Below are 116105 nucleotides of genomic sequence, written 5' to 3' on the forward strand. Positions count from 1 at the left end.
GCATGTGTTCCTGACGTTTTGACACTGGGTGCCTTTTAACCCTGCCAGGGCTAGTGAATTGCTAGAGGTAGTAAAGGACTTTCCTGCAAGCTTGCCTTTCACATTGCAAACCAACCAGTCCAAGGCTCACACTCCAACCAACCACTTCCTTTCCCAAGTTCTTACACTCCAGACTATTCTCCCGCCATAATCTCCCCAGGACCAGGTACCAAACAACTGGTACCTGGAGACAACCCTCACACCCCAGAGCCTGCCAAAATTATTAAAACTAACCAGACATAAACCTGCTTATCCTGCCTCACTTGCCTTTCCCATGGAAGCCACAATCAAGGCTCCTGCTGACATTTTCCCCTTGCTCCCTCTGCCTCCTGACCACCGCTGGTGCTTCCTTGCATGGCCCTTTGTGGTGTGGCATTTCACCCTCCTCTTGGGAACTGTGAGTAATGACCGTCTCTCAATCTGTTGGCCTCACATACATGAATACAGGCATGCATTGCTTAGGACCAGGACAGGTTGTGAGAAATGCAGGTTTAGGTGATTTCATCATTGCGTGAACATAACAGAGTGCTTACACAAATCTAGATGGTATAGCCTACCACACACCTAGGTTATGTGGTGCTAATCCTATGGGACCACCTTTGTATATGCGGTTTGTTGTGGACCAAAATGCTGTTATGTGGTGCACGACTGTAATAAGAAAACATACAATTTCAAACATGCAGGAAGGTGATGAACTTATTTCTGGACACACCTAATGGAGCATGACTGTCAGCCACCCCGTGGAGATGTGGCAGGCAGACTGTGTGCCAAGATGCCCATGTCATCCACCAGGGAAGCTGATCCAACAGCAGGGTGGATGTCATCCATGCCCACTGCTGTCTTAACTGCTTTCCTACTGTGGGTCTTCACTCTGATGGGAGACACCAGGGTCTTTGACACAGGTCACTCTTTTGAGGCTGGCGTGAGGGACTAAAGCAGGTCAAGCGTGGGATGAGCCCAGAAGCCTTCATAACAAGACCTTGTAACAAAGTCTCCTTGCTCCTGGACGTCTGGGATGAGGGCTGGGAATACACTCATGACTGGTTCAGGGTCTACCAGCTGGATTCTCACCATCACCATACATCCCACCCTTTCTATGGGCCCTCACAACCGCTCCAGGTCCCTCTTCACCTCTTGGCCCACAGGCAACCCAGCTCACTTGAAGAAGATGAGGCAGAGGCAGACAGCGAGCAGTGCAGTGACACCAGCTCGCCCAATGATCCCCTGAATCACTCCTGCCCTCATCCCTGGTTCCTCTGCAGACAGAAGAGACAAGGAGTGAACTCAAATCTTGATGAACTGTCTTGTGTCCTCTCCTCTTCAGCACCTAGAACGGGGAGCCCCTCCCCTCCTATCCAAGGTTCAGCTGCTCAGTTCACATCCATGATAGGACCACAGCTTTCTCCAGAAGGACACAGTCCACATGACACCTCCTATCCACACCCCACCTTCTTGTCCAACAAGCTCCATCTCTTCTAGGACCCAGGTTTTCCTCCACCGAGGGTCTCTCTACAGCCCCCAGACTAGGCCGCAGCAGGAGTGTGAGGCACTGGGTCTCACAGTGATCCAGAGAGAGAAAGAACACAACCCAGAGAGCCCTGTAGGATGCTAAAAGCCTTGTCCCTACTTCCTTCCAGGGAGGATGCTTGAATCTCCTCTCCTGTCCTCCACAGTCCTTGTCACTCAGGGTCAAATGTGGCCTTTTGTGCCTCCAGAGGGGGCTGGAAGCTAGGAGTTCTCATTCCTTCAGGTCAGACACAGACATCCCTCCTGGCCCTCGCTGGCCATGCCTCCTAGGAACCCAATACCCAGGGTGAGAGATGTGTCTCTGGGCATCACCTGCCAACAATTTGATGGGCACTTCTGATAAAGCCCCAGAAAGACTCACTGTCCAGTGAGGGCCCCAGATGCCATGATCCATGGGCATAGAGCAATCAGGGGAGCTGGACTCCAGAGAGAGGTCAGGGTGAGGATGGGAGATCAACAGTCTAAAAAGAACCCAAGAGATTTTTTTGGGGCAATGGAACTATTATGTATGATACTATAATGATGGATACGTGTCAATACACATTTGTGCAAACCCATAGAATGCACAACACCAAGGGTGAACCTTACTGTCAGCTGTAGACTTTGGGTGATAATGACGTGTCCATGCAGATTCATGGGTTGTAACAAATGTACCCTCTGGTGGGGCATGTTGATAATGGGGAGGCTGTGCATGTGGGGCAACATGCAGTGGGTATAGGGGAAATCTCTCTAATTTCGGCTTATTTTTGTTGTGAATCTAAAACCTAAAGTCTCTAAAAAATAAAGTCTACTAAAAAAATTCCCCCAAGGCCTTCAGTGACTGGAGAAAGATAAAGAGCACATTTAAGATGGGCAGGAAGGAAGTTGTGGGTCATCCTGGCAAGACATGTGTTGGAGGAAGAGGCCTGATGGGGGCTTCTCATGTCTAAGTGCAGCCCATCCCCCTAGCCCTACCATGTGAGCTCTGAGAGTCCAGTGCTGACCTGACATGGCAGAGACCCCACCCCAGTCAATGCTTCATGGGAGGGGGCTCCTTTCTATCTGTGCCACTCCATATGCAGGCACCAATTTCTGGGTTCTCTGGAGCACCTAGGACAAGAAGAGAGGATTTCCCCCTTCATTGGGGAGGGTGGGGTGAGAGAAGCTGACATCCTCCCAAATCGCAGGAGTCACAGAAATAGTGGAAGCATTGGACTTGTGTCCTTCTAGGTCCTGTACTCAGGCAAGCCCCCAGACAAAAGAGCCAAGTGTCCCCAGCCTGGCCCTCCAGTCCCCCACACCTTTAGGGACCCGGGCATTCTGGCCTAGCACTTGCAGGTGAGATTCATCTGGAAGGTTCTTTCCAGGACCACATCTGCAGGGAACTTCACCTGACAGGTGAGGCTGGTGTCATGGTCCTGGGGCCATGGGGTGAGGGTGAGCACTGAGGAGAGGTGGGTCCTGGGACCCAAGGAGGTGAACGCAGCTGATGTCCAGGAGAAACTGGGGGGCATGCCCCACTTATGGGCCCAGGACATAGAGCAGGTCAGGTTCCTGGGGTGGCCAGACTCCAGGGTCCCTGGGCTGAGGATGTGAGGCCTGTTGGTCAGGGCTGGTGAGGAGATGAGGAGACATGAGGATCAAGAGGGAAGGTCTGAGGTGCAGCCCTAAGAGAAGCCTCAGGCTTTGGTCCAGCTCCTCCCTCTAAACTCTGCCCTACTTTACCCCCAATCCCTTCTAAGAACAGGGTCTTATCTCAGTTGCACCGTGGGGCCCCCGTGGCCTTCTCCTGTGGCCTCTTCTAGAGCCAAGGCCTTACTCGTCACGTGCACACAGAGCTGTTTAGTTCTGTAATCCCATTTTTGACTTCTCTCCACCCCAAAACAGTATTTTCCATTGTCGCTCCTCTTGCCATCCCTGATATCCAGGCAGCAGTTTTTGGTTCAGGGGTCCCCGAGCAGATGGCATTGGCACTGGGTCTCCTCCTGCACTTTATGAGCTGGGTTGTTTGTGGCCACTGGAGCATCCTGGTTTGTATCAGCTCCTCCCCAGAACCAGTAGCCATGAGCTGGGGCAGAGTCAGTCCAGTAGTACTGGGTGTAGGAGAAGGTGCAGGGCACAGAGATGCACATGCCCTCTTCCACAGTCACAGATTCCTGCACTTCCAGTAGGTATCTGTCATACTGAGCCAGGGACCCTGACAGGAAAGGAAAGTCAGCCACAGCCTCTCCCCTCAGCCCACTCACCTGCCCACAGCAGGGGCAGAAGCAGCAGCAGCAGCATCTCTGAGATGGAGGTTTCTGGGCTTTTGACCTATGTCTGAAATGAGAAGGAGAATGCGAGTGGGAGCTGGCACTGATGGGAGACCTACAGGAAGCTGCAGAGAAACACGTGACCTGTGCCATTCACAGAAGAGGAACTGCAGGCCTGAGCTCATCCACCCTCTGCACAGAGTGGGCAGACGCTCCAGGGTCCAAAGATGCTGAGCCCTCCCAGAAGGGAGCAGACAAAGAACAGATTCCATGTCCTCTCCCCATCTTTGGGCTTCCTTCCTGCACCAGAGCCTGGACCAGGACCTCTGAGGACATCTGAGGAGTGGGACACGGTGAGTGTCTAAGGGCCTCCCATCAGGGGTGCTTTTCTGAGCTCTGTTGTCTAAACCAAGGAGCTGGTCATCTCCTGCCTGGAAAGTCCTCTCCTGCTTGACCCTGGAAGGTCAAGCCTCATGTAGAGCTCAGGTGGTGGGTCCTGCCAGGTGTAAGATTCTTTAGGGTCTGTGTGAGTGTCTGGGGCAGAAGAAAAGAAAGGGATTCTAGGTGACATGAAGGCAACAGCCAAGCATTCCTTCCTTCCTTCCTTCATCCATTCATTCCCCCAAACACTTAGTGAGCATCTCTGTGTTGAGGAGGCTGGAGAGAAGCAGGGAGACGACTGACATAGTCTATACCCATGAGATGCTCCCCACCCAGTGGAGTCACGTCCTTCCCAAACACTCAGTACTATTGGGCTTTAGAGCTGCAGTCACTGGTGAGTTTGCTGTGTGTCCTGGTAGCATACTGAGCGTTTTCTAAAAATATGAGATTGAGAGTTTCTTCTTTACTTCTTGTGTGCTGATTCGTGGAGCTACAATGACATCTTCAAAATAAAAACCATGGAGCATCTTCATGTAAAACAAAGAGAACACGTGTTCTAGGGGTCAAAGTAGAGGAAACTTCTTTTCCCAGAACTGTATTGTTCAGTGATGTGTGGACTGGGGTAAATTTTTTTAGATCCTCATCAAACAGATAAGCATTTCCTGTCACCTAAAACATCTCCTTCTCACAGTTACAAGCTGCTCACAAGGCATAATGTTTCCAGGAAATATGAGTGGACTATACAGCTACAATTAAAATTTTAGGTTCAGCTCATGTGGTTTTGCTTCTCACTCTGTGTCATATGCATCTGGGAAATCCTTGACACCAATGACATAAAGGTATTTGCCACCATCAATTTGTAAAATCTTGCAAATATAAGTGTTTCTAAATAACTGTTCCTTCAACCTTCCTAACAGAGAGAGATTTTCCACCCTCATTTGAAATGTAAGGAATTGAGTCTCCAATAAGTAAAATAATACTTGTTCTTGGTTATTAAAAAAGTAAGAATGTGGCACATAATGGAAACCTCAATATAACTGGTCTCACAGTCAAGAAAGTTATACCATGTTCATGGATTGGAAGGTTCTGAGAGTTCTCATTGTTTTCCTTTAATGAACATTATAAGTCACAGAAAATAAAATGTATCTGCTTGAAAGCTACATTTCTATGGATTTTGACAAATGGATGCAGCCCAGTTATGACCTCCACAATCAGGAGATAGAACGTTTGCACCACCCCAAAAGGATAACCCACAACTATCGCAGCTCATCACCCCCGCCTCCACCCCAGGCAACCACTGATATACACTCTATCTTGGTGAATTAATTTTGTCTATTGGAGAAGTTCCTAGAAACGTACTCATTCTGTCTAGATTCTCTCACTCAGCAAACTACTTTTGAAATGGATCCAAGTTGCATGTTTCTGTAGTTCACGTCTGATTACTAAGTAGTATTCAATTACATAGATATACTGTAATCTTTTTTTAACACGCCTGTGGACAGACATTTGAAATTTTCAAGTTTTTGGCAATAAATATTAAGGCATAAGGCTTTTTATGGACATATTTTCATCCCCATGAGTACAGACAATAAGTGGAATTGTTAGATCAGTGAGTAACCACATGTCTAACTTTAGTAGGAATTGCCAAATTGTTGCCCAGAATGATTTTAACCTTTACTCCTGACTCTAATGTGCTAGAATTCCAGCAGCTTCACACCTTTGTTAACACTTGGTATTGTCAGTTTTTTAAATTATAATTCTATTGGGAGTGTAGTGCTATCTAACTGTGGTTTTTGATTTTCAATTTATGTTAAGTTTAGATACAGTGAGATCCTCTTTTTATCATATACAATTCTGTGAGGCACGACAGAGGTATTTCACTATGTACCCACCACCACACTCAAGATACTGAAGAGAGTCGTTACCCAAGACGGTCCCTCCTTCTGTCCCTGGGGAGCCAAATCCTCTCTCCACCCATAACCCCTGAAAAAATGTTGATCTGTTCTCCATCCCTCTTGTTTTGCTGTTTACAGAATGTTGTAGAAATGGATACAGCAAAATGTAGTCTTCAAAGTCCGGCTTCATTCACCTGGCATAATGCTTTTGACAGTTCTCCAGATTACTTGGTGTATGCATCAATAATGTGTTCCTTTTAATTGCTGGCTGGTACTCCACTATTTCAATGTGCCCCATTTTGTATACACTTACCAGCTGAAGAACATTTGGGTTGTTTTCAGATTTGGGGCAACTATGGATAAAACTGTGATAAACATTCGCATGTAGGTTTTGTAGAAACATACGTTCTTGTTTCTCCAGGGTAAATACCTAGGTATCAAATTGCTCAATCTCATGATAAACATAGGTTTACCTTTACATGTTCTCAAAAGTGTTCTCCACTGTTCTCCAAAGTGACTGTACCCTTGGTGCTCCCACCAGCAGCGAGTGTGAGTTCTGGCTGTTCCGCATCCTCATTAGCATCTGCTATTGTCAAAATTTCTCTTTCCTTTCTTTTTGTTTATCTTTTTAGTTATTCTGATAGGTGTGTATCTCATCCTGGCTTTAGTCTATCGTTTCCTAATGACAAGTGATGTTGAGGTGTTTTCATGTGCTTATTTGCCATCTGTTTATCTTCTTTGGTGAAGTGGATGATTAAATCTTTGGCTGCTCTTTTTACTATTATGGTGAAAAATACGTAACAAAACTACCATTTTAACTTTTTGTAATTGTTCAGGTCAATGGCATTAAGTAGGTTCACATCGTTGTGCAACAATCACGATCATCTGTCTCCAGAACTTTTAATCTTCCTAAACTGAAATTGCGTCCATTAAATGAATAACACTTCATTTCCCCTGCCCTGGACCCTGGCCACCACCATTCTATTTTCTGTGTGTCTACGAATTTTCCTACTCTAGATACTTCATTTAAGTGATATTTGTCCTTTTGCGACTGGCTTACTTCACGTAGCATAATGTCTTCAATCCACACTGAGGCATGTGTGAGAATTTCCTTCTTTTCCAAGGCTGAATAATATTCCATTGTATGTGTTTTCATCACTTAGTTAATCCCTTCCTCTGTTGATGGCCCCTTGGGCTGTTTCCGTATCGTTTTTATTGTGAATAATGCTGTTATGAACATGTGTGTACATATATCTACTCAAGTTCCTGCTTTTGATTCTTTGGGTACACACCAACAAGTGAAAATACTAGATATTATGGTAATTCTATTTTTAACTTTTTGACAAATTGCCATACTGTTTTCCATAGCAAATGCACCATTTTACAATCTCAAAAGCAAAGGACAGGAGTTTCACTTCTCTGTATCCTCACAAACATTTCTTATTTATCCTTTGGGTTTTTCCCTTTAAATATCCACCCTAATGGGTGTGAAGGGGTACCTCACTGTGTGGCCGTAATTTATATTTCCCTAATATTAGTAATGTTGATCATGTTTTCACGTGTTTGTTGGGCATTTGTATATTTGGAGAAATGTCTACTAAAATTTTGGCCAAGTTTTGTATACAGGTATTTGTTTTTCTGTTGGTGAGTGGCTGGTTTTTAAAATACATATATGAAACTAGGCTTTTATATTTGTTTTTTACTGATTTATTTTTGTGAGTCCTTGATATATTCTAGATACAAGTCACTCATCAGACATATTTGCTGATATACTCTCCCAGTCTGTAACTTTTACTCTCTTTATAGTGGTGTTTACCACTTTTACCATGGTATTACTCATTAGGTGACCTATTAACGTGTCAGGAGAAGGGAGAGCAGAGCAAAGATTAATGGGAGAAGATCTGGAGGTCAGATGTGGGCATTCAAGGGTAAAAGTTCATGTGAGAAGGGCAACCACCCAAAGATACCCAGGTCTTAATCCCTGGACCCTGAAAATGTTCCCTTATAAGGGAGAAGGGTCTTTGCAGATGTGATTAAGGTGAGGATTTTGACCTGTGGAGGTGATTCTAGGTTATCTGTGTTGTTCCCTAAATCTAGTCGCAAGTATCTTTCTGAGAGAGAAACATAGGGCTATGTTCTACACACAGAGGAGGATGACCAATGTGACCACAGACACAGAGTGATGTGGCCACAAGTCAAGGAACTCTGGCAGCACAATCATCTGGGAGAAGTAAAAGGTGGATTCTCTCCTCGAGCCTCTAAGGGAGTGTGACACACAATTGACTTGATTTCTGCCCAGCATAACCGATTTTGCTTGATGAGCTTCACAAGATGTTACCACAAGATGTGGTACCTTTGCAGATTGAATATTTCAAGTTGGAGGAATTCGAGAAATGGATGTGACCTTGAAGCAGGTCATAAAACCCTCACTGAGAGGCGCCCTCCCTGTACCCAGAGGAAAGAAGCATCTTATCTCCTAAGATCAAGGGGCACAGAGAAGAATGGGAAGGAACAGGCCTTGCTAAGTTTCTCCAGGTTTACTGCACTGAGCTCACATTCTCTGTCCTATCATATCTCTGCATGATTCGACTTTGTATCAAATGAAATGCCCAGATTTAACTATTTTTTCTGGTCTTCCTTTCCTTGGGAGGCTCCTGTGCCATGTTTAACATATAGTAAATATATTTGTATGCATTTCTCTTGTCCACAGGTCTGGTGTTACAGGGATCCAATTGAGAATTTACAAGGCCAGAGGGAAAATATTAATTCTCCCATCCACGAACTTAGGTCTCCAGAACAGCGAGAGAATATTTTTTGTTTCAGACTTTGAGTGTGTGGTCAATTGTCACAGTGGCTCCAGGAAGCTACTACAGGTGGGAAATTAGGTAGAGGGTGTCTCCAGGGAGAACACAGAGAATAGCAAAGAAAAGCCCTCCTTCATGGACCTGTTGCTCTGCTCGTCTTTGCAGCCAAACTCCTCAGAGTGTTGTCTGTACCCTCTCTTCCCATCTCACCTCCTCCAATTCTCTCCTGAAATCGCTCCAACCAAGTCTGCACCCCTTTCCTGCCTCTCCACTAAAACGATGTTGGGATCACAAAGGACAAACGTGTTTCCTTGTGCCCTTCTCTTCTCCAAGTGCATCCGCCCCTCTTGGCCTCATCTGTTGTCATCACTTACATGGCTGTACGTTCTCATATCTTCAGCCCGAAACCCACTCCTGATCTCCGGACATTCGTATCCAGTTCTCACGTTGACACCTATAGTAGGATGTCAAGTGGCTTCTCAGAATAAATATCCCCCTTCCAAACTCTACTCTCTGGCGTCCTTCATAGAACACAACTCTATCCTTCCAGTTGCTCAGGAGAAACATTTGGGCATCAACCTTGCTCCTCTCTCTCTCTCACTCCTCACATCTATTATGAAACCCTGCTACTTCCATCTTCATGATACATCTAAACATAAACCCTCACTCTCCACCCCACTCCCTGGTTCAAGTCACCATAATCTCTTGCCTGGAAAACTCAGAGGTCCCTTCCCAATCTCTGAGCTGCTGCTGTGGACCCACTCTGGCCTTTTCTGATCAAAGCACCATGGGGATCCTGGGAAAAGGAAAGTTCAATCACATCCTCCATGGCCTCCAGATTCTCGCATTTCCTGCATGGCCTCACACGCTGTGCACCAGCACGTGGTCTGCTCCATCCTCCTAGCTTCTCCCCTCCTTTTGCCTCCCTCTGCTGTCAAACTTCTTCCTCCTGTTTCCCCAACACACCAGGTGTGCTTCTGCCTCAGACTATTCCACTCACTGTCTTCTCTTTTCCCTTTTGCTGGATAATTTTCTCTGAGGCAAACATAGAACCTACTTTCTTACCATCTTTAAGTCTTTGCTCCAACATCACACCTCACTTTCTCAGATGTAAAAAATTGTCCCCAAGATGTTATATGCTCCTTTCTCTGTGTGATTTTTCTCGGAACACATATTACTATCCACCATGCTCTAATATTCTTATTTATTTTTTCCTATTTCCATGCTTCAGTCTTCACAATGACAGCTTCATGATGAGAGATTTTGGATACTGTGTTCACTGATGCATCCCTGGCACCTATAAAAATGTTGGTACATAGTAGGCCTTCAGTAATACTTGTTCAGGAGTCTATAAATAAATCACTCTGCTCAGAATCACACAAGTGTCACACAAACACACACTGCATGAAATTTAAGACTGATCCTGAGGGATGAGCAGGACTTGGAGAGGAAGGAATGGGGGGGATGGTGGCAGGGGAGGGCATTTCAGGAGAAGGAACAGCACATGCAAAGTCTCAGAGTCACAGGGACCTTGGCCCAGCTGAGGGTGAAGACATTGTCAGATGCGGGGAGAGGGAGGAATCTGAGGGAGAGTCCAGCAGGGGACAGACCATACCAGGCTTTCAAATCCAGCCTGTGGTGGTTGCAGCTCAGTCTCTGGCCATGGAGAGGACAGGTAACTGTTCATACTGTGCAGGACGTGGATGATGATGATCTCTGGACACACAGTCTGGAGGCCTGTGTTGAGGAGAGAGATGGAAGCAGGAGGTGAGGTGGGTTCAGAGACCCAGGAAGTGATGAGGCCCCAGGAATGACCATGTCAGAATAGTGAGGATATGGGCAGCATATGATCTCACTTATACATGGACTCTTAAAAACACACACACACACACACACACAAGCTCATGGATACAGAAAACAGATTGGTGGTTGCCGGTGGCCAGGGGTAGGGGATACTAGCTTCCAGTTTACAATAAATACGTCATGGGGCTGTAATGTGACTATAGTTAGCAATTATGTATTGCGTGTTTGAAAGTTGCCATGAGAGTAGATGTTAAAAGTTCTCATCAAAAGGAAAAAAGATTCTGTAACTGTGTATGGTCACAGATGTTTAGATTCGTTATGGTGACTACTTCACGATGTATACAAACATCGCATTGTTATATTGTACACCTGAAACTACTGTATGTTATACTTCGCTTACAGTTCAACAAAAAAAAAATAGAAAGAACACATGACCCAGCTCTTTAACTTTTAAGAATTTATCCAAAAGGAGTAGACACACACGTGAGAAAGTAGATATGAGATTGTTCATTGCAGCATTTCAGTCAGCAGAATAAAATGAATGCCATGGTTTTCCACTAGTAGAAAATGTGTACGGAATCAGATCCATCCAGGCCATGGGATACTGCACAGTCACGGAGAAGAATGAGGAAAGTCTGTGCTACTGACATCAAATGATCCCTTTAGTTGAACAAACTAGGGCTCAGAGCAGCCTATGGACACTGGTCACTTCCTGGGAGGGGACTGGGCATCTGAGGGCAGACTCTTTGAATTTTTGTCCCTGTGAATATATTGCCTGTGTAAAAGTACTTAGATAAAGAATTGTTAAGGAAAATAAGGAGACTAGGCTGGAGGAATCATCAGGGGACACATTATCAGGGAGTCTGAGAGGTGGGCTCTGCCCCGTGAATGTTGCCCTCTTCTCCTTGTGGAGCTGAGAGGGATGGAGAAGTCTAGGGGGAGTGAGGGAGCGATGGGGACAGCTGCTTACAGTGACCATGTGGCTGAGGATGATAGGGACCAAGGGATTCACTCACAAGGGCATCTCTGGTCACTGGCCTGAGTCCAGGGTGAGGCAGGGATCAGGCTCTGCCCTGAGCTGGAAGAGGTCTGGCCCCCGGCAGCCCAGGAGGGGGCTCCTTCCTACATGTGCAGTTTTCTCAGAAGATACTTACGGTCAAGTTCTGTGGAGAGTCTGGGACAGAAAGACATGGTGTTCCTACATCAGTGGTGAGGGCTGAGTGGACATTGGCCCTTGTCCCCAGGGGCTTCATAAATAGACAAAGGGTAGAGGTGGGTGTCCTCTTGACCTCTTTCCAATCTGGATTCTGGAACCCAACACCAGTGTCTGAGGCCCTGACCACCCCATCCCTACTGCCCTCAGGACCCCATCAGGGACCCAGGTGTCCTGGCCCAGCACTCACAGGACATATTGAGGTGGATGGTGCTCATAATGGTCACTCCATCCCTAGGCAAGGTCACCTCACAGGTGAGGCTGGTGCCATGGTCCTGGGGCTGGGGGATAAGGGTGAACACTGAGGAGTGAACGATCGTGGGGACCTGGGAGGAGATGGAGGACTCCATCCAGGAGAAGATGGGAGGTGTACCCCATTCACAGGCCCAGGGCACAGAGGTTCCTTGGGTGGCTGGACTCCAGGGCACCTGGGATGAGACTGTCGTGCTTGTGGGTCAAAGCTGGTGCGGAGACAGGGAGTTATGGAAATCAGGAGGGTTCAAGGTTTGGACCTGAGAGAAACTTCAGATTTTCGTCCAGCTTCTCCTTATGAACGCTGAAATGCTGTACCCCAAACCCCCTCCCAGGATGGGGAGACCCATCCCAACCCTGCCCCGGGACCCTTGTGTCCTTCCCCTGTGGCCTCTGCTGAAGCCCATTCCTTATCCATCACATGCATGAAGACATGGTTAGATATGCAACTCCATTTTGTACTTTCTCCATTCGAGAAAAGTATGAAGCGTTGTCCCTCCTCCTAGCATCTCTTATGTCCAGGGAGCAGTTGTAGGTTCAGGAGTCCCAGAGGAGGTGGAATCGGCCCTGGGTCTCATTCTGTGGTTCACCATCTGGGTTGTTTGTGGCCACTGGAGCATCATGGTCTGTATTGTCCCCTTCTCTGAACCAGCAGCTGTGAGCTGGGGTAAAGATAACCCAGAGATTCCAGGGGTAGGTAAATGAGCAGGTCACCAACAGGCACAGGCCCTCCTGCACCATCACTGACCCCTGCACTTGTAGCCAGTAATCCTCCTGCTGCTTCCTCTGGCCGTCAGCCCCCTCCCTCCACTAGAGCAGGGCCAGCAGCAGCAGCAGCAGCAATGTGTCTGCGATTGGCAGTGCCAGGTTCCTTGGGAAAGTCTGTTTCTCAGGGTTCTCTTTCCTAAACTAAAAATTCAAGATGTAGAGGAAGCTCCAACAGGAAGTTGAGGGTGAGGGCAGAACAGTGACCCTCCTCAGAGGAGGAATTTCACCCCAGACACTGTCAGGGCCAGGAGAGCCCTTGGAGTCAACCCATGTCCACTCCTGCGGAGCCTGGACCAGCAAGGATGAGAGCCCCACCCAAATTCACATCCCCTACAGGGCCTGAGCCCAATCCTCTGCCTCCTTGTTGATGCCCCACCTTTCACTTCTGCAAGTGAAAATGGGTGCCTTGTGGCCAGATCCCAGAGCCACATGCTATAGATGGTGTGGAGGACAGTCCAGGGCTGGGATGTAGGGATGTGGGAGATGGGGGAGGCTTGGGGAGTGGGGGTGAGGAGGCCAATTGTCCTCTCTCCCTCAGCATCCATGTGGTAGAAAACCCCCTCTGCTCACAAGGTCACACACCAGCCTCAAAGCTGCCCTGAGAGTCACTGTCCGCTAGAGAAACAGTAAGTGTCTTGGCACCTGGAGTTTCCTGTGACAGAAACTGTAATTCTGTGAATATGTGTGTTTTGTGTATTTTGAGACTCCATTGTTGGGGAATACATATTTAGAATTATATATATGTGTGTGTGTGTGTGTGTGTGTGTGTGTGTGTGTGTGTGTGGAAGATTCTTCCTGAGCTGACATCCATTGCCAATCCTCCTCTACTTTTGCTTGAGGAAGATTAACCCTGAGCTAACATCTCTACCAGTCTTCCTCTACTGTGTATGTGGGATGCCTCCACAGCATGGCTGATGAGTGGAGTAGGTCCACACCAGGGGTCTGAACCTGCCCACTCTGGGCCGCTGAAGTGGAGCATGTGGAACTTTAACCACTCAGCCATGTCGGACCTATAGAATTTTATATGTTATGGGGAGTGAACTAAACCTTTGGTTTTTATGAAGTGCCCATTCCTCATGCTCTTTGCCTCCAGGACTCACTCATTTGATGTCAGGAAAGTAACACCAACTCTCTTCTGCTTAGTTTTTCCATGGTATATCTGTTGGCGTCTTGTCATTTCAAGCTTCCTCATCCTTAAGTTTCGTTAGTTTCCTGCAAATATGGCGAAGCAGTCTTCCAGTCATTTACCCTGTTCTTCATTTCTCCAAACATATAGGGATAAGTCCTATTCTTTTTTTGAAATGAGACAGCAAAGTGAATTTGACAGACCAGGACACTCTCCTTACTGTCCTGTGGGGAGCTGGACAAGGCACTCAAGACGATAACTGGGATTCTCTGTGAGATGGGGTTGTAGGGAGAATGAAAGGAGAGAGAACAAGTGTCCCCTTTGCCACAGTGGCCCCACTGGCCTCCATGACTGACTTCTGGACACCTGTTCCCTTGCCCAGCCACACTTCCCCTCATGGTTCCAAAACAAGACAAGCTCTGCCCTCCCTCTGGGGCTTTGCCCATGCAGACCCCTCTGCTGGGTGTTTTGGTGCTCAGGACACGTGGAACGAGGACTGCCAGGCTGGGACTCATCCACCATTGGGAGCCATCGAGATTTGTTGGAGGAAGGGACTTGCTCCTGGATACAGAGGATGTGTTTCTCCTGCATAGCTGATGCTGTGCAGAAAGTGGTGGGAATCCTGGGACAGTGGAATAGGAACAGGAGGAGTCTCCTTCAATGGACTTATCGTCAGTTTTCAAAATTTGTTAGGACATTCTAGTTGTTCGCTTTTCTATGCACAAATTAGAGTTAGCTCATCAATTTCTACAAAAGCTCTCATTGAGAATTTGAGATTGCATTGAATTTATCCACCAATTTGGGAAAACTGACATCCTAACAATATTGAATCTTCCAATCCATGAACATAGTATACATCTCCATGTATTTAGATCTTCTTTAATTTCTTTAAACAATACTTTGTATTCTTTCAATATACAGAAATTGCATATATTTTACTCAATTTATTTCATCGTTCCATGTTACTGTAGGTTATATCTTTAAAAAAACTGTTGACTTTCTAATTGCCCTGAGCCAATACATAGCACTGAAAAGGAATTTTGTCATTTGAACTAGTATCTTAACACTTTGCTAAACTCTTTTATTGTCTGTGAATAAAGACTACTTTACTTCTTACTTTATGAAGCGGGGGCTCTTATTTCCATTTCTTGCACTCATTGCCCTGGGAAGAACCTACAATATATTGTTGAATAGAAGTGGTAAGAGCAGCCATCCTTGCCTCATCTCTAATCCTAGGGAAGAAAGTTCTATGGCCTCTTGGACTGGCCTCTCCAAGCCCTAGGAGAAATTGTGAGCAGAAACTTTCTATTAAAACAGCCAAAGTCATGCCAGATACCTGTGTTCAGAGTTCACAAAGAGCTTCACGTCAGGACTGTTGTTACCTGTTTGTTATGTACGTTTCCATGGCTCTCTCACAATAATCTGATTGAGGGTTGATTACTCTCCTTTGCAGAACAGTAAAGTGAACACAGAGAGATTAAAGGGACTCAGTCAATTAGTGGCATAGATGGATTTGAACTCAGTTCTCTTGGACACAAGTCCTGTGGTCTTCCACATATACTAGGGGATTCATACCATTGATGAGAAGGCCGTCAATTTTAACATAATCAGAGGCTGAGTGTTATGAACTGAAAAATCATAAAATTAATAGGTTGAACCTAACCCCCAGTAGATCAGAATATGACTGTATTTGGAGATAGAGTCTTTAAAGAAGTAATTCAGCGATAATCAGGTCGTTACAGTGGGCCCTAATCCAACACATCTGGTATCATTATAAGAAGAGGAAATCTTTGTAAGAAGAGGAAAGACCATGTGAGAACACAGGGAGGAGACAGCTGTCTGCAAGCCCAGGAGAAAGGCCTCGGAAGGAACTAGCCCTGCTGACTTGTGGATCTCAGACTTCCAGCCTCCAGAACTGTGAGAAAATAATTCCTCACTTGTGTGGCTGGACCTCTTCATACTCGTTGTTGCTGTCTTTTTGTTCCTGAGGCTTGTGAAATCTGAGGAACGCATAGTTGAGCTCCTGTTCCTTTCTTGAGATGGGGCTCGCCCCAGCAGTGGCTGGGTGGTCTGAGGGGGAGTCTGTCCAGTACTGGTGCTGATGTGCCTGAATGGAAGGAAGAGAATGGATTGAGAGCTGGGCAACAGGGTCTGGGAGAGGGCAGCCAAGGACCAGAATGGGAGTGGGACAGATGGAACTTTGATCATTTACCCATTCATTTATTCAAAAATAGAATATTTAAGATTGCCCATCCTTGCTAAGTGTTTATATTTAACACCTTATATTTAAAAAGAAAAAATGCTGCAAGAGGATGCTATTATCGTATTCGTCTTACAAATAGTAAAACTAAGGCAGAGAGATTACATGCATTGCCCTGAAGACACACATCTCTGTACATGCCCCACTGAGCAAGGACTCACACACAGCTGTTTCTCGCTATAGTGCCATCCTCTGTTGGGGCCGTGTGCCAGGTGCTGTGTGCACAGTAATGAAGAAAGCAGACCCAGCCCTTGACACCATGCAGCTGGTGGTTTTCTAGGAGAAGCAGTTACTAAACAAATTGAAACCAAATACATTTCAAGTTCTCAACTTGAGATAGGAGATATTTTGAAATATAAAGCAGAGGCAGGGGAGCCACACCCAGTTTCCAGACAGGTCCTAGAAGATGGAGCAGATAGCAGGTCCTGCAGGAAAGATGGCAACAAACACCTTGCCCCTCTCTGCTCCCCGCCCTCCACACTCTCAGGCTACAGACCCATGAAATAGAAACCCTCAAACAGCAGCTCAGAGAGGCAAAGACAAACAGTTCTCAGATCAGGAGGAAAGGGCTTCACTGTTGAAGAGCAAATAGAAGAGAGGGAGAAGGCTGCCCAGAGTGAGCAAGATGAAAGCCAAGATGAAAGTCAATGACGCATCAGCTGTGCTAATCTACCATAGCCAAAACACAAGAAAGGAAGAAACGTGTCTGTGAATAATCACGGCCACAGTATTTGCATATGGACGAAACTCACCCATCAAAAAACAGAGACAGAGATTTTAATAGAAAATGTTTTCCAGCAAGATAGTTATTCAATGATTTCTTCCAGAATACTTATTTAGTATCTGAAGTGCGTTATGAGTCAGGCATTTCTCTAGGCCCTGGAGATGCAACAGGGAATAAAAAAACAACAGCAAACTTCCCTGGGGACTCACTCCCTGGAGGAGAAAATGTTTCTGATCAGCAGTAATGAGTCCTATGCACAGTATGTCCCAGGTGCTGTTTTAAGTACTCCTCACAGCTACACTATGACACAGGACCTCCTCATATTCTCATGTCACAGAAAGTAAACAGAAGTCAGAGAGAGAACATCATTTGTCCAGAGTCACACAGCTCATCAGTACAGAAAGGGGATTAGAATGCAGCCCATCTGGCTGTGGAGCACATGCTTTGAACCACTGGGCTCTGCTGACTTCAAGAGATAGTCATTAAAAAAAAGTTTACTGAAAATTTGAAAGTAAAGCAATGAAAGAGATATATCCTGATTCCTGACTCCCATGATTCTCATCCCCATGATTCCTGATGGCGACTGAGCACACCCTGAGGATTCCATTCCCCAAGATGGACCAGAGGAAACAATGTAGGGAATTAAATAAATTGAATTTAAAAAATGATTTTCTGTCTCCTTGTTCTACCACCAATGGAGAGAGGAGTTTTGAAATAATCAACCATAACTGTGGGTATGTCTACGGCTCCTTGACCCTCTTTCAGTTTTTGTTCATTTGTTTTGATGAATGATGCTCTGCTGCTGGGGGTATACGTGTTTAGGGTTTATATATCTTTAATGAAGTGACAGAAACCAGATATATAGAATAAATATTGCGTGGTTCCATTTATATGAAGTTCCAGAACAGACAAAATTAATCCATCGTGATAGAAATCAGTGATCCCTGGAAACCAGGGGTTGACTGGGAAGGGGAAGAAGGGAATTTTGGGGAGTGATGGAAATGTTCCATGTCTGGACTGGGGACATGGCTACAGGGTGTATCCATTTGTCAAAATTCATTTAACCATATACTTAAAATGGGTGCATTTTATTACGTGTGAAGTATACTTCACTAGATACAGTGTTGATATTAAATAAGCACAGAGATTTGAAAAATGCAAAATGGGGTGATAAATTCTCCTTGTAACCAGCGGGGCTGACATATACTAGGTTTGGGCCAGTACTCTTCACTGGTTGGTAATCAAGGCCAGAAGAAAAGGCTGATATTTCCAGGGGAATATGATCATCTGACAGGTGAGGCATAAATACTCCCAACAAACCAACTAGACTGCATACTTATCCCACCAGAAGAAGAAACATCAGAGCAATTGAGTCAATAATTTAAAATGACCACACATGGAACTCCAGGAGTATTGGACGTAAATATGGAAATGCCTAAAGGCCCTTCCCGAGGGGCATCCACCAGGGATAATGTTGAATGGAGCTCATGTCCCTTCACTCACCCTGGAGCCTGAGCCCTCGACTGAGTTCATGTTCATGGTGCTCTGCACTGGCTGGGCTGCCTTCTTCCTGCAGGTCTTCACTCTAAGGGAAGAGCCCCGGGCATTTCAGCCTGGTTATTTGGGGCATTGAGTAGGCAGACCATCCCCTACTCCCTGTAAAGATCATGGAAGTGCGGAATGAGGTAGGCGGAGGTAGGGCCCCACTCCATGTGCTCCCCCTAACCCAAGAGCTGGACCAGGGCTTGGAACAGACCCCATGCTTGGCCCTGTTGGTTACAGGCTGATTCATGCCACAAGTCAGCCTCCCTTCCCCAGCTCCTGGCTGTGCAACCAGTCCAGTTCCTCCAGCTCAGGTTTTCTGTGTCTGAGACCTTCTGCTGTTCCCACCCTAGGCATCTCCCTCTGTCCCTGGAGCCCACTCTCACCTGAAGATGAGAAAAAGGCAGAGAGAAAGCAGGGCCATGATGCCAGCTCCCCCGACCGCTCCCAGGAACACCCTGGCACTGGGTTCTGGTTTACCTGCAGATAATTTGAGTTTGTGTAGACTCCAACTCCAATACATGGCATCCTTCCAACTGGCCACTTCTCTCTGTGTGTGTTCTCTTAGCGTACCCACTCATCAAACAACACTCAGTCACTCTGCATTCCAGTGCCCTATTGAGCCTGGACCAGCCCCTTCTCCTGGCCACAGCGCTGAGGATCTTATGCCTCTAGCCACTCTGGTCCAGGCCTTAGGTTGCCTCTCCTGCAAGTTTCATCTCTCTGGAGCTGTTACGGGTTAAACTGTTTCCCACCCAAAGTTCCTGTGTTGAAATCCACTCCGCCTCACCCGTGGCTTATTCCTTGCCCCAGACCTCAGAATATGACCTTATTTGGAGATCTGGTCTTTACAGCGGTGATGGTTAAATGAGGTCATTAGGTTGGGCCCTGATCCAATATAACTCGTGTCCTCATTAAAAAGGGGGAATTTATACACAGACAGGGAGAACACCAAGTAATGATGAAGGCTGAGATCGAAGTGATGCTTATACAAGCCAAGACACACCAAAGATTGCCAGCAAACCACCAGAAGCTGGGGGAGAGGCCTGGAATAGATTCTCACAGCCTCAGATGGAACCAGCCCTGCTGATCCCTTGATCTCAGGCTTCTGGCCTCCAGAACTGTGAGATGATAAATCTCCATTTTTTAACCCTCTGTCTGAGGTACTTTGTTAGCGCAGCCCTAGGAAACTAAAATAAGGTTCCAGGCTCTTCATTCCCCAGGAGCCACCCCCTTGCAGACCTCTGACCTGGCAGCAGCAGGACAGTGGCTCTCTGGGCCCCGTGGACATTCGTGGCCTCACAGCTGACTCTGAGGCCAGAGCTGAGCCCCTCGTTGAGGCTCAGGGAGCTGTTGGCCCAGGGCCCAGAGGAGCTGGAGGTGATGATGAAGGAGGCGTTGCTTCTGTTCCCCTCCAGCAGAGCCTCCCCCAGCCGCCAGCGCAGGGAGGGGGCCGGCTGGGCTCGGGAGGAGCAGCCACAGTGCAGACCCTCGTCCTCCCAGGAGCAGGAGGGTCCCAGCAGCTGTTGGGTCTTTGGGGAGGGAGGAGGAGGTCAGCAGTGCCCTTGCCCTCCCCAGGACCCTCATTCTCTCAGGGTCCCCACACTCACAGAGCACAGAGAGGCTCACAGAGACAGTTTGGGAGCCCAGCGGGTGCCGAGCCAGGCAGGTGAAGTCTCCTCCTGTAGTCCCTGTCTGAGGCAGCTCCAGGACAGCGCTGGTGGAGATGGGGGTGGCGTTCAGGGCTGGGGACCCCTGGAACCAGCTCAGCTCTGCAGGGGGGTTGCTGTCAGCAACACAGAGCAGCCGCACAACCTGGCCCTCCAGGATGGGAAGATTCGAGGCATTTTGCAGGATCATGAGGGCTTTGGGGAGAGAGATGCAGAGAGAGAGACAAAGACATAGAGAGATGGAGTGAGTGAAGTTGGCATCTCTCTCCATGCTAACTCTGAGGAGGGGACCAGTAGAGTCAGTCCTCAGGCCTTCAGAAAAGGACCAGACGATTTCCCTGGAGCTGCTCAGAGTGTCTGGCTGATGGAGGACAGAGGGCTCAGGACAGGGAAATAGTGAACAGTTGATGGGCCAGCGAGGGGCCTGCAGAAGAAGGAAGAGATAAAACAACAGAGAGGAGGGAGAAGCAAGAGGGATGTGACGGCTTCCTTTAGATTTGGCTGGAGAAAGCTGTGGGTGAGGATAGGGTTAACTTCAGGGAGTTTGGATTTGTAGGGCTTTCCCCCTGTGCCCTCCCCATCCCGGACCTCAGTAGCTGGCTTCTCATTTACATCTCAGTTCCCAGACAATTGGAGCTCTACATCCAGCTAGACCCTACATCCATCCCAGCTCTGGAGAGAAGAGATTCTTTCCTACCTGTGCTGTTTCCTTGGGAGATGCTGATGGCCATGTTCTGTGGAGCATCTGGGACAGAAGGATGAGCAGCCTCAACATCCATGGAGATGGATGATGGAGACGGATGGATGGGCACTGGGCTTTTCTCCCCAGGAGCCATAGAAACAAGTAAATGGGGACCCCTTCTTGTTTGACTAATAGGACCCCAACATCAAGCCCTAGCCAAGCTCTGCATTGGCCCCATCCTGTCATGGACATGAGCATCCTGGCCCAGCACTCACAGGTGATGTTGAGCTGGATGGTCCTTTCCACAGTCACACCACTTGCAGGGAACTTCACTTGACAGGTGAGGCTGGTGCCGTGGTCCTGGGACTGTGGGGTGAGGGTGAGCACCGAGGAAAGGAGCGTTCTGGGGCCCAGAAAATTGAGGGCAGTTGATGTCCAGGAGAAGATGGGGAGTGTGCCCTGCTCACAGGCCCAGGGCACAGAGCAGGTAAGGTTGCTGGGGTGGCTGGACTTCAGGGGCACCGAGATAAGAATTTCAGGCCTGTGGGTCAGGGCTGGTGAGGAGAGAGAGAGGAGGTTGGGAGCCCTTGATGTATTTTCAGCCTGGCCTCAGGTCTTTTCACTACTGTCCCCACCCTACCACACCCTCAGGTGGAACAGAACCTTCATTTTTCTGTTTCCGGACTCTGGGGCTTTTCCCTGGTCCTCTGCCTTACCTGTTACATGCAGAGAGAGTGTCTTAGTTAGATACGGGTGTTTTGTGAAGGATTTCTCCATATGAAAGACGTAAGTCCCATTGTCCCCCCTGTTGACATCTCTGATGCTCAGGGAGCAGTTGTGGGCCTGGGTAACTCCAAGGAGGAAGAACCGGCCCTGGGTGCTCTCGTGGACCCTCCGTTCTGGTTTGTTTGTGGCCAATAGAAGATCACGGTTTCCAGACATCCCTTTCCGGAACCAAAACATGTGGAAGGGCCCATAGGTAGTCCTAGAGTAGGAAAATTTGCAGGGCACGAGGACACACAGGCCCTCCTGCACTGTCACGGACTCTGGTAGTTCCAGCGAGTAGATCTGACCGTGAACCGTGGGCACTGGGGAGAGAGACAAACTCAGCTTGGAGCTCCAGGGCCTCCCCAGATTGGGGTCCCCTCTCCCCTTGACCACTTACCTCCCCACAGCATGGGCAACAGCAGCAGCAACTGCAGTGACATTCTGTCCTCATGTCCTTGGACAGTCTGCCTTCTGGGATCCCTTTGAGAGAGAAGAGAAAGTCGCAGATGTTAGAGGGCAGAGGAAGCTTAGACAGGAAGCCTGTGGTAGGGGCCACAAGCCCAGAAGAGGAAACTTCAGAGTCACAGAGTCAGCTATGAGTGCCCATTTAAGATCACCCAGGCCCATTTCTGCATGTGACAGATGAACCCTGAAGCTCAGAGAGGCAAGGAGCTTGCCCAAGTAAGGCAGCAAGGAAGGATGAGAGACCTCCAAGTCCTGCCTCCTGGGCTCATGCACAATCAAATGCACTGGAGCAGCAGGTCCCAGCTGGCCAGCTCCCAGAGAGTCAAGAGCACATGGAGGGTGGCTTCCCTGTGAGGACAGCCAGGGAAAGCCTTTTTATTTACCTATGATCAGGCCTGAAAAATCAGATATAAGTTTTTATCTTTGGGCTGAACTCCTTCAGTGGGCCTATCCATAGACCTATCACCTCCTAGGAAGGTCACCCATCATGTAGGGCTGGTGTCATGACCTTGACCCTAACATATGGGTGGTTAGTTAGGAACAGGGTCAGGGCTTGGGGCCCAGGGCAGAGAGAAGCATCCTCTTACACAAGTCACTGACATAGCACTGTTTAGATTCCAAGATGATTGCACTTTAGGTGAGAACAGTGTGGATTTGGGGTATCTGGTACAAGCTGGAGAGGAGAGAAATACTCAGACCCCAGAGTTTGATCCTGGGGGCAACCTCCACATTGGCCTCCCCCTCCATCAGTTCCATGGTCCTGATCACCTCCCACATCCTCGAGATAAGAAGCAGGGGTGCTCCTTTCTCTGGGGTTCTCTCCTGAGGGCCCTTGGCTACTTGTCATCTTTAGAGACAGTGTCATATATTGGGAGTAATATTTCACATAATATTGCTTTATCCTAAAGTATTCCCAATTTCCCACATTGGAAAATCTGATGCTCAGAGCACTGTGGGCCCCTGGGTCCCCGAGGAGGTTGAGTTGGCCCCAGATTCTCTCTTCCAGGTTTTGGTAGGATCTGTGACCAGTGGGGGATTATGGCGTCTGTTGCCCACCTCCAGGATCTGGAGGTGGGTGTCAATTGGGCTAAAGTCGGTCCAGAAAATCCATGAGTTGGGTTGGAGAATGGGATAAGATGCACAAGTAGACCTTCCTTCGCCATCACTGACTGAATGTTACAGACTGTACCTGCACCATCCTTCAGGGACCACTGCAGGACACAGAGTCTCTGACTGCAGCCCCACCTGGAAGTCTCTGCCTCAGACCTGTTGCCCTCACAGTTGTGGCCACAGTGGCAGCAGCATCTCTGGGTTGCAGAGGATCATCTAGATTCCCTTGATACCATCTGATGAGCATCTCCCAGCTGGGAGATGGGGGTGACCCTGGGGTGGTCAGTGTGCTGGGGGCTCTTTCTGGGTTGAAATGTATGGTTTCTGCCCTAAACTTCTCCATTCAATAAGAATACCGCCCCCCTCTCAGGCCACTGCAAGGGAAGCGAAAGCTGAGCTCTTCTGGGACCACAGCAGGGTGGAGCCTTCCTCCTTCCTGCACCCTGAAATGCCACCAGTCACTTCCTGAAGACCAACCCCCACCTCCCTCAAGAGAGATGTGGAGTTTGACCATCTATTTTTCTCCAGATAGGTTCCTCAGAGCCTCTCTCATGGAGGCAGAGGAATGAGAGACCAAGAGTCTCATGGGACCAAATTCTTTCTGGATTGGACCCACTCCACTCCAGGGCTGGAGCAACCTGGAGGCCTTGGGAAGCGTTGGGTGAACTCTTGAATTCATCTGCAAGGAGAAAGCTTATGGACAGAGGCTGAGACTGGAGCCTGGAGCCCTGGCTCCTGTGCCAGACTTGGGTGAGTTGTTTGGGTTCAGGGTGAGACAAAACTTTTGACTGAGTGTTTGTTCCTCCTCACATTTCCTGTGATCCCTGCACATATATGTACAGAATATCTCTCCCCATCTTCTCCACAGATCCTCCAGCCTCCATAATTATCCTCCATGGGTTGACCACTAATTCCCCTCTCCTTACTGATCTCCCTTTTGTAGCTTCTAGGTCTCCCACTGACGGTGATCCATCTCTGATGTCACAGAACTCTTTTCCCAATCTCAGCAAGGTCCCTTGTGTGCCTAAACACTTTGAATGTCTTCCATCACTTCCAAAAACAATGCTTCATTCAGCCTCTTAATATTTCATTCCTTCATTTATCTGGTAGACATTGAGGCATATTTTTTTTTCCTGCTTTATCTCCCCAACCCCGCCCTGTACACAGTTGTATATCTTAGTTGCAGGTCCTTCTAGTTGTGGGATGTGGGACGCCGCCTCACCGTGGTCTGAGGAGTGGTGCCATGTCCGCGCCCAAGATCCAAACCCCGGGCTGCCCCAGCGGAGCGTGAGAACTTAACCACTCGGCCACGGAGCCGGCCCTGAGGCATAATTTTAAAAAAATTTTCAGGATTTGGCACAGAGGTAGAGATAGTAAAGGACCATAAGTCTTGTTCTCTGTCCTCCAGAGCTCCATTTGGGTACCAACCAGAGACTAAGTGAGAGAAAGAGAGGAAGAGCAGGAGAGGGTGGAGGACAGAGAGGGAGAGAGACAGAGATATAAGCATGTTGGGGAGAGAGGCCCTTCCTGTCTGTAAGAGGAGGAAGAGGGAAGATGGGGGATTTCCCCAGACAGGGAGGGATTTCTGAAGAGATTGGAGGTGGAGTCTGCCCTGAGAGGCAAGAAACCAAGGGTATGTGAGAAGACCCTCTCTCATGCAATGTAAGGCCTTATTTCCTGGAGGTGGGAAGCCTGCGAAGGGCTGACCTAGATTGAGAGGCCCCTATCCTGTTCACGTCCAGTCCTCAAGCCTCTGCCAATTCTCCCCTTTGGTTCTATCCACAGGAGGGGGCCTCTTTTCAGCCAAGACCCTGTCTGGCCCTTGGGGAGCCCCAGAAAGTAGAGGCGGCGCTGTCCGTGGTGCTGAAGCAGAATTGGGTCCCTAGTTTAGGAATAGCAAGTCTGTGTAGAGGGGTCTGACTAGAGAGGAACTGGATCTGGGCCTCAGGTCAGGAAAGCAAGTGAGTCAAAGGTAATGGACCGTCTACGAGGGAGAAAATCGGGAAGGGGCCTACCCTCTGGTCTGGAGGCTGGGCTTCCCCTGTGCCCCTTCTTCTTTACTCTCCGGAATGTCCAGTAGGCTCTGCCAAGCCATTGAACTGAAGCCAACAGCCGCCCATCTCTAAACTTCTTCTTACGTGAGAAAAGTAAAGCCCTATTTGTTAAAGTTCCTGAAAGTTGGCCTTTTTGTAACTTAGAACAAAACATTTCTAATTGATGCAATAAGTGGGGAGAGGAGATGATTCTTCCAATTGCTTTGCAAGTCAACACGACATTTTCGAAAAATGCCCTTACTCACTTAAATCTCCCGAGGGCACTTGAAAGTGCCTGATATAATTGACTTTTTTCACTTTTCCTAATTCAAGATTAGGAGAAATAGTTTTTACCCTTTATTTTGTATCGATAAACAACTTTTACCATCTATTTTTTTTAATTAACTGTAATCTTTCCTTGTGAATTTCTATTCAAAGCATTTACACACAGGGACCTTGGAGTTTTGCCTATCAACCTCTCTAAGGATATTAATCTCATCCTTATTATTTACCTTAGAGAATCATACATTTTGCCAACAGAATATGCATCCCTAAATTTCAAAGTTTAGGTTTCACTATTTTTGACCTTTATGTAAATGGCATCATATAGTACACATTTTTTTCTGGCTACTTCCACTCAATATTAGTTTAATTTTTTTATTGTAAAGTGTACAACATGCAGAAGAAGATACAAATGGCTAAGTGTGCAGCTCAGTGATTTATCACAAAGCAAATACAGTCAGTTCACAAAATAGAGTTTTGCCAGCTCCCAAAATGCCTCAACAGTCTACCCTCCCACCATCAGAACATGAGGCTTCTATTTCCTCCCATCTCTGTGGCCCTTGCTGTTTTCTGCCTTCTTGATTTTGCAGTCTGATGAGTCTGGAGTGCTGTCTTGTTTATGGTTGATTTTTTTTTTTCAACTACGGTGAGTGCGAACATCTCAACACGGACTTGTTTTCCATTCATGCTTCCACATTTGTGAAATAAATATTCATGCCATTTTGTTTATTTTTACATTGGCTTCTTTTCCTTTTTCTTGTTGATTTGTGGAAGTTTTTGTACATTCTAGTTGAAAAACTCTTGTGAGTTTAATAAAGGAAATGATTTCTCCCATGCTGTCATTTCCCGATTAAATTTGTCTGGTTCTCCTCTATTTGATGGAAACCTTTGTTTTTGTTTCTTCACTTAAAATGGGTGCATTTTATTGTATATAAATCATACTATTATCAAGTTGATTTAAAAATTGATGAAAAATTAGTGAGAAGAGGGGCTGGCCTTGTGGCGCAGTGGTTAAGTTTGCACATCCTGCTTCAGCGGCCCCGGGTTCGCCAGTTCAAATCCTGGGTGCAGACCTATGTAGTGCTTGTCAAGCCATCCTGTGGCAGACATCCCACATATAAAGTAGAGGAAGATGGGCATGGATGTTAACTCAGGGCCAATCTTCCTCAGCAGAAAGAGGAGGATTGGTGGCAGATGTTAGCTCAGGGCTAATCTTCCTAAAAAAAAAATGTAGTGAGGGTTTTCAAGCTTTGCACACATAATGTCAAATGGTAATTTCAGAGGTTTGATGTTACATAGCTCTGCCAGACAACAGGAATTATCTGACTGGTACTGCATCTCAATTTTTTTCCCCACTTAAAATTAACTTTTGTTATTCTCTCTTCTGATTCAGCTGTAGCATCTCTGATGTTTCCTTCCAGCCATAGAGTCAACTTGAATTTGATGATATGTTTGTTCGTGTCTCTGTCATCCAAATGGATAGGCGTCTTGATGCTAGAAGAAATGACATTAAAAGGAACATCCATCTCCAATGATAATTCAATGAGCATTCATTTGGCTCTATTATAATAGTCAAGAATTAAAGATACACTTGAGTTGAAAACAGTCCATTTGGGTTCTAATTTTGATTTATTTTTCATCCAATCTACCAAGCGACAAACCAGTCAGCCAATCAGAATTGATTAACTGTACTTTGCACCAGCCTCACCAGTGCTGACTTCTGGGTTTATGAGGATGAATATGACACAGTCCTACCCTTAAGGACCTAACTCTTAGTGTGAGAATATAGTAGTGTATACATATAATTTCAACAGTATAATAAATGCCATGGTAAAGGTGGATACCTGATACAGAGGTGGCCACATTTACACTATGACGTGATGGTCTCCTCTCTCCCCCATTCCTAACTCCTTTCCTTGCCTGTTAAGTTCGATGAGTCAACCTACAGAATGTCAGGCAGTTTGGAAAAGACAGCTGGAACAGAAGGAGCATTGCTTGTGCCCTGCATATTTGTTATTTTTTCTTTTAGATATCAAGTACAGAATTGAGTTGAGTTGAAACAACCATATTGCTCAGTTCATAGAACACTATCTTGACATTGCAAGATCCCTCTCTTTTTTTTATTATTTCCTATTACTATCCTTTCAATGAAAACCTTCATTTTTTTTTTTTTTTGAGGAAGATTAGCCCTGAGGTAACATCTGTAACCAATCCTCCTCTTTTTGCTGAGGAAGACTAACCCTGAGCTAACATCCATGCCCATCTTCCTCTGCTTTGTACGTGGGATGTCTACCACAGCATGGCTTGACGAGTGGTACTATGTCTGCACCCAGGATTTGAACTGGTGAACCTCGGCCTACCGAAGTGGGAACGTGCGCACTTAACCGCTATGCCACCGGGCCGGCCCCAGAAAGCTTCGTTTTGATGCAATCAAATGTATCATACAAATTGGTCTTTTATTTTCCTGGTAGATAAAACTGCACCTTTCTTGAGCTGTTAAAAAAATTATTCTCTCACTTATGAATATTGAGCTTTGGGGAAAAGAAACACTGCAGAACGTCACCAAAACGTGAGTGTCAGAGCATCAAACTTCTCTTACCTTGTCACATTTTTGCTACAATTTTTACTGTAATGTATATATAACATATCTATATATATAAAGTGTATAACATTATAGGTGTCATTAGCCAAATGGTTAGAAAGCAAAAACTAGTGCAAACCCAACACAGACCAAGTAATGAGAAACTAATGACCACCCTCCTGATGTTCCCTTGTGGGTCTCTCTGATCACAACACTCTGTGTATCCCTTCTGAAAGCATTCATGCTCCTGGCTTTTACATGAACCATTTCCACGTTTTCTTTATAGCTTTATTACCTATCTATGCAGCCCTAAAAAGTATAGTGCAGATAAACCTATTTTTGAACTTGTTATAAATGTAATCACAGTATACATTGTTGCCTGTGTCTGCTTCATTTTTTATTGCAGTATAATTTACATATAATGAATGAATATATATTTATGTAAATTTATAATTAATAGCTTCTTGTAACAACTGAATTTTTAGATAATTAACAGACTTTATTTTTTAAAACAGTTTTAGGTTTACAGAGAAATTGAGCAGGTAGTACAGAGAGTTCCCACATACACCCTCCTGCCCCTCACAATTTCCCTTATTATCCACATCTTGCATTAGTGTGGTACATTTGTTAAAATTAAAGAACCCATATGTATACATCATTATCGACTAAAGTCCATAGTTCACATTAAGGTTCTCTCTTTATGTAGTTTGGTTCTATGAGTTTTGACAAAAGTATAATGTCATGTATCCACCATTACAGTATCTTACATACGTATTTTATTAAATTTGCATGATATATACTTATCACGTGTAATATACAGATATATTTATATATAAGAAATGTTTTTAAATATTGTATTTATATATAGTGCACAGGTTTTTACTGCATTTTGATACATGCATACATCCCCCCCCCCAATAGAGAAGTAGAGTATTTCCATCACTGCACAAGTTTCCCTTATGCCGCCCCCTCCCTGAGGCAGCCTTTACTGATTTCTATGATAGTAGCTTAGTTTTGGCCACTCTAGAACTTCATGAAAATGGAATCTTACTGTGTATTCTCTTATGTCTGGCTTCTTGCAATTCCTGCATGCTGTTGTATATAATGGTGGTTTATTCCATTTTAATGCTGAGTTGTATCTCAGGCACAGGGAGTCCAGGATCTGCTGCTTCCTGAGTCTGTCCTCAGTTCTGGAGAACTGTGCCTGTGGCTCCTTCTCGCCTCATGATCCATCCTGCTCCACTGGATTCAGGACCTGGGGGCTGTGGGGCAAATTCACATCAGCAGGCATGTCCCCTCTGGGCTCCAACTATTGGTCCCTCTTGCTGACAACTCCACTTTTCCCAGGAGCCCAAAAGTGGGTGGGTGTCTAGGGGCTCCAACCGGACCCACTTGGGGGAGTTTGGCTGGGCTGTGAAGGGAGATCCTGCGGCCTCAGTGATGTAGCCTGACCCAGGGGCTCTGCAGAGACACCAGAAAGCCCTCGAAAGGCAATGACCACATGGTCACTCATCCAACATTCACTCCACATGAATTTCTGGGGGCCCTTAGGTGAAGGCTACTGCACTAGACACTGAGAGTAGACAAAGCTCAGAAAATCTAACTCTATTAGTTAACGTTAGAGAAAAAAAGAAGACACAAACAGATCTGGACTAAACTTAATGAAATTTAGTCAAATCTTTGCCACCTTTTACTGTGAGAATATAAAGCTGTTACTTTAGTCGTAGTTTCCAATATGAAGAGGAAGGTATTTATCAGAAGTGTGAAACTGACATGTGATGAGGCTTGTGAAGTCTTCAGCACATTCCTGGCACTTGGGAAACTCTGGATTCCAAATAATTCCCAACACAGAGATCCAAATAATGCACCCCAATAGGAAACCATTGTCAATCTGCTCAACTGCCAATCATTGACCCTTACCATGTCCTCAGGGACCCAAGGACAGGCCAACACTGACCCACTCATCTATTCCAAAAGGTCCCCAACACACACTGCCCAGAAAGCAATGCACTCACCTTCATGAACTCCCATTACTGACCCCCTAGGCCTCTAGTGAGATGACTCCCATATGCTACCCTCAGCACCCCACTCTACTGATTTCTATGGGTCCCCAATTGCTGCCCACCTTGAATGTGTTACAATGCGACCCTCAAATTCTTCCAGTCCCTGAAGCTCCTGCTCCCGATCAGTCAGACTCATACAGGCCCCCAAGCAGTGGATCACTTCCCAAATGTCCCTCAGTACCATCTCTGTGAGGTCAGTGGGAGCAGTCCCAGGGACAGTTCTCCAGAACCCGAGGACAGATGCAGGAAGCAACAGATCTGGACTCCCTGCTCTTTAGATAATCTGGATCCTCCTGCTGAGAGCAGACCACAGGGGGCTGGTGTTTCCTCATCCACAGGCCTCTGTGTTACAGAGGAAACCATGGACTGGCTGATGATGGAGCAGGAATTGGAGTAGGTTTGCTGGGGAACCTCTGGGGTATCGGGGTCTCTCCAGGATCCTCAATGGGGGAGATCTTAGAGTGAGTGGTGGGGGTCTTTGAGGTGAGTTATCTCTTCAAGGGCATTGGTGGGGTGAGTGATGGGGGCTGTGTGAGGTGAGTGATGCAGGATCTTTTGACTGAGTGATGAGGAGTCTGTGGGGTGAGTGATGGGGGCAAGTTTCTCTAATTTAAGTTGGATGACTAGCTCATCAATTTTCACCCTTTCCTTGTGTTTTTCTTTATGTATATAAGTATTTTTTGTAACTGTTAAACTCCAACGGTAGTTTTAATATCAGGTTTTATATCACTGGTTCATGAGACCTGCTCACTTGAGGACACTGAACACGTGTCAGGAGGGTCTTAAGTTGGGAAACTTACAGAGGATGAGCTTGTCAAGCCCTCAGCACCTGCCTGGCATGTGGGAAACATTGAATAAAAGTCAGCAAATTGCAGAGTCAGGTATCAGCTATGTTGTTTAATTTTCACACAATCCTGTCAGCTAAATATTATGATCATTATTAGGCCAATTTTGTGGATGATGAAACTGACGCTGAGTGCTGTTACACATTTGCCTTAAGGTCAAAAGAGAAGAACAGGGAATCAGTTTCACATTGTCATCGCTCTAAAATACACACAGTTGCACCATCCCATGTTGTCCCCTACATAGTCAGCTTCCAGAAACAACACTTCCATTTCCTATTGCCTTCAGGTAGCTCAGATTTTCAGGCAGCCATGTCTGGTGTGCCTAGTCAAAGCTTCTGGACATTTCCCTGCCTATCTGTGACAGCCTACACAGCCCAGCCTCTACTGACAAAGACAAAAGTTAAATGTACCATACCCAACCCCCACCGTGAACTGGAAAGCCTGCAAATCTGCACCAAGACTCCCAATTACTGACTAACTCTGGTCTGTCCATAACGGGTTAACTCACAAATACAAATCAGTCATTGATAGCACAGACCTCCAGAAACCCCCAATGAGCTGGCCAAGACTGCAGAGGATGCTGAAATGCCTCTGAGTCACTGACACGGCCCAAGCTCTAAAAATCATTAACCTATCTGATTGCTAATTACTGTGTCCCAGGGAGTGCCATTCACTGATTTTCACAAATCTCTGATAATCCCCAACACAAGGATCAAAATATGGCATCCCAATGGAAACCCATCATCAATCTGTTCGACTACCAATCACTGACCTTTCCCACATTCACAGGGACCCAAAGAGAAGCTAACATTGGCCCTTTCCCCAAAGACCACCCACACTCACCACCCAAAGCAATGCAGTCACAAGCCCTCATCACTGATCCTCTACTCTTCCATCAACTGGCTCCCATATGCTCACAGTTACAGCTACCCTCAGCACCCCATGCTACCAACTCCTGTGGGTTACCACTCACTGGCCCCCCAAGCGTATTAAATGTTCTTTGAGGGCCCTCAAAGTCCTCTAGTCCTTGAGGCTCCCAGACTCTAAATCAATCACTAAACCCCACCATCCACCAGGCAGTGAATCATTTCCCAAATGTCCTCCAGTACGAGACACTAAGGCCTTCTTAAGATACGCATTCACTTTCCTCAGATGAGCAAGTCCCTAGGATCAGACAAAATAAAAACTGATATTAATGTATACTTGGAATTTAAAAATTACAAAAATACTTATACAATTACATAAATAAAATGTGCAAGGAAAGATTGAAAATTAATGGGCTTATCATCCAACTTAAATTACAGAAAACATCACCTTCACACATGTCACAGACTCCTCATCATTCATCCTACAAAAGCTGCATCACTCACCCAGCTGACCTCCCATCACTCACCCCACAGACCCCCGTCCTCACTCACCCTAAGACCTCTCCATCATTCACCCAAAATACCACCCATCACTCACCCCTCAAACCCTCCATCACTCACCCTACGGATTCCTCCATCACTCACCCCAAAAATCCCCTCTGTTATGTCTTCATGCAGAATCTTCATGACTCAACCCAAGCTGACATCCTGCCACTGAGCCCACAGAACCCCCATCACACCACCCCATATCACCTCAGCTACCCTCAAGCACCATATGGGTGAGGAACTAGTGGCCATATCAGTGAAATGGCCTCTCTGGTCCACTTGCGGTTTGTGTCCGATTCCTGAGATGACATCTCTGACAAGTTTATTGATGTGCATGTCCACTAGCATTTTTTTTTCTTTTGAGGAAGATTAGCCCTGAGCTAACGGCCATGCCCATCTTCCTCTACTTTATATGTGGAACTCCAGCCACAGCATGGTTTGGCAAGCGTGTGTAGCTCCACACCTGGGATCCGAACAGGTGAACCCTGGGCCACCAAAGCAGATTGTGCAAACTTAACCACTGCACCACCGGGCCAGCCCACCACTAGCACTTTTGATATAACTCTCTGCCAATAGTTATCATGGTGCATGACTGGGTTTCTGTTTCCATTGTTCACTTTTATTCATCAGCTTTGTCTAGCAAAGGGCATGGTAGTGCCCAAATTGAGCTAGTCGATGAAGGCTGCCATCTGCAAAGAAAAGTGCTATTTCATACAGGCAGTGAAGGCACTTGGAGTCTCACAGAGCAGTCTTGCGGCCGTCTCATTCTGGTAGAGGACCTACTATGTGTATGTATTTATATATGTATGTATATATATAGAGAGAGAGAGAGCTAGGAAAAACTGAAATTGCATTCTCCGAAAAATAACTTTTTTACATTTTCACAGTGACTTAAAGTCTTTTTTTTCCATGAACTATGAAAGAATTCACTGTCCCTAGTAGTCCTTTTGAAAATTTTATTGGCAATCTACTATGGACAGTGATAATAAAATGGAGTAACATACGTCAAGGCTTCTAAAGTGGAGCTGGGGGGCCATTAAGGCAATGGGGCTTCTGCACGCACACTAAGTCTCTACCCAGATAGAATGTAACTTTTGAACTTTGCCTTACTGTTGTTATCTCTACCTTCTTTCAAGAAATATGCTTCCTCCCATAGATAAGAACTTTTTTGCCTTAGAGATGGCCTTACCAAACAGTCATGTGTAGCCCAGAAGTAACAGTTATTTCCAGCACCAATCTCAAGTCTTGCAAAACAGTATAATTTGTCTCTTTTTGCTTTTATAAACTCTTGCCTTCTTTGGAGTACATTTTTGTGTTTCTACCTGAATCTGTGTCTCCAGAATGGCAATTCTGATTGCCCAAATAAATATCTGCTGTTTGAATTGTAGTGTACTTTTCCTCAATTGACACTACAAAAACAGAAACCAGTTTAAGAGGCAGAGTGTGTATTTGGGATCAAAGAATTTCAATTTGGGGAGCACAGATTCAGGTCAAAATCCAGTGTCCTGACTACAGAAGAGGGGTTCAGGGGTTTAATGGGAAAAAGGGAGAAAAATGAGGTGAGTTGTGTTACAGAAGAGTTCATTGGTGCTGGATGAGGTAAGGCAAGGTTTGTACTTCGTAGATTGACATGAGATTTGGCCATCAGGCAAAAGGCTAGACTTGCATTTCATTGATTGGTTAGCAATTCAGTCATCAGCAAAGTCCAATTTCATAAGTCCTTACAAACAGGATATTCTTGTCCTTACTGATTTCTTGGAATGTTGGTGGTTTGGTCTAGTTTGGAAGATAAAGAGGATGTGCAAGGCAATTTCTCTGAAATGGCTGCTCTGGCCCTACTTTAATCTGGCTCCTGTCATGTCATCTTTCACATTATCTTTCTGGGAAATTTTATCTTCGTTGCTGTTTATACCTAGATGGACATATTGATGAAATTATCTATTAAAAGGCAATCTGAAGAGAATTTGGGGTTGTTGGGCCACTTTGTTTAAAGGGAGGAGAATGAAAGAAAAGTTAAGTTGAAAGGAAAATATAATTACTCAGGACAATGCCAGAAGGTCCAGTAGAATTTTCAGAAGGAGCTTTTTTGATCATCAAATCCTAGAAGCAAACCCTAGGAAAGTGGGTAATAGTGACCATAAAGTAAAGAATGAGGCAATTTTCAGGAAATAGGGAGGTTGAATAGATTGAGGACTGAAAGTAAGGATCGGAAATGAACCTCCTGGTTCATGGTAACATGAGAGCATTACGTGGTCATGGAAAGGACAAGAGTTAGAAGAGATTATAAGCAGCAAAGAATATCACACACAATAACATTGAAATAAGTCAGGTATGCAAATTCTTGACTGCACAACGAAACACATTTCAGACTAAGGGAGAATGAGGATGCTTGGGAAATGGGACAAGAATGAAAAAGTCTTGGATGGACCCCAAGACTGGTAAGAGGGTCACATTCATTGAATAACATCCTCGTCCATCCATCCATTCTTCCATCAATCTATACACACATACATACATACACCTATCCATCTCTCCATCCATCCATCTCTTCATCCATCCGTCCATCACATCTGCCTTTCCATTTATTCCTCCATTCTTCTGTCCATCTGTATCAGGTAAGTTCCAATTAAAATAAAAAACACCCCAAATATTTAAAACAGAGGAAATTTAATTGGTTACTCAGTTGATAGAAGAGACAAAAAATTAAACAGAAGACAATGAAACAATCTAGAAATGAGCAACAGCAGGAAGCTACCACCAAGACAAAAGGAAGAGGCAGGGTGCCAGAGCCCAGGGGTCAGGGGCAACCAGGGAAGCTGGACGATGGCAGGTCTTCCTCTTTGGGAGCTGGAGGCTCAGAGGGGATGCAGCCACTGCCAGAAAGGCTGCACAATGCAGAGAGGGCAAGAAATAAATACCTTGGCTTCTCCCTTTTCTTCCTTGATTTTAGTCTCCAACATTTGATTCTCACTAACTGAACCTAGTGGGAAACCAGCTAATACAAGTCCCCGGAAAATGTAGCCCCCAGGGGTAAATCCCAGTAGTACAGAGCAGTGTAGGAAGGCACCAGGAAATGGTCTGAGGGCACACCAGCCAAGGACTCATCTCTCCATCCTTCCATCCATCCTCTCCCATGGGACCAGTTCCGAAGACCAGATATGAAAGAGGACAGAGGTTACTTCTGGCTAAGAAAAGTCAGCAAGTGCATCCTTGATGGATGGTGGGTTTTGGTGAGAGAGATGCCTGGGGCACAGGAACTCTGTCCCTCTGAGCTTCTGTGTCCTGCCTCTCACCACATCCAGAGGAGAGAGAGTACTTCAGTCCACTCTCCCAAACACACTCCTCTGGGACCCTCTGAACCTGAGGGAAAATGTAAGGGGAGCTTAAGGGGTGGGGCTGCAGGGAACTCGCCTTGGGGAAGAAGGTAAGGCCACTCTCTCTCAGGATTTGGGGACTCAGGTACTAGATCATCTGAGGAAGGGCTCACCTAGTGTAGTAGATCTAGGTGAGTCCACAGGTGAGTACAAAGCTGGTCCCCATGAGGTTCCCCTTAAGTAGGATAAGACCCAGGGGCTATAAACACCTTGCTCCACAGAGATAATAGAATTATCTGATGGAGAAGAGACAACAAAGTTTTTCTCCCAGACCTCATCCTGCCCACAGCCCCACCCTCAGAATGCAGGTACCCTGCCCCCTCTTCCCTCCCAGATGACTCTGCACAGAGTGGCTGATGGTGATGTGCTGGGAGCCCAAAGGGTGATGAGCTGGGCAGATGAACTCCCCTCCACCACCAGACTCCATTGTGGGCAGCTCCAGGACCCCAGGCTCTGATGACTGGGAGGGCCTCGGCCGGTGTTTGGCCCTCTGGGGTCCAGCTCAACCTGGCAAGGGGTTGCCATCAATCACACAGAAAAGACCAAGAGATTGGTCCTTCAGGACTGATAGGGAGGAGCCAATCTCCAGGGCTGCGGGTTCTGGAAATGGGGCAAGAGAACATCAGAGAGCCAGAGACCAACAGTGACAAACGCAGCCTTGTGTTCAGATGTTTAGAAGTAGCTTCTCCCTCCACCACTTCCCTTTTTGAAGCGGTTTGGTCTCTTCCTCTTTTGAGTTGATCTTCAGTCTAGATTCAGACTCCATGAGGTGCAGGAATAGAGGGAGGGTCTTTGTCCTTAGGAGTTCCCCAATCCAGTCCCCTGGCGACCCCCTGGTTCCCACACCTCCTCTCCTGTTATCCTTATCAACACATATCTCCAGTTTCCGCAGAGTCTAATCATGCATTCATTCATTCTGCAGCCATTTACTGCTCCCTATCTAAAGGAGGTGCCACTGAGAGGGTATCGGCTCCTGAGGGAGTCACTGTCTAGTGGAGACAAGAGGCTCAGGACCAGACCCTCCCTCAGCAATATGATGAGTATTGTGATGAAGTTACTCAGGCTAAGGATGCCCTGAGGATGAGCAGCTCCATGAGAGACAGTCAGGGAGGGCTTCCTGGAGGAAGAAGGGCTTAAGCAGAGGGAGATAGACAAGTGGAAGTAGATTTCTGATGATTTTGGAGCAGAAAAGCATGCTGGGAGGAAGGACCAGGAGAGCAAAGAACTGTGGATAGAAATGGCCTTGGATTTTCAGGGTATGTAAATTAATCTTGTAAGTCAAGAGGGACAGAGTGCGTATGGAAGTGTGGAGAGCAGAGGCAAAGAGAGGAAACCTTGGCAGCATTATATGTAAATATAAATGCAAATTAAATATGAACATAAATACAAATATGTGTTTGTGTGTATACATATATACATTATAATATATACATTATGTATAAGCTCAGAGTTGGGAATGCCACAGTGATAAGCAAAGAGTTATAAGCAAAGACTTATGAACTCAACTACATAAAACAAAATTTGTATAGCAAATCCAAGCTAAACTAAGTCAGAAGACAACGATAAGCTGAGAAAATATATTCACAATCACATTACAGACTAATGACTGTATTTCCTAATATAGAAAGAACTTATCCAAATCCTCAAGAAAAGAAACATAAAGTAATAACAATGGAAAAGGGATATAAACAGTCATACATAGAATGGCAGAACAGAATAGAATGGAAAATATTAATGACTCTGAAACCTATAAAAAAATAAAATGCTCACCTTCAGGCCTAACTAGAGAAATGCAAGCTCAAACGATGGTGGGGTACATTTTTCGCCGGCAAGATTGGATAGATGAAAATCATTGCTAATGCCCTCTGCTGTTGAGGCTGGAACGAAGCAGAGACCTAACACATTGCAGGAGGTGGGGATGCAAACTGGTACAACCTCTTGGCATATCTACCCAAATTGGTCATGCGTGTGCCCTCTGGCTGAGGAACTCAAATTCATACAGACAGCTTAGCACACTTATAAAACATATATACAACATTATTCCTTGCAGCAATTTATAGGTAGCAAAAGTTTTTTCCATTAGTATACAATTGTTGAAAAACCTTATGACACATATACGCAATGGAATACTTGACAATTGTAATAAAGTTTGAAGTTTTTTTATTGTCTGATGTGAGAGGATCTCTAAGAATTATTGTTAATTAAGAAAAAAGATTCAGAACAATGTATATAGGGTGCTTTGTGTGTAAAAAAGCAGGTTCACACAGAATCTTTATCTATATCTACATGAAAATATACGGATATTTTTATATATGCATAAGGCATCTCTGAGTGAACACAGAAAGAGTTTACAATGGATGCCTCCAGTGAAGGAAACTAGGAATCTAGGGGGACTGAGATGGGAGAGGTACATTCTATCACATGCTCTTTTGAACCTTTTGAATATGAGACTGTGCAAAATAAATTGCCTGGGGGAAATACTTAAATGAAAAGTATTGAAAAGTAGACAGGTGAGGCTGGGTGGAGAGGTAGGATCTTGAGGGGGGTCTTCAAAGGCACCATCCCATGCTTGGATCTGGCTCTTGGGAAGGGAGCTGGGAAGGTCAAGAGGAAGTCAGCCGCCAAAACAAAAGATCCCTCCAAGAGGTCCAGGCAAGTGAGGATGGAAAGTCTCCACAAGATTTGACAAGAAGAAGGTCTGTTCTTGTGGTTGTGAGTGTGGGGGCTGATCACGGGGGACAGAAGAGTTAGGGGGCCTTTGAGTGCCTACAGTCCACATGTCTGACCTCAGCCTGCTATGCTTCAACCTCCAAGACTTTTAGACTTTGTTCTGAGGTGCTGTAGACACCTCCTTCCCTCCATCACAGCCTTGGACATGAGATATTCTCTCCAATCTTTATTATTCTCACAGAAGACACTGATGGTCAGGTTCTGGGGGCGATCTGAATTCAGAAGACAAATGTTCCTCTTCAGTTTTGAGGTTAGCTTCAGTTTTAGCATCCTCTTGTTCCCCCTCCCCTGCCCAGAACCCAGGACCCAGTTCCAAGTACCCCAGGCCCTGACTCTCTTCCCGCAGCCGCTCCCTGCAATCACCCAGAAGTCCTGGCCTGGCACTCACATGAGACATTGAGCTTGATGGTCATCTCTGTAGTCACATTGATGCTGTGGTTCCGGAGCCGTGGGACGATGGTGACCTCTGAGAGGTTAGCTGGGGTGTCCCATATGCAGGAGAAGACGGTGGGCCTCCTCCAACTACAGACTGCCGGCATGGAGCAGACCAGGCTTCCAGGATGGCCAGACTCCAGAGCTGCTGGAACTTGGATGTCGGGTGTCTGGATGAAGGGTGGGAAGGATAGAGGAAGAAACCTGAGACACAGAGAGGGGACTCCAAGGTGTGAATATGGAAATAGCCTCTGCTCCAGCCCCAGAGATGTGTCTCCTCTGAGCTCCCAGGCACACCTCATGCTGATCCTCACCCCCATACTAGGAGTAGGGGTCCATTTCCACCTGTCACATTCAGAGAGAGTGTCTTATACTTCAAACTGAACTTCATGGCAGATCCCTCTCTCCAATCAAAATGAGTACAACCCACCATCTTTCTTCCTGGCATCTCTCATTCTCAGGGAGCAGCTCTTGGTCTGGGAAATGGAAGGAAATGGAAGCAGCCCAGGGTCCTCTCTTGCAGCTTCTGGCTCAGTTTGTTTGTGGCCACTGGAGGATCCTGGTGTATGTCGGCCCCTTCCAGGAACCAGAAGATGTGTGAGTCCGAGTGATTCCATCCATCAGGGAGGTTGGAGAAGGCACAGAGTACCAGGACCCACAATCCCCCCTGCACCGTTACCAGCCCTGGTATCTGCAGCCCATCCTCTTGCACGCTCCTCCGGGAACACGGGGACACTGTAGAGAGCATGACATTTAAGTCTCTGACATTTAGCTCCCGCTGCCCCCCACCCTCCTCTGCTCCAGTCCACTCACCCCCAACCCCATTGAAGAAATAGCAGTGGTAGCATGGGGGACATCTCTCAGACTGGAGGGCCTACTCAGAGTCCCTTGATGCCATCTGATTAGCTCTACCCAGCAGACATCTCACATTGTCACTGGCCAGTTACCCCCGAGGAACTCAAGAGTGTGTTTGGAAGCATTTAACAGTCTTTCCAAATTGTTTTTTTTCCCTTTTGTTATGTTAAGGGAATGCAATCACTAACTATCCTGAACCCCACCTAGCCTCACCACAAGAGCTATGCCTATGACCTTTGCCTTATTGTTAATGCTAAGATCTCTCCAGGAGGAGCTTAGGCCTTGTTACAGCCACCTGCAGTGTATGTGGAAGCATATTTTCCAGCTGAGCCTGTGCAAGCAAATCCCCCACCTCTCCCTTTTGCATATCCATTCCCCATCCGAAATAAAAGGTCCCTGCTTCCCTATGTTCAGGGAGCCATGGCTCCAGAAATAATTCCTCATGGTCTCCTATTTGCCGCAAATATACCCTACTTTGTGAGACAGCTACTTCTGGTGGAGAGTCTGATTTAACTCACCAGGAGGGAACCCCACTTTGTTTTCAGTAACAGCATCTGCTTCTGGGTTTTGCCTCAAGCTCTCTCCAAAGCAACCCCCAAACCACTGCCGAGGAGGTAAAGGGGAAGCCCAATTCACCCCAGGGACACTTCAGAAGGAGCCTTCCTTCCTTTCACTTCCCCACTCAGACCCCACCTTCTGCCCCTGGAGACCCTTCTCCACCTTCCCTCAGGAGAGCCAGGAATTTGGGTCATTCTCCCACAATGCAGGGAAGGAGGAGCCGGAAGCTAGGACCCAACTGGGACCAAATCCTCCCACCCCACACTCATCCTCAGCCCAGGTCTGGGCACATAGAAAGCCTGGTGAAGTGCTGGCCAAGCTCTTCAACACCTCTGAGAGGGAAGGCCCAAGGGTGGAGGCTGGGACTGAAGCCTGGGATGCAGCCCCAGGCTGGGGTGGGATGTTTGTGGCTTTCCTTGTGCCTGTTTGGGTTCAAGGAGGAGCCTGGACCTGCCTCATGGACACTTCTTCGGTTTCCCCACAAGCTCTACCTTTGTACTGTGGCTTGCTTCTCCAAACTTCTCTTCTGCCTGCCCCTCAGCTCTCTTCTTTCTCAGGCTTTAGAGCTGCGTGGGCTCTTGCAGCAGGTCCTGAAGATCTACCTGAGATGGGAACCAGCCTAATAAGACAGGGCCATCTGCAAGGCCCCAGGTCTATGAAGATAAGTCCCTAATGAGATTGGCCCTACCCAATTAGCAAGCTAGGAGAATCAGATAGAGACCACCAAGATCCACATTCCACAGCCTCTGGACTTTCCTGGGCTTACGCATGCACCCTAGCACCCAGGAGTACACTGAAGGTGACCCTAGCCCCATTACCAGACTAAAAATCACACCCAGGGGTGGAGAGCTAGCATGCTATTGATACATGTGTCACATGAGGTTGCATGTTGAACAACAGCTCAGACACAAGCACAAGCCCACCTCTACATGCCATGACAAGGCACTCCTCCCCAGCCTTTGCCTAATAAAAGCTCCACAATCCTGCTCCATAACAGGCTGGTCACCTGCCCCTTTCCTTTCCACGTAGGCTCTCTTGTGCCTCTCTTGTGCCCAAGCTAATAAACTTTTACTTTTCTGCTCCCATTTGTTGTCTTTCTTGACTTCTCTCCTGGGGGACAATAAGAACCCAACATGCCAGTAACGCACCCTTTTCACACTTAATCTGGTCCCTCACCACTCGGGACCTCATCTATTGAGCCCATAGCATCTCCCTTCCTCATCCTGCCTCCCTTGGACCCAGTAGATGCCTGGCCTGCCGAGCTGCCTGACTGAAAACCATCTGGCTATGGTTACATGAAGCCACGGAGTCCACTTCTGATGACTATATGATCTTCCTGGGCCAGGGAATGTGATGTGACTCAGGGACAGCCAGATGGAAGAGAGGCAAAGGGCAAGGAGCTTCCATGCTCTCTCCCGGTGCTCCACTCTTCCCAAATCTCCATGTGTTCATCAACTTGGAAGCTCTCCAAACTCTGTCCTTTTGGGGTTTTATGGAGGTTTCATAATGTAGGCAGGATTGATTAAATCATTGGCCATTGGCAATTGATTAAACTTCTAGCCTCTCTCCTCTCCCTGGAGGTGGAGGGGGTGTAGTGTGGGACTGAAAATTCCAACCATCTAATCACATGGCTTGTTCTCCTGGAAACCAGCCCCCATCCTTAGGTGTAATCCAAATGTCACCTTATTAATGTAACAAAAGACGCCTCAATCTCTCTCCTCACTTAGGAACTTCCAATGGTTTGGGGAGCTCTGTGCCACAAATGAGGACAAAGACCAAATATATATGTTTCTTATTATAAATCACAATATCACAAGTATCTACATCAGTCTTTCTGTCCAATGATGCGATCCTCCTACAATACAATGTGAAAATGATACAAAGAAATAGGTAAAATTGCAAATTTCCAAAGAGATGCAGGATTTCAAGAGATCAATGATAAAAATGATGTTTGAAAAACGAGTCAAAACCATGGATTTGGGAGGATCCAGAAGAGTTAGACCCATTACCCCTAGAAGAAAATCAACAAGAACAATGACATGATTCAAAAGTGTTGACGAAAATAATCCATAACCAATCTATAAATGAAAATTTGGGTGAGTTTATTCTGAGCTGAAATCTGAGGATTATAACCCGGGATAGTCTTTCTACAAAGGAACAAAGCACTCCAAAGAGGTGGGGGTACACAGGGTGGTTATAAACCCCCAAAGAGTATGTTTCACATATGATTGAAATGTCCCTTTTACAATAGTCACGAGGCTGCTCTGTCAGCACAGTGATTGATGGAAACAGCAGATAGGTCTGCTGTCTCGGTGAACCCCACAAGGTGGCAGGTCTGTTGCCTCGAGCTGGGCCGTCACAGATGAGCACTGCAATCAGTTCCCAACCTAAGGAAAGATGCTTAATCTTTAAAGAGATGCCAACTTTGGGAGGGAGAGGGAAGTTGCACCTTTATCTCAAAATGTCTAAGCAGATATACAATGCATGCTCAATGGCCACAGTCAGGCCCTTTTGGAAAAAACAAAGTCAGGCGATATCATAGGAAACCTAATAAATATTTGTTGAATGAATGATATAGAATAAATTTTTTTTAAGATTTTATTTTTCCTTTTTCTCACCAAAGCCCCCCAGTACGTAGTTGTGTATTTTGAGTTGTGGATCCTTCCAGTTGTGGCATGTGGGATGCCACCTCAGCTTGCCTGATGAGCGGTGCCACGTCCACGCCCAGGATCCGAACAGAGAAACCCTAGGCCACCCAAGCAGAGAGCGGGAACTCAACCACTCGGCCACGGGCGGGCCCGCGAAATGGAATATTATTTTTCTCATATAAAGCTCATTCTTATTATGTGCCAGCACTATTTTAGCCATTTTGCATATGATAATTTATTTAATTATTTAATCCTTACAACCTTAGGAAACAGGAAATTGAATTACAGTGAGGGTAACTAACTTGCCCGAACTTGAACTTCAAACCCAGGCAGTCCAACTCCAGAATCTTTGCACTAAGTTATTATAACAACTGCAGTAAATGGCTGCAGAAGTAACGAATAAATGATCAGACAATGGAGAAGGGGGGGAAAGAGAGAAACAGAATGAGGGAGAGAAACTACTTCTGAATACTAGGTCCACCTTTTGTCTCTCCTTTTCTTCGTCTCCACCTTTTTCTTCTCCCCTCACCTGAGTGCACTGGAGAGTGGCTCCTCCCTATCAGTCCTGAAGGCCAATCCCTGAGTCTGATCTGTGTGATTGACAGCAACCCTCCGGCAGGCTGAACGGGACACTGGAGAGCCAAGCCACGAGCCTCTTCCAGTCCTCAGAGCCTGGGGTCGTGGAGCTGACCCCAAAGGAGTCTGGTGACGGAGGGCAGTTCGTCTACTCGGCTCCGCACCCTTTGGCCTCCTAACACGTCTGCATTAGCCTCTCTGTGCAGAGTGACTCTTGGGAGGGAAGAGGGGGCAAGATACCTGGATTCTGAGGGTGGGGCTTTAAATCAATGTGATAATACAGAGAAAAGGTATTTTTCAGAATGTGCAGTGCCAGTTGCTCTTAGAAATATATATACACAGATATTCAATAGGTCCTCTGCCAAAGTGGGACAACCCCAAGACTTTACTCTGTGAGATTGCAAATACCTTCCCTGGCTGTACGGAATGGACATTCTTTGAAAATGACGGCCTCCATTCTTTATGGGCGCGGCCATGTCGTTCGCTTGACAGTTCCTGAAAGATTGAACCGCGCAATAGACATACGGACACTGCAAGGCGCCATGCTAACTATTGGCAGGGAGTGGCTTCAAAGCTTCTAGTGAGCATGCGCTCAGTTCAACCAGCCGAGAAAACGGGGACGACTCAACCTGAGCCGGAAGTGGCCCAGAGCCGTCATTTCCGCTTATGTTGTCAGCTGTTTCTAACCCGTCTGTCGCATGCGGGACCCTGAGGTGATTTCGGATGTTAGCAGTGGGATTCTGTGGGGTCAGTGAGGCGACATTGGCTTGGTGTGAGTGATGAGGCGGGGCGATCTGTGGGGTGAGCCGGGTTTTCTAATTTAAGTTGGATGATTGGCTCTTTGCGTGTTTTTTGTGTGTATATAACTATTTTTGTAACTTACACTGCAAGTGTACTTTAATACCAGATTTTATGTTGTTGGCCCATGAAACTTGCTCATTGGAGTACAGTGAGCATGCGTCTTAACAGGGCGTTAGTGGATGGTCCTGGGGGACATTTGGGGGAAGTGACCCACTGCTTGGGGACTGTTGGAGGCAGTGATTGATTAGGAGCAGGAGCTTCTGGGACTGAGGACTTTGAGGGTCACATTGTAACTCTGGGGAGCATGATTGGGGGCCTATAGAAATCAGTGGGGTGCTGAGGGTGGTGTATGGGAGCCTGCTGACTGGAGGCCCAGGGGGTCAGTGATGGGGGTTTGCGAGGCCTCTCCTTGGGGCCCTGTGGACGTGGTGAGAGGCAGTGATTGGCAGTTGAGCAGATCCACGATGGTTTCCTATTGAGGTGTGCTATTTGGAACCTCTTCTGGGGGATTATTTGGGGTCTTGTGGCAATCACAGCCCCTGGGGAACATTTACTGGCATGCAGCGTTGGAATAATTTCAGGAGTCTGGCCACATCAGTGACCGGCAGGCATTTCGTGACCTTGTGGCAGACCTGAGGTCCACTCTTTGGGGATTTCGGGAGGTCAGTGTGGTCATAACTGCATTTGGGGGTGGCTGGCGTGGGGCGGGGCAACTCAGGGACAGGGAAAAAACAGTAAGTGACTGGGGATCCTGGCGCATGTCTGCAGGTTTTCTGGGTCAAGGTGGGGGGTGAGTACACTGAACTTAAGTTTCATCTTTGTCGGAAAAGGCTGGGCTGTCTAGGTGGTTATGGATGGGCACTGAAATGTCCAGAGGCTTGGATTAGGTGCACCAGACATGGCCGACTTGAAGCCTCAGCTCTCTGAAGGCAACAGGAAACAGAAATGGGTGTTTCTGGAAGCTGACCGCGTAGGGGACCACAGGGCCTGTGGTGACAGTGTGCAGTTTAGAGTGAGGCAGACGTGGGACTGATTTCTTGTTCTTCTCTTTGCAGACTGAGTGACCTTAAGGCAGATTATGTAACAGCACTCAGCCTCAGTTTCCTCAAAATGGGTATAATAACGATCATGATACTTAGCTGACAGGGCTGTGTGAAAAGGAAACAAGGTACCTGATACCTGACTCTGCAACTTGCTGATTTTTGTTCATTATTTAACCACAGGCCAGGCAGGTGCTGAGGGCTTCACAAGCTGCATCTTTTGGATGTTTCCCAATGTCTGTGATAAATATGTGTATCCTCATTTTGGAAACTGCAACTAAAGTGGTATCTCCAGTTAAAAGGTGGCAGAGCTGCGATGAAAGCTTTTAAGTTTACTCCAAATCTCTTGGTCTTTTTTGTAACCCTAATAACGAGAGTTAGATTTTTCTGAGCTTTGTCTACTCTCAGTGTCTAGCACAGTAGCCCTCACCTAAGGGCCCCCAGAAATTCATGTGGAGTGAATGTTGGATGAGTGACCATGTGGTCGTTGCCTTTCCAGGGCTTCCTGGTGTCTTTGCAGAGCCCCTGGGTCAGGCCACATCACTGAGGCCACAGGATCTCCCTTCACAGCCCAACCTTACTTCCCCCAGCAGATGTCATTGGAGCCTACAGATGCCTACCCAGTTTTGGGCTCCTGGGAAAAGTGGAGTTGTCAGCAAGAGAGACCGAGAGGTGAAGTCCAGAGGGGACATGTCTGCTGGTGTGAATTTGCCCCCGAGGCCCCAGGTCCTGGGTCCAGCGGAGCAGGATAGATCCTGTGAGGTAAGCAGGAGCCCCAGGCACAGTTCTCCAGAACTCTAGGGCAGGAGATTCCGGACTCCCTGTGCCCGAGGCAATCCAGGTCCTCCTGCTGAGAGCTGACCACACGGGGCTGGTGTCCCCTCAACATGGCTCTGATATAGGGGACTCTGAACTGGCCGATGAAGAAGGCTGTCTTGGAGAAGAGGGTTGGTCCTGGGGCAAAGGAAGAAGAAAAGGTCACCCCTAGTCTGGGTGGGACGCCCTCGGCACAGCAGGGAAATGCTGACTCCTTCCTGCTCAGCACAGGCTAAGACCCTTCATCCACCGCTGGGTCCTGGCATATTCTCCGCTGGTCCCCGCCTGACTCCTCACCTGCTCTTGGGGTTGGCTTGGTTCCCCTTTGTCCTAGTTTATAGAGTCATGGGATACTAGAGCAAGAACTGGCTCCTAAGGACCACGTGGTTTTTCCTGTGTTTAAAGATGATAAAAACGCCAGAGAATAGTGTTTCCAAATCGCCCACAGATATTAATATTTGATATTTAGGAATGAGAAAGCAGGATTCTTGAGTATACTAAAGATTTCCTGAAAGTCCAAGTTATTCGGTGTATTTCATGGCACTCTCTGTGTTTTCAAATAATGAGTGGCCATGATAATAAACAGTGCATCATTATCATGTGATAGATTTATACTCAAAGTTACAGAGATTTTCTGTTTAAAAAAAGGTATAATAAATGCATGGCTTATTACCATTCAACCAATATATTGTGAGAAGGTTATATATTTCAATAATGTTTAAAAATCATCTCAACCTGATGGAAACATTTTATAATAGAAAACATTAAAAGAAAGGAACATTGACACTATCATAATAAATGCCTAATAAAAATCACTTAAAAGTTGAAAGATAATGCCCCAAATATTTAATATTTAAAAGTAATTCTTAAAATTAAAACACGAATTAAAAAAAATTGTCTAGATCATTGTTTAGTGACTGCTAGTTTGCTGGGACTGCCATAACAAAGTACCAAAGACTGGGGGGCTTGAACAACAGAAATTTATTTTCTCACAGTTCTGGAGGCTGGAAGTCTATAAGATCAAGGTGTCGCCAAGTTGGTTCCTTCTGAGGTCTCTCTCCTTGGCTTGAATTGTAGGATATCCAGCTGAGTCTGGAGAATTGCTTGGTGTGGGGGAACCCCCCTCACACACACAGAATTGGGTTCAGGATCCCAAAAGAATTACTTCTCACATTCTCAGGTTTAGATTTAGCCCTCTTTCATATAGTCGCACCTCCAGCACTCACCTGCATGCTTCTCATACTTACCCTTCCAAGAGATGTTTCAAGTTTTTATCAGATCAGCGTTCTCTGTTGTAAAGGAAAATCTCCCTTCTCATACAGAACACTGCATTTCTGACAATTCTGGTCACCAAATGTGGGGATTTTTCCCACACCAAGCAATTCTCTGTGACACCAGCTGAGTGTCCTACAATTTAACTCAATTCTGGCCCTATCTACCCATAGATAGTGTCAGATCCCCCAGGTTAAGGACTCAGTCCCACAAGATTGCCTCCATTCCCGCGACCCCCGACCCCCACTTCAGATGCCAATCGCAACTCCAGGTTGTCACCTGTGCTTCTGACCAGTCGGCTATAAAATCAGGTTCCCACAGCCCTCTCCTTGGGTTTGATTAATTTGCTAGAGTGTGTCAATGAATAAGAGGCATAAACTGCAAAAGCAGCAAAAAATTTATTTGGGGTTTCAAGAATTGCAATTTGGGAGACACAGATTCGAGAAACTCGTGTGCTCAGAGGAAGACAAAGGAGATGGGTTTATAAAGACAAAAAGAGAAATCACACAGGTTGTCCTGCAAGATTTGAGATCAGTGCTGGCAACAACTGTTACTTCTTGGCCACACGCGATTGGTCGCTAAGGCCATCTCTAAGGCAGAAAGCTCTTATCTATGGGAGTAAGCATATTTCTTCGAAGAAGGTCAGGATGACAGCAGTGAAGCGCAGTTCAGAGATTCCATTCCATCTGAGTAGAGATGTGCATAAGCCTCACTTCCCCATGGCCTCCCTGCTCCATTTTTACAAGCCTGACATATGTTACTCCATTTTGTTATTATCCTGTAGAAGCGGTTTATACAAATCAGGAAACCCATTTACTCACTAGATTACTGCTTTATTACAAAGGACATTAACAGATAAAAATCAACAGCCAGAAGAGATACATAGGGCAAGATCCCGAACAAAGGAGCTTCTGTCATGGTGGAGTTGGAGGCCTGGCATGGTGGCACGTGGAAGTGATCTGGGTCACCAACCTGGAAGCTCTCCAAACTTTGTCCTTTGGAGTTTTTATGAAGGCTTCACTATACAGACAAATTAATTAGGTCATTGGGCACTGCCCACTAATTCAACCTCCAGCCTCTCCCCCCTCCCCCCTCCCCGGAGGTCAGGGTTGAGACTGAAATGCAGCCCTCTAATCACATGCTTGGTTCCCCTGGCAACCAGCCCCCACCTTTGGGTGGGTCTGAAAGTCACCTTATTAACATAACAAGAAACACCTTTATTCCTCATCACTTAGGAAATAACAAGGGTTTTAGGAGTTATGTGCTAGAAACAAGGACAAAGACCAAATATATATTTATTATAAGTCACAATATCACTGGTATATAATAGATGGCAGGATATTTCTATAAATTTTTCTAATCCCCCAAAATATAATATGAAAGGTCGTTAGTGGGAAGCCATATGATATATCATGGTACAAAATCATTAAAAACATGGCTCTGCATGTAACTCCCTTTTTGCCAGTGATGTCTGATTCACATTGAGCTGGGGTATGTTGTTAACAGGGATCAGTGTCCTTCGAGGACGTGACCATGGACTTCAGCAGGGAGGAGTGGCAGCAACTGGACCCTGCCCAGAGACGCCTGTACCAGGATGTGATGCTGGAGATCTACAGCCACCTCTTCTCCGTGGGTGAGCACCCCTGACCTGGGAATCTTGAATGGGCCTTGCTGAGATTTCCTTCCTTGTGGAATGCAGTGGGACATCTGAAGTGTGTGATCAGGTTGCCTTTGGTTTGTCCCAGATTGTTCATTCCTCTTGGGCACGCCAGATTGTTCATTCCTCTTGGGCACGTTTGAGGATTACTCTGTTCCTAGTGAAAGATGTTGACTTTTCTGATGAACCAATGCAAAGTTTCAATGACCCAAGACCACAGTGTCGACTGAAATAGAGTCTAGGTGATATTAGTGAAGGAGTTTATTCAATAATCAGCATGAGGAGTTCGAACCCCAGGAAAACAGTTCAACACAGGGCTCTGATGGAAGTGCTCCGAGGTGTACACGTGAATTTAAGTGCAGCTTATATCTCTTTCACAAACTGCGATCCTGGCTCAACACAAGGTTGACATGAGAGAAGCCATATTGTAGAAAGGAAACCATTTTGTAACTTTAAATGACCTCTGAGTAACTAGTCCAGACATGCTCTGTTGATTTTGTGGCCCCTCCCAGCTGCTTTAAGATGATAACTTTGTTCTTTTGAGTTCCTTAAGAATGTGATGACCCCTGGGCAGAGAGCCTGTGCTCATAGCCATCATCAGTGACCACTGAAAGATCAGGGTATAGGGCATTTGTCCAGTCTCATGCATATCCAGTAAAACAAAGGACTATCAGAAACTGAGACCAGATGTCTGCCCCCACCCGGAGACCACCCGCCTCCCCCACCTGGAGACTGGCCTCCTATATAACTGGCCTGTAGTCTGTTCTGTGAGATGGGTCTTTCGGACACGAGTCAGCCATCTTCCCTCTTGCTAGCAAGCTATAATAAAGTCCTTTCTCTCCACCCACCTTGCCTTCTGACTATTGGCACGTCTCGCGGTGAGCAGAGGACCCCCTTTGGGCGGTAACAAGTGTACGTGCAGGGAAGAGGAAAAGAAAAAAACAACTAGATTTAAACACAAAGGGGGATAGAGTACATCTGGGTTTTTCTCTAGGTTATACATTGAAGGCAACATAAATAAGAATTTCTTGGTCATGCCTCAAACAAGTTCAGAGATGCTGACGTTAGTCTTCTGTGTGTGGAGGGGAGGCAAGGACCAGGGTCCTTAGTTAGTCCCTTAATCTCTAAGAAATGTATCTGGGAAACGTGAGAGCAAGGTACCCCTTTATCTCTTCCTGTTGTACATCTGTCCAGCTGACATCTTCAGTCATGAGATGAGGGCTTGCAAGATCATGTGACACAGGCTGAAGCTGGCCTGCATGGCTGCTTCACAGCACAGCGTGGATTTTATGGTACTGACTGACAGCCTATGCAGTTTGCTTGCTAGGTTTGCCTGTTAGACCAGGAAGAGGGGTCCCAAAAATCTGTCCACAACATCCAAATCCAGTGTCCTTTCTCATTAACAGGGTATCACATTCCCATCCCAGAGATCATTTTCAGGATGGAAAAAGGAAAGGAGCCATGGATAGGGAAGGCCAAACTCCTCCCCCATCAGCGGTGTCAAGGTGAGTGACTAACCTTGGAAGACATGGATACTTGGGTGTGGGGAGAGCATTGTTCAACCTACTACACTCATCCATTCCCATGGTAGACATTTAGGGTGCCTCCTCCCAGTTTCTACAACTAACGCTTCGTACATTATCTTGTAAATAATGTGTAAGAATTTTCAGAGGTGCATACTCGGGGGTGGGATCACTGGACGCAAGTGTACTTAATTTGACTAGGTAAGCCATATTGCTCCTCAGTTGGGCTGTATAATCTCCACTCCCACGTGGGAATGCATACGGATCTGCTCTTGCACATCTGGCTTGCCAACACTTAGCATTTACCAATTTCTCATTTATGGCCATGTCTGTTTCATGTTATAATTTTTCTTGTAACTATGTTGTTAGAGGATCTCATCCTATCTCTTATCTGCTTGGGTTTTCCATGTGTACATTGCCTTTGTCATATTGTTTTCCCTTTGTGTCCATGGACTTTCCTCAAGGCCTTTTTTCCTTTTTATTTATCCCCTGAATTCAGTGATCTTTCTTTTCTGTGCTGGGTCTTCTTTTTTCTTTTTCTCCTGATTGGGATGTCTCCAGCTTGGGGGGTCTGTAGTTCCTCTGGTCATCCCTTCAGATAGGAATCGCTTTAAAGGGCTTTTCTATTCTGAACACTTAGGCCTCATACATTTTTCTGATGATCCCTACATGAGCCCCTCCAGTCCTCGTGCCTAAACTGTATTCTGTTACCTTGTTTAGCTACATGGTGGACAGTTCCCATGAGATGACTCACTTCGTTTTGGGAGATCAGAAATTGGAATCATCACACAAATCGGAAATTCTTCTCACTTTATACATTTTGTCAGAATCCTCTGTTTCTAAGCTCTTCCATCTCAGTCTTGTAATTTATTTTAGAAATTCTACCATTTTTCTTTTTGCACATACCATTTAGTTGACCGTTTTTCTTAATCCCAGTGCTGTCATCCTAAGCCAGCTCCCTATTTTCTCATGCTTGAGTTATTTTGTTCCTAATGGGATTTATGGATTTTACTCGTTTATGAGTTCAGTCAAGACGCTATGGACAGATTTTATTACCACAAAGATTGATGTTCCTTTTTTTCTCAGTAGATTTTGATGCAAAAATAGTTATTTCCTACTATGTCAGATTAACAAACACTTTTCAGTTACATTATATCACGGCCACATATTTCCAATTTAAAAATGCACCTGAATAGTTCCATCACTCATTCTCTACTTCATTGTTTCATATATTTTTAAATATCTGCTATATAGACATTATGTACATAATATATATTCACCATAGGATGGTCTGCTCTGCATATGTTCAGTTGATTACGTTCTAGTCTCCCTACTCTGTTTTCATTATGTCAGTGTTAAACATGAGGAAACCATTCAGGATATAGAAATTATTGAATTTCTGAAGATAGGCAGAAAATAATATTTTGCTCTATGTTTAGAAGGATATTTTAAATATCTGCTGAGATTCAAAGCAACAGAGATTGTAATTGGATAGAGTGGATAATGACATGAGACGTTAACATCAGCCTCTTGTGTTAATCATGTCTATTTACTGAAACGCTACTCAAAAAATAAGTATCAAAATGGGGGACACACAGAGAGTGACTGCTTTTAAAGGTCAGAGAAAACGGTGTCACCCTAGAGGTGGCATGACGTTGGGAGGTAGTTTTAAGGGCACAGTACTCATAACTGCTCCATGAAGCAATTTTGAATTGGAACAAAGGAAAAGCAAAGCAGTCTTAATGGGGATAGAAGACATGAGTATTTGCTGGGATTTGGGATATTAAACTTTTTTTGAAGCAACATTGTCAAGCTGTGTTGGAGAGTTATGGATAAGCTTTTCAGCACAGTTCTGATATTTTATATTGAACATTTGTGGCAGTGATTTGAATATCATCAGGTTTAGCAAGAGTTTTATGATCTATGGGCCAGCCCCATGGCCAAGTGGTTAAAGTTCTGCATGCTCTACTTCAGCGGCCCAGGTTCACGGGTTCAGATCCGGGGCACGGACGTACTCTTCTTGTCAGCCATGCTGTGGCAGCATCTCACATAGAAAATACAGGAAGATTGGCACAGATGTTAGCTCAGGGCTAATCTTCCTCAAGCAAAAAGAAGAGGAAGATTGGCAACGGATGTTAGTTCAGGGCTAATCTTCCTCAAGCAAAAAGAAGAGGAAGATTTGGCAATGGATGTTAGTTCAGGGTGAATCTTTCTCACAAGGAAAACAAAAGAGAGTTTTGTGATCTAAATGAAGTGAAAAGTTAAAAATGGTCCAAGTCTATGCCTGGGAACCCAGAGTATAAGATCCTCAGAATAAATGAAAGCCAATGTTTGGGTGAAACTGCTATATAAGAGTGAAAAATGAAACAAAAAAACAAATATCCAATTAAAAAACAGGTAAAGGACTTGAATAGCCATTTCTCCCAAGATGATAAGCAAATGGCCAACAATCATATGAAAAGGTGCTCAACATTGCTAATCATTAGGGAAACGTAAATCAAAACCACACTGTGATATCACCTCACGCCCATTAGAAGGGCTACTGTTAAAAAAACAGAAAATAAGTGTTGGCAAGGATGTGGAGAAGTTGGCACCTCTGTGCACTATTGGTGGGAGTGTAAAATGGTGCATCCACTGTGGAAAATGGCATGGCAATTCCACAAAAAATTAAATACAGAATTACCATATGACCCAGTGATTCTGCTTCTGGGCATATATATCCAGAAGAATTGAAAGCAGGATCTTGAAGAGGTATTTGCATACTCATGTTCATAGCAGCACTATTCACAATAGCCAAGAAGTGGAAGCAACCCAGTAGTCCATGGATGGATGAATGGATAAACAAAATGGGATATCTACCTACTATGTAACATTATTCAGCTTTAAAAAGGAAGGAAATTCTGACACATGCTACAACATGGATGATCCTTAAGGACATTACGATAAGTGAAATAAGCCAGTCACAAGAAGATAAATACCATATGATTCCATTTATATGAGGTATGTAGAGTAGCCCTAGTCATAGAAACAGAAAGTAGAATGGTGGTTGCCTGAGGGGGAGGGGGAGGGGGAAATGAGGAGTTGAATGGGGACAGAGTTTCAGTTTTGCAAGATAGAAAAGTTGTGGAGGCTGGTTGCACAACAATGTGAATGTCTTTACGCTGCTGAGCTTCAGACTTAGACATGGTTAAGATGGTAAATTTTATATTTTGCGTTTCTTACCACAACAAAAAAAAGTTAATGACAAAAATAAAAGGCATTCTCATATTTTTTTTAAAAAGTGAAAGATTTATGAGGTTTTTGGACAGGACAAGGGTCTGGGATAAAGTTTATCCAAGTGACTGAAAGACAAAAGAAACAAGATGTGATGGTCTTATCATACTCAGTACGTAAACGTCTGGTAGGATAAAGTAATAGTAAAATTTGGTCACTCTATTTTTCTTCTTTTTTTTTTTTTGAGAATCTGCTATGTCTTGTGTTCTATACTACTAAATTGGATGATCAGTGACTCCTATTCTTGGTACAAAATGGGTATATTGGGTAGCATAAAGCTGAAAGTTATAACAAAGAGACCAAGGTTCACTATAATAATTTCTAGAATAATTTCTCTCCTATAAAGCAGTTCATAAAAGCAGGTCACGGGGCCGGCCCCGTGGCCGAGTGGTTAAGTTTGCGCGCTCTGCTTTGGCAGCCCAGGGTTTCACCAGTTCGGATCCTGGGCGTGGACATGGTACCACTTATCAGGTCACGCTGAGGCGGCGTCCCACATGCCACAGCTAGAAGGACCCACAACTAAAAATATACAACTATCTGCTGGGGGCATTTGGGGGGCGGAGGGGAAAGACAGATTGGCAACAGTTGTTAGCTCAGGTGCCAATCTTTAAAAAAAAAAAAAGCAGGTCATCAGGAAGCCTTAACTTCTTGTATTCTTCAGGTGTCTTAAGTTTTTCCCTTGTCATTGTTGCACCATCCTTTATGATACTGTCGATCTGCGTGATTGAATGTGCATTGCATTCAAAGCCAGGTTCTACTAGGCAGAAAGCGACAGAGAGTATTGAGAAGCTGTGATCTTACTGCCCTGGCCTAGAAGTGGTGCATAATGTTGTGTGTACATTCCATCAGCAAAAACACAGTCTCACTGACACATGTCAATGCAAAGGAAATCAGGAACTGTTAACGGAGCTTGGCAGCCATGTACCAGCCACATTTAACTTCTGTGGACGAGGGTAAAACAGATTCTGGGGGACAGCTTGCTTGTCCATTCTTCCAGTGTACCTTTCTTGGGTTGTGCCTATATTTCCAGGTTCAAGAAAACAAATTTCAGCTTCGTGGAGAGTTGAGAGTTTGGGCATAGGTATTCTTTCACTGCTTGGCCATATTGGGATTGATGTTTCAATAGTTTTCCAGAGGATATATGTGGCTAATGGATTTCATATTGTTTTTAACAAGTGAGAGGAAGCTGGGAGATTAGTGACAACTTAGATCTGCAAGCTAATGAAGACCTATACTCTGAGCCCCCTCCTTCAAGCTTGCCCCGTAAACATTCTTGCCTGTTTTATCCTGAAGTCATCCTACTAAGTCAGTAGGTATCAGTGGGTATCTAGATCAGGTTGCCTTTGTTTAAATCTAATTTTCCCACAGGTCAACAAAGTGATTTTGGCCAGTTCCAGGCATACCTCAGAGATACTGTGGGTTCAGTTCCAGACTGCCCCGCTAAAACAAACATCACAATAAAGCAAGTCACACGAGTTTTTTGATTTCCCAGTGCATATAAAAGTTAAGTTTACACTATACTGTAGTCTGTTAAGTGTACATTAGCATTATGTCTAAAAGAACAATGTAGATACCTTAATCAAAAAACACTTTATTGCTAAAAAATGCTAACTATCATCTGGGCCTTCAGCAAGTCATAATCACTTTGCTGGTGGAGGGCCTTGTAAAAAACTCAGGATCTGTGAAGTGCAGTAAAGCAAAGTGGAATAAAACGAGGTATGCCTGTACTTAACCATTCTGTGCCTCCTTTTCTTCATCTTTAAAACAAGGATAATAAGTGTAGTTACCTTGTGGGGTTGTGAAGATTAAACACATTTATATGTGCATCATGTCGAATATTGTTTGGCATATGCTACCTGCTATATAGATAACTGTTTGACACATAATAAGGACTGTGTAACTGTTGCGTTATCAATGCCATTGCCGCCATTATTAGATGACTCAGCATTTTCCCTTTGTTCCGTCTCACTCTGCTCCGTATCATTTCCCCTCTATCATCCACTAACTGTTCATTGTGTCTGTTTCATCTTCTTTCTCCTTCTAGAAGGGGATTTGGGGCTTGAAACCCCACCACAGGAAACTTCTGAAAAAGCTTCATTTCACAATGATATGGCAGTTGAAGTCACAAGAGATCGTTCATGGTGTTCCATTTTAAGAGAACTGTGGAAGGACACTGACCATACAAAGAGAGATCAGCAAAATCAAAATAGACCTTCAGATCATGGGGTTTTCCCCAGTAAGAAAACACTGAAGACAGAAAAGGATTGTGAATATAAGGACCCTGGAAAAATCAGTCATGTGAGGCCCCACCATGTTTCTTCACAAAAAAGACCTCATATACGTTACTCATTTGCAAAAAGTTTGAAGCCTAACCTAGAAGGTAATCATCAGAATCAAAGCAATACCACAAAACCCCTTGATGAGATTGTTGGGTCTGGTCAGCTATTCACCCATAGCTCTTCCAATGCCAGCGGCAAGAATATTCATACAGGAGAGAACTTCTGTGAAAGTAATCAATGCACAAAAGTCCGTGGTCGTAAACAGTCACTCACACAACATCAAATTCAAGAGAAACCAGATAAATGTACTGAATGTGGGCGGGACTTTGCCCAAAAGTCACACCTCCTTGAGCAACAGAGATTCCACAGTGTAGAAAACCTCCAGGAATGCAGCAAATGTGGAAAAGCCTTCACCCCACAACCAAAACTCAATGTATGTCTGACAGATCATACAGGTCACGTACCTTACATATGTAAGGAATGCGGAAAGGTCTTCGTCCAGAAGTCAGAGTTGAGTACACACCAGAAAACTCACACCAGAAAGAAGCCCCATAAATGCCCTGAATGTGGAAAAGCCTTTTTCCAGATGTTATCTCTCTTCAGGCATCAGAGAACGCACACTAGAGAAAAACTCTACAAATGCAGTGAATGTGGGAAAGCCTTCTCCCAGAATTCAACCCTCAATATACATCAGAAAATTCATACTGGTGAGCGAGAGTATGCATGCAGTGACTGTGGAAAAGCCTTCACCCAGAAGTCGACGCTCAGCTTACACCAGAGAATCCATTCCGGGGAGAAGTCCTATGTATGTATCGAATGTGGGCAGGCCTTCATCCAGAAGGCACACTTGACTGTGCATCAAAGAAGTCACACAGGAGAGAAACCTTTTGAGTGCCACAACTGTGGGAAATCCTTCATTTCCAAGTCACAACTCGATATACATCATCGAATTCATACCGGGGAGAAACCTTATGAATGTAACGACTGTGGAAAAGCCTTCACCCAAAAGTCACACCTCAATATCCACCAGAAAATTCATACTGGGGAAAGACACCACATGTGCAGTGCCTGTGGGAAAGCGTTTAACCAGAAGTCAATACTCAGCATGCACCAGAGAACTCACACTGGAGAGAAGCCTTACAAATGCAGCGACTGTGGGAAAGCCTTCACTTCCAAGTCACAATTCAGAGAACATCAGCGAATTCACACCGGAGAGAAGCCCTATGTATGCACCAAATGTGGGAAGGCTTTCAACGGTAGGTCAAATTTCCATAAGCATCAAATAACTCACACGAGAGAGAGAACTTATGCCTGTTACAAATGTGGGAACACCTTCCTCCAGAAATCCGAGCTGATTACACATCAGAGAACTCATATTGGAGAGAAACCTTATGAATGCCGTGACTGTGGGAAGTCCTTCAGTAAGAAACCACAACTAAGAGTGCACCAACGAATTCACACAGGAGAGAGACCCTACGCATGTTCTAAATGTGGGAAGACCTTCAACAACAGATCGAATTTTAATAAACACCAAACAACTCACACCAGAGACAAATCTTACAGAAGCAGTTATTCTGCTGAAAGGCTTTATCCAGAAATCAATTCCTAGTATGCATAAACATGTTCATAAGTGAAACAAATTCTCTGAATTTCTTGAAGAAAAAGATATCTCGTAAGAGTCAGATCTACGTGTATGATATAGAATTCATGCTTCAGAAAAACTCCAGGAACGCAGTGCATGTCACAAAGTTACACATTTTTACATGAGGCAAACTACTCAGAAAAGAAATTTTAAGAATGAGTAGAACTGTCTATATTTGTACTAGCTTTGTTAAGGATTATAAAATTACCTGGGAAAGAAACCCTGACTAATGCATTGAGAAAAGTATTTCTATAGAAAGTGGTACAAGACAGATTGTTACCAGATTATTTATAGAAAAGTTTGTAGGAAATTACGTTAATGATAACCAAAGTGCCAGCAAACTGAATGATGACCAGACAATATTGTGTATGTACATTTATATATGTATGTATATTTACCATATATACATTCATATAAATATACCATTTACCATATATACATATGTAAATATTTATATTTACCATATAAATATACATACATACATATGCTATGCCCTTAGTTCTGTAGTTTTGGCTATGGAATTCACTGCATAATAGGAGGTGTGGATAGGTTATAGATATATTTTAAAGAATCTAATGTAATTGTGTTGATCGAGTTTATTCCCTATTGAATATTTATATCCTGAGGTTGCACAGTCAATAACTACTAATTTCTTTGAATATAGACACATGAATGTACACTTTTTTTGGGTAAATACATAAATGTGATTCTATATTGTATACTGTTCTCATGGTGGAGTTTTTAAGTTTCTTTCATGAGTAGCTCAGCTGTATGCTCCCCTTTTCTTCCACCTTCACCACCTCTGGTGAGCCTCTCCATAAATAACTGGTGTCAACCTTTTAGTATGGACTCTTTCCTATTTTTGTATAGGCTCCTAATCATATACACCACAAGTCAGCAAACTGGCCATCAACCAAATCTGGCTGGCCACATGTTTTTTTAAATAAAGTTTTATTTGACACAGCCATATTCATTTGTTTCTGTATTGTCTGTGGCTGCTTTTGTGGCTCCATGGCAGAATTGACTAAGTGTAGCAAAGACCGTATGGCCTGCAACCCAAAAACATTTACTATCTGGCTCTTTACAGAAGTTTGCCAAAACTTGTTATCCACACACCCTAACATGCTCATAATCACATACCTATATACGAACTCTTTCCTCTTTGTTTTATAAATGTCAGATCAGATCATACACATGTGTGCATCTTGTTATTTTCACTCTACATCTGTTCAGCGGCTGCGTGGTATTCTGTTGTGTGGACATGCTGTAATTTGTTCAACCATCCTCACATTTTTTATTATTCATTCTTTTCCCTACTGTTTTTTTGCTATAAGAAAGAAGCAGAATAGCATAATCTTTAAGTGCATGGGCCCAGGAGCCAGGTTCCTATATTTGATTCTACATCAATTGGACAAGTTATTTAACTCCTCTGTCCTGGTTTTCATAAGGAAGATTATAATAGTGCCTACCTCATGAGTTTGCATGATAAGTAAATGGGTGAGTGTGCGTGAAGCCCTTGGAACTGGGAGGAGAGAACCACTGCTTGGTGAATTTGAGTGGGACTCTGTGGGAACGAATGAATGGAAATGAGAGGGTGGGAAGTGGCAGTGGCAGAGAGAAGCAAGTAAAATAAATTCTTCTTTAATAAGAAACCAGGTGAGATGGTTGGGAGAGCTGCCCCACAGTCCTAGTCCCAGGGATTCCATTTGGGCCTCCAGATACCTCACCCTGGCAGGGGGCTCATGGGGCTGGGAAGTTGAGGTCCACAGTGAGGTTGGTGTAGAGGGGCTGCAGCTCCTTGGAAAGGAGCCTGTAGCCCAATGAGTTGAAGCCATCATGTCGCCACTTGCGGTGGATCCGGGCCAGAAGGCCAGGACTGGGGCGAGGGGCAAGAGGGATAGCCTTATGAGCCCAGGGCTCAGGGACAGGCCAGGACCCGCGACCTCTCCCCTCCAACCTTAACTCACCTCTGGGGCCTCTGCTTGTGGCTGGGGTCCTGACCCTCCTCCAGCATGTGGTAGCGGCCAAAGAGCAGATGGGGCCGTAAGAGGAGCATCCCACTTAGTTTCAGCCTTACAGGGGAGAAGGCAGGGAGGCCAGATGCCCATCTCCTCTGAGAGGGTCCCCATGCCACACCCAGCCTCTCAGGCCAGGAGGGCTCACATCTCCCTTGGTCCAGCATAGCTCATGTCCCTCCTTAACCCAGGGCAGCCCCTGTCCCCTACACCATGGAGGCACCTGCAGCCCCCTGTGCTAGGCTCCCTAGAGCAGGGCCCTCACCTGGCGGCGATATCATCATCCTCACGCTCCCAGCCCCAGTATGTGTTAGGGAAGCCATTTATCCTCAGGTAGTGAATGGGGCGCAGAGCAAACACCCCTCCAAGGTAGCCTCCGTAGGGCAGCCTGGAGAGGCAGAGAGAGTTGGAAGCACAAGAAGTTTCAGACAACAGGGGCCCTGGCCCTTTTCTGGCCAGGATCTCCAAAGTTTATTTCTGGGTGAACCCTTTTCCACATACCCCCGACCCTTAGGGAGTTCCCTTGCCTAGTCCTGGGGTAGCCCTCCCCCGACCCTTGAGATTACCTCGTATTGACCTTGGGATAGCCCATCCCTGAATCATCTGACAGGCCCATCTTGCGACTCCACTGATGGCCCCTTCTCCCCAGATCCTTAGGATAGCCCCTTCCTGACCCCTAGGTAGCCCCTCCTTTCATAAGTTCCCATCCTCTGACCTCTGTTAACAACACCTCTGCCTACCACTTTATTAAGTGCACCCTGACTCCCCCATTGATAAGCAACCCCATCCCCACTTGACACCCACATCCAAGTGGAAGGTTCTTCACTGTCTTCAAGGACTTTCCTCAGGCCCGATTGTCCCCTCCCTTCCTCCGCCCCAGGGATCAGGGCTTAAACTGTACAGATGGGCAGAGTAAGGTCCAGGGAAGGGCAGGGCCTGGCCAACTGCCCGCCACAGGAGGTCCCCTCCCTCCACCTACTTGTAGTTGAACTTGTCAATGGCCACGGACACATGGGCAGGGAAGATGTCACAGATGTAGAGGTTACGGTCATCCTCTGGGAGTAGGTTCACATCGTGGAAGAAGATACAGTCCCAGTCCTCCTCCTGCATGGCCTCCCAGAACCCCACATTGCGTAGCTTGCCTTGGTTGAAGGCAGTGTTGTTCACCTGGGGTGGACAGAGATGCTTGCTGCTGCCCTCACCAGCAGGCAGTGGTGTTCACCCACCTGCCAGGCTCGTCCTCTCTCACCTTTTCAAATGCCATTCTCCCACCTGGAAGCCCTTCTTATACCTACTGTGGAGCTGGAAAACCCAGACTTGTCCAGAAAAGTCCAGCTCCAAGCTTACCTCTCCTGGGAAACTTTTCTTGGACCCCCATCCCCATCCTAGGCAGAGTCAGTAGCTTTAGCCTCTTAGCTCTCCCTCCTCAGCCATGTTCAAGGTTCTCAAGAATTATCACCTTCAAGAGGCCATCTGAGGGAGGCAGAGGTTAGGAGTGATCAGGGACCACCTGTGTCTCTGTTTCTGTTCCTACTAGACAAAGACTGGGTTTGATGCCCAGGAACCAGGACAAGGTTTGCCTCTCCTCTGCTCTACTTCCTCCATCATCACCTTCTTCAACATCACCACTTTAATTGTTACCGTCATCACTTGTTATCATCGTGTTCATCATCAGCATTACCACCATCATCACCATCACTATCTTCATCATATTCAACACTATCCACATAATCAGCTCAACTCCATCATCACTGTTACCAACATCACCATCACAACCATCATGACCATCACCACCACCATTACCACTCTCAGCAGCAGCAGCATCTTAACACCACCGTTACCAGAATCCTCACCAAAAAGCCATCATCACCATGACCATCATCTTCATCATCATCATCATTATCACTATCACTTATTGAGAACCTACTATATGCCAGGCATTGGCCTCACTCCTTTATATTCATTAACTCAATCCTTCCCACAACTCAGTGAGGGAGGTGTTATTATCATCCCTGTCTCATTAATGAAAAAGTTCCCCCAAGCTTATGCATAGTTATACTGAGTAACAGTGTGTTGAATTAATGGATAGATAGATGGATGGGTGGATGAATAAATGATTGGTCCCACACTCAGACCACACAGGTAGTAATGGGCAAGGCCAGGATTCAAACAAACATCTAACTGACCCCAAACCTAGTGCTTTAATTTGCCCCTTAGCTTTATTGCCCACTCTGGCCAGCCCTGGTCTCAGAGAGGCCCAGACACAGTGGGACTGGGCCTTTCCCTCAGATAGCCATTAAAGCTGACCCCAGACTCAGCCAGTCTAGACTGGCCTAAACTATAGCTCTTGGCTCTGAATTCCCCCAATTCAAGTTCTTGACTCATAAACCCAGTCCCCTAGATACTGTCTGACCCTGACACTCTCAGAGAGTGACATCAGCCCTGACTCTCCAAGGCCACGTTCAGAACCCTCTACCCTCTTGCCCCTGCCCCGCCACATTCCTACTGCACCTGGTTCACCACGTAGATGGCATAGTGCAGTTGCTGGCGCTGCAGGAAGGGGTGCAGGTGGAAGAGCAGGTCCCGCAGGTGCTGGGCTTGCCCATAGTAGGGCACCACTACCGCCGTGTGGTGCTGTGTCCAGCAGTCAGGTGGCTGGTACTGGCCTCCCAGCTCCACCAGTGGGTTCTTTTCCACCACCTGCTCCATCGTCAGGTTTTCCGGGATCATTACCTTCAAGGGGCCATCTGGGAGAGGCAGGGGCCAGGGATGGTCAGGCATCTAGCCCAGAAACCGCACAACCCAGCTGTACTGGGTTGGATCATGTCCCCCTCCCCCTGCCAAATCCATGTCCACCTAGAACTTCAGAATGTGACCTTATTTGGAAACAGGGTCTTCCTAGACATAACTGGTTAAAACGCTGTCACCCTGGATTAGGGCGGGCCATAAATCCAATCACTAGTGTCCTTATAAGAAGGCCATGTGAAGACCCAGAGAGAAGGTGGCCACAGAGGCAGAAATTAAAGTGATGTGCCTACAAGCCAAGGAATGCCAAGGATTGCTAGCAGAAGCTAGTGGAGAGGCATTGGATGGTTTCCTTCTCAGAACCTCCAGAAGGGACCAACCCTGCCAACACCTTGATTTCAGACTTCTGCCCTCCAGAACTGAGAGAATGCATGTCTGTGGTTTAAAGGCAGCCAGTTAGTGGTACTTTGTTACGGCAGACTAGGAAACTAATCCGCCAATACAAAGGGCTCTGAGCTGCCCCAATTGGCTCAAAAATGTCCTGCCCTCCTGGTTGTCCCTCCACCTCTCAGTACCTCCTTCTCAGATTCTTCCCTCATCTCTCCCCTGGTTCCCATGTTTCTCTCTTCTCTCCCTCAGCAAGCTCATCATCTCCTGTTGCTTTTCTTCCTCTGGACCCCCATGGTCCTAAATTTGCCTCCTGAGCTCCAACCCCCACTTGCCTCCCAGATGTCTCCTCCTGGATGGTTCTCAGACTGCCCTCTCTCCCTGTATCTCAGTCTGCCCTCCTTCTCAGTCCGCTCTCTCACTGATGGCTCCACCATCCACCCCTCACCCCAGCAGTGCCTCCTCCCTCTCTGTGGCAGATCATATTTTTTCCAAAGATGGTCCCAACCATCTCTTTTATCCAACATGCCCTTTCTACAAGGTGATTTGACACTCCTCCTATTGAAAAGTGGGAATATGTCCCCACCCCTTAAAAATAGGTAGGCTTTTGTGACTGTTTCAATGAATGGAGTATGGCAGAAATGACATTATGTGGCTTTTGAGGCTGGATCACAAAAGGCCATATGACTTCTGCCTTGTCTACACGAATACTTGCTCTGGGCACCTTCAGTTGCTGTGTAAGCAATCTATTTGCTCTGAGGCCACCGTGCTGTGTGGAAGCCCAAACTAGCCCATCGGAGAGTCTACCCAGAGATTACATGAAGAGAGCGAGGTGCCTAGCCAGCTGCCGGGTGCTCCAAGCCCCTGCTGTCCTATTTCCAGCCACATCTCACTACAACTGCATGAAAGATCTGGACCACAACCACCCAGCTGAGCCGGTCCCCAAATGCCTGACCTATGTAAAATTTAAGAGCTAATGATTGTTTAAAGACACTAAGTTTGGGGGTGATTCATTATGATACAGCAGGAGATGCCCCCTGCCTTCTGCTTCCAGGTTCTGCCCCACTCCTTAGGGCTTCCTGTCAGCTCCCCAAAGCCTGAGGTGGGGGAGGCCCCTACAAACTTACTGATGTAGGGTGAGACGATGGGACAGTTGGGCAGATCCTCCTCACTGATGTCCACAGGGTGGATCTGGCTGAGGTTGGAGTACACATCCCAGTAACGGATTCCTGGAGAAGACACCTGAACCAAAAACGGCAGCTCTTCTCTCACCTCTGGCCTGTCTTGTATTAGGAAGCGCAAGAACGAGATGAAGCCGTGGCAGTGGGGGTTTTGGTAGAGGAACGCGCCCATAAGCAGCAGTTGGACCCCCAGAAATAATAACAGGAGCCACCTCTGCTGTTCCATTCTGGGAAAGGAAAGAGAAGGTCATTCCTCCCATTTTGCAAAGCCCTCACTTTTGCCCCATGTGGCTCAGCCCCAGTCCCCAGCACCCGTCTTTCCCTGACTGGCTTTGCACACTCCACAGAGGGGACACGGGAGTGAGAGGAGCTGTCGAGGCCACTCAAGTCCACACCACCTGTGCAAAGAACCTGCCTTGTGCACATCTCCAGCCTCATCTCTTCCAGCCTGGTCCCCTCCAAACCCTCTGGTCACACTGGATGCCAGCTGGGCTGTTCCCCTGGGCAAGTGACTCAGTCTCTAAGGCTCAGTGTCCTTGTCTGTGAAATGGAGCTTATAGCTGGATCAGGCTCATTGGGTTGTTATGCTAGAACATGCAGTGAGCACAGGTCAGGGTGACATGGACTCAGCATTATTCCAAGACTGGGCCAGATTCTCTCACATCTCCCTCATCCCGTATGGAAGATACCCACCCCACTCCTGCTCATTCTGGGTGTCCTTCTCTTCCCCGCCACAAACACCAAGTAGCTCCTAGTGGCTTCCACAGCCTTTGTATCTCCCTGAGGCATAATCTGATCACCCTGGATTGTGACCTCCCCCATCAGACTAGAGGCTTGCAGAGAACAGGGTCCAGGACTGGATCATCTCTGGTTTCCCAGCATTTCCCAGCACAGGAGGCCCCAGGCAATGGATGATGAATGAGTGAATGAATGAGTGAATGAATGAGTACAGACAGATGCTACTCTCTACTTGATAAACTCCTACTCACCCTTCAAGAGCCATCACAAGCGCTCCTTGTCTAGGGAGTCTCCTCCAAGCCCTTCACTCTTGTCTACACCCTGGGCTCTCTTGGGTCCTGGTATCTCTGCTGTCACAGCTCTGGTCACCAGAACTGGAATGACCTGTGTCCAGGTCTCCTTTCCTAGCCTGGGAGCCCTGAGCAGGAAGACCTCTGTCATGATTCACCTGTGGGTCCCCCCGTCACCCTTAACCAAGGTCTGAGTGTTATGAATACTTATTTATTTATGTATATTTACTAAGTACCCACACTGCAACAGGCATGACTGTGGGCACCAAGGAAAGAGCCAGAAACAAAACCAACAAAAACCTCTACTCCCATGAAACCAGAAGACAGGCAGGAAAACAGACAATTTCAGAGTGATAAAAACTTACAAATAAAAAGGGTAGAGGAGGAAAGGGAGTCGAGAGTAAAGAAATGGTGGAGGCTGTTTCTGCGAGGGTGGTGGGGGAGGGAACATTGAGACAGAGGCCCAGAGGAAGAGGAGGAGACGGCCTTGGGAAGTGTTTCTGGCAGAGGGAACAGCAAATATAAAGGGCCTGAGGTGGCAAGGGGGAGAACATTGGAAAGAATGGTAGGAAAGGAGGTCAGAGTGGTGACCCGGGCTAGATCGGAGCCTTCTAGGTCACGATGGAGGAGTGTGGCAGTGATGTGATTGACTCACATATTTAAAAGATTGCTCTAGAGACATTTTTGTTTTTTGTTTTTGGTGAGGAAGATTGGCCCTGAGCTAACATCTATTGCCAATCTTCCTCTTTTTGCTTGAGGAAGATTGTCCCTGAGCTAACATCTGTGCCAATCTTCCTTTATTTTATGTGGGTTGCCACCACAGCATGGCTTGATGAGTGGTGTTTAGGTCCACGCACAGAATCCAAACCTGTAAACCTCGGGCCACCCAAGCGGAACATGCAAACTTAACCACTACACCACTAGGTGGGCCCCTTTAGATACATTTTTGATTGTCATGACTGGCGGCAGGTGGATGTTGCTGGCATCTGGTGGATAGAGGTCAGGGATGCTGCAGAACATCCTACAGTATACAAAACAGCCCCACCCACACCCCACCAAACCAAATCATGGCAGTAATGCTGAGGTTGAGACACTCTGCTTGACAGGCAATGAGAAATGTTCTTCACCAATGGAAAGTACTTGGAGGGGAGGAATGACTCAGTCTCTGTCTCTCTCTGTCTCTGCCCCCTGACCCCACCCCAGAGAAACTTCTTGGCCTTGAGGCCTGGGGTGGTATCAGCACTGCTCCCAAAGAAGGACCAGGGAAAGTTCTGAATTCCTGCTCTTCCCAAGACTCACTGAAGGCAAAGACTGATACATGGACCCTGAAGGCTTCCCTCTGGCTGCTCTGTGGTGAACAAATCCTGGGATTATTTTCTTCCTGCTTCACCAGCAGAAGCATGATGAGTCCTGTTTTGAATTTACACTTGGAGAGAAGGATGCTATACTTAACAGTGGAAACTGGTGATTTCAAGGAAAGGTGGAAGAGAATGGGATGGGTTCAGGATGAGCTGTGCTCTCCAGGTTCATCCCAGGGGATGCCTTTAAGCTGAAAGCAAATGGGTCCCAGGAAGAGAAATGAGTAGGATTTGTGCTGGTCCACGCTGGTCCCAAGGATCATTCTGAAGCCAAAGGTGAAGGATAGGAATAGATGCATAAATGGGCTTATCAAAAGCCACCGAAAAGTTACATACAGGCTGGTGTTCTCGTCACTAAATTGGCAAGTATATTTTCAGATGAACTGGAAAATCTCATTATAGAAGCAAGCTCAGGATCGAATGTCAAATGTGAGGCAAGACAGAAGGTGATCAGGGATAGAAAATCCTCAAATTGTGGAGCACTGAGGAAACAAGAATCCAATTTCAGTAGCAAGTTCTCTGTGGTGGGTAGAATTTTTCCCAGCTTTTCAGCTGGAAAGGCAGCTTACAAAGGAGCGCTGCTGCACAGAATACCATCCAGGCTTTTGAGTGGTGTTTCTCGATTCAGATACCCCTCGTTTAAGCAAAATGAGATGAAAAACTAGACCCTAACAGATATGGTAGAAATGCACTCCATTCACACATAAAAGACAATCAGTTGTCAAATACATCTCAGGAACTTCGGCTGGAGTTGGTGTCGCCCTTTGGAGACCAAGACTGGTCTTTGAAATATCCTACTAGAGTTGGCCCAGCGACAATTTATGGATGTGTTTCCTGGGCTGAAAATAGCAGGGCTCATGATAATCCCTATTTCCCAGCTGTGAATGCTGCAGGTGTGGACTGTGCCTGAGTTATGCCACACTGGCCAGTGTTCAGTTGCTCTGTAAACAGAAGGTGCCAACAAAACCTTGATGGTGACTCTCTTTCCCTTTCCTGGGCAGGGGGTCGCTGAGCTCAGAGGATTGATGAGTCTTAGATGGTATATGTGCTCTCAGGAGCTTTATTCTTCATGCAGGAGTCAGATGTATCTGGTGGATTCTGTGGAGCCACCAACAGAGAGAGCGTGCTGGTTACACATCATCTAGTGTGGGGACACCCAGACTCACATTTCCAGACTTCCTCCTCCTCCTCATGCAGGGACAGAAAAGGCTGCTGCTATAAAGTGTGGTTTGTCTCCTGGAGAGCCCAGTAAAAATGACCCCTCTGACTCCACAGGAAACATGAGAGAGGCATTTTAGAGCCTGAAGGCTTTGTAGATTTCAACAAAATGATTGTTTTCTTATTCCTCATTTTATAATTAATCTCTCTTGCAACCAGCAGGATTATGACTTAAGACACAGCGCTACTGTATTTGGCACTCTTGATGATGAAAATTTAATTATAAACAATGATTTTCTAAAAAAAAGAATTTGACAGTACAATCATGTGACCATAGGTGTGGAAGCATAAGGGTGTGTTCTTGTTACTTCCTCAAAAAATAAAGACTTCATTTCACTACTGTTGAAAGGTGAACCAAGTATGACAAAATCAATTGTATGTTTGTTCTCCAAAGTTACATAAGATTTGAAGAAAAAATTGTGTCTTCAGCTAGCAGCAACTCTCATGCATGTTCCATGATTCAAATTAGTAGAGCGCACACCCACATTTTCCAAGTGACATAGTACTGTTTTGTTCAATAATGTTATATTTTCATTTGTAGAAAGCAAGCACTGGTTGCCATGGTGTGTTTGTACATACCTTAGAAGCCTACTGCAATCTTGGAGATCCAAGAGGGACTCCCCCCAAAGGAGTCTGGACTCCCCGGTTCCCCTTGGAAAGCGGCTTCTTCATCATCCTCATCCTCTTCGGGTTCCTAAAACGTGCCCCCACCTTGGCTCTATTTTCTGAGTCAAGCTGAGGGAGGCAGGGGTAGAGAGTGAGAGCCTAGGGCTCTCTGCCCCAACCCAGGTTTATCAGGCTCCTCTTTTCAATGAAAAGGGAGAGGTCGGGGCAGTGGGGGCCTTTGGCTGACCTAAATCAGGTAGTATAGACTCTCCAGGGCCTACACTGCCCAAAACACACATCACAGACAAGAGGGAAGGGGTGGAAACCAAACCATCCAGAAGCCCTTCTTTCCAGAGAAAATGTAATGTTGGAAATGAGTTTCTTCTGTAAGAATGAAATCTAATTTTTTTTCATCAGGAAAACATCTCTCTGGCTAGATCTGTTAGGCTCAGAAACACATGCCCCAATAATGTCTTAGAGGTTTCAGCGTATAGGTCTTTCACCTCTTTGGTTAAAGTTACTCCTACATATTTTATTCTTTTTGTTGCTACTGTAAATGGGATTGGATTCTTGACTTGTCTTTCTCCCAGTTTGTTGTTAGTGCATAGAAATGCAACTGATTTTTTTTAAAGCTGATTTTGTACCCTGCAACTTTGCTGTAGTTGTTGATTATTTCTAATAGTTTCCTGATGGATTCTTTAGGGTTTTCTACATAGACAATCATGTCATCTGCAAACAGTGAGAGTTTGATTTCTTCCTTTCAAATTTGGATTCCGTTTACTTCTTTTTCTTGCCTAATTGGTCTGGCCAAAACCTCCAGTACTATGTTGAATCGGAGTGGCAAGAGTGGGCACCCTTGTCTTGTTCCTGTTCTCAGACAAATGGCTTTCAGTTTTTCACCATTGAGTATGATGTTGGCTGTGGGTTTGTCAATATATGGCCTTTATTATATTGAGGTACTTTCCTTCAATACCCATTTTATTCAGGGTTTTTATCACAAATGGATGTTGGATCTTGTCAAATGCTTTCTCTGCATCTATTGAGATGATCATGTGATTTTTATTCCTCATTTTGTTAATGTGGTGTATCACAGTGATTGATTTGTGGATGTTGAACCACCCCTCCACCCCTGGAATAAATCCCACTTGATCATGGTGTAGGATCCTTTTAATGTATTGTTGTATTTGGTTTACCAGTATTTTGTTGAGGATTGTTGAATCTCTGTTCATCAGGGATATTGGCCTATAATTTTCTTTCTTTGTGTTTTTGTGTTGTCTTTGTCTGGTTTTGGGATCAGGATGATGTTGGCCTCATAGAATAAGTTAGGAAGTGTTCCATCTTCCTCAAATTTTTTTTTTTTCTTTTGGTGAGGAAGCTTGGCCCTAAGCTAACATCTGTTTCCAATCTTCCTCTTTTTGCTAGAGGAAGATTGTCCCTGAGCTAACATCTGTGCCAATCTTCCTCTATTTTGTATGTGGGACACCATCACAGCATGGCCTGATGAGTGGTGTGTAGGTCCACGCCTGAGATCCGGACCTGTAAACCCCAGGACACCAAAGCAGAGTGCATGAACTTAACCACTACTCTACCAGGCTGGCCCCTTCTTCAGTTTTTTGGAATAATTTGAGAAGGAGAGGTATTAAATCTTATTTGAATGTTTGGTAGAATTCTCCAGAGAAGCCATCTGGTCCTGGACAGTTGTTTTTTTGGGAGGTTTTCGATTACTGTGTCAATCGCTGTACTGTGAGTGGTCTATTCAGACCAATCTCTATTTCTTCTTGATTCAGTTTTTGGAGGTTGTATGAATCTAAGAATTTATCCATTATTGAAAGAAATTGAAGAATACATAAAGAAATGGAAAGATATTCCATGCTCATGGATTGGAAGAATAAACATAGTTAAAATGTCCATACTACCTAAAGCAATCTACAGATTCAATGCGATCCCAATCAGAATCCCAATGACATTCTTCACAGAAATAGAATAAAGAATCCTAAATTTATGTGGAACAACAAAGACCTTGAGTACCCAATGCAATACTAAGAAAAAAGAACAAACCTGGAAGTATTACACTCCCTGATTTCAAAATATACTACAAAGCTATAGTAATCAAAGCAGCATGGTACTGGCACAAAAACAGACACACAGATCAATGGAACAGAATTGAAAGCCAAAAAATAAAACCATTCATCTATGGACAGTTAATCTTCAACAAAGGAGCCAAGAACAGACAATGGAGAAAGGAAAGTCTCTTCAATAAATGGTGTTGGGAAAACTGGACAACCACATGAAAAAGAATGAAAGTAGACTGTTATCTTGCACTATACACAATAATTAACTCAAAATGGATTAAAGACCTGAATGTAAGACCTGAAACCATAAAACTCCTAGAAGAAAATATAGTCAGCACACTCTTTGATATCGGTCTTAGCAGCATCTTTTTGAATATCATGTTTATTCATGCAAGAGAAACAAAAGAAAAAATTAACAAATGGGACTACAGACTAAAAAGCTTCTGCAAGGCAAAGGAAACCATGAACAAAATGAAAAGACAGCCCACCAACTGGGAGAAAACATTTGCAAATCATATATCCAACAAGGGGCTAATATCCAAAAATATATAAAGAACTTACACAACTCAACAACAAAAACACAAACAACCTGATCAAAAAATGGGCAGAGAATATGAACAGAAATTTTTCCAAAGATATACAGATGGCTGACAGACACATGAAGAGATGTTCGACATCACTGATTATCAGGGAAATGCAAGTCAAAACTACAATGAGATACCACCTTACACCAGTCAGAATGGCTATAATTACTAAGACAAAAAATAATAAATGTTGGAGATGTGGAGAAAAGGGAACCCTCATACACTGCTGGCGGGAATGCAAACTGGTGCAGCCACTATGGAAAACAGTATGGAGATTTCTCAAAAAATTAAAAATAGAAATACCATATGATCCAGCTATCCCACTACTGAGCATCTACCCAAAGAACTTGAAATCAACACCTCAAAGAGACTTATGCACCCCTGTGTTCACTGCAGTATTATTCACAATAACCAAGATGTGGAAGCAACCCAAGTGTCCATCAACTGATGAATGGATAAAGAAGATGTGGTATATATATATATATATACACACACACACACACACACACACACACACACGTGGAATACTACTCAGCCATAAAAAAGACAAAATCATCCCATTTGCAACAACATGGATGGACCTTGAGGGTATGATCTTAAGCAAAGTCTGAATTGAGCTGAGCTGCAAATGTAAAATACAGACCAGATTGGAAGACTATGTGAAAGATGGATGCAGACTATAAGCCAGACAGAGAAAGACAAATACTGCATGATTTCACTCATATGTGAAAGACAAACACATGGAAAAAGAGAACACCAGATTAGTGGTTACCACAGGGGAAGAGGGCTGGGGGCAGGCAAAAAGGGTAAAGGGGCACATATGTATGGTGATGGATAAAAATTAGACTATTGCTGTTGAGCACAATGAAGTCTATACAGAAACTGATAAATAATAATGTACACCTGAAATTACACAATGTTATAAACTACGATGATCTCAACAAAATAATTGAAGAAAAAAAAGCAAAGAAATATATGCCCCAGATGAGACAGTGCTTTTGCTCTGAGACAATGTGTAAACTTCCTGACCCCTGAGAAGGCAAGAAATGTCTTCTGAGATATGGAACCTGCTCTAACAAAGCAGGGGTCTTCCTACTGGGATATGCACACAAGTGTCTGAAGACTCCCTGCGTGGTGTCATGTGTTTCTATTCTGCTCATGTTGGGATATTCTGTATTCAGAACAACCAAAGCATTATAGGCTAGTGAAACTTTTTTTTTTTTTTTTAATTTAACTGGAATGTTTTTAGGGACAAATTTTTCAAGTTACACTGGATAAAATAACCCATGTAAAAATAATGATCTCCGTTAGAATTGCTGTGCATTATTCTCTAAGGTAATTAAAACCTATTTAATTGAGTTGGGTCATGAAATATTTACTCCATTAACAGCCAATCCTCATCTCATGTCAACTTATAAAAGAGATAACGTTTTCTACCTCCAAGTAACAACAACAAAAATGTTAAGGTTGAAAAACCTCAGGTGTCAACTTAAAATGAGTGAGGTGGTGGTACAAAGTTTTTCAAAATGGTGTTGAGGTCTCCCAAGCAAAAGTGTTTTAAGATTACTATAATAAATACACACACACGCTCAGATCCCTTATGTCCTAGCTACTTTCAAAATTTATGAAAAATTGTTTTAATAATTTCCTAAATCATGAAACAGAGGCTAATGGGGACATTCATTTACTGGATCAAAAGTATTCCTATCAGGGCCGGCTCTGTGGCCGAGTGGTTAAGTTCGCGCACTCCACTGCACGGCCCAGGGTTCGGATCCTGGGCGCGGACATGGCACTGCTTGTCAGGCCACGTTGAGGCGGCGTCCCACATCCCACAACTAGAAGGACCTGCAACTAGGATACACAACTATGTACTGGGGGGTTTGGGAAATAAAGCAGAAAAAAAAGATTGGCAACAGTTGTTAGCTCAGGTGCCAATCCTTAAAAAAAAAAAAAAGGAAGATTGGCAACAGTTGTTAGCCTAGGTGCCAATCTTTAAAAGAAAAAAAAAGTATACGTATCAAGGTTTTTTTTTTTAAGGATTTTTTTTTTTTTTTTGAGGAAGATTAGCCCTGAGCTAACATCTGCTGTCAATCTTCCTCTTTTTGCTGAGGAAGACTGGCCCTGAACCAACATCCGTGCCCATCTTCCTCTACTTTTACATGGGATGCCTACCACAGCATGGCTTGCTGAGCAGTGCCATGTCCACACCTGGGATCCGAACCAGCAAACCCCAGGCTGCCGGAGCGGAACGTGCAAACTTAACCGCTGCGCCACCGGGTCGGCCCCTCAAGCTTCTTGGTTAAGGTCTCTTGCCCCAGGGAGTGGGGCAGGGTAACTTTGCTATTTGCTGAGAATTTCTTGTGGTCTAGAGCAGGGCTGTCCAATACAATGCAAGTCACAGATGTAATTTTACATTTTTATTAGCCACATCAATAAAGCAAAAGTAAACAGGTTCAAATAATTTTATTACACTTAACCCAATACATCAAAAAATATATAATCAAGAAAAAAATTATGAGTGAGATAGTCTGCATCCATCTTTCACATAGTCTTCCAATCTGGTCTGTATTTTACATTTGCAGCTCAGCTCAATTCAGACTAGCCACAGCTCAAATGCTCACTAGCCCCATGTGGTGAGTGGGTACCACACTCAACAGCCACACCTTGGACATTTGCACGTATTCCACGTGTGCCTGGTAAAAACCTGTCATCGCAAATCATTAGGTACAGGGTTCTATTTCTGTCAGTTAATTCAAGCTTGTTAGCGGTCTTGTTCAAGATTTCCATAGCTTTATAGACTTTTGTCCACTTTAGCAATTACTAGAGAGAGGTACTGAAATGTTACAATGCTTCTGGAATGTGTAAATTTCTTCTTGTCACCCTGTTAACTTTAGTTTTATTTCTTTGGAGACTGTGTTGTTAGGTGCATCCCACTTTGCAGCTGCTTTGTCATCCAGGTTATTCCTTTTTATTTATGCGATACTTTGTGACTGACAGCGCTTTCTGACTCAAAACCTATTTTGTTTGGTAATTAATGCAGCTGAACTTAGATTTCTGTGAGTATCTTCCTGCTATATCTTTTCACACCCTTTCACTTTCACAATTTCTGAGTCTTTAATTGTTAGATGTGGGTCTTGTGTACACAGCACAGAACATCTTTTTCTTCTTAACTCTCCTGGTGATAGAGACAATTTTGCTCGTTCCTATTCTTTCCACAGAGAATCTCACTTAAAAACGTGTTTCTTAACCATTTTCCCCAATCTAAACCAACACTAAGCTTTTAGGTTTTATTGATGAATATATTCCCCAAAGGGAGTCCTGACATTAATCAAATATTTCCCCCGTGCTGGGCCATTTCAACCTCAAAGCCACTCTTTGATTTCATAGATAAGGACACTGGCGCCCTAAGTCATTCAGGTGTAAGAAAAGAACATGAGTTTGAGTCCAGGCCTGTGTAGGTGACTCCAAGGTCTTTCCACAGCCTGGTTGAGGGTGTCTTGGGGAACAAGGGTGGTAGAGGTCAGAGAAGGCTTCCCCAAAATGGTGACTTTCTGGGTAGGTCCTGAAGGATGAGTAGGCATTCAATCCCATGCCAAGTGGGAGAAGGACATTCTGGGCATAGAGGTGGAGGCACCAGAGAGCCAGCGAGCTCAACTAGTCGTGGTAATGGTAGCTGTTATATATGGAGCACTTACTGTGGCCCAAGAGCTGTTCTAAGCACTCAACAATCATTCTCTCTTCTCGACCTCAGTACTACTAACGTTTTGGGCAGGTTAGTTCTTTGCTTTGGGGGCTGTCCTGTGTGTCACAGATTTAGTAACACTGCTGGCCTCTACCCACTGGATGCCAGTACCTCCCTCTGCCAGTTGTGACAGCCAAAAATGTCCCAGCCAAATGTCCCCTGGGGGTCAAAATCATCCTAGGCTGAGAACCACCGCTCTAATCCTATGAGGTTGCACTATTATTATCTCTGTCTTACAGGCGAGGAAATGTAACTTGTCCAGTTACACAAGCAGGATGGTAGCGCCAGGATCTGCCCCAGGCCACCTCCATCCTTAACCACCACATCCCATGGCGTCTGTTTCCTGTCTGAGCCTTGTGTTCACCAGGGTGCAGATAACAGCAGGAGACAAGGAAGGAGGTAAGCTGGCGGCAGCTCAGGAAGGGCCTGGAATGCCTTGCCTGCTCTGTACCAGGCCTTGGGCCCAGCAATTGTAGGGAGCCAGATTCAAATCCAACCGAACCCCTCCCTCAAGGAGCACCCAACCCAAAGAGACACTGAAACAATGACAGACAGCCACAGCCCAAGGTGACAGGGCCTCTCCGACACAGTGAGACACCAGGGGCAGGGGAGCCCACAGGTGGCTTGTTAATCCAGTGCAGGGGAGGAGAAGTCCCGTAAGCTTTCTGGAGGAAGTACATCCAAGTGGCCACCTGGATAGGAAACAGGAACCAGTGTGGTGGGGAAGAGGGGGGAGGGTGGGAGAGACTTCAGGAAGAGCAGTCACATGTGCAAACATCTGGCAGAGGAGTTATTTTGCCGGCAAAAGTGGGGACTTGCCAGAGGTTCAGTGGTGAGAGATAAGGCTGAAAAGTCATCAGGTGTCAGGTCGCAAACACACCCGACCTTTACCCTGCAATGATGAGAAGCTACAGACAGTTTCATCTGCCCTCTCCAAAAACCCCCTGACACCAACTCAGCCTCTTCCCCTAGAATACCAAGTGAATGTGTTGCAACAAATGGAACATAAAATGTTTGCAGAGCATCCGTGAGAAACTTCAGCCCAAACTGTGCCAGGTTGTTGATGCACGTGGCCACTAAGGACTGAAGGAACTGGTCCAGATCTCAACACTGCCAATTACTGGTGCCCCAGGGAAGTGACATAAGGAACCCGAACAGTGCCCCACCCCTCCCCCCCTCTTTTTACAGCACTGGTCTGAATGCTTTACCTATATTAACTCATTTAATTCTCTGCTAGCATTATCCCCATTGAACAGATGAGGACACAGAAGCACAGAAAGGTTAAGTTACTTACTCAGGGTCACACAACTAAGTGGCGCAGGGTGCCACCCAAACCATTTGGCTTTCACATCCTCTTTTCTTCACCGTCACCCAGTTTGAGGTACACCTTCTTTTTCCTAACTTCTCACTCAAAAGTCTGTGAGTGATGTTGAGATCTGCTTAAATATTTAATTAAAGAACCTTTCAAAGCAGGAAATGGCTTAAAACCAACATGGAAACACCTGAATTTGTATACTAGTTTTTCGGTAGAAAACAGCAGAATACCACTTACGCCAGGGTTCCTCAGCCTTGGATGATTATTATTTGGGGCCGGATAATTCTCTGTTGTGGGAGCCCATTCCTGTGCACAGCACGTTGAGCAGCATCCCTGGCCTCTGCCAACCGGGTACCAGTCACACCCTTCCCCAGTCCCCCAGTTGGGACTCCAGATATTACCGAATGTTCTTTGGGGACAAAATCACTCCAACTTAGACTAACTGTAGGCTGCCTGTGGTTTTGAAACCCCCACCTCACTGCTTACTTTAAAAAAAATTTAGGCCGGGCTGAGAAAGAAAGCCATCCCTGATTATGAGAATTAAATGAGATGAAAATCATGAAAGTTTCTTTGGTCAATAAACACTTTCCATGTTACCTCATTTATCTTCGTGAACACTCTGGCATGCAGCTTCTATTATTATCATCCCCATTTTACAGATGAGGAACTTTAGATGGTGTGTGGAAAGTGTCTGGTACATGCCAACTGCTCCCTAAGCGCTGTTAACTCTGTCCTGATTAGCAGCACGTGTAACCTCTGGGCTCCTGCAGCTCCTGACATCCGGTACCTCCAGATCAAGCTTTATTATCCCCATGTCGTCAACCAGGCCCGACACACCTGTGTTCCAGTGGACAGGCCTGGCACACAGGAGGCTCAGGAAATGATTGTTAACAAATGAATGAGCCCGATGACCAGGGTTCAACCCTCGCGACAGATTCAGACACCCAAATGCCCCCCCTCACCCTTCACTCTCAATCGTTGCTATCAGGAGCCTCACAGGGGTACAGACAAAAGTATCTCAGAATATAGTATACAAGAAAGGGGGCAGTTTGGACGCCGGAAGGAGGCAGAGCGCTTGGACCTGGGGAGCAGGGCTCTGGCTGACTCTCGGGAAGGTGCTCCGTTTTTGGTGTTTGCGGCTTGCGCCCCGGGGAACCGTCTGTGTACAAGTCTCACCTGCCCTCCTTGCCGAGCTTTGCCTTCTACTCCACCAGGCAGGAAGTGTGCGCATTTGTCACTGACCCAAAACAGCGCACAACTGCTCACCCGGGTTCACGTCCGAGCCCGGCGCACGCACAGAGAACAGCAAACCGCTACCTGTCTGCTCCGCGCACGCACAGCGCCCCGGCCCGCACCGCTGCCACGCCTGCGGGGGCGCGCGCAGAAGCCCACCCCGGGGCCCCCAGGCACGCAGCCCAATCCTTGCAGTCTGTCCACCGCACGCGCTAGCTATCCCTTTCACACCCCCATCCCTTTTCTCCCCCTACTCCGACGCCTCTCCACCTGCACCACGAACTCCATCATGCTCTCACAAGAGGAGAAAATCTGAAAACATCCACCCCATTTTTGGAATAAACTGCATAACACACAGCAAAAACTGCACGCACACTTCCGACACCGCCCCTGTTCCTGCGCAGGCGCAGACGGGAACCGAGCTGGACTGACCTGATGCACTCTGGGAGCAGTGGGCGAGGCACATGACGTCACCGCGAGGCTCGCAGGGAGTTGTAGGCCCAGCTCGTACCAGAGCCCTAAGTACTTCGGGCCGAGCCGCCGCACAGGCACCTGGGAGTCGTAGGCGGCTCGGCCCAGAGCCTTCTGGGAGTCGTAGTCCTTGTACCCGCTTCCGCCTTTTCTCGAGCCTGGACCGTGCAGCGTGCGTTCTACTCAGGTGAGTGCCCCCTCTCGCGGCAGGCCGGTTCCGGCCCTTTGTCGCGCTGCCGAGCAGGAGTTGATGGTCTCCATATTTCTCTCCCACGCGTTCCGGTGGGCATCCCCGGAGAGATGGCACTCCTCTCCGTGATCCCTCAACGCTGGTCTCCCGGCGGCCCTCTAGGCGGGAGTGCCCTAAGCAGCCGGTACCCCTGGTGACCCGCTTTGGACTCTGCGGCCTGGTCTGACTCCTTTTTGTCCCCACCCCTAAACCTGGGCGCGGTGCGAGCGCATCCTCCTCTGTCCTGGTTACAACCTAGAGAGGTCAGGGCTGGTGTGGGGGGCGATCGGGCAGCCATAGGAGCCCAGAGGAGGCGCCAGACCCAGCCCAGGGTTCAGAAAAGACTTCCAGAGCAAAGGACCACAATCCACCATGCCCCAAAGAAATTCCAGATTCTCTGCCCCAAACCTACCCCTCTTGCAATATTTCCCCATTCTTCCCCATCCCCACCTCCTCCCCACTAAATGGTTCCACTGTTCTTCCAAGTGCTCAAGCCAAGACTTTGCACTTGTCCTGAGTCCTCTATTTCTCTCATCCACCGCCCTCTCCCAACCAAGCCTTGTGTGAGTCCCATCTGCTCTATCTCCAGAAGAGATCCAGCATCTGACCACTCCTCTCCAGTCCCATTCCACTACCTCCACTCTGCTCTGAGTCACCATTATTGCTCACCCGGATCATTGCAGGAGCCTCCTCACGGGTCTGCCTGTGTCTGCCCTTTCCACTCCCCACCCTCTATTCATATCCAGCAGCTCGAAGGATCCTGTTAAAATAGAAGTCAGATCCTGTCATTCCACAGTCCAGTGGCTCCCATCTCATTCAAAATAAAGTCCAAGCCCCTCATTCTGCCAACCTCCAAGTCCCGACCTTCTTCGGTCTTCAGTCACAACATACTTTCCAACCAAGTGAACACTGCCAGGCCCTGCCCTTCAGGTCCTTTGCATTTGCTATTAACTCGGTCTGGAACATTCTTCCCACCTTGATCTAATGTCTGGCTCCTTCCCGTCCTTCTGGCCTCAACTCAGAAGATAATTCCCTCATACTACTACTCATATTTGTAAAGTATCTTGGTTATTTACTTACTTATCCATCGGGTGGCTCCTCCACTTAGAATTCAGTGCCTGCAACCTTTCCAGTTTTGTTCCAGTGCCTGGCTTACCTTCGGTACATAGGAGGCACTGAGTGGGTATTTGTTGAACGAACGAATGAATGAATGAAAGCTTAAGCTGGGACTTGAGGATGTCAGACCTGCACAGTGCTGGGGGAAGAATGCTCCGGACAATGGGTTTACTCTGGGCGCTATCCAGGCAGCCTCCCCAGAGGCAACGAGCCCTCAATCCGGAATCCACATGTAACCCACCTCCTCTCTCTCCCCGTCCAGGAGAAGCCTACCTCTCCTGCCCCGCTCGGACCCCGCGATGCCAGCTCCGCAGTGCGCCACCTGCCACAAGGCGCGCGCCGCCCTCCGCCGCCCGCGCTCGGGCCGCGCGCTGTGCGGCGCCTGCTTCTGCGCCGCCTTCGAGGCCGAGGTGCTGCACACGGTGGTCGCGGGCCGCCTGCTGCCGTCCGGGGCCGTGGTGGCCGTGGGCGCCTCGGGCGGCAAGGACTCCACGGTGCTGGCGCACGTGCTGCAGGTGCTGGCGCCGCGCCTGGGCATCTCGCTGCGCCTGGTGGCCGTGGACGAGGGCATCGGCGGCTACCGGGACGCGGCGCTGGCGGCCGTGCGGCGCCAGGCGGCGCGCTGGGAGCTCCCGCTCACCGTCGTGGCCTACGCAGACCTCTTCGGGGGCTGGACGATGGACGCCGTAGCCCGTAGCACGGCCGGCTCCGGCCGCAGCCGCGCCTGCTGCACCTTCTGCGGGGTGCTGCGGCGCCGGGCGCTGGAGGAGGGGGCGCGCCTCGTGGGAGCCACGCACATCGTGACGGGTGAGCGCAGGCGCGCAGCGGGACCGGCGGGATGGGGGTGGCAGGGAGCCAGGCGCATGCACGGGCGAGGGGGCGGGCCGTGAAAGGGGGCTGGGGCGCGTGCCCGAGAGATGGTGAAGGAGGCTCGGGGTGTGCCCTGGGTGGAGGGTCTCAGGGAGGAGCAGGTGTGCGTGCCCACTGAAGGCTCATGGACTTGGTACGTGCAGGCCTTCCGGATGGGCGTGGCAAGCTTCTGAGTCACTGCGGTCATCTTGGTCAGCACACTGGCGAGGGAGGGTGGAGGGGTACTCCCTAGGGGCTAGGGCTGTGGTTCTCTGCAGTTTTTTAAAAATTTAAACTTAAATTTTTATAGCAGTAACATTGGATTATAACATTATATAACTTTCAGATGTACATCATAATATATTTCAAATTCTGTGTAGATTTCATCATGTTCACCACCCAAAGACTGATTACAATCCATCACCACAAACATGTGTCTGCAATCACCCGTTCTCCCTCCTCCCTTCCCCCTTCCCCTCTGGTAACCACCAGTCCAATCTCTGTTGCTATGTGTTTGTTTGTCGTTGTTTTTATCTTCTACTTATGAGTAAGATCATATGGTATTTGACTTTCTCCCTCTGACTTATTTCACTCAGCATAATACCATCAAGGTCTATCCATGTTGTCACAAATGGGTGGATTTCATCATTTCTTATGGCTGAGTAGTATCCCGTTGTGTATATATACCACACCTTCTTTATCCATTGGTCCCTTGGTGGGCACCTAGATTGCTTCCAAGTCTTGGCTATTGTGAATAATGCTGCAATGAACATAGGGGTGCATGTGTCTGTATGCATTTGTGTTTTCAAGTTCTTTGGATAAATACCGAGCAGTGAGGTAGCTGGATCATATGGTAGATCTATTCTTAATTTTCTGAGGAAACTCCATACTGCTTTCCATAGTGGCTGCACCAGTTTGCACTCCAACCAGCAGTGTACAAGGGTTCCCTTCTCTCCACAGCCTCTCCAACACTGGTTATTTCCTGTCTTGTTAATTACAGCCATTCTGACTGGAGTGAGGTGATACCTCATTGTAGTTTTGATTTGCATTTCCCTGACAGCTAATGATGTTGAACATGTTTTCATGTACCTCTTGGCCATCATATGTCTTCTTTGGAGAAATCTCTGTTCAGATCTTTTGCCCGTTTTTTAATTGGGTTGTTGGGTTTTTTGTTGTTGAGATTGTTCCCTGCAGTACTAAGAAAATGACATTCTTTGTGTTCCCTCCACAAAAGAAGGGGTGTGAAAGGATATCCCCCATCAGAAACCATCGATAGTCTGAAATGCACGGTGTCTTTTAATTCCTTTTCTCTGTCGGCTTCTCCTCTCTGATAACTCTCTTACTCTGTCCCAACCGTTACTTCAACAAATAATTACTGACCATGTACTATGTACCAGACGCGAGCCACGTAGCCTCGAGCAGACGACCTAACCTCGGTTTCCTCTTCTGTGGAATGGGGATGTTAGTAATGTCTAGGTCCCGGCGTTGTTGGGAATTTGATGAGTTATGTGTGAAGCCCTCAGAGACTGGAAAACAGTAAACATTATACAAATGTTTGCCCTTATGATGATGATGCACAAGACAGACGTCTCTGCACCTGCCCATTTCTCACATACTTAATTATAACCCAAGTGCTACTAAGGAAAGTTACACAGATTTTGCGAGTTTGTAACAGGAGGACTTAGTGAAGGGAGAAAGGCGGGGATTGAGGAAGCGTCTCCTGAGTGAGCTGAGCCCTGAAGGCCACGTGGGTGACATGTGAAGGACGAATAGGGGATGGGAGAGGTGTTCTGCGCAGAGGAAACAGCTCATGCAAAGGCCCTGAGGAGGGGAAGCAGGGCCAGTTTTCGAAGCCCTAAGACGACCAATGTTTTGCTATTAGACTCAAGTATAAGATGATGATGCGGAATAGGTAGAGATTTAGCTTAAATTTTGTGGTGACCGTTGTGTAAATATTCCCTCACTTTCTCCCTGGTCTTTCTAAACACCGGGATCTGCATCCCCAGAGACACTTGTGTCAGCTCACTGGAGACTCTCCATTAAATGCCATCGTGACTCCTCCTGTGCAGTCTGAAGGACCCTCTTAACTGAGGCTGCAGAGATCTTTGTAGCTGAAGCACTTTTCTCACTAGGTGAAAGGGCGGCTAGCACAGGGCCTGGTTTGCAATAAGTGGGTGGAAACTGAGGGGACCCCGAAGCTGCTCCACGGAGCCTGTGTGTGTCCCCCTTCGTTTCTCGGTGTGTCCACCTTCAGCCTCCACCTGGCTGCCCCACGGCGCCCCGGGGTCTCCATGGCCCTGTCTCGCCCTCCCCGCCGTTCCCCACGCCCCCTCCCCACCTCCCTGGGTCCTGACTGCACCACGGGGACCCAGGTCTCCCAAGACCTGCACCCCTTGCGCTGGCCTGCTCCCTGTCTCTCTCTGGGTCCTGGCCGCCCCACAGTATTCGGAAGGAGGGGTCTCCGTGGCCGAGTCACCCACTCGGTGCACACCACTCGCCACGCCTCCTCCCCTTGCCCCCGGGTCTCCCCGACCAACAGCACCCACCTCCTCGCCCCCGCCTGACCTGCTCCCATCTCTCTCCCCACCCAGGCCACAACGCCGACGACATGGCGGAGACCGTGCTCATGAACTTCCTGCGGGGCGACGCGGCGCGGCTGGCCCGGGGCGGGGGCCTGGGCTCGCCGGGCGAGGGGGGCGCCCTGCCGCGCTGCCGCCCGCTGCAGCTGGCCTCGCAGAAGGAGGTGGTGCTGTACGCGCACTTCCGCCGCCTCGACTACTTCTCCGAGGAGTGCGTCTACGCGCCCGAGGCCTTCCGCGGCCACGCGCGCCACCTGCTCAAGCTGCTGGAGGCGGCGCGGCCGTCGGCGGTGCTGGACCTCGTGCACTCGGCCGAGCGCCTGGCGCTGGCCCCGGCCGCGCGGCCCCCGGCCCCCGGCGCCTGCTCCCGCTGCGGGGCGCTGGCCAGCCGCGCGCTCTGCCAGGCCTGCGCGCTCCTGGACGGCCTCAACCGCGGCCGGCCGCGCCTGGCCATCGGCAAGGGCCGCCGGGGGCTGGACGAGGCGGGGCCGCCGCGGGACGGGGAGCCGGAGCGGGCCCCTGCCCCGGACGCCGTGCCTGCCTTCTAGGGACTCGGGTTCTCGGCCGGGATGCGCCGCCCCGGAGCGCGGGGCTGCCTGTGAATGACACTGTGAATAAACTCGGTTACCTTCTCCCGCCGGGAGCTTCGGTTTGAGGTGGGGTGGGGGTGGGGGAGCGGGAGACAGAACGGGTGACCTGTGACCCTACAGAAGCTGGGGGCCTGGACTCCCGGGTCTAAGGGAGGAGGGGCTGGGGGCCCGGACCCCTGGGTCTGAGGGAGGAGAGGCCCAGGGCCTGGACTCCTGGGTCTGAGAGAGGAGGGGCTGGGTGCTGGACTCCTGGGTCTGAGGGAGGAGGGGCTGGTGGCCTGGACTCCTGGGTCTGAGGGAGGAGGGGCTGGGTGCTGGACTCCTGGGTCTGAGGGAGGAGGGGCTGGTGGCCTGGACTCCTGGGTCTGAGAGAGGAAGGGCCTGGGGACCTGAACTCCTGGGTCTCAGGGAGGAGGGGCTGTGGGCACGAACTCCCGAGTCTGAGGGAGGAGGGGGCTGGGGGCCCAGACTCCTGGGTCTCCGAGGCAGGTAGTGAACAGGTTTCCATTTCTGAGTCAGGGGCAATTCGGAGGCTGCTGCCCCGTTCCTCCGCTGGTTCTGGGCATGCGCAGACAGCCCCAACCCACCCCGAGCATCTACCATGTGGATGCTCAGACCAGATGGGCCCTCGTCATGTGCAGTAATCGTGGTGCTTCTCTTCCAGGGCTGCGCATCCTGCGGGCGCTGCGCCGTCTTATTTCATCGCACCGTGATCTCTTTGGTTGTAGCCTGAGACCCCGGTAATTGGCCTGAGTCACCTAGCTGGAGAGGGACCGAACTGGGGTCTCACACCCAGGTCTGCCTGTGTCTTCAAGACTCTGGAATCGTGTCCCAGCCTCACCTGAATCTCCTCCAGTGTCTCTGTGTGATGGGTGAGGGGCAGCTGGGTGGGCTCCCCACACCTCAGATTCTGGAGGCCGAGCTAGGTGAGTCTGGGTCGGTGACTAAGCTCTCTGGTCTTCCGTTTCCTCCTCTGAAAATGGAATCAAAGCCCCCCATCAAAGCAGTCTCTTGAGGATTTGATAACGCGCTCAATAAATGGTGGCCGACTGGGTTGTCATGCTAAGGTTTGGCCACCAGGGGGCTCTGGGTTTCAGAGTTGCTGTCCTGCCAGTCCAGACAGGTGTAGGGCCCAGAAGCTTCTAGCTTGACCCCTGGGGAAACTTGTCTTCTCAGTCCCACCTCCAAGCTTTGCTGGGCTGGTGGCTTGTCAGGAATGCCCTGCGGTCCCATCTTCCTGCTCAAATCCTCCAGGGTCCTCCTAGAAGCCTCACTGATTCTCTCCACCCACTCCACCTATCCCAGGACAAAGGACTCTCCCAAACCCCAGCCCTGGGTCATGCCCTCCTGTGTGGCCATCCACACTCTTCTGGGCCGTGTTCTCCCTAATAGGACTGAGCTTTGAGGCCAGAGACCAGATCTCCCTCCCTACCAGATAACACAGCATCACTCATTCATTTATTGAGCCCCTAATGTGTGCAGGGCCTTTCCAGACATTGGTGGGGGGAAAAAAAAGACAAAACCTCTCATTCATGGAGCGTACAGTCTTCTGGGAGAGAGGCAGTAGATGAGGAAATATATAATATGAGGTCTGATGATGAGTGCTGTAAATAAAGCAACCTAAGGGGAAAGGCTGTGAAGAGGTGCTGTTTTAGTTTGGGGGGTCAGGGCAGAAGGTAACTTTTGGACACAGACCAAAACAAAGCAAGGGAGATTTCTAACCATGTTGGAGTATCTCATGTCAGAACAACATTGCCACTGAGAGCAACTGGGAAAACAAAAAAATACAAATAGACACACAAAATCTATTTGAAGATATCAAAGAGCTACCAAGGCTGGATTCCAGGAAGAAGAGAAGCTCATTACACTGAGGGGGCCAGAAGGTTAAGGAAGTGAGTGGAAAGCAGAGGCTAAGAGGCTGGGACTCTGAGCTGAGTGAGCTTTCAGCAGTGTCATGGCGCTGGAGATGAAAATGGAGACTGGGGCTCCCAAGGCAGGCAGGACTTGAGGAGCCAAAATCCGGGGGAGAAGGGAAGAGCATAAGGTGAGCCCAACCTTGCGTTCATATTTTCTCCTGGGCAGTCTCATGGAACAGGGTAAACAAAATTTGAAATTCAGGGTCTCCTAAGAAGGAGAGATCCAGTAAACACGTCAGTTAGGACCCAAGTAGGACTATAAATTAGAAGTAAGGGTCCCCTGTGATGCAGGGTCGGTGAGCCAAGGAGTCGAAAGAAAGATTTCTTGGACTCTCAAGATCTGGCAGTAGCTCTCTTTTATTTAGAGAATAGTGTGGAATAGCATGGGGACAGGACCCATGGGCAGTCAGGCTGCTGCGTGGGGACAGGGCCCACGGGCAGGAGGAGCTGCTGCTGCCCCCGCTACTGCTTCAAACATGGGTGGAGAGTAAGGCTAAATTTAAGGCATAGGTATGTGAGCCATCTCTTTACAAGACAAAGGAAAGAACATGTAAAAAAGTTGAAATGGTATCAGTGCAGGTGGGGTCTGGCCATTGGGTGGTCCCACAACTTTTAGATAAGAATCAAATCGGATTAAGTAAAGGCCAGAAGCCACCATCCTAAATCAGTTACATGAGATTGCCAGACAGTAACCAACTTAAGTTCTTGCCTTTGGCATTGATTAAGAGTTTCCAGAGATAAGGCCATCCCCCCTTCCTCCTGGTGTAGAGGGGGAGGCATGGAGATTTCCTTCACAAATGCAAATGTCTCTCCAAGGGCAAGCAAACTCTGCTCCTCGGAGCCTGCTTCTCATCTGCAGTTTTAAAATTAACCACCCTAAAATAATCCTCATCACCTGGAAGTAGACCCGCCACAAAAAGACCAGACCCAGCTTCACACTCACTCAGTCCCAGACTGGATTAAGAAGACTCCTACACCATCTGCTTCCGGAAGATAAAAGCAAGGTCGCCCTCGTCACACAAGCCTATTTACATTTAAATTGATTAACATTCAATTGAAAACTCAGTTCCTCTGTCACACTAAACACATTTCAAGCACTCCAGAGCCACATGTGGCCAGTGGCTACAGGATTAAACAGCACAGATACAGAACGTTTTCATCATCACAGAAAATTCCATTGTGTCGTGCTGTTCTAGACTGTTCTAGAATCCGGAAGTGCTGTTTTAGAATCCAGAGGAAAAACATTCTCAGCCACAGCCTCAGAAAACCTGGACAATTTTTCATACAAAATACCTGACAGTCAATAAAAAATTTACAAGCATGCCAGGAGATAGGACGAAATGATAGAACACCAAGCCAAAAACAGAGCATAGACATCACAGGTGATCCAGACGTCGGAGTTTCAGGCGTGGACTTTGTCATCAACATGTTCAAGAAAATACATGCCAAAATAGAGAATTTCACTGTCAAATTGGAATACATTAAAAAAGATCCAGGCAGGATGGAATAACTGCTACCAGACGTACCCTCCTGCTGCAAAAAACTATCAAATTAGACATAATATGTGAGGCAATTCGCTCTGCCTTGCTCCACATACAGTTCATTCTTCCAAATTCCAGCCCTGGTGACCAATACCAGCCTCAAGTCCACCACTGCCCACTTGGCTGTGTGCCCACAGAGGCAATGACTACATAGGGGTAACAGCTTCCCATATCGCTTTCTGTGAGCTCCCATTTTGAGGCTCCCATGTTGGTGCCTGGACATCTTGGCTTTTCACATTTCCCTGTAAGCTCTATCATGTCCACCTGCACCTGTGTTTCAGGTGAACTGCTCAGTGATGCTCTCTCCTGTCCCCCCCCCCCCCCCCCCCGCCCCAGACCATCACTTCCCAGCTCCTCTCACATTGTGTAAGGTCTAGATCCCCTAATAAATCCCTTATTCTCATAATTCCTTCAGTGGCTGTTTCCCTAGCCACCCGCTGTGTGATACACCTCTGATAAATTTTAGAGATGATTTTAGACTCTGGGTCATATTCTTTTCCTCCAGAGCACATTTACTCTTGCCTGTAGCAGGTGCATCACTTCAATCTGATCAGAGATTGAGGGAATCCAAAACCAAGCTTCAATCCTTAAGGGGTCTCATCTATTTCCAGTCCACCCTCCTCTTCAGGATGCCAACCACAAGACTGCAATGTTTACCAGGGCCCCTCCTCCATGGCAAGCCCTCAAGTACATCTTTTTTTTCTGCCTTTTCTCCCCAAAGCCTCTCCAGTATGTAATTGTATATTTTAGTTGTGGGTCCTTCTAGTTGTGGCATAATTCAACTACATCTTTTATCCTTCTAGCCCCATGAGACTCGTGTACGTTCTACCCAGCTTCTCAGTGACTGCTCAGAACCAGCACTCTATTTGAGGAAAATAATGGCTCCAAATACTTGGTTCATCTCTTTTCACTTCCAGCTTCTTCCATCTTCACTGTGCAAATTTTCTCTCTGTTGACCCCAAACATTTAAAATATTTTATCCAGCTTTTCTAGTTTTTTTTCTTTTCCAATAGGAAGGTTGGTTTGAAATAACCTGCCAAGCCACTGTCAGAATTGTGTCACCTGAACTAGAGAATTTGCTGAACCTTCCTGCATGCCCTGAGCCCCTCCACCCCTAAGGTTCTAGGATGCCATCCCCTGAGGGGCTCCCCCACAGGCCTTATTTCTCCCGGGACCAGCTAACCTGCTCCCAACTCATGAGCCACACCATAAGATTATTTGCTCTGTGGCCTCACCACTCTGAGTCTAGTCACCCAATAGATGAGTTGAGAGTTGCCATGCCCTCCCTGTTCTGGGCTGCACCCACTGCATCCCCCATGTCCCCACACACCACACCCCCCCCGCATGTCCTCATTTAAAGCCAGCCGCAGCTAGTACCTGTCATGCTCACAAAGAGCTTGGGTGTCCCTGTGCCTCACATCCGGTCACCTTTCATGTTTGGCAAGGAATTGCTGGTCTGGAGGTCTCAGAGGAGGTAGATTTGCCCTGGCCCTCTTCTTACACATTTTAGACTCTGTCATGTGTGGTCACTGGAGCATCCAGGTGAGGATGGCTCCTTCCCAGAACCAGCAGCCATGGACTGGATCTAATTCCGCCTGGGAATCCTGGAGTGGAGAAGATGCAAGGATGCACTGACCCTTCTGCATCATCACAACCATAGCGTGCGTGTTGGGGGAGAGGGTGTCCCAGAGTGACCCCTTGCCAGTAAAAGTTGGTGGGTATCCTAACCCCTCACCAGGCCCTGGCATAGGGAGGTCAGGATCTCCTTGTGCTCAGACTCCAGGGTCCCCAGGATGCGGATGTCAGGTATCTGAGTCAACACTGGGGAGGAAGGGAAGAGACCTGGAGCTCAGAGAAGTAGGATATCAGGAGGACCGTTCATGCTTTCCTTCAACCTAACCCTCTGTGGAGGCTCCTACCCTACAGATCACGTTCAGAGGTTGTGTTTTCTATTCATTACAGTATCTCCCAAGAAGCCTTCTCCTCCCAAAGGAACAATGTCTGGCTCTCCTCCATCCTGGCATCTCTGTTTCTCAGGGAGCAATTGTAGGTGGAGGTCTCCAAGGAGGTGGCATTGGTCCCAGGTCCTTGGTCCTCTCCTGCAACTTTTCACCTGGCCTGTTTGTGGGCGTAGGAGGATCATGGTATATGTTGTCCCCTGCCATAAATCAGAAGACATAGACTATTCTAGAGTAAATTCATAAATTTCAGGATGAGAGGAGGTCAGAGCCCGAGGATATGCAGGCGCTTTGCCCTACACCATGTCCCCAATTCTCATACCTGCAGCTCCTACCCTGCATGCTTCTCCAAGTTGTACCCCCAAATGGAGACTGAGGACCCTCCATGAGGTCACATTTCCTGCAGCCATCTGACCCCTCCACACTCAAAGCAGGAGCAGCAGCAGCAGCTTGGGCTTGTGGGGAGCAAGTCTGGGACCCCTGACTTGACCAGATCCGTCCCTTCTATCTGGAGATCCGGGGAAGCTGCAGAAAAAGCAGGCATCTAGGGGCTCTTTCTGGATTGGGCTATCCCCAAATCCTCCCTCTGTTAGAAGCTCCCCTTTTCCCCAGTGACTATCAGGGAAGTGAAGGCTGAGCTCTTCACTAGTGATAACCTGTCAAGATGGCCCCCTCCATACTCCTCCCCACTCACGTTGCTTCCTCTAATTGTGCATCCCCACCTCCTTCAGAAAATGGTTGAAGTGTGGTCTCTCTGCTCACTTAGAATTCCTGCAGCATCTCTCAGAGGAGGAGACTATAGGGGCCAGGACCAACCTGAAATTGAATCCTCTCTCGATTTTGGCCCTCAGCCCAGGCATGGTCACATAAGAAGCCTCAAGAAAGGATGGCTGAACTCATACTCATCTGCAAGGGCCCCCTTAAGGTCAGGGTTTGAAACTGCGAACTGAGGCCCTGGCTCCAGCCCCAGACTTTGGTGTGATGTTTGTGGATTTCTGGTGTCAATTTGAAGTGAGAAAGACCCTAGGACTTGTGTGTCTTGAGAAACCTCAGCCCACCTTCAGGTTTCTCATGAGCTCTGCACATCTTCAGAATGAGTTCAAACTTCTAAACAGTTCCTCCAGCCCCACAAGACCTCTCCTCTTTATGGTACCTATTGAATCTCCATCTCCTTACTCTACCACCATTTTTCCCTGACTTTTCCTGGCTTTCTCTGCCCTTCATGACAACTCTTTCCAAGCTGTGGTCCACTGAGGCCACAGGATCCTTTCCCCGATTTGAATATTTAACCTTCATGTAGAACGAAATAAAACTGAGGACTTATTTCTGTGACCCATCGGCTCCAAATGCATCATCTCAACTAGACTTCTGATATTTCATTCTTTCTTTTGAGCTGAATCAGGACTTGGCATAGCATCAGGCAGAGAAAAGAATGACAAATCATGTTCTCTGTCGTCCAGAGCTCCATGACAGTACAAAGAAGGGATTAAAAGCAAGAGCAAAATATCGACTCACTGGAAAGTGAGGGGGAAAAGGAGAGGAGTCTGGACACAAAGAAGGTTTTCTGGAGGAGGCGAGGGTAGAGCCGGCCTTGAGAGGCAAGAAACCCAGCGGCCTGTGTAATGCATTGTCTTTCCAAAGCTAAGTCCCAACTTCTCTAGGATGAGGGGATGTTCAGGAGGAGACTGAGGAGGAGCTTGGCTGCCCCATGACCAGCACCTCTCTCCTGAAGGAGAAAATGTCACTGGCCACATTCTCCGTGCTTGTCACATCAGGATGAGAAAAGGCTCTGTCCCCAGGGGGCGCTCCATCCCTCATGCTTGACCCCGGAAGCGCACCCCGAATGGTGGGCGCTGTCCATGGTTCTGAGCATAGCTGGTCTCGGGAAACTCCCTCCTCTGCCATGGACCTCTATTCACAGGCATGAGGTCCTGAGCCTTGGGCCAGCAGGGCACCTAAGTTGGAGGGGCTTCGGAAAGGCCAGATCCCTCTTGGGAAGGAGGAGTCAGAGGAAGGGGTGGGAGCAGGCTGGGCTCATCTCTCTACTTTTCCTCTCACCTCTCATATTGCCTTAACATTCTTCTAAACTTGTGCCAGCCTCGCTAAGGAACAAAGAATAACAAGGTATTTTCAGAGGTTCCAGGTTATGCTGATGCTGCCGGCCCTTGGACCACACTTTGAGTAGCAAGTCTGTGCCTGGATTTCCCGGCAGATAAAGGGTTAGGAAAGAGATGAATGTTCGCTGAAGTTCCCTGGGTGCCAGACGCAGGGCTGTGCCTTTTTGTATATATTGTCCCATTTAATTCTCACAACCGATCTGAGACAGAGCTGGTTAACAATTCTCATCTGGCAGAGAGGGAAACTGAGACTTGTGTGGTAAATGACCTTCACAGGGTCTCACATCTTTGATGCACATTTTGGGGCTGGGATTTTAACCCACACACCTGACGCCATAAAGAGTGCCCCTGAACCAACTCCACACTGGCCTCAGAAGAGCAGATGATACACACTGAGGAAGAGGTTTATTTAAAAGGGATAGAGAGCATCAGGCAATAGTCCAGGGCTGATGGTGGCAGCAGAGAGCAGAAGGAGAGGCACCACCCTCCCCGCTCCACAGGAGGCGAACTCTACAGGGATCAAGGTCACATCTCAAGGGACCAGCCACCAACACCATCTTTCAACTAGTTCGGGAACCTCTGCTGCTGGTGGACATGCAACATGCTCACTATGAGTGAAGGAGTGGATTCTACTTAGCATTTGCCACTGGAATGTCCCTAAAAGTGGAAGTTTCCCATTGAACTTTATGTGTCTTAGGGGAGCTAGTCAGGCCACCACTAAGAATTAAGATCTCACTGTGACCTAAAGAAAGGGTGGTTTCTGGAGACCAGCTATGGAGAAAAGGGGACTGGGGAAGAAGCTGGACATAAGTGGGGAAGAATATACAGAGACTGGTAATAACGACAAGAAGAAATATTGGTCCAATGTATTTACTGCCCACTGCCAGCTGACACTGTTAGCTGTTTCCACGTTGCATATTTTCCCACTGGACCTCACAATATAAGAATTCGCCTTATGAAATTAACTATATTTGGGGGTAGGCTAAGCTGCTTGAAACATTCATAAATAAATATTGAGCATTTATCTTGGCTGTGCACTGTGTTAGGTGCAAGAGATTCAAAAGTGAACAGAGCAGATTCAACATTAACTTCATCGTGAACCAGGACATTCTGTGGAGCCTCTGTTTTCTTATCTGTGTAATGGAGCAGGACGCCATTGCCTTCAGGAGCTTTTAGGGCTGTTGTGAGGCTGGGGAGGGGCTTTGGGGGACCTGAACTGCCCCACTTCTGCCAGGACTAACTTCCCTGCAGCATTTGCTCAACCCTAGCCATACCTCCCTCCCAAGTTCAGGACAAGGCAGGCCCCTGGCCTTTACTCAGACGGTCCTTCCAACTGCCATGCCCCTCCCCTGCTTCCTCATAACCCAATAACCTCTCCTTGGTCTGATACCTTGAAGATATACCTCCTTCTAGTCTGCCATCTATTAACTTTGTCTGAAGTGTCCTTTACCACAATATTTTCAACGTTGGTATTGTCAAATCCATCAAGATTTTTGGCCAGAAGGCTGAGTTTTTATTACCTTTTGATCATCACCTCTTAATAACATTATTCTTTCTTGAAATTTTTCCACAAAGGTGGCCATCAGAACGTAAGACACTTCCTAGCTTGAAATATATTTACGTATATTGGTTATAAAAATATCTTTATAGTTGACATTGTGTAAACTATAGATATTTATAGTTTATATTATATAAATATATAATATGTTTAAATATAATTAATGTATAATATATATTATATTTCTATAATATAAATATAGTTATAAATATATAATATATTATAAATACATGATATATAGCTTATATTATATAAATATATATTTATAGTTTACACTGTGTGGTCATCTCTCAGGTCAAGAACTAGAACTTGAAGGCTCCCCAGGAATCTCAGAGTCTCCCTCTGTTTTCCATCCTGTCCAAGCCTCTCATGGTTACCACTGTATTAACATTCGGGGCCATCTTTTTTCCCCTACCTTTGCCTATAAGCATAACACCTGCGTGTCTATTCTTACACAACATGTTTGCTTTAGAACTTCACGCAAATGGAATAATGTAGTTACATATATTTTGGATGACCTTAATAGAACCATGCCAGCTTTCTTTTCATTAATGTTGGCATAGTATATAATTTTGTCACCTTAATTTCGTCTCCTTTTGTCCATCTCTATCCTTACAATTTAGATGCATATATTATAAGGTGCATATGGATGGAATATTATTCCAAGCCAGCTCTCTGTTTTTAATTGAAGCATTTATCCCGTTATATTCAATGTAAGTAACCCACATTATATTTTATTTTCTATATGTGCCACCAATTCCACATTAATTTATCTCTCCATTTTTGTCTTCTTTTGATTTACTAAGTTTTTTTTACAGTACACTTTTAATGACTTCTAGTTTATACGTTATACATTCTAACTCTATTCTTGTAGTCATTGCCATAAAAATTACTGCACATATAATTAACTTATCAAAGATTTTAGTAAGTGAAAACTTCTCTCTCTTCCTAGATAGTATGTTGATGTTAAGAAATGTAAAATACACTTGTCTTCCCCCACACACTTGGGACTTAGCTGTTATTATTGTCAGGAGTTTTATTTTATTTGTTTATTTATTTTTTTGAGGAAGATTAGCCCTGAGCTAACTGCTGCGAATCCTCCTCCTTTTGCTGAGGAAGACTGGCCCTGAGCTAACATCCGTGCCCATCTTCCTCCACTTTATATGTGGGACACCTACCACAGCATGGCGTGCCAAGCAGTGCCATGTCCACACCCAGGATCCGAACTGGTGAACCCCGGGTCACCAAAGCAGAACGTGGGCACTTAACCGCTGTGCCACTGTGCTGGCCCCTATTGTCAGGAATTTTAAAACTATCTTTTATTTTTATTCTATAGGTAATGAACTCCACCATTTATTTGTTCTAAAAGATTTGTATTGCTTCCTCATTTTTTAATGCTTTCTACCAAGTATAGATTATATAAAGTGATATTTAAAGATAGTATTTGCTTTCTTCTGCTCTCCATGGTTGCTACTGAGAATTCAGTCAATTAAACTGCTCCTCTTTTGAAGATGATCTGTCTTTTTCCTCTGGTTTGGGTTCTTTTGGTTTTCTTTGACTCACTGTTACACTGATACTGTTACCAAACCAGGCCTGTTTTGCCCACCACACAGTAAGCCAATCACTGAGATGATGAGTTTTGCAGAAGAGAAAGGGTTTATTCACAAGGCAGCCAGTGAGGAGATGGGACAACAATTCTCAAATCCGACTCCCCAAAAATGGGGATTAGGGATATTTATGGGATAAAGGGGCAAGGTGGTCTAAAGTATGGGGGCAGATGATTGGAGGGCTGGAAAAGTGAGGTATTCAATAATCTGTGCAAACATAGTCAAGATTCATAAGATGCATGTTCACAAAATGGCAGTCTTTGCATGATCTGAGGGTGGAGTTTTCGGCCCCCCCCGATGTCAAAAGGTCACTTATTGGACATTCACGCAAGCCCAGTTGATGGGTCGCTGGTCTCAACCAACTTAAACTGAACAAGAAGTCGACTCTCAGTTCCTGAAGAACAGCTTAAGCACCGTGATCATGGTGACCCGAACATCAGACATGTTATCTATCAGGAAACTATGGGAGTCTGATAATATATTGCTTATCTACATGACTTTTAAGAACAAGCAGCACAACTAAGAATGGGCTGTGGGGGGAAATGACGAAAGCCTCAATTGATAATTGCCTGCAGAAAAAACTTTAGTTACTAATCAGAATTGGCCACTACAAAATGTGTCTGTGGGGCTGGCCCCATGGCTGAGCGGTTAAGTTCCCGCACTTGGCTTTGGCGGCCCAGGGTTTCATCAGTTTGGATCCTGGGCATGGACGTGGCACCACTCATCAGGCCGTGCTGAGGTGTTGTCCCATGTAGCACAACCAGAAGGACCCACAACCAGAGTATAGAACTTTGTACTGAGGAGGCTTCAGGGAGAAGAGGAAGGAAAAAAAGGAAGATTGGCAACAGATGTTAGCTCAGGCGCCAATAATAATAATAATAATAATAAATAGTGTCTCTTTGGCTTATTTTTAAGGACAAAAGACTCTGAAAGAAACTTTGACCTTCCCTCTAACGACCTAAAAGAGTTTGAGATAGAAAGCCAGTTCCAGGAAGGAACTAATACCACAAGATAACTACAGTTTAATATAAACTAGGTGTGATAGACAAGGACGAACCTAACAAAGTCCCTTTCATCTCTCATGGTCTTTGAAAGGCATGGTCAACATTTGCTTACCACAAATTTGCTTTTCCATCTCCATGTGAATTGCCTTCCTCCCCTTTGAAGTCCCAAACCACTGCCCCCAACATCCTCCTTTGTCTCCAGCTGAAGATGGTATTTAAGGTGGCTTTGGCCATTCTGGCGAGTTACTCAGTTTTCCTGGGTTTCTCCCATGTATACATGTTACTACACTTTGTTGGATTTTCTCCTATTATTCTGTCTCATGTCAATTTAATTATTAGACCAGCCAGAAGGACCTAGAGGGTAAAGGAATAGTTCTTCCTTCCCTACACTAGCTATCTAATCATTAATGGCTATCTGGCCACCAGTTTCGATACAAACTCAGTGTGGAAGTAATCTCCTAGGAAACTTCCCACCTTAGGCAGAGCCAGTGTCTTGACTTCCATTTCCAGGACTTGCAAGGCCACCCAACCAAAACTCACATGTTGAGTATGGGCAAATGCCACTGGGAATTTTGGTATTTGGCTTAGATATCCTGCCTTATTCTCTGGGTTCAAACTTGTCCCCAAATTCTGGCCTGGTAAGTTCCCATTTTCTTTTCAGGTATTCTATACTTTTAAAGTAAGGGATTTTTTTTTTCCTTTTCATCTTTTCCAAAGGATTTTGTTATTTTCAGCAGGAGGCTTGATCAGAATAATCTAACCTGTCATTACTGAAACCAGAGTCACAACTCAACTCCTTATGGTGCTGAAAATGGGGTTTGGGTAGTGGATGTCGGGAATCAATGTCCTCCTGGTTCCATGCTGGAACTGTCCACTTCTTTCCTCGTGGCCACTTTCTAAAGTTTAGCAAATAATTGATCCAGGTTTGGGTGCTTGTTTTGTGTTGCTGGGGGCACTCACCTGGGCCTGTTTTATTTGAGATGAGCCCCAAAAACATTTCCCTGACTGGAGCCAAGGTTGTGGCTGGACCAGCCCTTGTGGTTGTTTTTATGATTGCAGAACACGCTTCAGCAGCAACCATCAGGAAACTTTGAAAAATCAACTTTTATTACTCAAAAGTCCTGGAGGAGACACAGCACCCCGAGGGCCATTCAGTGAGATCGCGGGTATAGAGAGCCAGAGACAGTAAGGACCTGGGGTTCTGCCTTTACTCGGGTTGAGGCTGGGGTGTCTATGGTTTTGCAGGTTCACTACTGGCAAATTTAAAACATAAGAGCAGAAATTAAAGGGCAGGAAGGGAAAAGCAGGGTAACTCAAGAGGTCAGTTATGTAATTCACCTATGGCTTCCTAAAAAGGAAGGTTCACAAACGGGGCCGCCTGGCTCTTTCTCTAGTTGTACAGCTTGCAATACTTTTATCTGAGATGCACGTCTTCAAAATGGATGGCTCAGCAATCAAAAGCTTGATGACAATTAAAACTTACGGTCAAGAAAGCTTATGGTTAGCACTTACACTACAGTGCTGCTGGTGAATTTGGGGCTGTGTTTGTTTTAGTGCTTTCTTCAAAATAAATTAAATTTGTTCAACTTTAAAGGAGGGAGACTATGAGCTCTTTGTCCAATCCACCTTCTCAATCCAAATCTGCCCATGAACTCAAGTTTGAAGGACAACATGGTGTAAGCCAGATGAAAGCAAGGCAGCATGGCCTCCAAGAGAGGGATCTCAAATTGTAAAGACATGGGTATGAACCAGCATGGAAGGGTTAAAGAAGAATGGCCAATGGGGCTGGCCGGGTGACACAGCGGTTAAGTTCGCATGTTCTGCTTTGGTAGCCCGGCAGCCCAGGGTTCATCAGTTCGGATCCCGCGTGTGGATATGGCACCGCTTGGCAAGCCATGCTGCGGCAGGCATCCCACATATAAAGTAGAGGAAGATAGGCACGGGTGTTAGCTCAGGGCCAGTCTTCCTCAGCAAAAAGAGGAGGATTGGTGGCAGATGTTAGCTCAGAGCTAATCTTCCTCAAAAAAAAAAAAAAAAAAAAGAATGGCCAAGAGGAGAGGATGGATCAGTAGATAGCAGTGAGGTTATGAAGGATTTGAAGTGCCAGGAGCAGTTGCTTGTGATGTACTGTCCAAGGCCAGGGAGTCATGAATGGGTTTGTGCAGGAGAGAGAGTTAGCTCTCCAGCTGTTGGAAAGATCACTTTGGAGCCCACAAATGAGATGGTGAAGGGACTGGAGATCAGGAGGTGGAGGAATGAGTGGGAAAAACTGACAAGTACAAGTAGAGGAAGGAGATGACCACAGAGAGATTATAAGATGCTGTATCATGAACCAAATGCCAGGTTGAGGAGCCAGTCATTCCCTGGGGAGGCTTTGAAGCATTCTGGGAAGGAAAATAACATTGACCAGTTGCTTCTCTGTCCCCTGTGCCTGGTCACTTCAGCCTCAGGAGAACTTGCCAACAGGACCTTTTTGTAGAAGGAAGAGAGACCAGCAGGCACTGAGCACATGCCCTAAGCCGGGACCTCTGTGGGTTGATTTCCATGTGCCAATTTCTTTAATGCTCACAACCACCTTTGAGGTAGGAATGCACGATTTCTGATTTACAGAACGGTAAACTGAGGCACCCAGAGATGAAGTGAGTTGCTTGAGACCAATGCGTTAGGAAGTGCTGGAGCCTGCATTTGAGCCCAAGTCTCTAATCCTATCACCTGTCTTTTTTCTGCTCTACCAGGGGATGCTCATATCGTAGTTAATGTTAATATTGCTGCAACAGCTCCTCAGGCTTCCCTTAGTCATTGACTTCCTCTTTCTGCCTCAGAGGCTGTGCTCCCTCTGCCAGGACTGAGCTCCGGGAAAGTCCTCATTTGCTTGCCCCGATCTCAGAGTACTCGTTGGTGCTGGTGGCCTCCTGGTCCTGAGGCTCCTGAAACTTCATCTGGTGAAAGCTGAGAGAGGCATAATGAAGTTCCTGTTGCTCCTCTGAGGGAGGGGCATCTTCGGCAGGGGACACTTGCTCTGGGGGGCTCTCTGGCTGGGGCTTTTGCCTGGAACCCTGAGGAAAGGGGAGAGAAGGGAGTCAGAGAAGGAACAAAGGTGGGCATGGCCCCCAAGGGGAAGTTGGGCTGATGGTAAATTTACTCATTCATCCTTTTATTCCATACACATTTCTTATGAACTCAACTATTTGTTCATTCATCTAAAATTTTGTGATACTACAATTGATTAGGCCATATCAAGGGCTTACTAATTGCATTTAATCCTCATCAAATCCCAGTATGAATTATATTCTTATTATCCCCATTTAAAGATAAGGAAACTGAGATAGGGAGAGGTTAAGTAACTTGCCCAAGGTCACTCATCTAGTAAATGACAGAGCCAGGAATCAAACCCAGGCCTGCCATGTCCCCTGTGCCGGGTCCTGGGTGAGGGGCCAGATGGACAGTGTGAGAACGCAGACAAAGACCCTGCCCTCAGGCAGCTTACAGTCTGCTAGGAGGACCAGATGATAGACAAGGACCAAGATTATAGACAAAGCAAACTTCTAACTTTGGTGTGTGTGATGAGATATTTTATGCAGAAACCAGAAAAGAGATGGCACTTATGGATCCTGGACCCAAGTTCCATAAAATGAAAACAAAAATAGAGCAGAACTCATGTCCCCAGTAAAGATGGTACCCAGACACTGGTGAACAATTCCCTTTCCTCTCCCACATCTGCCCAAACCTCTACACCACCACACTATACAAAAATGTGTTGAAGGCAACATTATCCTTCAAATACTAGCTCAGAAAAGGGAGAAAAAGGATTGGAGATTAGGGAAAAGTGGTTTCATGATGTCAGAAAAAAATAGACTATCTGGAGGGAGCTACCCGTATTAGGTGTGAGCAAGATGAGATGAAATGACAAAGCAGCTATGTTCATTGACCCTACTGCAGCCAAAGAGGGGGAAATAAGGACATGTGTCCATTAATAGCCTTATCTTCTATGAAAAAAAGATTAAATTGAGACTCATAAGGCAAGACACAGCTTAGATTAATGAACAGGAGAGAGGGATGTGTTCATTCTTTCACTCAACATCTCTTTGCTGAGTGCTTGCTATGAGTTAGGTGCCATTCTTGCAAATGGGAGTGTAAGAGGGACTGAAACAGTTCAAGATAACTGCCTTCATGCAGTTCCTTGTTAGAGAGGGAATAGCAATATTAGGCAATACATGTAAGGGTTGTCCCCACGCGCTCTTCTAAGCAGTTCTTGTAACAACTCAGTGAGACGGGTCCTGACATCTCAATGGATTCATTTTCAGAAGAGAAAGCAAAGACACAGAGAGGTTAATTCATTTGTCCCAAAGTCACACACTTTGGAAATGGGTAATTCCAGGACTTGAACGCAGGAAATTGAACTAAAGTTCATCACTTTACTATTCTGCCTACACTATGAAAGTGCCCAGAAAGGTAGATAATAAAATAACGGGAAAAACAAAGTTCTCTCTCCCGTAGTGCCTGTCAAGATAGTGAATTCATCCACACTACTGGCTCTATTTCCTAAGATCCAACATTGGAGGAACTACAGAGCTACGGGATGACAAAATTTCATAAATCAATCAGTCGATCGACTGATCGATCATCACATTGAAATCCAGAGAGGAAAGTAAAGGCTAATTTGAAGGAATGGAGTTGGGACGGTGGGGCGCTGCATCCCACGGCCAGGGAGACTGGCTTGTTGACGAGAGGATAAGCCACCTCAAATATGCTTGAGTTCTACTCCTTTCTCTCCTCCACCCTTGCCCTGGGACAATCACTGCCTATCCTCTTGTTGCAGAATTCAGAACACGGACAGGGCAGTGACAGGCAGGTTTCCTTGGACAAGTACCAAAGGCCCACTGGGGTGAAGAAAGCAGAGATGGAGCTTTGCTGGCCTTTGGGATTCTTTTGTCCATTCTCTCCTTTCCAAACTCCTGAGTCTGGTGGATCAAAATCCAAGAGGAGTCCTGGCTCAATGCTACTTCTCCCTGAGGGTCTGAAGGCAAAAGGGTGGCTTGAGCTGCTTTCTTGGGGAGATGGGAAGCGGGAACGATCAGTTGTGGTTGGTGCCTGGGAGTGCTCCACCCCAGGGCTTGTCCCCTTCTCTCCTTTGAGCTGACGCAGACAGCATCTGCCCTTCGCCCTCACCCAATCGACACTGTAAGACAGAGTAGCTAAAATCCCAGGGGAATACGAGCTCACAGGTCAGAAGACTGGACACCTGTGGAGTGTAAATGTCCCAGAAGAAAAACAAGCTGATGGAACCTCCAAAGCACAAGCATCAGAACACTTTAATCAAGAATTTAAACTAAACATACTAAGTGCACTAAAAGAGGTAAGCAATGCTATTACCAGCATGCAAGAAAGAGTAAGAAATTATGGAGGCCAGCCCTGCGGCGTAGTGGTTAAGTTCAGCATGCTCTGCTTCAGTGGCTGGGGTTCATGGGTTCAGATCCTGGGTGAGGATCTGCACCACTCATCAGCCATGCTGTGGAAATAATCCACATACAAAATAGAGGAAGACTGGCAACAGATGTTAGCTCAGGGTGAATCTTCCTCACCAAAAAAAAAAAAAAAAAGATTAAGAAATTATGTACATCAGAAACTATGTGTGTAAAACAAGAAACTATGTAAATTATTAAAAAGGAACTATGTACATAACTATGTAAAAAGTGGAAATATTATGTCTGAAAAATATAATAGGATGAACCTGACAGATGGGATGAAGAACAGAATGAATACAATGGGAGGCAAGTTCATGAGCTGGAAGGGCAGTTTGAAGCCTCCCGTAGAATGGGGAAGGATGCAGAATAGAACATATGAAAGAAAGGTTAAGGTAGATGGAGGATAGAAAGAGAAAAATCTAAATTCAAACTATAATAGTCCCCAAATGTGAAAAATAGGAAATAAAAAGAGGAGAAATATTTGAATGTAAATAGTGGTGATAAAACTATCAGAATTAAAGAAAGATGAACCACCTCAGCTGAAAGGGGCCCACAAATTCAAGAAAAGAGACAAGGGAAACCCCACACCCTAACACACTATAGTGAATCTCTCTCGCTCTCTTTTTTTTTTTGTCAAGGAAGATTGGCTCTGAGCTAACATCTGTTGCCAATCTTCCTCTTTTTTCTTTCTCCCCAAAACCCCAGCATATCCTGGTTGTAAGTCATTCCAGTTCTTCTATGTGGGACGCCACCACAGCATGGCTTGATGAGCAGCGTGTAGGTTTGCACTCAGGATCCAAACCAGTGAACCCCGGGCTGCTGAAGCTGTGCCCGTAAACTTAACCACTATGCCATGGGGCCAGCCCCTATAATGAACCTTAAGAAAATCAAAACCAAAGAGAAAGTGTAAAAGTTTCCAGGGAAAATGAGTGGATTGCCTATAAATGTGCAAGATTCAGACAGACATGAGATTTCTTAACAGTCATGCTGGGTACAAGAAGCAGTGGAGTAAAATGTTTAAAGCTTTGAAGGAAAATCACCATGATCTTAGAATTTATATCCTGCCAAATGAAATTCAAATGTAGGAGGATAAAAAATATCTTCAGACACGCAAGTCTTCAGACATCTTAACACAGCAAAACCCAATTGAAAACACAGTGGGAGGGAGAATTCAAACAAAAAGAATTCAAATAAAGATAACAAAAGCAAGAAACACTGCAATAAATATGAGATATAAAGGTGACAAAATACTTCAGTAAAATGTGTACCTGTGTATTAAAAAAAAAGACCAACGAATAGAAAAATGTTAAATATGTTCATAATCACCGAGAACGAAAACTGGAGATCTAGAAATGGAACCAAAATTGTGGAAGGTGGAAGGAGGAGAGACCAACAGATATAGAAGCATGCTCAAGTTCTTTTGTTAGCTGTAATACAGAGGTATCAATTTTTTAAGTAAGAAAGGAGAAGATAAAATATTGAAAAAAATGGATCCAAGTGAAAGGAGAAGGTAAAATAGTAGAAAGAAATCCACATATATCAATAACCACAATAAACACAGATAGAGTGGACTCAACGGAGGATGTCAAATTGGATTTTAAAAAAACTAGTTATATATTGTTTACAAAAATCATTGCTAAAGCATAAATAAAGTATTGGGGGAAAAAGGGTGGAAAAATATCAGGAGCCTTACTGACCAATGAGAAATTGGTGTATCTCTGTTAAGATCCAACCAAATAGACTCTGAAGCAAAAAGTATCAAGAAGAGTAGAGAGAATTACTACGTGTGTTTTGTTCAATTCACTAAGAGGATGCAAGACTCCTAAAATATATGGTTGTAATTTAAAAGTACATCCACTATAAGAAACATATTTGGTAGAACTACAGGAAAAAATTGACAAATGTATTATCCTAATGTGGGATTTCAACATCCCTCTATCAATTACTGATAGGCTGCGAAGACCTATTAGTAAAGCTTTGGATTTGAACAATACGATTAATACACTGGCCAATTAATCCATTGATATAGAATCTAAGAAACAGAAAACATACCTTCTTCTTAAGCACACGGGAAATACACACAAAAATTCATCACACACCAGGCCACAGATCAAGTCAACAAATTTTAATAATGGGTGTTGTTAAAGCGATGTTTTGAAAGAAATTTACCCGTAAATGCTTTTATAATGAAGGAAGAGTGTTATACATTAATAAGCTAAGTTTCTGGTGTAAAAGGTTAGCAAAAGAACACCAGAAAAAGCCAAAGCAAGCAGAAGGAAGGTACTAAGAAAATGAGAGTCAAAATAAATAAAATAGAAAACCAAGATACAGCGATAAAATTAACAATCCTCAAAGTTGGTTTCTTGAAACTAATAACAAAATAGGCAAACAATTGACAAGATTTGTCTAGGGAAAAAGAGAGAAGTCACAAAAGACTGGTCAGGAATGTAAAAGGGGAAGTAATCCCAATTAAACCCAACAGAATAAAATTAAAAGAGTACTACCCATAACCTTTCATCAAAAAATGATAAAACTTAGGTGAAATGAACAAATTCCTAAAAAAAAAGCTCACGGAAGAACATGTAAAATGACTGAATCAGAAAAATTGCACATAGAAACAAGAGCACGTCTAGGTGGTTTTACTAGTGACGCCTATTAATTATTCAAGAAACAGGTCATTCCAATTTTATACACTCTCTTCAAGATAATAGAAAATGCAGGAATATTCTCCAATTCTTCAATATTATCTTGATACTCTAACAAGCATATGACAGGAGGAGAAAGGAAAATGAAGGCCCATTTTGCCCATGCACATAGATGCAAACACACTAAACCAAGGGATAGCAGACTGAATTTACTAGGGTATTAAAAAATATATATATATATACATACACACACACACACACACATATATATGTATAATGAACAATTTGGTTCTTTCTCAGGAATGCTAGAGTAGTTTCTATTAGAAAACCATGAAGTGTCATTCACAATGGTAAGAGAGGAGGGGAAAATCATATCAGTAGATGCATTTGAAAAGCTCAACAGAAATTTATGATAAAAACTTAAATCGTTTAGTGATCGGAAGGAACTTCCTTACCCTGATGGTGGTTACCTATTAAAAAAAAATCCTACGACCAAAAACCAACTTAAATGGCAAGATATTGGGTGCATTTTCTTCAAAAACAGGAGTAATAATGGATGCTCAGCTTCACCACCTCTATTGGACTTTGGAGGATTAGCCAGGATATGAAGACAGGAAAAAGGAAGGAAGTGTTTAGGATCAAAGTGAAGAAATAAACTGTGTTTTGTAGAAGATATGATCAACTAATTTGAAATCCCAAAAGATTCTAAGTGGCACTCAAGACCAATTTGTGATATTTTTTTAATTAAAAAAGTCTATAAAAATACTTCAATGTCTGTATACAAATTATTAGAATGAACAGGAGAGGTTAACAAGTTGGAAGAATATAAGATCAATTAAATATGTCATTGTGTGTCACTCGTTCCTGCATCTACTGAGAGAATGAAGAGAATTCTCAGCACTGAGACTGCTGATACCCCAGAAGATGTGGGTGTCACTACACAGAGATGAACATTTATAGTGAAGAGGCTGGAGGAACCCAGGAGAGGGCCTCAACTCCTTCAGGAAGTTGAGGAAAGTAAAAAGGAAAGTAAAAGGAGAAGCTGTGTGTGGACAAATAGTGAGGAAATGAGGAAAGTGGCTACTGTTCAAACAATCTGTAGTCACATACTGCCCACAATCTGAGGTGTTACAAGGACTTCCATTGCCGGATGGGGTAGTCTGAGTGTGTTCACTTCCCCATCATTTATTCTGCAGAATGAATCTTTTGTAGAAATCTGAAACCCCTTAGAAGAAGATCTGCAGAAAATGCACGGGACCAGGTGCTTCTTGTTCAGGACCTAAAGCCCAAAAGGACAAGCTGATTCTTGATGGAAATGACACCCAAGACCAGTCTGTGGTTTTTTGAATTGCAAAAAACAACCTCACGTATTTTCAAAAGATATTTTCATTCTGCATACCAGCAATGAGCAATCAGCAAATGCACTTTTAAAATGATAGCATTTTATAACAGTAACAAAAACTAGTATTTAGAAAGAAAAAATAGCAAAATATGTGTAAGACCTGTGTGAAGGAATTCTACTTCTTTTTTGAAAATATTAGAAAAGATTTAAACCAATAGAGAGATATCTGCTTTCGAGGATAAGAAAATTTGAATTCGTAAACAAGTAAATTCTTCCCTAACTGATCTATAGATTCAATGTAATTCCAGTCAAAACAGCAAGAAGAATATTTTGGGGAACTTGACAAACTAATTCTAGCATTTAAATAGAAGAACAAAGACTCAAGAATAGTCAAGACATTATTGAAGAAGATTAAGGAAGAGACCTTGTTATGTCAGACATTAGGACTTATTTTTGAGTCTATAGATTCTGTTGACTCTATAGACAGTTCTGACTCAGAGGCAGTGAAATTGACGGTTGGAACAGAATAGACACCACAGAAAGAGACTTACACATGTATAGAATTTTGATATACGACAGAAGTGGCATGGCAGATTAGTGAGGGAGGGAGGGAGAGAATATTCTACAAATGAAGGAGGAAAATACATAGATCAATACTGCACACCACACACAAAAATCAACTCCAGTTAGATTAAGACTTCAAATGTCAAAAAGAAAACAAAACTTTTAGTAGGAACTATACTTGAATGTCTGAAGTTTAGGATGGGGAAGATTTTCTTTTTTGGGGGGGGGGGCGGGCAGGATTAGCCCTGAGCTAACTGCTTCCAATCCTTCTCTTTTTGCTGAGGAAGACCGGCCCTGAGCTAACATCTGTGCCCATCTTCCTCTACTTTATATGTGGGACGCCAACCACAGGATGGCTTGACAAGCAGTGTCATGTCCGCACCCAGGATCCGAACTGGCGAACCCCGGGCCGGAAGCGGAACGTGTGCACTTAACTGCTGTGCCACCAGGCCAACCCCAGGAAAGACTTTCTTAAATGAGACCCAAAAGGCACTCAATCAAAAAGAGAAGATTGTTGAATATGTTTATATTACAGTAAAGAACTTAAGACAAGTTACTCACTGGGAGAAGATATTTGCAATACGTATAACCAAAAAAGTAGTATAAAAATATATAAAGCTCTCCAACAAATTTAATAAGAAAAGGTCAAACACCCAACAGAAAAAATGGGCTACAAATGTGACCAGGTATATTAGAGAGGAGGTGTTCATATGCCAGTGAAGACGCAGAGAGATTCTCATCCTCATCGGCAACCAAGGAAATGAAAATCAGCACCATAATGAGATAGTGAGATGACAAAAAAGTTGGGAAAACCAGGAGCTGGAGAGATTGTCGATCAACAGAATCTTATAGGCACAGATAAGAGTATAAATGGATGGAACTGCTTTGGAAAACCATTTGTCACGATCTTGTAAATATGAACATTCACATACGCTATGACCTAATAATAGACGCTTAAGTAATGCTAAAGAAAAACTCTTACACTTGAATACAGTGAGATGAATAAGAATGTTTGTAACAGTAGCATCTGGATAGAACTCAAATGTCCACCAGTTCAAGCTTAGATAATAATCATAAAATGACATATTATACAATGGGAACTGCAACTTTGTGCAACAACATGGAGGAATCTTCACAACATAATGCTGAGTCTACAAAGCAAGTCCAAGAAGAGGGCCTGGAGCGTGACCCCCTTTGTAGGTTCAGAAGCAGTTAAACTAAATAGGGTATATTTCAGATACAGATATATGTGATAACACTACGAACAAAAGACTCAGAGCAGTGGTTACTGGGGCTGGGTCAGAGATCAATATGGGCAGATGTAAGTTATCAGCGTTTGAGGTCTTGAGTTGGATGGTGGGTTCACAGCTGCTTATCACATTATGAATAAAAACGAGTAAGTCAAAGAGAACAAGCCTTGCTCCACTGATAAAGGCTTGGTGATGAACAAAGCATTTTGAATAATTCCATCTAACACAGCCCAACTTTATATAAGGGGAGGGGGAACATGCAGGACAGGGACAGAGTGAGACAAAATTCCAGCCTCTGTCCCCAAGGCCTTCACAAGGACAATGAGAGGGTGAAGACAGGTAAATACAGTGATGTGTGACGTGCCCCTCTGCACAGGGATGCACATGGGGCTTCGGGGACACAGAACAGGATGGATGGACATTGACGGAGAAGGAAATGACAAAGGTTTCCCAGAGTAGGAGATGTTGATATTGATTGGAGCTAGAAGAATGAGATGAAGTGGTCTGCTGTAAATGCAGAAGGGAGGGCACTTCAGGTGAGAGGTATTGTCCATGCAAAGGCTCCAAGTCATAAAGAAGTCATTGTATAGAGACAGTGACAAGGTCAGTGTGGCTGGACCATGGGGCAGAACCAGAGGCTGAAGTGGCCATGAGGGGAGATCTCAAGAAGGACCTCAAATATCGGATCCAGGAATGTGACTTGATTCTCCAAGCAGTGGCAGCAAACAACATTGAAATTCCAGAATGGCTGGAAAGTAAATAGAATTTGGAAGACTGTTCTGGCAGTCTTTATCTGGCAAAGAGGTGAGGTAGGCTCAGTAGTCAGCAGGGTTGAAGGAAGAGGATGACCAGGGGACCATTCACTCTGGGAGATGAAGGGGAAGAACAGAAGGGAAGTCAATTCCCAGGTGTCTGCCCAGGTGACTAGGGAAGAGCAGATTTGGACAAATGCTAAGAAGCTCAGCCTGGACTCACCAAATGGACATGCACAGGGCCCTCCACTGCATGAGAAGATGCCCACATGACTCACCCAGGCAACTGTACCCATGACAGGATCTTCATCATCCGTGCCCTCTCGTTTCCCGGCTGCTTGCTTCCTGCGGGTTTTCACTCTAAGGGGAGAAACCATTGCACTGCATCCAGATCCTGGAACCAGACTTGGAGACCTTCCTGACATGCAAGTGAGGACTCCATCCTCCTGAATAACCGGGGGTTTGGCCAAGACTGAGTTTCCATCACTAAAGACCCTTGTTACATACAAAAACTTGTACATGAATGATCATAACAGTGTTATTCATGAGAGCCAAAAAGTAGAAACAACCCAAATATCCATCAGTGGACGAATGGACAAATAAAATGTGCCCAATCCATACAATGGAGCATTGTTTGGAAATGAAAAGGAATGAAGAACTGACATGTGCCATAACATGCAGGAACCTTGAAATCATCACACTAAGCGAAAGAAGTTAACCACAAAGGACCATGTAGTATATGATTCCATGTACATGAAATGTCCAGAATAGGCAAATCTAGAGAGACAGAAAATAGATTGGTGGCTGCTTGGGCTAGGGGGAGGAAGAGGGCAGGATGACAAGGAAGGAGTGCAGAGTTCCTCCTTGTTTTGGTTTCTTTTTCATTTTGGGCTAATGAAGAAGTTGTACAATTGACGGTGCCAATGGATGTACAACTCTGTGAAAATACTAAAAGCTACTGAACTATACATTTTAAATGTATGGGAATTATATCTCAATAAAGCTGTTACCCACCACCAAAAAAGATGCCTCTAAACCTACTCTACTCAGCTATGCATTTCTGCAATTCAGTGACTTCTCACCACACTTCCTACCACCCCCCACCCCCACCCCGACCCAGGACAAAGGCTTACATGTAAAAGAAGGTGAGGCACAAACAGAGTGACAGCAGGGCCATGGCACCAGCACCTCCAAGAGCTGCAGAAACCATTCCTGCCGAGGATACCAAATTGCCTGCAGAGAGGATGGGTGTTAGAGGACACACTCCCAGGCCTCGGTCTCTTGTCTTCCCACCTCCTTGCAGAACTTGCTCTAGGGTCTTGTTCAGGCAAGAGATGGAGCACCTGTCCTAGCAATCACTTTCTGTCCAGGCCCCAGCCCCTCTGCCTCCAAGCTTCATCTCTTCTAGAATAATAACTCCTTTCTACTTCAGCCTCTGACCTGGCAGCAGCAGGACAGTGACGTTCTGGGACCCATGGATATTCATGGCCTCACAGCTGAACCTGAGGCCGGAGCTGAGCCCCCTGCTGAGGCTCAGGGAGCTGTTGGCCCAGGGTCCCACCGAGCTGGAAGTGACTGTGAAGGAGGCGTTGCTGTGGTTTCCCACCACCAGCCTCTTCCCCAGCCGCCAGCCCAAGGAGGCAGCTGGGTGGGCTCGAGATGAGCAGTTGCAGCGCAGACTCTGGTCCTCCCAGGAGCACGAGGGTGTCAGCAGCTTTGGGGGGTCTGTGGGGAGGCGGGATAAGGGTCAGTGATGCCTCTGCCCTCCCCAGGACCCAGGTGTCCTGCCTCCCAAGTCCCCTCCCGCCCAACTCACAGTGCACACAGAGGGTCAGAGAGACCTGCTGGGAGCCCAGTGGGTTCTGAGCTCTGCAGATGAATTCGCCTTCATGCTCCAACTCCACCCAGGGCAGCTCCAGGATCTTGGACTTCCTGGCCTGGGAGGGGCTCAGGGTCCCATTCATCTTGGCCCAGCTCACTGTGGCCTCAGGGTTGCTCTCAGTGACACAGTCCAGGAGCAAAGATGCCCCTTCCAGGACCTGAAGACACGAGCCATTCCCTGGGTGTTTCAGTTCTGGAGAAAGAAAGAGAGAGTGTACTCAAGAGCCAGTGAGCTCTGGGAGGCTGACAGTTTCCAACCCTCCCTCCTTTCAGGATATGGTTGGCATCTTCCTCTCTTCCCCTAGCCTGTTGGCTTGGGTCTGGATTCAAAGGCTGGGTCTTTACACCCTAGGACATTGACCCAAAGTGTCTGGGCCTCATCTCTTCAGGGGAGGCTCAATGTCCACTGGGACATGCCTGGACTGTTTGGTGGAGAGAACAGAGAGTCCCACGGCTTCAGGAAGCAGATTCCATGAATGCAGCAGGAAATAAGACTGAGGATGCTGGGGTGGAGGAGTAGGAGGAGAACCAGAGGCAGTGCCATGTGGGGCGAAATGCACTTTGAACAGAGTGTGTGCATGTGTGTGTGTGCATGCACATGTACCTGTGCATGCACTCAGGCACACAGGAGGTAGGGGAGGGGAAGGTGGTCATTTTTTTTTAAATTTTTAAAAATTTTTTCCTTTTTCTCCCCAAAGCCCCCCGGTACATAGTTGTATATTCTTCATTGTGGGTCCTTCTAGTTGTGGCATGTGGGACACTGCCTTAGTGTGGTTTGATGAGCAGTGCCATGTCCGCGCCCAGGATTCGAACCAAAGAAACACTGGGCCGCATGCAGCGGAGCACACGAAATTAACCACTCCGCCAGGGGGCCAGCCCCCGGAAGGTGGTCATTTTTATCTTTGCTCTTCCCATATCTGATTTCAGTCAAGCTCTGATAGACCCTGTCTGTTCAGAGTCGGCCCCAGGGGCAGGTCACAACCCCGGAGAGGAGAGGTTCTTTCCTACCTGTGACATTTCCGGAGAGGACACGGATGGTGAGGTTCTGTGGAGCATCTGGGATAGAAAGACATAGCCCCGTTTCAGAGGTGAGGAGGGGGATGGAAGCTGAGCCTGCACCCAAGGATGGTGGTGGAAACTGGAGAAGATGGAGGTTGCTGTTCTTCCTGCACGCTCCCCACCTGGACTCCCAGGGCTCAGATCCATGCTTGCGTGTTCGAAGCTTGCTCACCCTCACTCTCTCCCTCTACTCTACACACACAGCCTCATCCGCCCCCAGGGACCAACCATCCCTCCAGCACTCACAGGAGATGATGAGCTGGATGGTTCTCTCCGTGGCCACCTGAGCTCCTTGGCGTTTCACCCAACAGGTGAGGTTGGTGCCATGGTCTTGGAGCCTCGGTGTGAAGGTGAGTACTGAGGAACGGAGGGTCTTGGGGTTCAGCGAGTGAAGAGCCATCCCCTCCCAGGAGAACATGAGAGGTCGTCCCCCTTCACAGGACCCTGGCAGGCTGCAGGTCAGCTTTGTGGGGCGGCCAGACTCCAGAGGCTCCAGAAGGTGGATGTCGGGTTTCTCTGTCAGGTCTGAGGAGGAGACAGAGAGATGCCTGGGCCCCAGGGGGGTGGGGACCCAGGGTGTGACCCTGAGAGGGACCAGAGCCTCAGGGTCTGAACTGACCCTGGTCCTGTATCCCTCTGACCAGCCCAGCCCAATGCCTGGAGCAGGGAATGTTCCAATGTTCTGTCTAAGATGAGGGTCTCCACATCCCAGGCTCCTCTCCTGGGGCCCCTGCTGTACCTGTCACCAGCAAATGCAGCTTCTTATCTCTGTAACTATAGTTCACATAATATCCTCTCTCCACTCGGAAGGAGTAGATGCCTGTATCGCTCCTCCTGGCGTCTCTGATGCTCAGGGAGCAGTTGTTGGTCCTGGGGTCCCCGACGAGGCGGAATCGGCCCTGGGTTTCTGTATCCACTTGTTCCTCTGGGTTGTTTGTGGCCACAGGCATAGGGTAGCGCTGGTAACCCCCATCCCGGAACCAGTAGATGTAGAGTTCACCAGGGGAATTCCACCCACCCCAGGGGTAGGAGAAGGAGCAGAGCACGAGGACACACAAACCCTCCTGCACGGTCACCGATTCCGTCAGTTGGAGCTGGTACCCTGGATACTCCTGCAGGGACCCTGGGGGGGACACAGACACTCAGCTGCAGCTCCGGCCCCTCCCCCTCCCATGTCCATTCCTCCCCCTGGGCCACTCACCCCCCCACAGCAGGGGCAGCAGCAGCAGGGGCACCATGTCTGCCCAGGCCAGAGCACAGCCCGGCTCCACTCTCTCTGTCAGGGAAGGAAATGCCCCAAATGTGGGGTGAGGCTGAGGAAGCCCCAACAGGAAGCTAGTGGGTGAGGGAGAGCTGTCGCCACCACGGAACGGGAACTAGGAACCACAGGCAGTGGGGTGAAGTAGCAGCTGAGAAACCGTCCTGTCCCACCCTCTCCCTGCACCCGGCACTGCAGGTGAATATACCGAGGCCCCCAGGGGTAGAGAGGCTTGTCCAGATGTGACCCTGGAAGTGATCGCATCCCAAATGCTGTTGAAGTCAAGAGTGAGGTCACCGAGGGGGCAGAGCACTTAGAAACAGCAAGGAGGGCTAGTCCGGTGATTCATGGGGACCCACTCTCCAGCTGAAATCCACGGAATGTTCTGGAAAAGGATAACTTTGAATTTCCTGGAAACCATTCAAGCGTTGGCAAGAAAGAAAGGAAGCTGCAGACCCAAATCCAGTGGAGGGTGGAACTGCATGAGGAAAGCCGAGAGTTAAAGCCCTTTGCTCTGAGGGGCTTTTGGAACCTGGGACACTCGCCTGCTGGTTTCACGGATCTGAGGGTCTTGGGGTGCAGCCAGGGAGCACCGGCCTTTGCAAAGCAGGATGTCCCCATTCCACGGGGACCCCAAAAGCCTAGACCTCAGCACAGAAGCTCAATCTTCAGGGCCCTTCACATGCACCGCCCCATTTCCAAAGCCAGGGCGAGGGCCCAAGTGATGTGTGGAAATAACCTGGAATCCTACAGCTGTTTTATGAAAGGAATTGATCAACGTTTCCCCAAATTTGACAACGATCTTCAACAGTTTGGACACTCTCACTAACAAGTTGTGGGATTAAAAGAAAGTTTCTTAAACTATAGAAGCTATAAAGAAATTTCAATCAATCGTGCCAGAGGAAATACTGAATACTCTTTCTATGCTATTATATATGTAGAATATTCTTATGACTAAATATATTTATTAATATAATATTAATATCTATTAACAGACTATATGACAAAGTGAGTCTCATGTAAAGAGTCAACCAAAGAGTATGAGTGAAAAACTGTGAGGAAAATGTGTCATGCAGGTGTGCCAGACAGGCATTCTGGACTGGCATTTTTTTAATTAATTAATTTATTTATTTATTTACTGTGGAGGAAGATTGTCGCTGAGCTAACATCTGTTGCCAATCTTCCTCTTTTTGCTTGAAGAAGATTGTCGCTGAGCTAACATCTGTGCCGGTCTTCCTCTATTTTTGAATGCCAGATACCGCCATAGCATGGCTTGATGAGCAGTGCACAGGTCTGCACCTGGCATCTGAACCCTCGAACCCTGGGCCGCCCAACTAGAGTTTGAGAACTCAAACACTATGCCACCAGGCTAGCCCCTTTGAGCATTTTAGCTTTTATAATTTGATGATGTGTTTTCTTATTTCAAAAGTATTCATATGTGCGCTACACGTTGTATATTTTTTCTTTTCTTTTTTTTTTTTATAAGATTTTATTTTTTCCTTTTTCTCCCCAAAGCCCCCCCGGTACATAGTTGTGTATTCTTTGTTGTGGGTTCTTCTAGTTGTGGCATGTGGGACGCTGCCTCAGCGTGGTCTGATGAGCAGTGCCATGTCCGCACCCAGGATTCGAACTGACGAAACACTGGGCTGCCTGCAGCGGAGCGCGCAAACTTAACCACTCGGCCACGGGGCCAGCCCCTGTATTTTTTTTTCTAAGGTGTGATTCCACTTTGTGTGTAAATGTCGTGCTCCACAGGACCCAGGATTGCTCCTGCCGGAGGGTCCAGGCAAACGAGAGAGCACCAGCTACATCCCCCACTCCTCAAGTACTGCGGGGAAGATTGCTGGGCAAAGCAGCCACTAGAGAAGGCCAGCTTCCACATATTGTGCAGCACCAATTCACATCAGCTGCTGGTCTAGCAAATCTCAAGCTGGGATTATCGAAAAGACAAGAAGTAACAAGTCTTACAAGGATGCGAAGAAAAGGGAAGTCTGGTGCACTGTTGGTGGGAATGTCAATGGGTGCAGTCACTATGGAAGACAGTGTGGAAGTTCCCTGAAAAATTAAAAATAGAACTATCATAGGATCCAGCAATTCCACTTCTGGGCATTTGTTTGAAGGAAATGAAAACACTAACTCGACGAGGTATTTGCACCCCCCACGATCTGGAGAGACTGCGGTAAATAAAATAGGTCATTTAAAATAACTTCATCTTTTTAAAAATATTTTTTTAATGTGGCATTTAGAAAATTCTCTATGACACATATGGCTCATGTTTGGTGCTCACATTATGCTTCTATCAGATGGTGACAGTTTAGAGAAACTCTTAACCCACGTGCACTCGAGAGATAGTCCAGAACCCTCAGAGCAGCGCTGTGTATGCTAACCTCACTGGAGACATTAGAAATGTCTGTCAATGGTCTAAAGTGTTCATGGTGTTGTAGGGGTACAGTTGTCAACTATATGACAATCAAAACAAAGAAACACTGCCACACAAAGCAAGGTCTATTGGAAGTTTGAGAGAAAGAAGCAGAATCATACGTCAGTAAGACTCCATTAATATAAAGTTTAAAAACAGCAAAACCAAACGGTACTGTTTGGTGATACACTGTTAATGCCAAAATGAGAAAGTAAAAAGAAACATTCAAGGTCATTGAGGAGCGTTGGAGTGAGGAGAGACACGAAGTCGGCTTCGGGGGCTTCTTGCCAACTTCTATTTCTCAACCCGGGTAGGAATTCCATGGGCGTCCCCTTTATGATTATTCCTCAAATAGAACATGTAGGGTTCAGGCCTTCTTTTGTACTGTTTGTTATATCTCAGAGGACACATGAAAAATAAACTTATGATCAAAAAATTGGAAAGGCACCACTAATGAGATAAGACAGCTACCGCTGGCTTAAAATGAATTTTAAATATTAAAATGACAAATGGCTCACAATTCAGAAATTTAGTTCCCAGACGTTAAAAACTATTGTGAATTTACCTTCGTGAATCCAAAATCAGTATCAGTAACGTAAACGAGTAATGAGATCATTTCTATTTTACCATCTGCTTCCTGAGAATTTAGCTATGCTGGAAACACACATTTGGGTCCTCTAAAATATGTCTTTCTTAATAAATAGAAAAGGAATGATTGACTCAAAATGAAGTTGTAGATAAAAGGCATGGAATATACAAGAAAATAAGCTGAAAGCACGTAAGAGTTGCCTCCCCAAAAGAGAGAGGACAGAACAAAAATCCTGATAAAGATTGCAGAGTTCCCAAGACCCGTTAAACAACCATGGATCTGCATGCATCAGAATGGCTGAAGGTGAAAGGCTGATCTTACCACGTGTTGGAGAGGAGGCAGAGGAACCAGAGCTCCTCAAACTGCTGGGGAGGATGCAAATGAGTACAGTCGCCTGTAAAACTCTGTGGCAGTGTCTACTAGTGCTAAAACCACATCCTCTAGGGTCTAACAAGTCCACTTCTATCCATCCTCCCAAGGGAAATGAGTGTACATGTCCATCAAAGGCCATGTACAAAAAGGTTCTAACAGCTTTATTCACAACAGCCAAAAGCTGGGCTTAACACAAATGTCCATCGGCATCAAATGAGCTCAAGAAACAGTGGTATATTCATACGATGAAATAATACACTGTAGTCAACAGTCAGCCACAGACACGCTCAAGAATATGGTGAGATTTTACAGACAAAATGTTGAGGAAAAGAAGACAGGTACGAAAGAGTCCCATGCTGCAGGATTCCATATACTGAAATTCCTAGCACCAAAATAACTAATTAGTGATGATAAATGTGAGAATATTGGTTTCTCTAACCATAGAACATATGGACTGAGACGTAGTATAGCTCGTGTCACATGGAAAAACTGTCTAGAATATGGAAAACATTTAACGTATACACCTTGAAATGGGTGGTAGTTTCACAAAAATATATATCTGTATTTCTATATCTGCACCTGTCTGTCTGTCTGTCTATCTATATATATATTTATTGCACCACAATTAAGACTAGTGGACTTTGGAACCACTTCAATAAAAAGGCAAAAATAGTGCATTTGCATCCTTGGTTCAGCTCATGTTGGGATTCAGAACATCTGGAAAGAGAGGCAAACTTGTATGGACCATGAAAAAGATGAGCAGTAGTTGACTGTTTTTCCTCAGTCAAGAGTGGAGAGAGTTGTGGGTATTCCTCCACCAAACGCCCAGCCCTGAATCCTGATGTCTAAGACTTGTGTAGAGACTGGATAACTGTGAGAGAACAAGGGACCCGTTTAAGGATGGTCCTTGGGGGACTTCAAGGGTCCAATATGCCTTGTCTTAGGTTCCCTTGGAGACAGTGATACACAGATTCTGTGTGTGGAGAAGAGAGATTTGATGTTGTAAGCCCTGAGTGATGGGAGGGAGGTACAGGCGGAATGGGGAAGGGGTCTGAGGAGGGGAGCAGGATGGGGCAGGAAGACGAAGCTGAGAAGGTTTGGAGTGGGATGAGAGTGAGGCTAGGACATCCCTCCTGGGCAACCGTACCCAAAAGGCAGAGGGGAGCTCATTGTGTCCTCCCAGGTCTCTCTCCAAATGGAATTTCAGTGACTGAGTTCTAAGATTCAAGTTAGGAAGAAATGAGATTCCAGAAATTGATTATCCTGGGTTTAGCAAGGCCTGCTCACCTGGCATCCAGCAAGCTAAGACAATGGGTGAGGAGGAAGGTGGGCCCACTGGGGCTTCCCATGAGCACCCTGAGCCCCAGGAGCCCCCTGGAAACCAGCAGCACAGGGGCAGGAAGCAGGGCCTCATGGGAAGAGGAGAGAGGAGGCAGTATTCCTATCTCTAGGCTGTAGCTCCTTCCCCGTCATTCCCTGTCCTCCCAGGACCCAGGTGATCTTTCCTGAGCCTCCAACGACAGCAAGAGTGTCAGGGA

The 116105-nt window shown here is 46.3% G+C and overlaps 5 protein-coding genes and 1 pseudogene across 16 annotated transcripts; 2 read left to right on the forward strand and 4 right to left on the reverse strand.

Moving 5' to 3' along the window:
- Positions 1 to 768: 768 nt before the first annotated feature.
- LOC103540624 (myeloid cell surface antigen CD33-like) lies at positions 769 to 3828 on the reverse strand (annotated as a pseudogene).
- Positions 3829 to 14902: 11074 nt separating this feature from the next.
- On the reverse strand, positions 14903 to 22330 carry LOC103540620 (sialic acid-binding Ig-like lectin 6). Its single transcript, XM_008507231.2, has 8 exons — positions 22083 to 22330; positions 21634 to 22005; positions 21193 to 21471; positions 20933 to 20980; positions 20176 to 20430; positions 18952 to 19045; positions 18527 to 18608; positions 14903 to 16146 (listed from the first exon to the last, which is right to left on the reverse strand). Exons 1-8 carry the CDS (start codon positions 22123 to 22125, stop codon positions 15973 to 15975), a joined length of 1347 nt encoding a protein of 448 aa, XP_008505453.1. The 5' UTR covers positions 22126 to 22330; the 3' UTR covers positions 14903 to 15972.
- Positions 22331 to 44229: 21899 nt separating this feature from the next.
- ZNF175 (zinc finger protein 175) lies at positions 44230 to 58921 on the forward strand. Of its 10 annotated transcripts, none has more exons than XM_070558360.1 (5): positions 44230 to 44396; positions 46084 to 46252; positions 49085 to 49211; positions 50642 to 50740; positions 56076 to 58921. In XM_070558360.1, exons 2-5 carry the CDS (start codon positions 46103 to 46105, stop codon positions 57917 to 57919), a joined length of 2220 nt encoding a protein of 739 aa, XP_070414461.1. In that variant the 5' UTR covers positions 44230 to 44396; positions 46084 to 46102; the 3' UTR covers positions 57920 to 58921. The 10 variants fall into 10 exon arrangements, with proteins under 10 accessions (XP_070414461.1, XP_008505456.2, XP_008505458.2 ...); XM_008507234.2 differs by having other exon boundaries at positions 44264 to 44362; XM_008507236.2 differs by having other exon boundaries at positions 44292 to 44362; positions 45990 to 46252.
- A 521-nt stretch (positions 58922 to 59442) lies between these two features.
- On the reverse strand, positions 59443 to 77832 carry LOC103540622 (beta-1,4-galactosyltransferase 3-like). Its single transcript, XM_008507241.2, has 7 exons — positions 77380 to 77832; positions 64227 to 64507; positions 62479 to 62714; positions 60947 to 61134; positions 60233 to 60355; positions 59920 to 60024; positions 59443 to 59828 (listed from the first exon to the last, which is right to left on the reverse strand). The coding sequence occupies exons 2-7, from the start codon at positions 64504 to 64506 to the stop codon at positions 59693 to 59695; spliced, it is 1068 nt and encodes a 355-aa protein (XP_008505463.2). The 5' UTR covers position 64507; positions 77380 to 77832; the 3' UTR covers positions 59443 to 59692.
- A 53-nt stretch (positions 77833 to 77885) lies between these two features.
- On the forward strand, positions 77886 to 83312 carry LOC139073545 (cytoplasmic tRNA 2-thiolation protein 1-like). 3 transcript variants are annotated; one of them, XM_070558428.1, is made up of 3 exons: positions 77886 to 78094; positions 79515 to 80059; positions 82693 to 83312. In XM_070558428.1, the coding sequence occupies exons 1-3, from the start codon at positions 77901 to 77903 to the stop codon at positions 83226 to 83228; spliced, it is 1275 nt and encodes a 424-aa protein (XP_070414529.1). In that variant the 5' UTR covers positions 77886 to 77900; the 3' UTR covers positions 83229 to 83312. The 3 variants fall into 3 exon arrangements, with proteins under 3 accessions (XP_070414529.1, XP_070414530.1, XP_070414531.1); XM_070558429.1 differs by lacking the exon at positions 77886 to 78094 and adding an exon at positions 78119 to 78189; XM_070558430.1 differs by lacking the exon at positions 77886 to 78094 and adding an exon at positions 78186 to 78317.
- A 12744-nt stretch (positions 83313 to 96056) lies between these two features.
- LOC103554205 (sialic acid-binding Ig-like lectin 5) lies at positions 96057 to 111267 on the reverse strand. The gene is made up of 9 exons (XM_008525161.2): positions 111131 to 111267; positions 110669 to 111052; positions 110176 to 110454; positions 109879 to 109926; positions 108806 to 109063; positions 108430 to 108714; positions 108123 to 108222; positions 107268 to 107349; positions 96057 to 98027 (listed from the first exon to the last, which is right to left on the reverse strand). Exons 1-9 carry the CDS (start codon positions 111165 to 111167, stop codon positions 97836 to 97838), a joined length of 1665 nt encoding a protein of 554 aa, XP_008523383.1. The 5' UTR covers positions 111168 to 111267; the 3' UTR covers positions 96057 to 97835.
- Between the last annotated feature and the right edge of the window lie 4838 nt (positions 111268 to 116105).

This window comes from Equus przewalskii, chromosome 9 (genome assembly GCF_037783145.1).
Source record: "Equus przewalskii isolate Varuska chromosome 9, EquPr2, whole genome shotgun sequence".
Lineage (NCBI taxonomy): Eukaryota > Metazoa > Chordata > Mammalia > Perissodactyla > Equidae > Equus > Equus przewalskii.

Coding starts and splice junctions, on each gene's coding strand:
- LOC103540620 (XM_008507231.2), bottom strand. CDS start 22,125: ATGTCACTGCAGTTGCTGCTGCTGTTGCCCATGCTGTGGGGAG. Junction 22,006..22,082: donor GTTGCCCATGCTGTGGGGAG/GTAAGTGGTCAA, acceptor CTCTCTCCCCAG/TGCCCACGGTTCACGGTCAG. Junction 20,981..21,192: donor CATCCAGCTCAACATCACCT/GTGAGTGCTGGG, acceptor CTTCTGTCCCAG/ATGCTCCACAGAACATGGCC.
- ZNF175 (XM_070558356.1), top strand. CDS start 44,373: ATGTTAGCAGTGGGATTCTGTGGGGTCAGTGAGGCGACATTGGCTTGG. Junction 49,212..50,641: donor CAGCCACCTCTTCTCCGTGG/GTGAGCACCCCT, acceptor TCTCATTAACAG/GGTATCACATTCCCATCCCA. Junction 50,741..56,075: donor CCCCCATCAGCGGTGTCAAG/GTGAGTGACTAA, acceptor TTCTCCTTCTAG/AAGGGGATTTGGGGCTTGAA.
- LOC103540622 (XM_008507241.2), bottom strand. CDS start 64,506: ATGGAACAGCAGAGGTGGCTCCTGTTATTATTTCTGGGGGTCCAACTG. Junction 61,135..62,478: donor CCATCTACGTGGTGAACCAG/GTGCAGTAGGAA, acceptor TGTCCACCCCAG/GTGAACAACACTGCCTTCAA. Junction 60,356..60,946: donor ATTGACAAGTTCAACTACAA/GTAGGTGGAGGG, acceptor CTGCCTCTCCAG/GCTGCCCTACGGAGGCTACC.
- LOC139073545 (XM_070558428.1), top strand. CDS start 77,901: ATGACGTCACCGCGAGGCTCGCAGGGAGTTGTAGGCCCAGCTCGTACC. Junction 78,095..79,514: donor GCAGCGTGCGTTCTACTCAG/GTGAGTGCCCCC, acceptor CTCCCCGTCCAG/GAGAAGCCTACCTCTCCTGC. Junction 80,060..82,692: donor AGCCACGCACATCGTGACGG/GTGAGCGCAGGC, acceptor CTCCCCACCCAG/GCCACAACGCCGACGACATG.
- LOC103554205 (XM_008525161.2), bottom strand. CDS start 111,167: ATGGTGCCCCTGCTGCTGCTGCCCCTGCTGTGGGGGG. Junction 109,927..110,175: donor CATCCAGCTCATCATCTCCT/GTGAGTGCTGGA, acceptor TTTCTATCCCAG/ATGCTCCACAGAACCTCACC. Junction 107,350..108,122: donor TGCCTCACCTTCTTTTACAT/GTAAGCCTTTGT, acceptor TTCTCCCCTTAG/AGTGAAAACCCGCAGGAAGC.